At 43.9% G+C, this 134,691-nt stretch overlaps 1 protein-coding gene across 2 annotated transcripts; it reads left to right on the top strand.

Annotated features, from left to right (window-relative positions):
• Positions 1-38,734: 38,734 nt before the first annotated feature.
• WASF3 (WASP family member 3) lies at positions 38,735-112,480 on the top strand. 2 transcript variants are annotated; one of them, XM_077298304.1, is made up of 9 exons: positions 38,735-38,894; positions 91,032-91,174; positions 95,816-95,950; positions 97,940-98,093; positions 99,715-99,841; positions 100,455-100,630; positions 104,624-104,887; positions 106,655-107,010; positions 109,530-112,480. In XM_077298304.1, the coding sequence occupies exons 2-9, from the start codon at positions 91,042-91,044 to the stop codon at positions 109,685-109,687; spliced, it is 1,503 nt and encodes a 500-aa protein (XP_077154419.1). In that variant the 5' UTR covers positions 38,735-38,894; positions 91,032-91,041; the 3' UTR covers positions 109,688-112,480. The 2 variants fall into 2 exon arrangements, with proteins under 2 accessions (XP_077154419.1, XP_077154420.1); XM_077298305.1 differs by having other exon boundaries at positions 38,736-38,894; positions 99,715-99,832; positions 109,530-112,479.
• Positions 112,481-134,691: the final 22,211 nt, after the last annotated feature.

Raw genomic sequence — 134,691 nt, 5'->3', positions numbered from 1 at the left:
ACTTATCCAAGCGTGTCTGTTCATCACTACTGTTAAACTAAGTCCCACCGCTCGGTGCTTCACCTGCTTGTTTTCCATCGTCCCAGTTATTTCCGCACACTAATCCGTGACGATCCGATAACTGCACGCAGCTCTGAAGTAAACCTTGTGTCTGAAATAAATCAAGCTTACAAATATTCAGATCATTTAGCTTTAAATCAAAAGATAAGCGGCTAATTAATCCTAAGCTGCAGGATTTTAATTAACTTTGACCTACATTTATACAGAAAAACAAAACTTGTATTGTCTGACCTGCAATCACACACAGAAAAATGTCCCTGTAAATACTGCTTTAACCCCATCACCACCTTGAGATTGTCCAGTCTTCGTTTTTTGCTCCCCTTCTTCCCAGAGTCATAACTTTTTTTTTTTTTTTTCCATCAATATGGCCGTGTGATGGCTTGGTTTTTTGTGGAATGAGTTGTACTATTCAACAACATCATTGATTTCACCATATCATGTACTGGAAACAGGAAAAAAAATACCAAGTGCAGTAAAAAAAAATTTAAAAAACACGCAACTCTGCAAATTTTTTTTTTTTACCATGTTCACTAAATGCTAAAACTGACCTGCCATTACGATTCTCCAGGTCATTACGAGTCAAACATGTCTAGGTTCTTTTTTTAAGTGGTGATAAAAAAATCTAAAGCTTGTTAAAAAAAAAAAAAATTCCGAGACCTGTAGGGTCCCCATTTTTCGGGATCAGGAGCTGACTGAAGTTATTTTTTTTTTGCGTGCCAAGCTGACCTTTTTTATTGATACCATTTTGGTGTAGATACAATGTTTTTATAGCCTATTATTGCATTTTATTGCAATGTTGTGACCCAAAAAAAAAAGAAAAACCTAATTCTGGCGTTTTGACTTTTTTCTTTTTCTCGTTGCACAGTTTACCAATCGGATTAAATCTTTGTAGATTTTGGTCGCGTGTTTCTGAACGCAGCAATACCAAATGTGTATTTTATTTTTTTAATTGTTTTATTTTGAAGGGGGCAAAAGGGAGGTGATTTGAACTTTTTTATATTTTTCAATATTTTTTTTAAAAACTTTTTTTTTTTTTCTTCAATTTTCACTCGCTTCAATACTCTTCTTAGGAGACTCGAAGCTGCGATCTTCCGATCTCCTGTCATCATTTTTCTCCTATTATCATTACTGCCACATGTTGCGGGGCTGAAGCACTGTGTGCCTCCTAGCTGGGGTCTTGTTGCTGAGAAATAGACTTTAAGCTTTTTTTGTTAGTCCTTCCAGTCTGTGAGGCGTGCGGTGCCTGGAATAAAATTCTGCCTCCGGTGTTTATTTGCGTACCACCCCACCCCTCCCCCCATGCACATCACAGATCACCATTCCACCCGCGGCTGTTGGAGGCACAAAACCACTAATATTGAACAATGCAAATGCTAAAAGGGTGCTACATAATGTAGTGAGACTATAATGACCAGAGGAAGAAAGAAATGGACTACAAGATATTGTGCACACCGGAATTATCACAAAAATATGCTAAAGTATTTATTGGCGCAAAATGGACAGACATTTAAAAACCAACAACCCTGCCAAACCCAAAATGAATGTATGAATGAAATGGAGTACTGCACACAGGATACATGCACCCAAAGTTACAACTATGCCTGTAAGGAGGTCACCTATCGAATCAAGTATTGGATGCCTGACAAGTAAATAGTAAGCCATGCAATATAAGCACGTAATCGGGCCAATGATGGAAAAACAACAAGAGCTAAGTGTATATGGCCCAGCACATACTGGAAGGACGATGGCAACAAGCATTAGTGCTGATGTCCAAAGATAAGCGGTAAGCCTAGCCCATATGTGACCACAAGAAACGGCAGCAACCTAAATAGAAGCAAGGATCTGGAAAGATAGGATCTTATCTGACCAGAATACCCTTACCTCAAGAGAGTGCATGTAATGGAAAAGAACCATTACAAGTTCAAGTTCCCTATGGGGACTACAAAATACAAGTTTGAAGTCCTTTTTCCCCATTAAAAGTAAAGATATAAAAAAAAATACACATGTGGTATTTGTCCACAAAAGTCCGATCAATCAAAATATAACATTTTTTAACCTGTATAGTAAACACCGTATATAGAAAAAAATTAAAAACGCCAAATAGTAGTCTTTTGGTCACCGTAACACGGTTAAAAAAAAAATGCTGTAAGAAGCAATCAAAATGTCATATGTATCACAAAATGGTATCAATAAAAACGTCTGTCAGCCAAAAAGAAAAGCCCTCGGAGAGCTCCATTGACCGAAAAATGGCGTCACAGTCAAAAATGTATTTTAAATTTAATTTATTTTCTTTTTACCACTAAAATAATAAAAAAGCTGGACAAGTTTGATATTGCTGTAATTGTACTGACAGGGAGAATCAAGCATGTTCCTGAATCTGGAGCATCTGATGATTGGTGTGCGCCTCCATGTGCCACATAAGAAATCTCACTCCAGTCAAGGAGTTTCTGGTGTAGGGAACGTCACAGCTCCTCTTGAATTCGACAAGCGGTGGCATCACGCCCTCGTCCCGCCCAAGATCTGCCCATTGTTGAGCTGGGATAAACTTAAAATGCCAAATGACGGGAAATTTTGACACAACTCGGAGTTGCAACAAAATCTTGCTGATTTTCACCACTTTTTGGGTGTGAAAGCTTTGATGAATCTGGGCTGATGTAAAATGAATGGTGTTATTCAAAAGTACAACTCGTCCCGTAACAAAAAAAAAAAAAAGACATACTGTATGTCTGTGGAAAGAAACATAAAAAAAGTTATGGTTCTCGGAATAATGGAAGGATAAAAATAGAAAATGAAAAAATGGAATTTGGCCATTTCGGGAAAGGGTTATTGGTAAAAATTGTCACATGGATAAAATTTATATTCGGCACACAGGAGAAATGTTATGGTTTTTCTCATATGCAAAAAACAGAACACAGAACTGATGTCTGAATGAGATCTAAGTGTATGTAAGATTCTCTTTATAGAAGAAAGGGTTATCAGTTTTACTACTGTACAGTATATAAGTCTATGAGAAATGTGTCCTTGTGTTCAAGGTCGATAAAAATCACTGTGTCCAGTCCAATACTTGCTGATCCAGAGATGCTAAGTTTATTATAGGATTTTGTATCCTATAAAGTAATCTCATGAATAAGCTGCTGCCACGACAATGACATCGTGCGGTACAATCTGTAGTCTCAGCTCCACTGGCCAAAACCGGGTTGGGATGTGTATGAAACATAACGACAGACATCTGATCTATTCTTTATTCACTGGATATAGTGATGAGAGAGCGTTATTTGCCATGCCGGGGTGCTAACCGAGTGTCTTCGGCGTGCTCGAATAATATGTTCCTGTCCCCACACCTGCTTTAAGCCCAAAAATTGTTGTAAAAGCTTTGAAAAGTCACAAAATTTTGGCACAACTCTGATAATGTGACACAATTGGACACGATTTTTAGGCGTAAAAGTCTGAAGTGGTTCTCTAGAGAAATAATGTGGGTTTTTTTTAAGCTTTTTGACTTGACCGTGTCAAGATTGCTGCCGATTCCAGGAAGAGTCCACATCAGAGAAGTGACTTGTTTTCCGGTGGCAACATTTTTAAAAGCACTTTAAAAAAAACAAACCTCACTTTATGAATAGAAACGTAGAATTCCCATTGAAAACAACAGAAAGAAAATGTGAAGCGGTTTTGATGTGGCTTCAAAGTGCGGATAAAAAGAAACATCAGACGCACCGACAAAGACTTATCTTATGGAACAAAGCTTAACATATCAACCTGTGTTGCTCATCAGTTATTGATTTACAATGTGCTTTTAGAAATACGAGACTAGATATAAATCTTTTGCACCTACTATTTCAGTGTTTTAGCTCCTTCCGTGCAGTGCAGGCATCACAGGCAATGGCCGCGCCAGGAGAACCGAGCTATGAGGATGGTGTCATGTCATCAAGCTGAAAGCAAGTGAGAAATTCCAAAAGCGAACTCTATATGGAAAACTGCGTAATCCGGATCTTTGATGCCAAAGCTTCAGTGGAATAAAATGAGATTTTCACTGTCAGGCTGCAGTAGCATCGTCTGGTCTCGGATGTGGACAGTCCTGTGCCCGGAGGTGGATGTCCTGTGCCCGAAGGAGTCGGATGTGGACAGTCCTGTGCCCGGAGGTGGATGTCCTGTGCCCGAAAGAGGACTAGCATGTGCAACAATTGCAAACAGGTGGATATGGTGCCCGGCTGCTATCCGGAGGATATCCTGAACTGTGTACGACTGTGTGAGTAAAGAGTCTGTAAAGAGACTGATACAGCGATGCAGGACACCCACAATAACTAGTCAGAGGAGGGCTAGCGTGTGTAGTGTCTGCAACATATGAGGCTGTGTGTACGGAGACGTATAGAAACTGTGAGATGGCGTGCGGTCGCCCAGGGAAACTGGACAAGGGAAGTCTGGCCTGTTTAGGGACCACAAATCTAAAGCCATATGATATGTATTGCTTTGGACTGGTGTAAACTGGTCACTGATATTATCCACTGAAGTTATATGCATTTATGTGAATTAGACTTTAATGCTGTGAAGAAACACATTAAAAGAGACTTTTGTGTTTGAATTTGTGGGTCACTGCTTCTTCACTGCGTACGATGCTACTGCAGCTTTACACACAAAAAAATATGGTCTACTAATATATCCCTCCCCTTATCAGAAGCCATTGTCACAAGGGAACCAATGTTTTTCCCTTCACCTGTCAGTGGCGTAACTAGAGTCTTATGGGCCCCAGGACAAAATTTGGACTTGGGCCTACCTTTCCCAAACTAGCATGTTATTCAGATGTGTAGACCCCAGTAGGGTTCATGGACTGTATTGGACTCTGATAAAAAAAAATTAATACAAATATAATTTATAAATCTGACAGAAAAACACGGCAATGAGATAATTTTCCAAGTGATGAATCTAAATAATACAGTCATAATATTCCCAAATAACTAATAATAATCCCATATTACTGAACAAAACCCACTATACCAAGACCAATATACCAATAATAGCACATACAAAGGATAAATACCCCCACACCATCATCATCTTTTATTTTTATATAGCGCTATTGTATTTCGCAGCGCTTTACATACATTATCATAGCTTGAGCACATATCACCACAATATAGTGACCGAATAATACCACCATACTGCCATAGATGTACATCGCCCATTCCACTATTCCCCTAATTCTACAGTAATTGTACCTACTTTTGTGCCACAGCAACTGTATCCCCAAAAATAAAATACAACACAAGTGATGTTCTCCCATGTATCCCCCCATAGAGTAGTAATACGTATATCCCCTTTGTGCCCAAATACAGTAGAATTTCCCACACCATGGCCACCATACGGTAGTATTGTCCACCTATTATGGCCTCACAAAGGTGAAACATCCCTCTTTATAGCCCAAATGTAGTAATATTTGTCACCATGCAGTAATAATGTCTCCTTATATGGCCCCCATACAGTAATAAATTTCCCCTATGTTGCCCCTATATAGAAATAATCTCTGATTCTAGCCCCCATAAGTTAATATCCTCCAATTCTGGCCCCCATAAGTTAATAGCCTCCAATTCTGGCCCCCATAAGTTAATATCCTCCAATTCTGGCCCCCATAAGTTAATAATATCCTCCAATTCTGGCCCCCATAAGTTAATAATATCCTCCAATTCTGGCCCCCATAAGTTAATAATATCCTCCAATTCTGGCCACCATAAGTTAATAGCCTCCAATTCTGGCTCCCATAAGTTAATATCCTCCAATTCTGGCCCCCGTAAGTTAATAATATCCTCCAATTCTGGCCCCCATAAGTTAATAGCCGCCAATTCGGGCCCCCATAAGTTAATAGCCTCCAATTCTAGCCCCATAAGTTAATAATATCCTCCAATTCTGGCCCCCATAAGTTAATAGCCTCCAATTCTGGCCCCCATAAGTTAATATCCTCCAATTCTGGCCCCCATAAGTTAATAATATCCTCCAATTCTGGCCCCCATAAGTTAATAGCCTCCAATTCTGGCCCCCATAAGTTAATAGCCTCCAATTCTGGCCCCCATAAGTTAATAATATCCTCCAATTCTGGCCCCCATAAGTTAATATCCTCCAATTCTGGCCCCCATAAGTTAATAATATCCTCCAATTCTGGCCCCCATAAGTTAATATCCTCCAATTCTGGCCCCCATAAGTTAATATCCTCCAATTCTGGCCCCCATAAGTTAATAATATCCTCCAATTGTGGCCCCCATAAGTTAATAATACCCTTCAATTCTGGGCGCCATAAGTTAATGATACCCTCCAATTCTGTCCCCCATAAGTTAATAATACCCTTCAATTCTGGGCCCCATAAGTTAATAATATCCTCCAATTCTGGCCCCCATAAGTTAATAGCCTCCAATTCTGGCCCCCATAAGTTAATAATATCCTCCAATTCTGGCCCCCATAAGTTAATAATATCCTCCAATTCTGGCCCCATAAGTTAATAATATCCTCCAATTCTGGCCCCCATAAGTTAATAATATCCTCCAATTCTGGCCCCCATAAGTAAATAATATCCTCCAATTCTGGCCCCCATAAGTTAATAATATCCTCCAATTCTGGCCCCATAAGTTAATAATATCCTCCAATTCTGGCCCCCATAAGTTAATAATATCCTCCAATTCTGGCCCCATAAGTTAATAATATCCTCCAATTCTGGCCCCCATAAGTTAATAATATCCTCCAAATCTGGCCCCCATAAGTTAATAATATCCTCCAATTCTGGCCCCCATAAGTTAATAATATCCTCCAAATCTGGCCCCCATAAGTTAATAATATCCTCCTATTCTGGCCCCCATAAGTAAATAATATCCTCCAATTCTGGGCCCCATAGGTTAATAATATCCTCCAATTCTGGCCCCCATAAGTTAATAATATCCTCCTATTCTGGCCCCCATAAGTAAATAATACCCTTCAATTCTGGGCCCCATAAGTTAATAATATCCTCCAATTCTGGCCCCCATAAGTAAATAATATCCTCCAATTCTGGCCCCCATAGGTTAGCAACAAACATTATAAGAGCTGACAGTCTGGAGCAAAAACAGAATTGGACAAGTTACAGAAAACTGCATTCATAGTCGTGTATGGGACCTTACACAAAGAAAAAACCAGCTCCTAAAGGAGATGAAGAAGGACGAATATGTCCCTTTTCCAGGGACTCCTTAATATACTCTCGCATAGCAGCATGTTCAGGCACAGATAAATTAAACAAACGACCCTTTGGAAATTTACTGCCAGGAATCAGATCTATGGCGCAATCACAATCTCTGTGGGGAGGGAGAGAACCAATCTTAGGCTCTTCAAAAACATCACGATAATCAGACAAAAATGCTGGAATCTCAGAGGGAGTAGATGACGAAATGGAAACCAAAGGTACATCCCCATGAGCCCCCCGACATCCCCAGCTTATCACAGACATTGTTTTCCAGTCAAGGACTGGGTTATGAGATTGTAACCATGGTAATCCAAGCACTAAAACATCATGTAAATTGTACAACACAAGGAAGCGAATCACCTCCTGATGGTCTGGAGTCATACGCATAGTCACTTGCGTCCAGAATTGTGGTTTATTACTAGCCAAAGGGGTAGAATCAATACCCTTCAGAGGTATAGGGACTTCCAGTGGCTCTAAATCAAACCCACAACGCCTGGCAAAGGACCAATCCATAAGACTCAGGGCGGCGCCAGAGTCCACATAGGCATCCACAGTAATAACTGATAATGAACAAATCAAGGTTACAGACAAAATAAATTTAGACTGTAAAGTGCAAATAGACTTGTCACCCTTCTTTGTGCGTTTAGAGCATGCTGATATAACATGAGCAGAATCACCACAATAGAAACATAACCCATTTTTACGCCTGTAATTCTGCCGCTCGCTTCTGGACAGAGTTCTGTCACATTGCATATTCTCTGGCGACTTTTCAGAAGATACCGCCAAATGGTGCACAGGCTTGCGCTCCCGCAAACGCCGATCAATCTGAATAGCCATTGTCATGGACTCATTCAGACCTGTAGGCGCAGAGAACCCGACCATAACATCCTTAACGGCATCAGAGAGGCCCTCTCTGAAATTTGCCGCTAGGGCGCACTCATTCCACTGAGTAAGCACAGACCATTGACGAAATTTTTGGCAGTATATCTCAGCTTCATCTTGCCCTTGAGATAGGGCTATCAAAGCTTTTTCAGCTTGAATCTCCAAATTAGGTTCCTCATAAAGCAAGCCTAAAGCCAGAAAAAAGGCATCCACATTGAGCAACGCAGGATCCCCTGGTGTCAATGAAAATGCCCAGTTTTGAGGGTCGCCTCGCAGCAAAGAAATCACAATCTTAACCTGCTGGACAGGATCTCCAGAGGAGTGAGGTCTGAGAGAAAGGAATAATTTACAATTATATTTGAAATTCAGAAACCGAGATCTATCTCCGGAAAACACCTCTGGTGTAGGAATCTTAGGTTCAGACATCGGAGTATGTATAACAAATTCTTGTAAATTTTGAACCTTAGTAGCAAGATTATTTAAACCTGCAGCCAAGCTCTGAGGATCCATCTTTAAACAGGTGAGATCAGAGCCATTCAAGGATTAGAAGGAGAGAAAGGCAAAGGCTGTAATTAGAGCTGAAATACAACTGATCCAACTATGGAGCAAACATAGGAAAAAAAAAAAAAACTCTACAGACTTCTTTTTCTCTCCTTTCTTCTGCCAGTAACTTTAACACGGGCCGGTCATACTGTCATGATTCCCAATGGCAGGGAAACATCAAAACACAAAGATAACGGACGAGCTCTGGGTGATGGAATCTCGAGCTGACCGTGAGCTAAATCTACCACACAACTAATAGTAGCCAGGGAGCATACCTGATTAACCCTAGATGCCACGCGCCAGCTGGAGGACTAACTACCCCTGGTAGAGGAAGGAACAGACCTGGCTTACCTCTAGGGAAATACCCCAAAAGATGATAGCAGCCCCCCACATGTAATGACGGTGAGTTTAGAGGAAAAGACATACACAGTATGAAGGTAGATTTAGCAAAGAGAGGTCCACTTACTAGATAGCAGAAGGATACAAAAGAGGACTTCACGGTCAACTGAAAACCCTATCAAAAAAACCATCCTGAAATTACTTTAAGACTCCTGTGTCAACTCATGACACAGGAGTGGCAATTTCAGCCCAAAAGAGCTTCCAGCTACAGAGAATAACAAAACTGCAAACTGGACAAAAGATACAAAACAAAAGGACAAAGTCCACTTAGCTGATCAGCAGACTAGTAGCAGGAACATGCAACCGAAGGCTCTGGTTACAATGATGACCGGCAAGGAAATGACTGGAGAGCAAGGCTAAATAGGAAACTCCCAAACACTGATGGGAGCAGGTGAACTGAGACAGCAAAGACACACAAGTCACCAGTACCACCAGCAACCACCAGGGGAGCCCAAAAGCAGATTCACAACACACTTGGTCACTCGGGCATTTTCCCTTGATCTTCGGCATCCACTTCAGTGGGACATTGTCTGACACTAGCCTGAGTCTAAGCGGTAGTGCCTTAGAGTGTCCAATGCCTACTTGATGGCCAAACATTCCTTCTCCACTTTCGAGTAGTTCTTGCTGGAAGAGAGTTTTCGACTTAGATACATTATGGGGTGCCCTTCTCTGTTCACCTCCTGTGACAAGGCAGCACCCAGACCTCATCTAAAACGTCTGACTGGATCACAAACTCTTGGAAAAGTCCCGATGCCACCAACACTGGCTGTTCACACAAAACTAGCTTCAGTTCCTGGAAGGCGGTCAAAGCTTCTGGATACCACATAGTCATAGTCAACTTTGTCCCTTTTAGGACGTCCATCAGAGGGGTGGCCATCATGGCGAACTTAGGGATAAACCTGTGGTAGTTGCCGGCGATGCCCAAAAATGCTCTGACCTGCTTCTTTGAGAGAAGTTGTAGCCAACTCTGGATCATGTCATCTATATTTAGGGCTTGCTTTCGCACCTGCATACGACATAGCCTAAGTATCTCATCCATTCCAATGACACATTTCTTCAGGTTTACAGAAAAGCCCACCTGCCTTAGAGCATCAAGTACCGCCTTGACTTTGCTCAGATGGCTTCCTCAATCCTAGCTGAAAATCACAATGCCATCCAGATAGGCTGCTGCATACTTCTTGTAGAGAGCTAGGATCCGGCCCATGGCTCTCTGACCACAGTTCCTTGCAACCCAAACGGCATTTTTGTGTATGGGAAACATCCGTCTGGCATTGAGAAAGCTGCCTGTTCCTTAGCGTCTTGGGACATGGGTATTTGCCAATACCATTTCATGAGGTCAAGGGTGGTAATGTGTCAGGCTGGGCTTAGCCTTTAAATCAGTTCAACACAGTGCATTGGATACGTATCGAACTTAGAGACCTTATTCAGCTTCCTTTAGTCATTGCAAAACCACCATTCTCCATCTTGTTTTGACAGAAAGAGTATTGGACTGGACCAACTACTCTTAGACTCTTCAATGACTCCCAGACTCAGATATGCTTCACCTCTTTCAAGATCACCTCTCGGCAGGCTTTGGAAATCCAATACGGCTTCAAGTTCACCGAAACATGAGGTGAATATGACCTCTATGATCTGAGTACAACCCGGTAATTCTGAGAACAGGTCTCTGTTCCCATGTAGCAACTCTCGGCACTGCTGCTTTTGGGCATCTGACAGCGACTCTCCCAACTTGACCTCTTTCACGTCAGCTTCAGACTTAGCACGGAGCTTCCATAAGCTCCCTATCTCACTATGACTTAATAATGTTGATGTGGTACACCTGATAGGGCTTCCTTCTCACTGGTTGGACTTTATAGTTGACGTTGCCAACCTTTTCAACTACTTTATAGGAGCCCTTGGCCAGAAACTTGCTCTCCACCTTAGGTAACAGCAATCGTACTCAATCCCCAGGGTTGAAGTGTCTCACCCTCACTGATCTATTGTAAACTCTTGACTGTGCCTCTTGTGCTTTGAGATGTTCTTTTACAATGAGCATCACCTCGGCAATTTTCTCTTGCATCTGGGTCACATGTTTGATTACATTCCTGTAGGGTGTAGACTCTGCCTACCAGGTCTCCTTCAAAAATCCAGGAGTCCACGGGGGTGTCGGCCATGCAACAGTTCAAAAACCAGTAGAGGCCTGTGGGACTTCTCTGATGGAAAATAAAATGTATGGCAGTAGACAGTCCCAGTCTTGGCCGTTCTTCTCTATGACTTTCTGGAGGATCTGTTCCTGGTTTTTTTCTACCCCAGATGAACACCTAACTCATTAGTATTAGCATTAGGCCATGTCTGACATCTTGCGTCTGCATAGCTCTGGCACCAGTAACTGATCGATTACCTCAACTCTCTGCTTGGTGACCCCATATAGTAACTCCCCATTTAGGGCAAAATGGTATTGCTCAAGAGCCAGGTGCCGACACCTTCTCCCTCTGGCCACCCAACTGCCTCTTCCTGCCTGCTGTAGTGCTGTAGATCCCCTTCCTCTGCGCTGATGTCCTCGCTTGGCATGCCAACTTCCCTGTGACTTCATCTTCCACCACCTCATCTTCCACTCTGGTCCTCCTGACTTGTTGACTTAACATCACTTATTAACTGTGTCTCATTTTCATCTACCTCTTGAGACAATAATTGCCATTCCCCACTATCTTCTTCTGACCATGGCTGATCAAATATTTGGGCATCACTACACATGATCTCATTCAGAGCGAGAGTCCAGAATCAATAAATGGAAATGTAAAGAGCTCCTCGTAGTGTCCGAGTGTGTGATCACTTGTGTCCTGGGACTCGCCATGGTGGGAGGAAGGAGGATCAGGGTGAGGATTATGTAGTCCAGACACTTGGCTAGGTGAGACAGAACTGTGAAGAAGACAGGGTGGTGCTGGGAAACATACTGGAAGCATTATCTGCCATCCAACCGATCACCTGTTTGCAGTGTTCTGGCTTCAGGAGTGGTGTCACGCACTCCCATCAAAGTGGGACAGGAAACTAGGTCTCGTGGATGAGTATATTTGTTGTGCTCCCTCAGCAGGCATAGTTTCACCTGGCCTACTGTCTCGTCTTCTGAGTGCACCATCAGCAGCTCGTGCACTTCCATGTCCTTTACCGCATGCCTTGTGCATTTTAAATTAGGTATATAAAATATGCTTGGCAACTTTCCTGTATTAGTAGGGTAAAAGAAAATATGTAGCCCTGAAAAGTACTTTTCTTTTAATGATGAAGCAGCGGCATACAAGTGTTGCAATAGCAATATTAAACCCTGCTTATATGCCTCTAGTCCAAAAATATCCCTTCTACACCAGCTATCCCTACACTGAATGCAGGTACCAGCGATTTTACTAAGGACAGTATGTAGCCCTGAAAAGGACTTTATTTTAATGGTGCAGCAGCGGAATATACAAGTATACAAGTACTGCAATGCCAATATTAAACACTGCCTATATGACTTCTCTCAAATAAGCTCTCCCTCCTATAACAACTCTCCCTGAACTGCTCCCAGAGCAGAGTGTGCCGAGCATCGTATAATTGGGCCTTATATAAAATCTGATGATGCGATACTGCCTGCCAATCACAGTAATGCCAGTAGCCAGCATGGCGTGCAGTCCCACCATGTACATTGACTTGCTAACAGGTGTGAAACATGTGGGGCGGGGAATCAAGCATGGCGCTCGAGCACCCAAAATACTAGATTGGGTAATGAGTGTACCTGAGCACCCTGATCCTCGATCGAGCACCCTCGCTTATCACTAACAGGCAGCTATACTGATGTAGATGGTAGAAAATAAAATCGGTCTGGCGGGGGGCTATACAGGAGTAGAGAGTGCACAGAAAAATTCGGTGCATTCTACACCTAGATTAGTTTTATGCTTACCAAGAGATATGCAACTAGTCAGGAGCCGTAAAGAAGGAGAAAGTCCAGCTTACTCTTGAATAGGCGTAAAACACCTCACTAGTCATCACGCAGGAGAGGGAGAGAGGGGTCTGCAGCACTAAAGAGAAGCAAGTGCTGCTAGGAAATGGAGTTTTAGTATTATAAGAATAGGAGCACCCATTTAGTTATGTGAAGCTGTATGAACAGATGGGCAGATAGAGATGGAAAAAGACACAAAAACGCAAAAAAGAAAATTTATGTTGTGCTTAGTCTGTATATTAAGAAGAAGTATGCATTTACTATGCTTGTTAAAAATAATGTGATTGTGGCAATAACCCTTTAATAAAAGTTGATCCCTCTAAAAAGAAAAACCTTTGATAAAACCGATTCCAAATAAAAATTGAAAAGCTGAAAAAGACCAAAGTGGAAATACTGTACTTCAATAACAGAATAATTATGACCAGCAGGGGGCATGAAATCTCTTACTAGGCACAGCAAAAACCGTATAGATATAAATCATATATCGATATGCAGAACAAGTTTTATAAATAGGTATTTAAGCATTTCCTGATGCTTCTACTCTGCAAACAAAATATGGTAGTCAAGAATAGCCAGTCTTCCTACATAAGGCATTTGCACCTTAGGTTTAGTTTACTGACTGGACACCAGCAAAAGGGATTCTCTTTCAGAGAGAAGAATCCATTTTCTAGGCAATTGGTGAGTCGTCCAGGTCCAGGTGTAGTTCACTTGTTTGCTTGCCTCATCACAGGGTAGTAGCAGTGGCACGGCCAGTGCCTGAATGTTTTCCCCTGGTCCTGGTGCGGCCAGCCCTGAACCTGAATCTCTGGTCCCGGTCCAGCGATTCATGAACGTTGTCCACTTGTCCTGGAGCAGCCAGTCCTGTTCCTGAAGTCCCCTGATCCCAGTGCGGCCAGCGCCTGAACGTTGTCCCCTGGTCCCGGTGCGGCTAGTCCTGAATCCAAAGTCACTGGTCCCGAGGTGGCCAGTCCTGTTCCTGAAGTTCCCTTGTCCCAGTGCGTCCAATGCCTGAACATTGTCCACGGGTCGGTATCCCTTAGCCTCTATCCTAGACCGGTGTGTCTGAACATAGCTGTATTCTGTGTCAGCGAACCTGACCCCTGGGTCAGCAGCTGCAGTACCGACATCTGCCTAGGAGTGGTACCTGGCGGCTACCTGCAACCCAGTCTGAATCTCCACTTTCAGGAGCTCCAGTGAACGCCTGGTAGCCGCTTAACTAAGCCCCTTCCTAGGCAGGCCTGGTCCCGTGGTAGAGTGGGTCCACAAATCCACTTGCACCGCCATTGGGCGTAAAATATGCACTTTCTGTGACAGCCATGCTGACCACCTTCTGCTATGCTATTCAAGTACATTGAAGATGGACGATTCAAACAGAGGCCGGACAGACATCAGTCTGAGATGGCTAGTGAATCCTGCACTGAGCAGCGGGTAGGACACAATGACCCTGGAGGTGTCTTCCAACTCTACCATTCTATGATTCTATGATTACATCATTATATGTCATGCGTGTATGATACACACTAGGAACGAAGGTCTGATGATGTGGCTGCAGACACACTCCCTGCATTATGCCACCAGGTCACCATGTTCACTGTGTACTTTCTGCATCACCAATAGAATAAAATGTAGAATGATCACATAAATGTAGTCACCTCTTTCTGTAAATAGAGGAGAGGGTTTTTCAGATTAATTTTGTGGCCCTATGTAGGGGCCAATGGATCCATCTGAGACTCTCATATTGAGCTATGTAGACCAATACACCAAAGCAGCAGAGTCTGAAGTTGATTTTGGGAAGATGAGGCATTCAGCCTACATTGGCTCCTTCATCCTTTCGTATTGGTGATCTGAATCTTTGCAGAACTATATTATCTTTGATGCATCATTTTTAGTAATGGAGATAGGACCAAAACAACTTGAGGCCCAACAGCCATTTGTCCCATCTATCCTACAAGCATTGCTGAGCTCTCCTTACCAAAATGAGGAGAAAATGATTTTGGTGGTGGACCTAGGGAACAGGTGGGTGTTTTAGGAACACATATACAGTTGAAACTCGTGGCAGAGCATAGAGCCTTTGTGTCCTTGCCTAGCATCTTACTCTGGTAATTCACAAGCAGCATTAGACTAATTACACAGCAGAGATTTGGTGTATGTGCATAGTGCAGGGCAGTAGGCATTCGTCTCCTGCAGGACCTGTCAAGCACACTATTTCGCCCTACTTCGTTACAACCCAACAAGTTTCTCAGTTTGTCCAGCGATTCCATGTCCTATTTCTTCCTACTACTGTTTAGGTCCGTTACCTTTGGCATTTGCAAGCTCAGGGTTTCTCGTGACTCGCTGTCCAATTCAAGGACTGCTCTCCGGAAGGCCACTTTGTCTTGGAGGTCATATCAAGATCTCGCTATCCCTGTCCTCAAGTCTCCTTTTCTTATGTAGATCACTCCAACAGGATCACTGCTCTCTTCACTCTCCAAACCCTATGTAAGTCACTTTCCCTAACACTGAGCCCCTCCCACTATGGGCTAATCCCAGACATTAACTTTATCTTATTTTATCCTAACGTCAACTATCTATCCCTATTCTATACACTATGTCCTACACTATACATGATACATTATACACAGTATTTACAAAAGACGCATGACACTATACATATTACACAATATACCACAACGTGGGGCAGGTACACGACAGCACAGTTGACCATCCTTACACGTGGAAGACTTCACATGAGACAACTTTATCGTGCTGCCAGTGAAAAAGCTGAAGGAAGAAGCAGAACGCCATAACTAATTGTGGGAGCAGAGTTAGGTGAGTTTAATTTTTTTAATTAATACATGGGGCATGGAACTATATAGAGCCAGGCACAAAGGGGATATTATTCATATACAGAAGCACAGAAGAGGGCATTATTAATATTTTTAAGCTCAAAGGCATCAAATATAGAGGCAAAAAGCGTGCCATTAGCACCGGAGAGGGCACTATTAACATGTGGAGACACAGAAGGGGTCACTATTAATATATGGAGGCACAGCAGGGGCACTATTAATAAATGGAGGTACAAAAATGTCAGCAGCCATCATTATATTATTCCAGCAATAAGTTGATGGTGGCGGTGGTCCAAAAATGATCCTTGTCACTATAGAAATCTAGTTATTCCGCTAGTGGTGGGAACTAGCACCATGAAGGCACGAAGACTGTATAATTTTTTTTGCAAATATACTTTGCTTATACAACAAAATAAAAACCTTCTTAACAACCAGGTATTATGTACTGGAAGGATCTGCCAGGTCCAGATGGTGACATGAACAGACCCCTATGAAGATTACCGGCTCTATGATTACATCACCTCTACAATTGTGTAATATTCAGTGCACTCGCCAACAAAGCAAAGACTGAACAGACCAATTCAGAATGTACTACAGACCTGTAAACCTTACATGTAGGACCCATCACAGGGTAAAAACTTCTATTTACAACCTGTAAAGTTCTCCTTTGTGAAGCACACTCTGTAATGTTAAAAGCAGCATTAAAGGGACGGGAGTGGGGTGGGGGAGAATTTGTAAGGACCACTTTGCAAATTGGGTTTCGTTACCTACAAAGAGAAGGCTGTATATAATGCTAACGCCGAGCACAATACTTTGTACAGTACGTGTTCACTTAGGACCCGCTGCCAAAAAGAAGTATTGAAGTATTGAGTTGCCTTAATTCTCATTCTGCACTTGTGACTTGCAGGCACGGAGCTTTTAGAGCCATGTCGCTTAGCAACTCCAAAAGCGGCTTTCAGAGGGAATATAATATCAAATAAGTCACAAAAATCCTCTCTAGAGGTTACAACCAAGTACTACGGAAGGGTTAACCTGCAAAGACGAGAAGGCGTAAGTGTTACTCCTAATTACAGCTAATAACTGCTGGCACTTACAAAGCTGAGCAATTAATTGCAGGCATGGCCATCCATAATAAACCGGAGCTTTTCTGCACAACTGGCTGCTATTATAGTTTTCCAACACATCCTGAGACTTCATTATTCTTATATGTGAGCATTATGAAATTGGAGTTTGAGCCACTCCTACATGCGCTTAGTCTTGAACAACGTGGAGTTTATCCTTTCGTGACCTGGCACATTTTTAATTTTTGCACTTGTTTTTTCCATCCTCTTCTTCCAAGAGCCATAACTTTTAAACTTTTGACCCAAAATAACCCTATCATGGCATGTTATTTTGTGGATGAGTTGTAGTTTTTTTTTTTACCATATAATGTACTGTAAAATGGGGAAAAAATCCCATGTTGGGTGCAGTGGTGAAAAAGTGCAATTCCGCCATTGTTTGGGGGGGGGGGGTGTTCAATTTTACGGTGTTCATTGTCTGGTAAAAATAACCTGGCAACATGACTCCCAAAGTTAGCACATCTATGGTGATTCAAAACTTATAGGTTTTTTAATATATTTTAGTTGTTAAATAATTCAGAACTGTGTACAAAAAATAGTTTTGTTTCACCGTTTTTTGAGACACCGGTTGATCTTTGCGAGGGTTTTTATTTTTTGGGGGGGAGGGGGAGCGGTAGCTTGTATTGATACTATTTTGGAGTACATACAATGACTCAAACACTTTTTATTGCAGATTTTTAGGGACACAAGATGACTAAAAAAAGACAATTCAAGCATTTCAATTGTTTCTTCTTTATGGTATTTACTGTACCTGTTAATTGTGTAGTTTCATAAATGAGACTTTTATTGATGCGATGATATCAAATATATTATTTTTTTATTTCATTACTTTTACATTTGGGAAAAGTAGGCGATTTGAACTTTAAGATTTTTAAAACAGAAGAGGGCATTATTAATATTTGTAGGCTCAAAGGTGTAATTCTTCAAACATAGAGTCAAAAAAGGGTGCTGTTAGCATTTAAGGTGAAAACTATTATGCGGAGACACAGAAGGGGGCACTATTTATATATTGAGGCACAGAAGGGGCGCTATTAATAAATGGAGGCACAGAAGGGGCACTATTAATAAATGGAGGCACAGAAGGGGCACTATTAATAAATGGAGGCACAGAAGGGGCACTATTAATAAATGGAGGCACAGAAGGGGCGCTATTAATAAATGGAGGCACAGAAGGGGCACTATTAATAAATGGAGGCACAGAAGGGGCACTATTAATAAATGGAGGCACAGAAGGGGCACTATTAATAAATGGAGGCACAGAAGGGGCACTATTAATAAATGGAGGTACAGAAGGGGCACTATTAATAAATGGCGGCACAGAAGGGGCACTATTAACAAATGGAATAAAAAAATGTAATTATGCTGACAGCAAAAAGTTGTTGGTGGTAGAGGAGTGCTTGACTAAAATTCGCCCTTGTGCCTATAGGATTCTAGTTTTTCCTCTAGTGGTGGGAACGAGCACCATGAAGGTAGGAAGACTGATTTTTTTTTACAAATATACTTTGCTTATACAACAACACAACATTTTTTTTTAAACTTTCACTTTTTTTTTAGTTCCTTAAGAAGACTTGAACCTGCAAACATTTGCCCATTTGTACTATATACTGCAATACTCTAGGATTGCATTATGTAGTAAAATGAAGGTCGGCTACAGTACAAAGATGGTGGTGATGGGTCTTCAGTAAGCCACCAGCTGCGATTGTAACCCATAATCACCTCACGATCTTGATGTGGCTGATCCGAACTGCAGTAACACGGATCCCAACTAGGGAGGAGCGGAACCATCCATGTTCTGGTTCGTCGGGTTTGACCCAAACCCCTTAGATGGGGACCCAAACTTTGGTGCTCTAAAAGGGCTGTAAAATGCTCTGTCTCCTCTGTTTCTCTCTCCTTTCTCTCGTTAATGTTGAGAAATTATATATATTTTTTTAATCTGAAACAATGAAAATTCCTTAATTGTTAAAAGACTATGAGGGTATGTTCCCACGGTCAGTAAACACTGCGTCCAACCCGCAGCGGCCAGATGTTACAGCATAGTGGATGGGATTTCAAGAAATCGCATGTCTACTATGAGTTCAGAGATGCCCGCGGCCTCTCTGCGTAAACAGACATGCGGCGCATCTTTCCAGACGGCAGCATGTCAAATTATGTTGCGGTGGCGCTCAGTCTCCGCAGAGTAAATTACCCATAGACTATCACTACGTGCCCCTGGACGAAGCTTTCCTAGCGAAACACGCGTTGGGTGTGGTCGGGTCCCTGGCTGGTGGCATCTATTAGGTAAATAAGTTCCTCCTGGTATGTACTAATGGATGTTTGATATACTTTCCGATATGCTGACTGATGCTTTTTACATACTTCTTATAATATATAGTATACCACTTGGTACTACCTCACATTTGTGATTATTTATTAATTTATTGTCTGATTGATTGCACTGTTGCACTTTTTCAGTCACCATATCGGTAGTTATATTTTGGAACTGGTTGAGTGCTATTACTATCTGCTTTGATATCGTATTGGGAGGTAGTTGTTCTATGTTAGCCACTTATTTTCCAGCCATCCCTTCCAGTTGTGTCTGTTCTCTGTGGTGTCTCATTTTTTATGTATTCGGTTTTACCTGTTCTTTAATAAAATTGACATTATATTATTAGTGCAGTCTAGCATCCCTTTTTGGTGTGTATGATTAATATTGCTTAGACGTAATTAAATTCGCTATTTATAGGTGTTTATTATTATCACTACGTGCGGTAAAACTGCATTATCTTTATAGTCACATGCGTATTAAGTGTGAAAACGCAGCTTACTACGCATGTGAACTAATTTAAATAATGTCTTACCTTGTGACACAGCCGGAACATCGCATCCACTGCAGTTCTCGTGATGAGCTGAGCTGACCGCGAGAACTGCCATGCATGTGACCGCGGGGGTTATCTCCGGTCACTTGCAAAGTTCTCACGGTCAGCTTATCGTGAGAACTGCTGTGCAGGTGACTGCCAGAGACCAAGTTATCTCCGGTGGTCATCTACAAGCTCTGCAGGGTCTGGATGTCAGGATGGATGGTGGCATAATGCCACCATTCAGCCAAAGGCATCCAGATGTAGCAGAGCTCGTTGTAGGACATTATGGATTATCTTCTCGGCGGACAGGTATGGTATACTGTTGCTTTTTTATTTTACTTTTTTTTACAGGAGATCAAGGGAATTAGGCAATGCAGTAAGTATGGTTTAATTTAGAATATTAAAGGAGTCTGTGTGATTATTTAAATTAAAGGACTTTATTCTGGCTGTGTCTTTATTTACCATATAACTATAAGATAGGTGTCTTATAGACGCCTCTCCATTACTAAGCCATGGGCTTGATGTCACCGGACAATACAAAGATGACATCAACCCCACAAATATTACCCTGCTTGCCACCTCTACAGGGCAAGTGGTAAGAGCCGGGCTAAGTGCCACAATTGGCGCATCTTTGGATGTGCCAATTGTGAGGCAGCTGCGGGCTGCCATATTTAGGCTGGTAAGGGCCAAAATCCATGGACCTCGCAAGCCTGAGAATACCGGGCCACAGCTGTCTGCTTTTTCCTTGGCCGGTTAACAAATATAGGGGGACCCCACGCTATCTTTTTTTGGAGGGGATACCACTATTTTTGCTAACCATCCAAGGTAAGCAGACTGCTGCGGCCTGGTGTTATCAGGCTAGTAAGGTTCATTGATATTCGATCCTTACCAGCCTGAAATATCAGTCCCAGTAGTCTGCTTTACTCTGGCTGGTTAACAAATATAGGGGGATCCTACTTTGTTTTTGTTTTTTTATTATTATTTATTTATTAAAGAGGGGGCCTCTGTGCTTTCCTCCACTTCCTGTGTCATGTATGTCCAGTTGTGTCACAAGATTCACAATTATGTAAATTAGTTCACATGCATAGTAAGCTGCGTTCCCGCACTTAATACGGATGTGATTAGGAAGATAATGCGGTTTTACATCATGTAATGATAGTGAATGGGTAATTTACGCAGCGGAGACTGAGCGTCTCCACTACATAAATACGTCTGGCTTTTTATCTTCCTACTTCTACTGATTTTGGGAGACATCTCCCCCAACCCTGGTCCACCATCCCACAACCTCAATCGCTACCCTACCTCACATCAAAACCATTCTAACCTTATTAATATTACTTGCACTCCCTCATCTCCTTCTTTTAATTGTGCTTTTTGGAATCCACAGTCTGTATGTAACAAGCTTCCCTTCCTGCATAACTACTTTCTGAACAACTCTCTAAATCTATTGGCCCTCACTGAAACCTGGATCCAGGATTATGACACTGTCTCCCATGCTGCCATTTCCCATGTTGGCCTACAATTCTCCCATTCCCCAAGACCCACAAACAGACCTGGTGGTGGAGTCTGCATACTCCTCTCCCCACAATGCACCTTCCAGGTCATCCCCCCAGCTCCATCACTCTCATTCCCTTCTTTTGAGGTCCACACCATCAGGCTCTTCCGTCCCCTCTCCCTCAGAGTAGCAGTCATATACCGGCCCCCAGGCTCCCCCACCCACTTCCTGGACCATTTCTCTGCGTGGTTGTCACTACAATGACACTCTTAGAAGCACCCTGGACCAAGTAGCTCCCCTCACCATCAGAACCTCCAAATACAGAGTAAAATAGCCCTGGCTCACATCGCAAACCTGATTTCTCCAGCGATGCTCTAGGAGTGCTGAACGCTTATGGAGGAAAACTCGCACACCAGAAGACTTCATACACTTCAAATTTATGTTAAAAACCTATAACTCTGCCCTTCACCTCGCCAAACAGACCTACTTCACCACCCTGATCTCCTCACTATCCAACAACCCCAAGAAACTTTTTGACACCTTTCACTCCCTCCTCATGCCAAAAGCACAAGCCCCCATCACAGATATTTGTGCTGATGACCTGGCCTCCCATTTTATAGAGAAAATAGACAATATCCGTCAGGAAATCCGCTCCCAATCACCAAGTTCAGTGACTCCCATCCCTCCCTGTATCTCCCCTGGCTCACTCTCCACATTTGATCCCATCACAGAAGAAGAAGTCTCCAGGCTCCTCTCTTCTTCTCGTCCGACTACATGCTCTACCGACCCCATTCCCTCTCATCTCCTCCAGTCTCTCTCTCCAGTCATCACTACACACCTAACTACAATCTTTGATCTCTCACTCTCCTCAGGCATTTTCTTGTCCTCCTTCAAACACTCTATCATTACTTCGTTACTAAAGAAACCCGCCCTCGACTCATCCTGCACAAATAACTACAGACCGGTCTCCCACCTCCCCTTCATCTCTAAACTCTTGGAGCGCCTAGTCTACTCCCGCCTTACCCGTTACCTCTCCATTCACTCCCTCCTAGACCCTTCACAGTCCAGCTTCCGCCCCTACACTCGACAGAAACTGCACTCATCAAAGTGACCAACGACCTTCTGACAGCAAAATGTAACGGTGACCACTCTCTGCTTATGCTTCTCGATCTTTCTGCAGCTTTCGACACTGTTGACCACCCTCTCCTACTCTCTAGGCTCCAGTGACAAGGCATTAAGGACACTGCTCTCTCCTGGTTCTCCTCCTATCTTTCTGACTGCTCCTTCAGTGTTCTGTTCTCTGGTTCCACTTCGTCTCCTCTTCCTCTCACTGTTGGGGTACCTCAGGGCTCAGTCCTTGGCCCTCTTCTCTTCTCTCTCTACACGGCCCCAATTGGACAGACCATCAGCAGATTTGGCTTTCAGTACCATTTTTATGCCGAAGACACACAACTATGCACGTCATCCCCCGACCTTATTCCCACTGTGCTACAGAACACTAGTGACTGTCTGTCCGCAGTCTCCGACATCATGTCCGCTCTCTATCTGAAACTCAACCTCTCCAAAACCAAACTTCTTCTGCTCCCACCATCTACTAACCTCCCTAAACCTGACGTTTCCCTCTCCGTGAGTGGCACCATAATAACAACCCGGCAGCAGGCGCGCTGTCTGGGTGTTACCTTTGACTCCGATCTCTCCTTCACATCCCATATACAATCTCTTGCCCGCTTGTGCCGCTTACACCTAAAGAACATCGCTAGAATCCGCCCTTTTCTCACTATGGAAACAACAAAAAACCTCACTGTCGCCCTGATCGACTACCGCCTGGACTACTGCAATTCTCTATTAATTGGCCTCCCCCTCACTCGACTTTCCCCTCTCCAGTCTATCCTTAATGCAGCAGCCAGGGTCGTCTATCTAGCTAATCGTTACTCTCGGACGTGTCCGCTCTTCGCCAGTCGTTAAACTGGCTGCCCATTCATTATAAAATCCGATTCAAAGTACTTGTTCTCACCCACAAAGCTCTCCACAGTGCGGCACTCCCTTACATCTCCTCCCTCATTTCTGTCTATCAGCCTAGCCGACAACTGCGCTCTGCAAATGACTTTTGACTAACCTCTGCACTAATCCATACCTCCCACTCCCGACATCAAGACTTCTCCCGTGCTGCGCCAATTCTCTGGAATGCTCTACCCCAAGATATTAGGACCATTCACAATTTGCATAGTTTTAGGCGCTCCCTCAAAACACATTTGTTCAGAGTGGCCTATCATGTTCCCTAATCAGTAATTTTATGTTTGTGTGTAGCCCATTCACTACCTCCATCTATCCCCCACTCCCTGAAGATGGCTGGACCATCATTGTAAATACATAATTGTAAATAAGCTCCTGTACTTTGTATCTCTCCCACCTCATTGTAGATTGTAAGCTCTCACAAGCAGGGTTGTTTTATTGTGCTTTAATTATTGTATTGTTAAAGTTGTTACTTATGATTGTTGTGTTTGAAACTGTTAAGCTGTAAAGTGCTGCAGAATATGTTGGTGCTATATAAACAAAGATTATTATTATAAATCAACATGCTGCGGTCTGGAAAGACGCTCCGCATGTCCTTCTCCGCAGGTGATCTGCGGGCGTCGGTGCACATACCCCAGTATGTCTGCCAACAGGAAATCACTTTTTTTCCTTCCCAGAAGCCAACTTTCAGGGTATGTCTCCACGTTACGGATGGGCGGCGGTATCGGCGCAGCGGCGAAGCCGCTCGGCGCTAAGCCCCGCCCCCTTAATGGGACGCGATCATGCCGGATGTGTTAACTCTTCACATCCGGGATGATCGTGCTCTCCCATAGGGCCCTGTGATATGCCTTGCGGGGACGCTGCGTCCCCGCAAGGTGTACGGACATGCTGCGATCTGAAAAGACGCGCAGCATGTCCGTAGTCGCAGGGCCGCCGCGTGCGGGTTTCCACGCATAGTGGAGATGGGATTTCATCAAATCCCCTCCACTATGCTGGAACATCTGGACGCTGCTTGTTTGACGCTGCAGCGCTGCGCAGCGTCAAACTCGCAGCGTTTACTTAACGTGGAAACATACCCTCAATTAGCTTTATTTCAAGTGACAAAAAAACCCGCATGCAATAAAAAAAGCATCAAAAACGCATGTAAAAATACGCATCAATAACGCAGGTGACCTGCCAGTGACCTCAGATGCAGATTTGGTGCAGGTTTCAACCGACGTCAAATACTGAGCAAATACTGAGCCATTCCTGACCGTGGGAACATACCCTAAGGGTGTGTGTCTACGGTCCGTAATGACGGCACTTTGGACGGAGAGGAAAACTCGCGCCGCCCCCCTTTTGTACGCATGGTAATTCCGGATGTGTTCAGTGAACACATCCATAATCGCCGCACCCCATACATAGGGCCCTGTGATTTACCTTGATGTGTCGCCGCAAGGTAAACAGACATGCTGCGTTCTAAAAAGACTCGCCACATGTCCGTAAACGCAGGGCCGCCGGATGCGTGTTCGCACGCATAGTGGAGACGGGATTTTAAAAAATCCACTCCACTATGCCGTAACATCTGGATGCTGCGGATTGAAGCTGCGGTTGTACACAGTGTTCAATCCGCAGCTAATCCGGATGTAATACGGCCCGTAGAAACATACCCTAAGATATGAACATAAAACTTTGGTAAACAGTGATTCTTTTTAAAGGGAACCTCCCCGAACGATTTTCCTGCCGAGACCAGTGCTATTACTGCGTAGGTCCTAGTACAACAATGAAAATTATACTTTTCTTGTAGTATTCTGATGCGTCAGCCCCGAGAAATTAAGCTTTAAAATCACATACAAACTAGCCTGCAAGTGCTCTCTGAATATATGGACAAGCCTCTCATTGCACCTCCAGGCTAATTTCATTTGTCCTCAAAGCTTTATTTCTCGGTGCTGACACTTCTGATTACTACAAGACAGGTATCATAGACTCATTGCAGAGTTTTAACCAACACTCGGATCAAGATTGGACATGTCTCAAATTTGTCTGGCCCACTTGGTCTACAAAAAAATTACGGACATGTGAACAGCCCTATAGACTACGAAGTGCTATCCGTGAAAAACATGGATAACACTGACATGTGAATGAGCCCTCACTTAGCTATGAGAATGTCACGTGCAGATTACATACATTTTTTTACCTGTAGATTTTCCTCATCTCATTCAAGTTTATGGGGAAAATCAACAAACAAGGCCACGTTCACACATTCAGTATTTGGTCAGTATTGTACATCATTATTTGTAATCCAAAATCAGGAGTGGAACAGTCAGAAGAAAAGTATAGTAGAAGCACGTTACCACTAATTACTTTATTTCTCACCCATTCCTGGTTTTGGCTTACAAATACTAATGGAAAATACTGACTGAATACTATTTGCCACAATAAAAATTGACATGTTGCGGATTTCAAAAATGCATTGCAGGTTAGTCTATGCTGTGTAAGAATGAAGATTTTTATAAATCCCATCCACTTTGCAGGAATTGTAAGGCATTGCGCTATTTGAACAGTGAAAATATGCAGCATCAAAACCTCAACAAAAACTTATTGCGGAAACATAATCTTACAGTTTAGTTTAGTAGAGAGATCACAGTACCTGGACTGCACTTGAAATGAGGAATCTTTGATGGTATAAAATATAGGTTTTTATTAACCAACACGTTTCGGCACCAGACTGGTGTCTTTTTCAAGGTACAAATACAAATGTCAAAAATGAGACATGTGGTTTCCTGAAGAAGAAGTAGACTTGTACTTCAAAACGTGTCGAAATAAGCCAATCATTTTACTACACTGGGATATATGTTTTAAATCCAGTTGGCAGTGCGGAGATGATCCACAAACCCCTTCTAAACTAATCATGGAAAAAAGTAACAGACCGATCTCTGACAACATTCTGATAAGAAAACTTGATGAATGTTGGACCAGCTTTTATGTACGAGAGAAATCACTGATGCCTGAATGAGTCCTAATAATACAATTTAAAGCTCACAATCTACGTTCCCTATCAGTATGTCTTTCGAATGTGGGAGGAAGCAGGAGGAAAGCCACGCAAATGCGGAGAGAACATGCAAACTCCTGGCAGATGTTGTCCTTCATGGGATTCGATCCCAGGTCCTCAGTGCTACAAGGCCAAAGTGCTAACCATGAGATGAAGCATTACAGCAGAAGTGTGGCGATTGGGGAGCTATAAAAAGTTATTGTGAGGAAGTGGGATTTATGAGAGCACATGGGAGTGTATTTAATGAACTTAAAAACACAGATGCAAAAAGAAATAGGGAAACACGTGACTGATCAAAGGGAAGTCCAACAATGATCAATTGGGCAACTATGGAGAAAGAGGAATGAGAGATCTAAATATAACATTTCTTGATGCAACTGACATTCTGCAGAAAGACATCTGGACGATCAGAATGGACACATAATCTGATGATGTTGTGTTTTAGCTCTGACATAGTAGTGGTTGTGAAAAAAACTTCCTAAAATTGACAAATTGTAAGGTTACTGAGGTTAGGCTGGGATAGAAAAGTACAATATAGCAATACCGGAAGAGAAATGAGAGTGGGTGAGAATGATGGTAGTGCTCACCTAGATGTGTGTACACAACACGAATAAGCGCAATATAAATCTGTGGCTGCAAGATAGCAATTCACTTTCGCGAGAGATCATGGTACCTGGGCTGCGCTTTTCGAAATGAACGCCATATCGCTCTATCATCTATATCCTTATATACAGTTGTGCTCAAAAGTTTACATAACCCGGCAGAATTTTTGCTTTCTTGGCCTTTTTTTCAGAGAATGAAACAAAAACGTTTTCTCCACTCATGGTTAGTGGTTGGTTGAAGCCATTTATTGTCAGACTACTGTGCTTTCTCTTTTTAAATCGTAATGACAACCCAAAACATCCAAATGACCGTGATCAAAAGTTCACATACCCCATTTCTTAAAGGGACTCTATCACCTCAAATTGGCGGTATATTTAAATGACTTTTTACCTGTCCGATGGGCGGCGTTTCATCTTCATTTCTCCACCCCGTCCGTCCCTGTTGTCCGCAATATGTTTGTGAATTAGAGTTCTTGTGCTCCATAGTTGGCTCGTGCGCAATACAATCTTCGGTCGCGTACGCGCAGTATGCTTTGCCCAACTGCGGGCAAAGCCGAAAATCATTACTGTGCACTATGTCCCGCAACACAGCAAACTGTTAAATAGAATTGAGCAATAACATTTTGTGATCTCCAGGAAGTGTAATTTCCCATTTGCTGACAGGCACATGATAAACATACAATCGCTCACTGAGGGCCAGGCGTTGCCTCTACTGTATCACATTTGTCAACAGTCCTGATTTTGCCCGGAAATTCTTGTGAATAGGTGAACTATGAGGTGGATATTTTTCATGATTTCTCTGTGATAAACAGTTGAGCATCTATAATAAAACTCACTTACGGTACCTTGATTCCCATGGCAATACTTCCCTAGTTTCCCACCAGGTTTTGTACAGCTTTAAATCCAAAAAAAGTTGGGGCACTGTGCAAAATGTAAAGAAAACAAGAATGCAATGGTTTGGAAATAACTTATAACAATATTTTATGCACAACAGAACATAGATCACAGATCAGAAGGTGAACGTTGGACATTTTTCCACTTCAGTTGAAAAAAATTACCGTAACTAATTTAGAAACTTTAGAAACTGATGGAACACATCTCAAATAAGCTGGGACAGGACCATGTCTACCATCGTGGAGCATCCCTTCTTCTTACATTAGTCTGTAAACATCTGGGAAGTGAGGAGACAATTGCTGGAGTTTTGGGAGAGGAATGTTGTCCCATTCTTGTCTGATGTTGGTAGGATTCTCGCTGCCCCACAGTTCTGGGTCTACTTTCCCGGTTTTCACATATCACAATGCTCCAAATGTTTTCTATTGGTGAAAAATTTGGACTGCAGGAGGCCGGATCATCTGAACTCTTCTAGAAGCCATGCTGTTATGATGGATGCAGTATGTGGCTTAGCATTGTCTTTCTGAAGGTCTTCCCTGAAATAGATGTTTTCTGGATGGAGCATATTGTTCTAAAATCTCCATATAATGCTCAGCATTGATAGTGCCTTTCATTATAGGTAAGCTGCCCTTGCCATAGGTACTAATCCAGTCCCGTATCATCAGAGATACCGGAACTGGACATTGATAACAAGGTGGATAGTCCTTCTCCTGAGACTGCAGGACATGATATCTGTGGTTTCCAAAAAGAATTTCACATTTTCATTCATCTGACCACAGAACAGTTTACCATTTTGCATCAGTCCATTTTAAATGAGCTTCAGCCCAGATGGCAACGTTTCTGGATTGTGCTGATTGAGCTTTAACTTGCATTTGTGGGTTGTATAGAGAACTCAGCCTACAGACAAAGATTTCTGTAAATATTTCTGAGCCCATGCAGTAATTTTCAAGACTGAATCAAGCCTGTTTTTTATGCCACCTGAGGGCCCGTATATCATGAGCATCCAATATTGACCATTGGCCTTGTCCCTTGGGCACATGGACTTCTCCAGAATCTCTGAATCTTTTGATATTACATACTATAGATGATGGGATATTCAAAATGTTTACAATTTTATGTTTAGAAATATTTGTCTGAAATTGTTCCACAACTTTTACACGCAGCTATTGAACCTCTGACAATCTTTGCTTTTGAGAGACTCTGCCTCTCTAACATGGTCTTTTTATACACAACCATGTGACTTGATAATTGAACCTCCATTTATTTTTCTTTAGTCTACTTTTTCAGATTTTGTTTCAACTTTTGTTAGATGTGGTGTTGCCATTAATTTCTAAATGAATTAATTTTTTCAAACTAAATGGAAAAATATCTAACTTTCATCTTCTGATCTGTGTTTTATGTTCTGCTGAGAATAGGATATAATTCTAGAAGATTTCCAAATCATTGCGTTCTTACTTTCTCTACCTTTTACATCACATCCCACCTTTTTTTTAGAATTGAGGTTGTACATTCGGCCTCCGGCAATAATGTGTTGTCCCCAGGACTGTGGAGTTGGAGTCGGAGCTGGTGTCCATTTTGGTGGAGTCCGAGTTGGTATAAAAGGGAGCGACTCCGACTCCTAAAATATATAGTAATTGGATTCAGTAGTTCAGTGGAGTGTGTGCTGTAAATGTTTTCAAAATAATTTGGGAAAGTTCTGAAATGTCCTATAAATGTCTGTTCTGTTCCTTATCTAAGGATCTGGTCTTTTAGTTGAGATAAATCTGTGCTGCACTTCATAGACATGCTCAGTAGTGAGCAGTGCTGTGGTGTCGGAGTCAGGAGTCAGGGAAATTAAGGAGTCGGAGGTTTGGCTTACTGACGCCACAGCCCTGGTTGTCACATATGGCAACACATTGCAATGGAGCTTCAGAGGAGAAGAGTATGGTGTTCATTTCTTTATGTAAAAATGTAGGTAAAGTTTTTTTTTATGTTTTGGACTTGCATTTTTTATTTTAGTAGGGAAATCAAATTCTGTAACATAACTAAATAAAAGACATGTCTATGCGCTAAAAATATGTATTCAAGTATATAACAATTACGGTACCTTAAATACCTTAAACAATACCAGTTCACACCATACCGCAAAACACCAGAATTACGTTTTTTTGTCGCTGCAACATTGAAATAAAATGCAATAACCGGTGATCAAATGAACGTATCCACACCAAAATGGTATCAATAAAAACATCACCTGGGCCCGCAAAAAATAAGCTTTCACCCAGCCTCAGATCCCGAAAAATGGAGACGCTATGGGTCTCGGAAGATGGCGACTTTTTTTTTTACAAACCTTGGTTTTACAATATGGTAAAATCTATGGTGCCGTTCAAAAGTATAACTCATCCTCCAAGAAACAAGGGCCTCACATGGCCATATTGACGGAAAAATAACAAGGCTCTGGGAAGAAGGGGAGCAAAAAATGGAAACACAAAGGGGCTCAGGTTTTTAAGGTAATTGTTATATACTTGTAAACATATTTTTAGGGCAGGGACATATTATTTATTATTTATTTATTTTTAAATTCTGTAACATATCTATAACCAATTAGGAACAGAAATTGTATTGGAAATCTGCTGCAGAAAATTTACAAAAAATCCTGTGAATCCTATCGTTTGTTCAAAGCTAAAAAGCAAAAGTTAATACACTCAAAATCTACATAGGGCAAGAATGATGTGTATTATAATAATAATTATACATTTCACATAGATTGTTCCTGAATCTTCACATTGCCTCCATTTGACATTTTACCTTGACATATATCCTGTAAGTGCAAAACAGTCTTACCCCATTAACAAATCCCAACAAATACTCTGTATCGGATATTTTTTCTGCTGTTTTCCTGTAAACCTCATGTCTGACTACTCATAAACCTTTTCTTCTTTCCACACAGTAATTATTCCTATCTTAGCACTTCTTGGCTCCGCAGCTCAATAACCATCAACTAGCTAATGTATACAATTAGGCAACAGACACTGTCAGAGATACAATGATCAGTTGGAATTAACCCACAATGAAACACAAAAAAAGTCCCTAAGAAGTAAAACCCATAAAGAAGTAAGAACTATGTGTATTCTAAATAATAATAATAATAATAATTATTATTATTTAGGATGTAGTAAATATAACAAATATAACATGTGAAAACAAACATTTGCTTATGATAAAAGTGACCTACATAGAAAGAGAGATGCTCATGGCAAAGGATAGACTGGGCTTCCATTCTGTTGACTAATTTTGCCACTCACAACAGAAAGGTCTGATCATTGTTTTGTCCTCCAGGCGAGGCCAAGGATTATTGGGAATAAACCCAAGATTTATGGCGGTTGTGGATGAGACAACAGGCACATAGGGTGGTATAGTTGGGTGATTGAGAGGTGGGAAATAGAATACTGATCATTTTTTTATGTTGTAAAGGGTACAATCCCAGAGAGGCACATAAGACCCAACTGCCGCGACTCCGTCTGCAGAAGGATAGGCAATCCTCGGCAGAATATATTGGGGTGAAATGCGAATATCCACGGTTAGATTGCTGCGGTGCTGAGTAAAGATGATTCTTCACACAAGGGTGCAATATAGAGTAAAAGCAGTTTATTGTTCTACACGTTTCAAGGCTGTACTAGCCTCCTTTTCCAAGAAAAACTACCTATGTTTGAAATTGACACCTATGGACCAATGAAATGCCCAATTTAAAAAAATGTGTGCACAAAAAGTAAAAAAGTGGGGGAAAAAAAAGAAAACAGGAGAACAATTTGCAAAGATATGTAGAAATAGATATCCAACGGGGTAAAAAACTGACATATACTATATCAAGATTTATGGAAGAGCATCTTTTGCACATTTCTGTCTCTCAATAGCAAAATGTATGGAACCTGGCCATGTCTGTCTCTTTGTTACATTTGCCCTTGTTAATCCAAGTGGCTCTAGAGTCAATCTGAAATTACTTCCACTGCACCTTGGGAGCCCATTATTGAGTCAGGGCCTATCAAGGATCCTCTGGTGTGCCAGTGGGTGTACTGTTCCCCTGCACATCTGCATACAATTTATAGAATCTTCATCTATCCCAAACTGCATTCCAAAATCCGAAAACCTACAGGCACTTTGACTGGCTTACATGAAAAATAGGCACTATCCTATATATATATATATATATATATATATATATATATATATATATATATATATATATATATATTATATATATATATATATATATATACATATATATAGTATATATATATACCATGGAGAAGTTGTGCTATCCTGGTGCTACGGGGTGACTTTTGCCATGACACGAGTAGCATGGCCAAACATTGATGGTTGTCGCGGCTCACACACCTCAGCTCAATACATGTGAATGGGGTCATACTGTGACCCCAGGGTTACTGCAACCGCAACAAGCAAAAAATCCACTTTTCTTGCGACTTGTATTGGGTTGTGATGTAGCAGAGAAACTAGCAGACTTTGGCTGCATAAATTGTGTCGCGGCCAAAGTAATCGTGTAGCCTTATAGGATCTCTTCACCATTAACTGATGTGAAATAATACATTCTCTAAGGTCTCACTGACATCAGCATATTTTCGGTCCAAGTGCTTTCCATGAAAAAAACGGACAGCACTTGGATCAATTTATTTAATAGCACTGCTCAGATGGATGATTTTAAAATTTGGATGAAAATCAGAAAAATATCGTCCGGCTGCAGATGAGTGTTTGATAAATCGTCCCAGTTTCATTCAGAAAACCAATTTTCATCTGAATTTCTTCCGTGTGTCCAATCTTACAATTGCTGTTGGGAGAAAGCGCCTTCAAATATGGGACCTGGAGCAGCATGCAAAACAAGAGTGGTCCAAACTTCCAGTTTCATATACGAGGGTCATTACTTGTCCCCCAGGATGTGCATAGAAACTTACTGAACCCGCTGGAACGTATTGGAAATACAGCCACAGTTGTGGTTACAATGCAAAGTAGAAGAGAGTGTGGACGTGGTCAAGTATTTGACTAAGTCAACTTCTGGAAAAACAGGCAGGGGGTTTGATTTTTGGAGAGATCTGTAGGAATGTAGTGGGCTGGATCTCTTCCTCCAAGTAGCCCATGACCACGATTCCCATTTAATCCTGCAAGTAAGGGTTGGGTGTATCAGTATTTCGTTTTGCAAGCAACAGAGCAGGAGCCCTGTGCAGGTCTGTCGGCGTGAGACTGAACCCAGACCAGAGACTTGAGGAAAGCCATTACCACACCCTCGGGTAATACGGTGATGCAGTCATCCACTACAATGGATCGATACGACGTATCGGCTGCGAACCGTAGGATAAAGTTTTGGATTTGTTTGTAAGTTGAAAAATAAAGATGTTTAAGATGAACTTTCTTGGATCTCTGTGTCATTGCCGCTCAGAGTCCAAATGCCAATAATGAGTCAATGTGTTGTCCGATTTTTGATCTGCTTTATCCGCCTGTCTACACGAGCCCTTAGTCACAGTGGCCATCAGGCAGTCTTGCCAAACCATTGGATCTTGGCCTTAGGTAGGAGTCTCATTACAGTCATGGATTCGATGACATCACATTGCATACTTTATGTGCAAAAATGGAGACATCTATACCTGGAAACATTATTCCAAATGACATAAGTTGTGAACTTGTAATGATATTTGCCGCTGCCAAAGAGATCATGGCTTCTATGATGTTTGAAGTCTTTTAAAAAGGAAATGAAAGGAAATAGTCCACTAAATATGCCCTCCGCGTGCATTTATCAATTCTTAATCACTATGCCGTGTATGTACAAACTGCTGGCAATTTAGCCTAATTACCAGCAATACCAGTCTCTTCAATTAGCGCTCTAAATTTATCTCTGCTACTCAAACGGGGCCCATGCTAAATGTCAACAAGTGCGGAATGATTGAATCTCTTCCTCTCCAATCAAGTTTTCATTGTCTGAGATCCCCGAGATATTTTGGTGGTCTCGAGGCGATGTAGCAGCAGAAGGAATCAAGGCAAAGTTTCTTTTTTTCGCTGAATAGTTTTACAATTGTAATCAGTAGTAATTTGATAGTCTCTCTCCTTCCTGATAGTAGAATTATCCCGGATTCTCTGAATTTAGGTGTCTTCTAATGTCTCATTCTTAACCCAATCCTCTTAGGAAGGACTGAAATTAATTATGTTAGGAATAATTATAATAATATGAATTATATAATTAATATATCAATATAACACTTCACTGGATGTATTCATGTTTAGTAAGGATGATATTTTGGTAATCGTTTTTAATTACAGAATGTCAACATATTCTGCAAAGCATTTCAATTAGGGAATTTTAAAAAAATCTACAAAATAACAGAATATAGTTCTGTGCCCTGGCGCTCTACAGAAAATTTGTGTCCTGGATCAGGTGCTGATGAGTGCGGTGTGTGCTATACTCACTTGTAGGCCACAGACCTCACCTGTCTCCAGTTTCAGGAGCCACATTCTTCCTGGACTATCTCTGCTTTAGCCGATCCTGTTAGCCCCAGGGTTTCCTATCCCAGTCCCGCAGTATGTCTGAGGTCAGTTACTTCCCCCACCTGGACTACACATCAATCTTCCTCTGTACGGAAGGGGTTACAGTGTTCCCTATAGCACTGAGTTTGAGATTTAGGCTCCAGATGCTAACGGAGTTTGTTCGCCAAGGAGTCCTGGTAAAAGACTCATACAGTCAGAACAACGTGTACTCCTTCTTCCAACTCAGCCTTCACACACCTTACTTGAACTTGGTCCCTATCTAACTACATGAAGTGGTCCCCTTTTTCCTGACACTAAGACCCTCCCACCATGGGCTAGTCCCGAATATTAACACTCGCCTGACCCTAATGTAACTAACTTACTACAGTCACTACCTTATCCAACCTATATTTTGACCACTACTCGGACAACCCCTTCTAAATCCCTATGTTTCTCCCAGTAAAATAATAACATCTATACTGACCTCCAGTGTGGGCGCTGTTCCAGCGGTGTCAGCACTACCTCTCCCAGAGCTCACGTGACATAATAATGTGACGCGAGCCCTGCAGCCAAACAGTGCTGACTTCATTCTCCTCTCCTATGGACGTAATTGACACCTGGAGGAAGTGATTGCTGTGGTTGTGCTCACATTTGTGTGCAGGCGGAAAAAGTGAAGAAAGCGCTGATTGGCCACAGCTACTGCATGACATAACAATAGAGAGGCAGTGCTGTTACTGCTGGAACAGCGCTGACACTGGAGGGGAGTGTAATTATTTTACTGGGATTCAGAATGGGTTGTCCGATTAGTGGACAACCCCTTTAACCCTGCTGTTCTGTTAGGTCAAAAATGACCGTTTTTGAAATTCTATAATGTTATAAAAATTCAGCGTGTGATTCTGAGACTTGAGGCTCCCTGACTTTTCGTCATTAGGGGGGTACTCTCTGTGGGAATTTTTTTTTTTTTTAATTTTTGTTTACTTTATTTGGTACAATTTTTTTTACACTTGTACTGTTCGGTCAAAAATGACCGATAGGCCTTTATTCAGCTCTCCAGACAATTTTTGACAAAAATAAAGGTGCTTTCATCTCATTTTGAACTATATATTGCATCTACTACTATTTATCAATGTATCTGACTACTTTTGGTCAGAACAGATTTACACATACCAACATTTTCAAGTTGCGATACAGCCGACGGATTCGCTTCCAGTATAGCTATGCGCAATTTATTTCACTGGTTTTTATTTACCCTGCTGTTCATATAGATCTAGTTCCATTCAGTTGTCAACATTTCATATTGTAAATCATGATTTTCTGATTTTCCATGTGTTTGCTGGTTGTACAGTATTACACTGTGCAATGCTGTCCTAAGCAGAATTCACCTAAAGTGTTGTACTGTGAGCTTTTTCCTGCTGCAGGGTGGTGTCTGCTCTGATCTTATCTGTAGACAGATAACATAGCAGTGTAGAGTTTCATAAGTTTGTATATAGTTTAGAATAAAGAAAAGTTTTTATGTGCAATATGAAGCAAATATTGCAAAAAATGTTAATTTATTTGATTCAAAAAATAAAAGTTTTTGATTTAATTTTCATCTGATTATTGAAAACCATGTTCACATACAGTAAAACAATGCAACAGGTAATCAAATAACACTTGAATTAGGTACAAATCACAACTTTGTTAGGTCCGGTCAAAAATGACCGGGAACAGTATAAGTGTATAAAAAAACGTTTTTTGCCATTTTATAGAGAAAAAAGCTTTTTTTTTTTGCCTTTGAAAAAAGTATATCTACATAATGTTTGATATTATTACTTATAGTTAACATTTAGATCAATATTTTTTATTTATCTGCAAAAATAATCAATTTTTACAAAAATCGAAAAAATACCATGTTCCCTTTTGGATATAAATAAATATAAAACAAGCTTTGTATTTATTTTTTTTCTGGTATTTGAACAACCATCTTCACAAGCAATATAATAGTGCAAAAACTGTTTAAAAAAAAACACTTAGATTAGCTAAAAATGATTATTTTATAAGGACGGTCAAAAATGACCGGGAACAGTACAAGTGTATGTGAAATCTAAACAGAACAGCAGGGTTAAAGATACTGTTGAACAACAGTGCGGGGATTTTATTGTGTCTGTTTTTTTCATTATTGGCTTAATAAGGGAGTCTGAAGAAATGCATGTAACAAGTAATGTTGCGTTTTAAAGTGCAGAATTCCACAGGAAAAAAAAAAACATTAAAAAATAATGCGGGTGAAAAAGCAGCCAACCCCTCCCCCATGAATAATCAGAGCAGATTGCACCGGCAGAAAAAAACACAGTGGAAACAACGCAGCATTTTCACACATATGGAAACATGGCCTACACATAGACTTTATGAAGTGGCTGACAGTTCAGACCCTGATCACATTGACGACATGTTTCCTTTACCAGAAATCAGGATGGCAGTGCTGGATCTGTCACAAGTGGCACCACCAAGTGCTCCCAACATCGCGGTTTCTGAAAAAACTGATGGAATTAGTGCTGATCTGCACAGTGTCTGGATGGTGAAATGTGTCGCCAGATGCCACATCCCAGATATCTGCATAACACGGCGGCGTATGGCGGCCAAACAAAGTGGGACCCAGAGAATACAAAATCTGTAGGCTCCAATTGTGGCAGCAGCGTCCTCGTCATTACCAGGACGGGGGTCCCAGAGAAGGGCTCCTAATTTAGTTCTGGATGTCCCTTCTGTGCTGCTGACATTTGGCCCAGGCCAGGTCCTCTGCCATAAATTCTGTGCGACCCCGAAGCAGCTGTCCCTGCCTGCTGTCCTGCGCTACATTCTGACCAGCCACCCGCAAAAATAGAAACGACCAAAAGAGCAACAACCTGGCAATCCTTAGAAATGAAAATCATCCTTCCTTGATACAATGAGGGGCCGAGTCATTAAAGCCGTAGCCTCAGAAAAATGGTGGAAAAAGCTTTGAAAGGTTGCAAAATTTTTGAGCAAAGTAAAAAATTTAGGACTTTTGGCGTTTTGACACCATCAGTGTTTTTTGATCTGACTGTCATCAGAGTTTCTAGAATTAATCAAAAACTGATGGAAGTTTCTCCGTCTTCTCCAATCGTACAGGCCGGGAAAAACGGACAGGACATGAATGGCGTGCGAGTGCCGTCCAGGTTTTTCATGGACCCATAGAGTTGTGCTAGAGAGTTTGTTCTTACAGATCAATATTGGACGTGTCTGTGTCCTCTGGTGCGGAGCGCTCGGTCTGAGGAAAAATCATATGCGATCTACCCCATAGAGTAGCACAGATAAACACGGACAGCGCCGCTCGTACCAGAAAAACAGAACGAGCCCTTAGATTCAGTCTTAATGAATCAGCCTCTTAAAGGGGTTGTCCAGGCTTGGGGCTCAAGTCTGCAGTCACTCTGTGTAAATCCTCACAAAGTGCACAGTGCCCGCGGTTAGGAGTTTCCGGGGATGTGACCGTGAGTAATTTGGCCGCATTCCGACTAGACGTGTCCGGCCTTGCTCAATTCACTTGCATTGAGTGATCCCGCGCACGTCTAGTGGGCACGTGACCTCATGCATGCAAGCTGCTTACTTGTGGTCACGTGTCCGCCCACTGCTGGCATCAGAGCACTGTATGTGTTGTGAGGATTCACATATAGTAGGCCTGTCACCAGAATTCACAGTAGATAAAGATCTCTCAGGCCTGATGAGGCTGGTGTGCTTACTTTGAAAGTAAAGTCTATGCTTCAGATCCTTTAGGGAAATGTTTCGTGTTCTGACATTAGGACTGGATAATACAATACAGCCATGCTGACATTGATTTTCAAAGTAAATACAGCAGCCTCTTCAGGTGTAAGAGATGGGTTTATTACCTATGCAAACATGTGCCATGGAGCCAGTGCAGACAGAAGCAGACCTGGGGGCAGCGAGTGCCAGCACTGGGGCTCAGTAGTCGTGTTTCCATGCAGGACAGCAAAACGCAGTGGTGTGAATTACATGCTACGGGATCTTGAACATTTAAGAAAACAACTTTGTTTCTAAGCAAGTTTCATATGTTTCCATAAAACGAAAAAACCTATCAGTCAGTCTTTCCACTGCTAAGAATTCATTCACATCGACTAGGAAGCCTGCAATCCCGGGAGAACGGGACAGGAGACCGTCACCGGACGCACAACACTCGGGACCACGATCCGCTTAACTGCGGTGAGCGGTCCCAGTCCCACACAACATCGTGTCTTACGTCACTCTGGTCTCTGTCAGGCCATTGGCCAACAGAACCCTCATGCCGACTTCCCATTGGCTCTCCTAACGGTCTATCAAAATCAGCAGGCGGGGTTTGCATAGTGATTCACCGCCTCGTCTTCGGATTGGTGGAGTCTCGCAGATTACGTCACGGGTACGGTGTTAGCCCCTCCCACACAGCGTTGTGTGCGGCCAGTGCTGAGGACAGTGATGGAGATTACCGGGGGGAGGACGCTGACCGGCTGCACCGTTATCCTTCTGTGAGGCGGGAGAGCGCGGCGGGGACGGCAGCTGCGTGCACGGTGCGTGCTAAGTGTACTACATGGGAACATTGGGAAAGTGGTCGCGCAGGGCGCCCTCCATCCCTAGCAAGGTCGCCTGTACGGTACTAATCCCCCGGGGACTCGCAGGGGGAGGGGGGTTGTTATTGCTGCTGTGCTGAGGCCTGTGGCCAGTGACCTGTATGTGCAGTCATCTGCCGGTGCTATAGGCAGAGCCGACCACTGGGTTCTGGGGTCACTGATTTGTATCCATTGTTATTAGCATGGACGATGTGTACAAATGGCTCCTGATGGTTAGCAGTCAGATTTGTATCATGTTCCTGTGGGGGTTTGTGCAATGTGTGTTGGGGGGGGCAGTGCAATGTGTGTTGGGGGGGGGGGGGGCAGTGCAATGTGTGTTGGGGGGGGGGGGGCAGTGCAATGTGTGTTGGGGGGGGGGCAGTGCAATGTGTGTTGGGGGGGGGGGCAGTGCAATGTGTGTTGGGGGGGGGCAGTGCAATGTGTGTTGGGGGGGGGGCAGTGCAATGTGTGTTGGGGGGGGCAGTGCAATGTGTGTTGGGGGGGGGCAGTGCAATGTGTGTGGGGGGGGGCAGTGCAATGTGTGTTGGGGGGGGCAGTGCAATGTGTGTTGGGGGGGGCAGTGCAATGTGTGTTGGGGGGGGGGCAGTGCAATGTGTGTGGGGGGGGCAGTGCAATGTGTGTTGGGGGGGGCAGTGCAATGTGTGTTGGGGGGGGGCAGTGCAATGTGTGTTGGGGGGGGGCAGTGCAATGTGTGTGGGGGGGGCAGTGCAATGTGTGTGGGGGGGGCAGTGCATTGTGTGTTGGGGGGGGCAGTGCAATGTGTGTTGGGGGGGGCAGTGCAATGTGTGTTGGGGGGGCAGTGCAATGTGTGTTGGGGGGCAGTGCAATGTGTGTGGGGGGGGGCAGTGCAATGTGTGTTGGGGGGGCAGTGCAATGTGTGTGTGTTGGGGGGGCAGTGCAATGTGTGTGTGTTGGGGGGGCAGTGCAATGTGTGTGTGTGTGGGGGCAGTGCAATGTGTGTGTGTGGGGTGGTCTGTTCAGTGGGTGTGTGTGTGGGGGTGGTCTGCAGTGGGTGTGTGGGGGTGGTCTGTGCAGTGGGTGGGTGTGTGGGGGTGGTCTGTGCAGGGTGTGTGGGGGTGGTCTGTGCAGTGTGTGTGGGGGTGGTCTGTGCAGTGTGTGTGGGGGTGGTCTGTGCAGTGTGTGTGGGGGTGGTCTGTGCAGTGTGTGTGGGGGTGGTCTGTGCAGTGTGTGTGGGGGTGGTCTGTGCAGTGTGTGTGGGGGTGGTCTGTGCAGTGTGTGTGGGGGTGGTCTGTGCAGTGTGTGTGGGGGTGGTCTGTGCAGTGTGTGTGGGGGTGGTCTGTGCAGTGTGTGTGGGGGTGGTCTGTGCAGTGTGTGTGGGGGTGGTCTGTGCAGTGTGTGTGGGGGTGGTCTGTGCAGTGTGTGTGGGGGTGGTCTGTGCAGTGTGTGTGGGGGTGGTCTGTGCAGTGTGTGTGGGGGTGGTCTGTGCAGTGTGTGTGGGGGTGGTCTGTGCAGTGTGTGTGGGGGTGGTCTGTGCAGTGTGTGTGGGGGTGGTCTGTGCAGTGTGTGTGGGGGTGGTCTGTGCAGTGTGTGTGGGGGTGGTCTGTGCAGTGTGTGTGGGGGTGGTCTGTGCAGTGTGTGTGGGGGTGGTCTGTGCAGTGTGTGTGGGGGTGGTCTGTGCAGTGTGTGTGGGGGTGGTCTGTGCAGTGTGTGTGGGGGTGGTCTGTGCAGTGTGTGTGGGGGTGGTCTGTGCAGTGTGTGTGGGGGTGGTCTGTGCAGTGTGTGTGGGGGTGGTCTGTGCAGTGTGTGTGGGGGTGGTCTGTGCAGTGTGTGTGGGGGTGGTCTGTGCAGTGTGTGTGGCGGTGGTCTGTGCAGTGTGTGTGTGGGGGTGGTCTGTGCAGTGTGTGTGTGGGGGTGGTCTGTGCAGTGTGTGTGTGGGGGTGGTCTGTGCAGTGTGTGTGGGGGTGGTCTGTGCAGTGTGTGTGGGGGTGGTCTGTGCAGTGTGTGTGGGGGTGGTCTGTGCAGTGTGTGTGGGGGTGGTCTGTGCAGTGTGTGTGGGGGTGGTCTGTGCAGTGTGTGTGGGGGTGGTCTGTGCAGTGTGTGTGTGGGGGGGTCTGTGCAGTGTGTGTGTGTGGGGGGGTCTGTGCAGTGTGTGTGTGTGGGGGGGTCTGTGCAGTGTGTGTGTGTGGGGGGGTCTGTGCAGTGTGTGTGTGTGGGGGGGTCTGTGCAGTGTGTGTGTGGGGGGGGTCTGTGCAGTGTGTGTGTGGGGGGGTTTGGGCAGTGTGTGTGTGGGGGGGGGGTTTGTGCAGTGTGCGGGGGGGGGGGTTTGTGCAGTGTGCGGGGGGGGGGTTTGTGCAGTGTGCGGGGGGGGGGGTTTGTGCAGTGTGCGTGTGGGGGGTTTGTGCAGTGTGCGTGTGGGGGGGTTTGTGCAGTGTGTGCGTGTGGGGGGGTTTGTGCAGTGTGTGCGTGTGGGGGGGGGGTCTGTGCAGTGTGTGTGGGGGGGGGTCTGTGCAATGGGTGTAGGTGTGTGGGGTGGACTGTGCAATGGGTGTAGGTGTGTGTGTGGGGGGGTGGTCTGTGCAATCTGTGTGTGTGTGGGGGGTGTCCGCTGCACACATTAGATGGCTGTCAGAGGAATGATTGATTGGCCAATGTCTTTCTTGCCAGACTTCTCCATACACTGGAGCCACTGCCTGACTCATGCAACGGTTTATCACAGGTAGAACGAAAGGGTCAGTAGATTGGAATTGGATCCTCCTCTCTGTCAGTCACCTGTCCGTGGCTCCCATGCACCTTAGACTGTCAGTCGAGCCGATCGTTGTCAAAGGGTTCACTCCACTTTAAACCAGTGCAGCATCTTAAGATGGTTTCCAGAAATAACGGAGTGTGATTCCTTAAGATGTGTTTGCTGACTCAAAAATCTGACCAATTTCTGTACAATCTGAACTATGTAAATCTAAATTGGTTTGTAAAACCCTACTGTAAGCACTCGTTACTTTGATGGCCAAGTCTTTTTTTGCTGATTGTTTTTTTTTTTCCCAGAAACTTTCCAAATTCCTCCTCAACTATTCAAGAACTCGGTGTCACCCCTCGTACACGCATGAAATAAAATCTGAGTGAATACACCCTTAGGGGTATGTTCACACAGATTATTTTTTTTCTTCAGTGGCTTTTCTCCAACATACAGTATTATAAATACTCTGATATGGAGCTTTGAGAGGGTCTGCTTCAAAAACCTCAAGAAAAAGCCGTATAAGATGCCCTAATGCCACATGTATCTGATGGGTCATTGTAATATTTCCAGGTGTGTTTACAGGTTTAGGTATTTGACCAGTTTCTGTCCAATCAGACCAATATCAATCCAATGTGGTGTGTGTAGGGCCGGCCATGCACATTAGATGACCATTGGAGGAACTATGCTTTGGCCACAGCCATCTCAGTCGACTCTCCCATACGCAGGAGCTCTCGTTTGGATGATCGCTCCTGTGCTCTCTAGGAGAAGGACGCCAGTTGACACATCGGCCGGCGACTTATCTCCAGGAGAACAAGGAGATCGACAGTCCAAAATTGAGCGTTTAGTGCACATAGGTTGCTAAAATTCTCAGCCACGGGGAGCTTTGCTTGTTCGTTGGGTGACTGGCAGCCTGTTTACACTGCACGATTATCAGAAATGAGCATTTCTAGGCCTTATTGATAAACATGCAGTGTAAATGGTTAAATTAATCCAAGTTAAGATCTATCTGGAAGGTCTGTCAGATTGGTCCAAAATCTGCGTGTAAAGCACATTAGTTGTTATGTTGACTAATGTAGCATTTAAGGGGGTTTCCATCTTCAATCTGACCTCTGAGATAGAATTACTCCTGTCAAACAGTGAGTCGAAGCCCAGAATTAGGAAAGCCGGGCACCAGTCTCCTGACCCAAACTCAACTCTTTAGTTTGGGTCAGGAGACCAATGGCTGGCCCACATGTGGACCGTGAATGTCAGACAAGTCAATCCGACCTGAAGCTCAGGTTCTGCATCGCTTTCTGACCAGTCGGAGCGATTTTACAGATGATGAAATTGGGGTTGGATTGGAGATGACTTTCCGATTCCTGGTGGTCTGACTACTGTGCCCCCCCAGCTGATCTCCAGCGCTTCCATTAGAATGAATGGCGTGTGCAGGATGGATGGGTACAGGAGCTGCCTGCTATTTATGTGCACTAATCTGGTCCGTAATTTTGTGCCATTTTTTTGCACTTGCACCATACGTCTGTGCGACAAGTAGCCCTTGTGTGCACTTGCACGTAAAAAAGCCTGGGGTCTATGTGCTGTATGTTATAACCCCACTGACAAATGTTAAGCATGTGAGATCGGTTTTCTGGCAGAGACAGTTTTCAGTCAGATCAGCTACTAGCTTTCACATAGGAAAGAAACTGATCAGACATCGACCCATACAACTGATTTAAATAAAGAGGAAAAAAAAAAGTGTATTTCCATATTGTAGCCGTCTCTGAGAATGTCAGCTATGAAGCGTTGCAACTATTCAGTGGTATTGATTGTCTTCATACGTTCGGGGGGCGGTCGATCTCTGCCTCCATGGCCACTTTTCTGTTTCTGTGAAGGGCATTTGCTGGGAGCCTGAAAGGCTGGAGCTGAGTGTGAATAGGGAGCAGACAGCACATTGTTCTGCTCATTCATAGTCTGGTGAGGAATGAGCCTTGGTGGGATCTCACGCCTCCCTGCACAATTGCCCAGATCCGGCTGCAGCGCTCCTCTCTCCCTGCTGTGTCCTCCGGAATTCCCGGAGCTGCTCCTCCTGCCGGGCAGCGACCATGTGTGGAGCTCGCAGCTGTCCCATCAGTCTGTGACTGGTAACAAGCTGGGATTTGGAAGGATGAAGTCTGGCCCAGTCCACGTGATTATTCGTGATGGGGATAGGACTGTCCAGCAGTGCAAGTGTTAATACAGGACCAGGCTTGACTTGGCAGCGTTTGAGAATGGGATTCTGGGCTCTGCTGCCTCGTGTGCGGAGCGGGCTGCAATGTTTCCGTGTGGATGCGGTGGAGCAGGTGCACGGAGCCCTCCGTGGCGGATCACTGATACTCCAGCCTCACAGGCCAGGGGCATCGAGAATCGTACACCGCAGATAAATCTGCCAAAATGCAACCTGTCACTGCAGAAATTGGCACGCCGTAAATATTTCATTTCAAATCCATTAAGAGTTTCCAGAGAGTAAAGTCAGGCTGGTTATTATGGCCGGGCAGCTACTGCATCTGTGCAAGTGAGAGTCCCCGTGCTTTCTGCCCCAACCTCTCCAGTGCTGCCCCCCCAGTGCTGATTCTCCAGTGCTGACCCCCCTCCACGACTTCTCCAGTGCTGATTCCCCCCCCCCTTCCACGGCTTCTCCAGTGCTGACCCCCCCCCCCCCCCCCTCCAGGGCTTCTACAGTGCTCTCGAACCCTCCATGGCTGGTCCTGTTGGGCTGATTCTCCAGTGCTGATCTCCCCACCCCCCACTCTCCACAGCTTCTCCAGTGCTCTCGACCCCTCCACGGCTGGTCCTGTTGGGCTGCTTTGAAAAATATTGTAACAGAATTAAGAATTTAAGCTCCTTCTCCATGGAAAATGCCCCCCCCCCCCCCCAACAAAAAACAAACAAAACCCCACTCATTGTTTAAGTTTGATTTTGCGGACTTGTCTTGGCAAAGTCGACACTGTCGGTGAGTGTGTGGCATGTAGTTGAAGAAACTTGCCACTCACAAAGAAAAATATGAAGAAAAAGTTCCATTAATTGTGCATCCATCCAACAAAATATATATCTTGGTAAATGTTTTCGGTCCTGACATGGACCTTCATCAGAACTGGTAAATTAGCAGAAATTCTATTTCCCAGTGTAATAGTCCTGTCCTCTAGTGGTGCCTGGATGCCATGTGGGAGAGAGGAACCTGATGTAGGCTGGCGCAAAGGAAGTTGGTGATCTATGTGGCTGGGGATGGCGCCATTTGCTTCTGGCTGAACACCCTACTTGGGCGCCACATCCCTCTACTGTCAGAGTGCCGTGAATATTACGCATATGGTGAGTGTGCTGCATTCAGCTTGATGAACAGAAGAAAGACAAGACCTTGTCCCCACTTGGTGTAATCCTTTTTGTGTCTCAGATGAGGACAGATTACACTTAACAGTGGACAACTCGTTACACTGAAGAGCTGTGATGGCTGTGGCTCTATGGAGAGATCTTTCAGTTTAAAAACAAATATTTATAATTTCCCCTCAACTCCTGTGTTTCCATGGAGACAGACTACAAACAAACCCTGTGAAGTCTGATCCTTTAGTCATACTCTTCCAACTGTCTCCTTTTTGCTAACACGTTTGGTATTAAGAAGTAGGGAATGAAGGAAACCCCTTTTTAAAATTGGCTCATCACATCATATTAACTTATTTTTTTTGCATTTTATTCACCCCCTAACACTTGATTTTAGTGATTGTCTAGTTGGCCTCATAGACCTTGGACTACAGGGCTCTTTTGTGGCTTATCGGATGGCCAGGGGCAAGTTACTATTGAATCTGCACTGATTTATAGAGGTTCTGTATTAATAGAGGCTGCATCGATCTTGCACTTTAGGTCTTACAGGACTAATCTTGCTCTGCTCACATCTCCATTGTGAAGTGAGCAGAGCATGACTATCCCTTTAAGTAATATTGTTTTGGCCACCAGGAGTGGTAGTATTCTGGAGCTCAGTGATTGCATAGTAGTCACTGCCAGAATAACATAAGAAGAATTAACCCGCAGAGTTACCGGATCTGTAGTGCGCTATACATACTCTGAGGGACCACCACCTGTCCCAGCGCAGGCCAGTGGAGTGGTCGGTTTTGGGTCTATGGGTGTCAGTGTGAGTATATCTCATTTTATTTTTAGTTTTCTACGAAGAGGTATTCTTTACTTATAATATGCAGTCCATTCTCAAAAGCAGCAGTTTTCATTGGTTAATGTCCATGAAGCACAGAAAATCAGCCTGATTACAGTTTTTTCCCCAAATCATGGGCAATAAGTCATTTTGATCACTGGAGGTCCAATCGCTGACAACCGTGATCCTAAGACCTGGCCTCTTCAGATCCTCTCCTTAAATGGAGCGGAGGAGCGCCTGCCAAACCCCCTGCTCCATTTGTTGTCTATGGGACTGCTGGAGAAAGCAGCCCAGTGCTACACTATATTCGGTATTCACCTAGAAAGTGAATGGCGCAGAGCATGAGGGTGTCATTCAAGAAGAAGCTGTGGATTTCCAGAGCCCCATTCTTGGGGGGAGTCCCTGGCCAAAACTCAAGTAAATAATAACTTACAATTTGGGGAATAGGCCTTTTAAGAAGCATCGACCAACTGTGCACATCTATTGGCACTCGTTTATTGGGCCGTATGTTATGGGGGGCAGAAAGATTATTAATGCAGCGTCTGATAACGATAATGTTTTATGCTGTATAGAGATCCAATCAGCCTATGGCCAAACATTTTGCTTGTTCTCCAGCTGACTGACAACATGTTCAGATAGGAAAATGATCTGGAATCATCCAGGATGCACATTTGCTGATCAGATTGTGTAACTGCACCTTTTTTTTTTTTTTTTCTATCTGTAAGGGTGCTTTCACACTAGCGTCGTACGACGCACGTCGCAATGCAAAGTTGCCCGCAGGATGCGTTTTTTCTCCATAGGCTTGCATTAGCGACGCAATGCCACACGTCGCATCCGTTGTGCGATGGATGCGTCGTGTTTTGGCGAACCGTCGGCACAAAAAACGTTACATGTAACTTTTTTTGTGCGTCATGTCCGCCATTTCTGACCGCGCATGCGCGGCCGGAACTCCGCCCCCTCCTCCCCGCCCGGACCTTACAATGGGGCAGCGGATGCGTTGTAAAACTGCATCTGCTGCCCCCGTTGTGCTTATTTTTTTCACAGCATACGTCGGCATGACACATTGCGTCGTGCGTCGTACGACGCTAGTGTGAAAGTAGCCTAAGGCCACGTTCACACTGTCAGTATTTGGTCAGTATTTTACATCGGCATTTGTAAGCCAAAACAAGGAGTGGGTGATAAATGCAGAAGTGGTGCATATGTTTCTGTTATACTTTTCCTCTATTTGTTCCTCTCCTGGTTTTGGCTTACAAATACTGACCAAATACTCATCATGTGAACTTGTCCTAAATCTCAGTTAATTGTCTTTCAGAATACAGAATTCATCCATTCTTTTTTTTTTTTCTTCTCCCCAGAGCGGCTTTTTGTGGGAACTGTTCTCCCATTCTAGTGGATTAGAGGGGCCTCTAGTGAAAGCTCATCTGGCTGGAGAATACCTAATTGGACAGAGGTTATGTCCCTGGTGTGATGCCCTGTGAAGTGCGGATCGGCGATTAATTATTTCTGGCTTTCAGTGTTACATTTGTCCTGCCAGTCTGTCTGGGAAGATTGCAAATCGTGCTAATCAAATTGGCTTCAGCTCTCATTGGTTTTCCACGGCTTTCTATGGAGAGCACTGGAATGGCCATATATATTGCTTGTACAAAGGGAATCAGATTTTTTATTTTGCTGTTACAGGAGAAAAAAGTTATACAAAAAAGTTTTTTTAAAAGATTCTTTACAGTATACAACACTTTATAGTTTTAATGACCTGTCAGCAGCCATTCAGTAGGAAAGCTAATGTGTGATCAGGAAGGGACCTATTATTTATTTCAGGCAGCTCTCCGCTGCCTCCTATTCTCCGGACAATTACACGATTGACTGACTATTAACAGAAGAGGTCGCAGGCTGTTCCCACTAATAGGCCAGTTATTGGGGAAACTAACAGGGAGCATATGGTATATACACCTCCGATTCCAACACATGGAATGTATATATACCCCCCGGTATGGTCACTGCTAACTCAATGATTACCCAAAAACTACTCGCTGCCACCAGTTGCTTATACAGACTGACTGGACGCCTGATTTCTGGTAATGTATGGTTTCGCGGTGCAGTTTACAGAACAAAAGGAACAGAACTGTTTAATTATTATTATTATTTAATCCATAATGAGATTTTACAAAGGGGACAAAACAATACAGCATATACAACTACATAAAATAAGCAGGATTAAATAAGGAACTTGCTACACTGATCAGAGATGATTCAACTTAGCGAAGGACAGCACTTCGATTGGAAACATCCTGTGAACGGGATCATAATTCGCCTTGACCCTTTATCAGCACTTACCGTATTTTTTGGCATATAAGACGCACTTTTTCCCCAAAAAAATTGTGAGGAAAATGGGGGGTGCGTCTTATATTCGGAACGCAGGCTTACCGGCATTGTGGCGGCGACAGAGGTGCGGGCATGATGTGGCACGGTGAGCTGTATGGCGTGAGCAGGTCCCATCCATATTTGAGGTGAATCCGCGGCCCGGTATTGGAGAGCAGCAGCGCTGGTGAGTTACGGTATTTTCCGGTGGCGGCGGCCATCTTGCTGAGGCCGCGCGTGCGCAGATTCACTACTCTGCGTCCCAGGGCTTCAGGAAAATGGCCGCGGGAGGCCGCGCGTGCGCAGATGGAGATCGCGGCGGCCATTTTCCTGAAGCCCTGGGACGCAGAGTAGTGAATCTGCGCACGCGCGGCCTCAGCAAGATGGCCGCCGCCACCGGAAAATACCGTAACTCACCTGCGCTGCTGCTCTCCATCAATACCGGGCCGCGGATTCACCTCAAATATGGATGGGACCTGCTCACGCCATACAGCTCACCGTGCCACATCATGCCCGCACCTCTGTCGCCGCCACAATGCCGGTAAGCCCGCCGCCACCAGGAAAACCACCCAGCTCTGCTGCTCTCCTTCACTACTGCTGTGGCGTCACCTCAAATGTGGAAGGGACCCTGGCCGCTGCCACCTGAGGAAGTGACCGCACGTCTGCCACAGCAACCTCCCCATGGACACCAGGCCATGGCGTCGCCCACCTAAGCAGGATGGGACCCTGCTCAGGTGCACGCCGTTCCGCCCACCGCACCTCAGCATCACCTCACCTCTGCCACCACCATGCCTCCTGTGACCCTGCTCTGCCACTGCCTGCCCTCAGGTAAGAGATCTTAAATTCTGACAATAAGACGGACCCCCATCTTATAAAAAATCTTTTTTTCTGCACTTTTCACCCCAAATTTGGGGTGCGTCTTATAGTACGGTGCGTCTTATAGGCCGAAAAATACGGTAAGTTACACCCCCCGCCCTCTGACCTATTTTTTACTCCTGATGATCGTAGAAGTTCAAGATCGTTGCCATATTTTTTTTTATCGGAATATTACCTTTCCATAGATAGACAACATGACATGCTGGTGTTAGCTATCTGGCCACTATTGGTTATGGGCTTATAGTCAGGTGTCAAGTTATGAAAAGATATGCATATTCTTCCCCTCTCAGTCTCAGAGTTGAAAATGTATGTCAATATCTGATCTATACAAACCCCAATATTCATAACTTTACATATCTTTACACCCGACAAATGAGGGCTTTACTTCGTCAGTTGTTTCCGGGCCTGTTTCGTTGGGCTGATTTATCGGCAGTGAATGTTCTTGTGAATGCTTGTTTCCCTGATTATTGGTCATAAGATTAGGATTTGGGTAAAACGTGATTGGTTAGGCCTCGTTCACATGTCCGTCTTTAAACATGTATGTGAAAAAAAAATCTGTACAGGTGTGTTATCATTGTACGGTCTGTTTTTATGATCAGGGTGCCACCATGGTTTTTTGTGGATGGATAAATAAATGTTGATCATGTTGATCAAATATAAGTTGATCATGGACTGTACACTGATGCCGTCCGTGTGCTGCACGTGATTTTTTTTATTTAATATAATACCCCTGACCCATAGACTTGTACTGGCTTTTGTCATCTGATAACAGAGAAAATCTGGCATGTGTTTTGCACTGACACATGATGCATGGGAAAAAAAAAAACGGACCAGGGAAAAGCCCTATATACTATAATGAGAATGTGTTGTATCTGTAAGCAGGTGACTGCATGCAACATGCAGACAGGGACAAGGCGGAAGTAACCAATGAGAGATTTTTTCCCTTCTCCACGACAGCACCCCACATTAGAGAGAGGGATCCGCCCACTGTATGGATAGATTTCAGGAAGTGTTGGAGCGAGAATTGAAAATTTTGGATAATGATATAAGATCTGGTAATATTAAGTTCAATAACAACTTCACGCGCAAACAATGGGATGCGTTACAACAATTACAAAACAGCAAGGACATAATAATAAAAATGTCCGATAAGGGAGGAATGGTTGTGGTACTTGATGCAGCAGATTATCATTTTAAAATCATGGAACTTTTGTCTGATTCATCTACATATATTGAACTCAAAGTTAACCCATCGAATGAATTCAAAAATAAGGCGGACAAAATAATAGAAGAAGGTTATAAACTTGGAGTTTTCACAAAAAAACAATTCGAATATTTGGTTGTACAGGATCCGGTTTGTCCCATCCTGCATGGACTGCCAAAAGTGCACAAGAATGAAACTATCCCCCCGTTGAGACCAATAGTTTCCGGGATAGGTTCAGCCAATGAACATCTCTGTGAATGGGTTGACTCTCTTTTGCAGCCTCTTGTGGGTAGAATTCCAGGTTATATCAAAGATTCGAAAGAGGTTTTGGGAGTATTTTCAAACAAGAAGTGGTCAGCAGAATTTACGTGGCTTTGCTGTGACGTAGTTTCACTATATACATGCATTCCACATAGTGTAGCAGTAGTGGAGCATAGGGACCTCTCGTCAAACTCAATTTGACAGGTGGACACGCCCCTATCAAAGTGTATCAAAGTGTGTAACCCCCTCCTCCCCTCCCTGTCAGCCAGCTGTCCTCCCTGTCAGCCAGCTGTCCTCATTGTCTGGCTGTCCCCTTTTGATATAGTTTAATTTGTTAATACAGCGAATATTATCCCAGTAATTGTTTTATATTAGATGTTTATATGATATATTAAGATTAGTCTTGTTTGATAATCCACTGATGGGGAGAGTGAGGCTGTGTTTCTACAGTATTATTCTGCTGTGAGCTTGAAGTCTGGGTACTATAACTGCTAACAGCTGCTAAGATTTTCTGTGATGCAGATACAAACATTCCACTTGCTAGCAGCTGTTAAAATGTATCTGTACTGATCACTAACTAGATGTCAGGTTGTGTGTGTTAAGAGGTGTTTACCAAATATGTGAAACTTCTTACAAAATAATGTTGTTACAAGTCATTTATCCACTATAAGATGTGCTTCTGACATTTTCATAAACCTATAGTCCCAATAATATTTATTTGGCCAGCAGATAATTAATTAAAACCGCATAAAGTGTGTTAAATAGACATCATAGTGAGTATAAAATGTATTAAATTGATTATTGATGCGATTCCAACAAATTGATAATAAATTGTTATCAAAGTGACAGCAAAGCATATTAAATAGATAACACACCAAAATCATAGTGTATCAAAGTGTATTATTTTATTTATAGTCCCAATAATATTCTCTTTTATTGACATTTTCATAAACCTATAGTAGAGCACCCGATCTGAGCATATGTGGCTGACAGTATAATGAATGTTGATTAGCGTTTATTTATAGTTAAATAATATTTTTCAATTTGATACAGCTACAGTATTTATATAGGTAGGACCCTCTTTTATTGACAGTTTGATACTATAAACAGTACTGATCTTTGTAAAATAAAGAACGAGAGAACTTTTTCAGATAAAAGTAATAACGTTTATACAAACTTCTTACAAAATAAATATCAATGCTGCATCGTACAAAATAAATAGCACGATGATTACACATCATTACACTTCTTATAATGCGCACATTATGTATGTAGGCCATGTTACAACACCCGCAAGTATGAAGCGTGGTGTTTTTATACGTTTATAAAAAGCAAAGACGCGGTAATGTAAAACTGTAAAAGATTTTTGTTGATTAGCGTTTATTTAGGCTATGTGCACACGATGCAGATATAGTGCAGTTCTGCAGCGTTTTTTCTGCAGCAGAAACGCTGCAGAACTGCACTGTGATTTACAGAACAATGTAAATCAATGTAAAAAAAAAGCTGTGCACATGGTGCAGAAAAATCCGTGCAGAAACGCTGCAGATTTCAAAGAAGTGCATGTCACTTCTTTTGTGCAGAACTGCAGCGTTTCTGCACCCATTGACTCCCATTCTGTGGGTCAAATCCGCATAAAAACTGCAGATGTAATATACCATCTGCAGATTTTATGCGGATTTGGGTGTCAAAACCGCAGCAGACGGAAGTGACGTCAGGAAAGGAGGAAGTGTGTGGGCGGAGTGTAGTGAAAATGGAGTCGTACAGTCGGATGGGGATCGATGTGAGGCGTATGGTAGAAATGGTATGTATAGTGTCTCTGTGTGTGTGTCTATGTGTCTGTCTGTCAGTCAGTAGTGACTCATTGTAGTCATTCGTCGGATGGGACTACTGCTCCCATCGAAATGTGATGATGGGAGAGTTGTCCCATCGTCAGGCGACTGACTACAATGGGTTAAAAACACAAACACACACATAACATGTAGTACATACTCACCACATACGTCCCCGAAGGCCACCTTCCTCGATCATTCTTCTCCCCCCCAAAAAAAAAAAACTTTTCCGTCGTAATCCATTAATAGGTTGTCCCACGACGTCCTCCGGTGATACACTGCAGGAGTTAATCGCTCCTGCAGTGTATCGGAGCTGCCCGTTCTTTTCCTGGAGCTAAATGAACTCCGGGAGCTCACTTTACGGCAATTGAACTGCTGTAAAATTTTTCAGCAGTGTCGTAAAGCGAGAGTCCCGGAGTTCATTGAACGCCGGTAAACTCGCGCGCATGCGCAGGCACACTGCAGGAGCTTTAGCTTCTGTCAGTGTGTTTTGGCAGCCATGGAGAGCAGTCACATCTCCTGGTGTGGCTGTTCTCCATGGCAGATCGTCGTGGGGCACTCGATATTAATGGACTACGTCGGAAAAGACTACAGATCATCAAGGGATTTGTAAGTATGGTAAAATTTAGAATATTAAAATACTTTTTCCTGTGTCTTTTTTTTTGTGTTCAGTAATTTGGGGTTAATAATGGATAGGCGTCTTACAGACGCCTCTCCATTATTAACTGGGGTTAATGTCACCTTACAATGTCAAGGTGACGTTAACCCCTTCATTACCCCATATCCCACCGCTACACGGGAGTGGGAAGAGAGAGGCTAAGCGCCAGATTTGGCGCATCTTAGAGATGCGCCATTTCTGGGGTGGCTGCGGGCTGGTAGTTGTAGCCGGGGGGGGGGGGGGCCCAATATCCATGGCCCCTCTCTAGGCTATGAATATCAGCCCGCAGCTGTCTGCGTAGCCTTTCTGGCTATAAAATATAGGGGGACCCTATGTCATTTTTTTTCTGGGGTCCTCCTATTTTAATAGCCAGTAAGGCCACGCAGACAGCTGTGGGCTGATATTCATAGCCTGGGAAGATTAACCCCTTCCCTGGCTACAAATTAGCAGCCTGCAGTCGCTGGCTTTCCCTTTCTGGACATGAAAATTGGGCGGGAGCCTACGCCAATTTTTTTTTAGGGGTTAATGGATAGGCGTCTTATAGACGCCTCTCCATTATTAACTGGGGTTAACCTTACAATGTCACGGTGACGTTAACCCCTTATTACCCCATATCCCACCGCTACACGGGAGTGGGAAGAGAGAGGCTAAGCGCCAGATTTGGCGCATCTTAGAGATGCGCCATTTCTGGGGCGGCTGCGGGCTGGTAGTTGTAGCTGGGGGGGGGGGCAATATCCATGGCCCCTCTCTAGGCTATGAATATCAACCCTAATCCTAAACGTGACTGAAATACGTGGCACTTAAATACGTGGCACCGAAATATCGTGGCACTTAAATACGTGGCACTTAAATACGTGGCACTTAAATACGTGGCACTTAAATACGTGGCACTTAAATACGTGGCACTTAAATACGTGGCACTTAAATACGTGGCACCGAAATATCGTGGCACTTAAATACGTGGCACCGAAATATCGTGGCACTTAAATACGTGGCACTTAAATACGTGGCACTTAAATACGTGGCACTTAAATACGTGGCACCGAAATATCGTGGCACTTAAATACGTGGCACCGAAATATCGTGGCACTTAAATACGTGGCACTTAAATACGTGGCACTTAAATACGTGGCACCGAAATATCGTGGCACTTAAATACGTGGCACCGAAATATCGTGGCACTTAAATACGTGGCACTTAAATACGTGGCACTTAAATACGTGGCACCGAAATATCGTGGCACTTAAATACGTGGCACTTAAATACGTGGCACTTAAATACGTGGCACTTAAATACGTGGCACTTAAATACGTGGCACTTAAATACGTGGCACTTAAATACGTGGCACTTAAATACGTGGCACTTAAATACGTGGCACTTATATACGTGGCACCGAAATATCGTGGCACTTAAATACGTGGCACTTAAATACGTGGCACTTAAATACGTGGCACTTAAATACGTGGCACTTAAATACGTGGCACTTAAATACGTGGCACTTAAATACGTGGCACTTAAATACGTGGCACTTAAATACGTGGCACTTAAATACGTGGCACCTAAATATCGTGGCACTTAAATACGTGGCACTTAAATACGTGGCACTTAAATACGTGGCACTTAAATACGTGGCACTTAAATACGTGGCACTTAAATACGTGGCACTTAAATACGTGGCACTTAAATACGTGGCACTTAAATACGTGGCACCGAAATATCGTGGCACTTAAATATCGTGGCACTATGACTCAGAAAATATTCATTAAACGTGACTGAAATACGTGGCACTATGTCAGAAAATGTTCATTAAACGGTTAGGGGTGAGGTTAGGGGTAGGGTTAGGGTTTGGATCCCTTTATCACCTTGATGGTGGTGGGTGGCTTTTCAGTTTGTTTTCTGTTTTTTTTTCTATAAAAACGCATGCGTTTTTAACGCAAACAAACGCATGTGCTTAAAAACGCATGCGTTTACATAGACAGCAATGCATTTTTTTGCCGCAAATAAACACATGCGTTTTTTTGCTGCAAAAAAACGCTGCTAGAAATTACTACAGGTTGCATTTCTGCAAATGAACGCACGCGTCCTAAAACGCATGCGTTGCCGAAAACGCATCAAAACGCATGCGAAAAAACGCTAAAAAAGACGCAAGCGTCACAAAACGCAACGCAACACATGTTCATGCGCCCCCATGTTAAATATAGGGACGCATAACGCATGCGTCACCACTGCAGCGCCCGACGCTGCGCCGCACAACGCTAATGTGAACCTAGCCTTACCTGCAATCTTTGCTGGTTCAGATACTCCAGTAAAACCCCAATCATCTGGAGGCGTTGTGGCCTGCGTATCCGCACAGAAGTAGCATGCTGTTCGGTATGCGGTGGGCTACTTTCTTCCCTGTGTTCTTCATTACCAGCACTCATGGTAAGGCCTGTCAGAAAGTGGTTATGGCTTTCCAAAATGGAGATTGAGAAGAGGTTGGACTAGGAAATGACATCACGTAATTTATTTTTTTTTTAATCTCTTTATTTAGCTTTAAAAAGCTGACAAAAAAGCTGACAAATCAGCATAAAAAAACGCACTAAAAACGCACTAAAAACTGCACCAAAACTGCACTGAAAAAAACGCACTAAAAACGCATAAAAACGCAGGTGCGTTTTCTGCCAGAAGATGCAGATTTTGTGCAGAAAATTCTGCACCAAATCTGCATCGTGTGCACATAGCCTTATAGTTAAATAATATTTTTCTCTTTTATTGACAGTTTGATACTATAAACAGAACTGATCTTTGTAAAATAAAGAACAAGAGAACTTTTTCAGATAAAAGTAATTTTGATACAGCTACAGTATTTATATAGGTAGGACCCTCTTTTATTGACAGTTTGATACTATAAACAGTACTGATCTTTGTAAAATAAAGAACGAGAGAACTTTTTCAGATAAAAGTAATAACGTTTATACAAACTTCTTACAAAATAAATATCAATGCTGCATCGTACAAAATAAATAGCACAATGATTACACATCATTACACTTCTTATAATGCGCACATTATGTATGTAGGCCATGTTACAACACCCGCAAGTATGAAGCGTGGTGTTTTTATACGTTTATAAAAAGCAAAGACGCGGTCATGTAAAAATGTAAAAGATTTTTATTGTAAAATAAACACATCTCAGAGACATTTCAATGATTCTTGCAGAGTATTGTTACAGTATTTTATTTTCCCGGTGTTACTTTTGTTCATGTATTACCGGATTCTTCTGCAGTTGTGATTCTCACCTTTCTATATAAACAGTGCAATAATTCACACCCACGGCCAGTTTTCCGTTAAAAATATGAATATTATTGAATATAATGTTTTACATATGTTACAGTATTTTATTTTCCATGCAAAAATCCATCTTTGTGTTGTGTGTGTTCTGTATGTTGCGTGTGATGTGTGTGACGGCCTCCAACAGCACAAAGATGGATTTTTGCATGGAAAATAAAATACTGTAACATATGTAAAACATTATATTCAACAATATTCATATTTTTAAAGGAAAACTCTCCATGGGTGAGAATTGTGTACATTCAGAAGCTGCAAAGAGAATTGGCCATGAGTGCGGCGGTAATGCTCAGTGAGCTGCGGGTACGCTCACATCTTGTGCCGTGCTACCTTATATGTTTTTGTTTGCGACAGTTCAGAGAAACCAAAACCATACTACAAGACCACATGTATTTATGTTGCACAGCATGGTGTAGACTGGATAGAAATGTAACAAAGCTTTAAAAGTATACATAAGTTAGATTTCTTTGAATAAAAATAATTTGTCTTATATTATTCACTGAAAGGAAGCAAAATTTACGGTATACATAGAACAACAAAGAGCTGAAACAAACTATAACTAAAAGTCAAATTATAAAGAAATTAAGATTTATTATCTGCAGAAAGTGGAGAAACAAACTTTGAATGTTTTGTAATTGTAATAGTCAGGAGTCTGCACTTTAGCTGTATGTTATAAAATATGCCAAGCGTTATTATATTCACTAATCCAACAAGTTCTAGAACCAAATTTCTACACATGGTGTTTATTGTAGAGATCCATAAACCTGCTGCATAAGACTTTTTCACATCATCATCAAGGATAATTTTCATCATTTTTGTTTTATAACTGGAGCTGCCAATTCTGTAGCATTATTCTTTCCATAACTGTTATGTGGAAAAGCTTGATAGAATCCCCTTAGACCCCATTAAAATCAACGGTGTGTGTCCGGATTTGAAAGTAGCTATTTGGCTCTATTTTAAGCTACAGATATTACATTAGTCTGAACAGAGCCTAAGATGTAACTTCATATGAAACTACTGTGATACATTATAAATTACAAAATAGTTTTGAAGCTTTGTGTAGAAATATACCATACAAAGAATATAAAACTACTAGACACTCTAAAAGGATAGTTAAACACAACCCCTGGCCACGCTGAAAATTATGCTGGCACTGGACAATTCATTTGCCCCATATTTATATAGAAAAGGTGAGAATCACAACTGAAGAAGCCGCCGATAATACACGAACAAAAGTAGCATCAGAAAAAAAATAAATAAATAAATAAAAATAAAAAATAAAACTGTAACATAAGTAAAACATTATATTCAATAATATTCATATTTTTAACGGAAAACTGGCCGTGGGTGTGCATTATTGCACTGTTTATATAGAAAGGTGAGAATCACAACTGCAGAAGAATCCGGTAATACATGAACAAAAGTAACACCGGGAAAATAAAATACTGTAACAATACTCTGCAAGAATCATTGAAATGTCTCTGAGATGTGTTTATTTTACAATAAAAATCTTTTACATTTTTACATTACCGCGTCTTTGCTTTTTATAAACGTATAAAAACACCACGCTTCATACTTGCGGGTGTTGTAACATGGCCTACATACATAATGTGCGCATTATAAGAAGTGTAATGATGTGTAATCATCGTGCTATTTATTTTGTACGATGCAGCATTGATATTTATTTTGTAAGAAGTTTGTATAAACGTTATTACTTTTATCTGAAAAAGTTCTCTCGTTCTTTATTTTACAAAGATCAGTTCTGTTTATAGTATCAAACTGTCAATAAAAGAGGGTCCTACCTATATAAATACTGTAGCTGTATCAAAATTACTTTTATCTGAAAAAGTTCTCTCGTTCTTTATTTTACAAAGATCAGTTCTGTTTATAGTATCAAACTGTCAATAAAAGAGAAAAATATTATTTAACTATAAATAAACGCTAATCAACAAAAATCTTTACTCGGACTCCCATGACAGCACGACGAGAGAGGGGATCCGCCCATTAGGAACAGGAAACCTACAGATACAAAAGGGCGGCACCTCTCCCCTGCATCAGTTGGTTTCCTGTTCCTAAAGGGACGGGTGCCTACAGATTAAGAAAAGGAGCCCAGGCCGGCCGGACCGAATCTGGTAGCGGGGGGGTCTCCTACCTCGGCCGGTGCGGAGAACCCTGGAGACGCCACGGTGGTCCTGGCTGGACTGCACGCGGTGGCGTTCGCAGCAGGGAGCGGAGTCCGGAGGATTTCCTGCCTCCATCAGCGTCGGCGCCGGTAAGTATATCCATTGGTGGTGCAGCGGTGCGGTGAATGTGGGGTGCCGGCGTCAGGGCTGTCTGGGTGAACTCCCGGAGCGCTGCGGTCCGTTCCCGGCGTCCTGCACCGCTCTCAGCGTGTGCTGGAGCGTTTCCGGGTGCAGTGACGTGAGGGGGCGGAGTTAGCAGCCGCTTCCGGGTCGCCGGGTGTCTGCGCATGCGCAGTCGATCCAAGATGGCGGCGCCCATAGCATCCTGATGCCGGTTTTCTCCCACATGGTTCCTGCCTCCCTGCGGTATCCTGAGCCAATGGGGCAGCGTCTGACCTATCTGCTGACCGGATCCAAGGGGGATTTAAGCAGGTGACAACTACAGAGCCCTGCTTTTGGTCGCAAATCATCATGGAGAGTGGTGGTGAGCAGCAGCAGCAGCTGGATGAGGTGCGTCAGAAGCCCAAAGACAGAAGCGACCAGTCCAGTCGAAGAAGCTCGTCCGCAAAAGGATCCAGAGCTTCGGCTAGGAAAGAACCCCCTCGTATTCCGGTATTTACTTTGGCGCACGGGTAAGTGATCTACGTGAAAGTTCACTCTGTGACGCAGGCCCCCTATACTTTATCATTCTAGGGGAAGAAAAGCACGGACAAGTCAAGGCATAAGGAATGTGCCCTCTGTGGGGTCCCCTTACCTGATTCTTGCCCCAAAAAATTATGTGCCCCCTGTATACAACAGACGGTGAGGTCTACAGGAGTGGTTGGGTGGAAGTGACATTAGGTCAGATAGTATTTATCACCTATATTGTCCTCCCCTAGGTGGCGGAAGAATCTGTGAGTGCGGCTAACCTGAAAGAAATGATCCGTTTGGAAGTAAGGGAATCCTTACGGTCCCTGTCCCAAGCGGGAGGTTCCAAACATAGGACCCCTCTGGACTCTAATTCTTCGGAGGAAGAAAGAGAAGAGGGTGCCTATCACTCAAGTCCTTCCTCCTCTTCATCAGATGAGGAGTCTGGACGATTCTGTCTACCCCTGGATAGAATTGACAAAGTCGTCAAGTCTGTTAGAGGCACAATGGGGATAGAAGAGCCCAAACCGCAGCCCTCAAAGCAGGATATGATGTTCAGCGGATTGGATCGTAAGAAACATAGATCTTTCCCGGTGAACGAAAAAATCCAAGACCTGATTCTCCGAGAATGGAAGAAACCTGAGAAAAAGGGTTCCTTACCGCCAGCGTTGAAACGCAGGTACCCTTTCGACGATCCGGTTGTGGAAACATGGGATAAAGCCCCTAAGCTGGATGCGGCGGTGGCAAAAGCGTCGAAGAAGGCCTCATTGCCATTTGAGGAAATGGGGACCCTCAAAGACCCCCTTGACAGAAAGGCAGATGCTTTTCTTAAAGGAACCTGGGAGACGGCGGCAGGATCTCTAAGACCAGCTGTTGCCGCGACATGTACAGCCAGGTCTTTAATGGTCTGGCTGCATCAGTTAGAGTCCCAGCTCAAGGACGGCGCTTCCAGAGATTCCATTCTGAAGGCTTTACCAACAATGCAGAATGCTGCGGCCTTTCTGTCAGACGCATCTGTGGACTCAGTCAGGATGGCGGCTAGAGCGGCAGGACTCTCCAACGCGGCTCGTAGAGCTTTATGGTTGAAGTGCTGGTCTGGCGACATTCAATCCAGAACTAAACTCTGCGCCATTCCGTGTAAAGGAGAATATCTCTTTGGACCAACTCTGGATGAGTTGCTGGAGAAAGCGGGGGATGATAAGAAGAGATTTCCCAATCCATCTTCAGCATCCTACCGCAGACCCTTCATTAAAAGGAGATTTGGTCGCGGGAAAAAACGCGGATCCTCACCCTCTAGAGAGAGTTTTAGATGGGAGGACAGACGCGGAAGAGGTACGGGCTATATGTTTCGCCGTTCCTCGAAAGAACAGAAAAAACCGGACCAATGACTAGCGGTCCCCGTGGGGGGTAGACTGTCAGCTTTCTCATCAGCTTGGTTTGACATTACAAACAGTAAATGGGTCCGAGGCATCATAGCGAAAGGTCTAAGACTTGACTTTGATCACTGGCCTCGAGATAAATTTAATTTAACCCCTTTACGTTCCTCCCCCCTTGAGCAAGCAGCCTTGGAAGCAGAGGTCACAAACTTATGCTTCAAGAATGTTTTGGTTGAAATTCCAGTATCAGAAAGAGGGAGAGGATTTTACTCTCCTCTCTTTCTGATCAAGAAGCCAGACGGATCATTTAGAACGATCATAAATCTTAAAGGCCTTAATAATTTTCTGACCAATGAATCGTTCAAGATGGAATCAATTGGTTCAGCAATAAAAATGTTGTTTAAACACTGCTTCATGGTAGTTGTAGATCTAAAGGACGCGTACTATCATGTCCCAATACATGAAGACTTCCAGAGATTCCTGAGGGTAGCTGTGTCAATGGGGGGACAAATTCGTCATTTCCAGTTTAGAGCTCTTCCCTTTGGCTTATCAGCGGCTCCTAGGGTGTTTACCAAGATAGTGGCCGAAGTCATGGCACACTTACGAGAGTCTGACATCTTAATTGTCCCCTATTTGGATGATTTCCTTATAGTTGGGAATTCAGCAGACCATTGCCTCTCTCAGCTACAGACAACCACAACCAAACTTGAGCATCTGGGGTGGATTGTGAATTATGAAAAATCCCGATTACAGCCCCAGAAAATACAGAGATTCTTAGGACTGTTGTTAAATTCAGAGACCCAACAGTGTTGTCTTCCGCCCGACAAGTTATTACACATCCAACAACAGGTGTCTAGAGCAACTGATAATCCATCCATGACACTTAGACATGCTATGTCACTGTTAGGATCTCTAACCTCGTGCATTCCTGCTGTCCGGTGGGCCCAATTTCACACCAGACCCTTACAATCCGAGGTACTGGTTAATGACAGAATCTTGCAAGGCTCCTTGCAGAGTCAGATTACTTTGGGTCCAGAAGCACTGACATCTCTTAGATGGTGGCTAATCAATGACAATTTATCGGCAGGAGTTCCCTGGGTGACACAGGTGACACGTATTGTAACGACAGACGCTAGCCCTTCAGGTTGGGGAGCACACATGGACGACATGATAGTTCAGGGTCTATGGGACCCCTTAACATCAGCCTCCTCCAACCAAAAAGAATTAATGGCGGTTGAACTGTCAGTTAAAAAATTACTCTCATATCTGCAGGGTCACCACGTCAAGATCCTCTCGGACAACCAGGTGGCGGTCGCGTACATAAATCACCAGGGTGGAACTCATTCCGAATCATTGATGAGGGTGACAGATCGTCTATTCCAGACTGCGGAAGACCATTTTCTATCTTTAACCGCACTGCACATAAGAGGAAAAGAAAATGTAAAAGCGGACCTTCTAAGCCGCAACACCCTGAGACAAGGGGAGTGGTCTCTAAAGTCTTGTGTTCGACCAGATTGTCCACAAATGGGGACATCCAGAGGTGGATTTATTTGCCACCAGGGACAATCGAAAGACAGTAAAATTCTGTTCCCTAAATCCCAGGGAGAATCCTCTAGCGGTAGACGCCTTTCTGATCAGTTGGAACTTTCGGCTGGCTTATGCGTTCCCCCCGCTGGCCTTGATACCTCTAGTAATCAGGAAGATAAGAGAGGATCGGGCAAGAGTTATTTTGATTGCCCCATTTTGGCCCAGAAGGGCCTGGTTCACCTGGCTCAGGATCATGTCAGTGGAGGACCCCTGGGTGCTTCCGGACATCCCAGATTTGCTCCACCAGGATCCGATCAGCCATCCTCAAGTAAAGAATCTCCATTTAACGGCATGGAGTTTGAGAGGGCGTTACTGAGGGACAAAGGGTTCTCCCCAAATTTGATTGAAACCCTTATGAAAAGTAGAAAGCAGATTACAACAACAATCTATGCTAGAACCTGGCGGAAATTCCTAGCCTCTTCTGACTTTAATTTAGAAGAGGGAATTCCTATAAAACAGATCTTAGAATTCCTGCAAAGGGGCTTAGAGCTAGATCTATCCACTAGTACCCTAAAGGTACAAGTCTCGGCCCTAGGGGCCTTGTTTTCCTGTAACATCGCCAATAATTATTGGATCTCAAGGTTCATAAAAGCTTCTAGCAGGGCTAGACCCATACATAAGGATAGATCTATGCCGTGGGATCTTAATCTAGTCCTGTCAGCATTGACTAGAGAGCCGTTTGAACCATTACAATCAGCTTCAATCAAGGCCCTATCCCTTAAAACAGCATTTCTGGTAGCGATAACATCTGCCCGTAGGGTAGGGGACATACAAGCTCTCTCCAGAATTTCCCCTTACACAGAGTTTCTGCCAGATAGGGTAGTCCTCAGACCGGACCCAGCCTATTTACCAAAAGTGTCATCACGGTTTCACAGGTCACAGGAGATAGTTTTACCATCTTTCCTTCCCAATCCCTCCAACCCTAAAGAAGAGCTACTCCATACACTAGACGTTAGGAGATGCCTGTTAGAATACATCTCTGTTACTGATACATGGAAGAAAGATAATGCGTTATTTTTATCTTTCCAAAACCCTAGAAAGGGACTCAGGGTATCAAAGTACACACTAGCGAAGTGGATTAGGGAGGCTATCTCTTTGGCTTATACTGCAGGTGGGGGTCCGACTCCGCAGAATCTGAGGGCGCATTCCACCAGAGCCATGGCTACATCCTGGGCGGAAAAATCTGGAGTATCGATCGACCAGATATGTAAGGCGGCCACATGGTCATCCCCGTCCACCTTCTTTAAACACTATAGGTTGGATTTAGGGGCCTCCTCTGATCTCACTTTCGGGTTAAGGGTGCTGCAAGCTATAGTCCCTCCCTAAGGTAGTGTTACATCTCTGTAAATCTCTCGTCGTGCTGTCATGGGAGTCCGAGTAAAGCATTAAGCTACTTACGGTAGCGGCATTTCTCGGAGGCCCATGACAGCACCCTTAGTTCCCTCCCTATTCACGTGGGGGTTGCACCTCCTATAATGTATATATCTCACGTATAATACCCAGTTCCAATATATGGGTTATAATATTGTATATAAACTGTATATAATGTATATTTTTGTGTGCCACTAACCGCGGTAGTCCTCTCAAGGCTCTGAAATACAACTGATGCAGGGGAGAGGTGCCGCCCTTTTGTATCTGTAGGTTTCCTGTTCCTAATGGGCGGATCCCCTCTCTCGTCGTGCTGTCATGGGCCTCCGAGAAATGCCGCTACCGTAAGTAGCTTAATGCTTTTACAGTTTTACATTACCGCGTCTTTGCTTTTTATAAACGTATAAAAACACCACGCTTCATACTTGCGGGTGTTGTAACATGGCCCACATACATAATGTGCGCATTATAAGAAGTGTAATGATGTGTAATCATCGTGCTATTTATTTTGTACGATGCAGCATTGATATTTATTTTGTAAGAAGTTTGTATAAACGTTATTACTTTTATCTGAAAAAGTTCTCTCGTTCTTTATTTTACAAAGATCAGTACTGTTTATAGTATCAAACTGTCAATAAAAGAGGGTCCTACCTATATAAATACTGTAGCTGTATCAAAATTACTTTTATCTGAAAAAGTTCTCTCGTTCTTTATTTTACAAAGATCAGTTCTGTTTATAGTATCAAACTGTCAATAAAAGAGAAAAATATTATTTAACTATAAATAAACGCTAATCAACAAAAATCTTTTACAGTTTTACATTACCGCGTCTTTGCTTTTTATAAACGTATAAAAACACCACGCTTCATACCTGCGGGTGTTGTAACATGGCCTACATACATAATGTGCGCATTATAAGAAGTGTAATGATGTGTAATCATCGTGCTATTTATTTTGTACGATGCAGCATTGATATTTATTTTGTAAGAAGTTTGTATAAACGTTATTACTTTTATCTGAAAAAGTTCTCTCGTTCTTTATTTTACAAAGATCAGTACTGTTTATAGTATCAAACTGTCAATAAAAGAGGGTCCTACCTATATAAATACTGTAGCTGTATCATATTGTCAATAAAAGAGAAAAATATTATTTAACTATAAATAAACGCTAATCAACATTCATTATACTGTCAGCCACATATGCTCAGATCGGGTGCTCTACTATAGGTTTATGAAAATGTCAATAAAAGAGAATAAATATTATTGGGACTATAAATAAAATAATACACTTTGATACACTATGATTTTGGTGTGTTATCTATTTAATATGCTTTGCTGTCACTTTGATAACAATTTATTATCAATTTGTTGGAATCGCATCAGTAATCAATTTAATACATTTTATACTCACTATGATGTCTATTTAACACACTTTATGCGGTTTTAATTAATTATCTGCTGGCCAAATAAATATTATTGGGACTATAGGTTTATGAAAATGTCAGAAGCACATCTTATAGTGGATAAATGACTTGTAACAACATATTATTTTGTAAGAAGTTTCACATATTTGGTAAACACCTCTTAACACACACAACCTGACATCTAGTTAGTGATCAGTACAGATACATTTTAACAGCTGCTAGCAAGTGGAATGTTTGTATCTGCATCACAGAAAATCTTAGCAGCTGTTAGCAGTTATAGTACCCAGACTTCAAGCTCACAGCAGAATAATACTGTAGAAACACAGCCTCACTCTCCCTATCAGTGGATTATCAAACAAGACTAATCTTAATATATCATATAAACAGGCTCTTCAATTTCATCTTGACAATTTTAGTAATTATTCTACAGATTTAAAACAGTACATTCTACAGATTACTTTTTTCCTTATGACACACAATTTTTTTTCGTTTGATTCTCATTATTATTTACAGAGGTCCGGTGTGGCTATGGGTGCGAAATTTTCACCCTCTTTGGCTAATCTTGTCATGGCTTTCTGAGAACACAATTATATATTTTCTGTTTCTAACCCTTTTCTTTCTCAGGTTGGCTGGTATGGCAGATACATCGACGACCTACTCATTATTTGGACCGCCGATGTATCTGCCATACCTGACTTTATTGATTATTTGAATTTGAATGATTACAATCTTCGGTTTACGTACAGATATGATCAAAAACAAATTTTTTGGTTCTGAGTTTAAACGGCATTGCCGATCAGGTGATTGAAACAAGGACTTATCACAAATCTCTTAGTGGTAATACCATCTTGCATGCCAACAGTGGCCATCCAATACACACAATTCAATCTATTCCTGTTGGGGAATTTACCAGAATCAAACGTAATTGCAGTAATGATAGTATTTTGAAGAATGAAATCGATATGGTCTCTGACAAATTGAAACGCCGCAATTATCCGTTTTGGATGCTCAACAGGGCACATGGAATTGTGGATCTCAAGAAACTTGGTAATTTAATTACATCCAAAACAGCAATAACTTCTGCACCTACTTTGGCTGACATGAACAAAAAACCCTATATTTGTTTTCAATTTAGTCCCCAGTTTAATAAAATCAAAAGCATTGTCAATAAATTTTTGCCCATTCTCTATGAGGATGCTAGTTTGGCTAAAATTTTAAGTACAGGAGTTAATGTAGTACCCAGAAGAGCTTTAACTATTGGCAATAGGATTTCACCAAGTATGTTTCATCCTGATAAAAATAAAAATAAAAGCAGAACTTGGTTGGACTGCACTGGTTTTTACAAGTGTGGTAGTAATAGATGTAGAACCTGTGCTCATGCATTGGTTACCAGGACATTTAGCGACTCCTGATGATTCAAAAACTATAATATAAAGCAGTACATTAATTGTAATACTACCTTTGTGGTCTATAAGATAGATTGCACTGTGTGTCACTTGTCTTATGTTGGCTGCACTTCTCGCAAGTTGAAAATACGAATTAATGAACATTTATATGACAGAAAATTCAGGTGATTCTCTTCGTGCAGTTTCGGCAGCCTCCAGGCATTTTATTACTCAACACGCTGGTAGCACTAAATGTTTCCGTGTTTGTGGCATTGAACGTGTGAACAAACCTCTACGAGGGGGCAATTCCAGGCGGTGTCTCCTCACGCGTGAAGCCTTTTGGATTTATTATCTGAACACCCGGTTTCCTGCCAGTCTCAATAAGCGTAATGAACTAATGTATCATTATTAACGTCTGTCATGAGCATTTTCTGGTATCAATGTTTTTATTAGTATGTTCATATTTAATGTTTATAATTCATCAGTTTGTGCATATATATTTTTTACATTTTTACATTTCTTCCTTTTGTATGCAGTTTATGATTGCATTTTGCCAACAGGACCTTCGTCTATCATGTGATCCGGTGGCTAATGCTCATTGGTTGGTGGCTATATAATGTTATATGTTTATTCATATGTAGCTCTGACAAAGATCTGCAAAGATCGAAACGCGTTGCTCGTTTCCCGGTGTGTTATGGAGAGTTATTCAGCCTATGCTTTTACTATGGAATAATAAAGGATCAAGCTTTATCTCAAGCTACTGGAGCTGGAACCAAGTTTTTTTCTTCTTTTCTACTTACCACCACGTGGATCAGCGTGGAGTTCCGTGCACCTGCTATGGCTGCCTGGTGAGCTGGCTTTTGTTTGTTTTCATATCCGCCCATAGGAACAGGAAACCTACAGAATAAAAGGAGGCGGACCCCTCTCCTCCTCAGTTTAGGTTTCCTGTTCCTATAGGAATCCCTGCTTACCTACAGATGGAGGATTCCCTGGGCCATGCATCCGCATGTGTCGGTTCTGGGGGAACGGCAGGGGCTGCGGTTCCAGAAGCAGCGGCTGGGGAGCCCCTACTTGCAGCCTCTCCCCCCTCGTCTGATCAGTTATCCATGGTCCGGGTCCGGTCACCGCTGGTCCGCCCGGCTCCATGAGGGCGCGTGCGCTGCAGCAGCCGGCTTTGATGTCTCTGGTCGCCACATGGTGAGCGAGAGCGGCGCGTCTAACCCGGAAGTTGCCGGAGCACTTCCGGGTTGGGTCCGGGGCGGCAGGAGATTTGGCGCCAGATTCAAAAGCGGCGCTGACGTCGGACCGGTGTGTGTGAGTATGGCTTCACTGGCTGACGAAGCGCACCTGCCTGCAGCAGAGCAGCGTTCTCCCAGTAAAGAGAAGCGCTAGGAGCAGCACTGAGTGGTGGTCGCCCTCCAGAGAAGCGATCTACCACCAAACAGAATACCAAGGATCACTTGGAAAAAATCCGCCTCCAGAACCGTTACCTGTCAGCTTCACTGGGTGAGTTTTTAAAATCCTCTTCCGATATGCTGATATATGTTCCTCCTGTATCCCTTCCTCTAGACTAAGAAACGGACACACAAGTCCAAGCACAAAGAATGCGCCTTATGTACGCAGCCCCTTCCGGATTCTTATGCTAAAAGGTTGTGCTCAGAATGTATCATGCTAACCTTACGGCAAGAAAATATAATGACTCCATCTGATGTTAGAGCCATAGTTCGGGAAGAGATGCAGGGTTTGGCGCATACAAGTAGCACCAGTACCCGCCAACCAAGCAGGTCCCTGTCTCCAGCAAGCTCAGAATCAGAGGATGTTCATAGATCCTCGGACGAATCTAGATCCCAGCCGAGTTCATCCGAGAATGAAGGGGGGCTTTGTCTACCTAACAGCACAAACACCACAAGAAAATGCAGTCAAAAGAACCCATAAAAATATTAAAGTTTATTAGATAACCATTAAAACAGTGAAACTCAAGGTAAATGTCACAGGGGGAAATGAAATGTGTCCACCAAGGAACACCAACAAACAATGCGGACTCACATGGCCACACACCCCCCCACCTCCCATAAATAGCGGTGCTGGTCTAACGGTACATCATACAATGATGGAAATAAGTATCAAAAATAATCGCGGCATATAGCCATATGAAACATACCTATAAGGTGCGGGAGCGGGGGGCCACGCGTCCTATCCCCGATGCGCGTTTCGGAGTGTATAAAAACACTCCTTCCTCAGGGGGCATGCAGGGATGCACTAACCAAACTATTTATACCCCGTCTAACCGCGCTAACACATACCAGAGATGCCAAATCTGGAACCTCCCCCATCCGCTGACGTCCGGAACACGTGGGGCCCCACATGACCGAAACATCATCAGAAGGGGAGGGCCGGTGCGACGTCACCGGCAGTGATGCGCAAGCGCATAACTATAGAGGAGCGGCGGCGGCCATAGAAATAATGGGCATGCGAATACTTATATACAAAAAAGACATACATTAAGGTATTTTAGATAAAGGCACATATATAGTGCAGTACTAATGTAACCACTCACTAGCAGTGGCGTACAAGCGCATAAGACAGATGAACGGCAGTCATTATATTGATGGGCACATAAAAGAGCAGACACAGAAGATATTAATACAGATCTACATTAAATTATTTCACACAGAGGCTCATGTACAGTGCAATACAGATGCAACCGCATACGGTGTACACCATTTATACAAAGATATCTCTATTAACCATGGTATAAATCACATCATAACAATGTATATCTACAGAATGGTATACATATAACACCGGATCACACCGCATTTATACCTCTGGTGCTAGAAGATCAATCATTAAATTATCCACAACATATACATGTATCAACATATGATAACCCACCAACCAATAAATACCCATAACAAGATTAAAACTACAATTGCCGCAGCTCGATCCAACGGGGCAAGACAGTAGGAACATCCGAGCAGATCCAATATTGCATGTGTTTCATTAGGTATCGCAGAATCCACCGAGATTAAACTACAATAAACGACAAACATAAAATTAAAAACAAATAAAAACACAAAATGTCAATGTTGCACATGGACACATCAGGCAGCGGATCACAGAAACGGAGCAAATGATAAATTTTCGTTTAACCCATATGGGTGGATAGTATGCAAAGTCCAAATCCACCTTGCTTCAGACTGAGCAAGGCGCTTGGACAAATTGCCTCCTCTAATATTGATATTCAGCTGGTCAATCCCCTTGACTCTCAATCCTGCAGCATCACATCGATGGACATCTCTAAAATGACGCGGTATTGTCTTAAGGCTGGCCACGTCCGTGCAGGTAGCCGCCGCTTCTATACCCAGAACGTGCTCGCGGACTCTAACCTTAAGTTGTCTCGTTGTGAGTCCAATATATATAAGTCCACATGGACATGTGGCGTGGTATATAACATACCTGGTGGTACAAGATATGCGATGTTTAATTTGAAATTGTTGTGTACCATCGGAATTGCAAAATGAGGAGCACCGTTCAATATTGGGGCATGCGACGCATCTACCGCACGGTACGCAGCCAGCCCGTGACGAGATAGTATCCAAAAATGTAGGTGTGGATTGACCAATATAATGACTCTGGGTCAACCTATCTCGTAGGTTCCTTGCCCGACGAAAGGTGATAGAGGGGCTACTCGGAAGAAATTTCGTAATAATGGGATCGGCCTGCAAAATGGGCCATGCTCTTTCCAGAGCAGACCGTACCACAGCATGCTGAGGGTTATATGTTGTAATAAATCTAGCGTCCATGTCCATGTCACTACCTAACAGCAGTATAGACAACTTAGTAAAGTCTGTCAGAAGCACAATGGGGTGCCCAGACGAAAAAGGGAAAAAATCGGCTCAATACATCATGTTTGCGGGGTTAGGACAGAAAAAACGTAGATCCTTCCCTGTCATACCCACTATTAATGACCTAATTAAAAAAGAATGGGATAAGCAGAATACAAGGGGTTTCCTACCATCATCCTCTAAGAGACGCTATCCCTTCAGCGATGAGGAACTAAATTCCTGGTCAAAGGTTGATGCCGCAGTCGCTTCCATGTCTATACAATCGGTCTTAACGGTTGAGGATTCGGGGGTCCTGACAGACCCGTTAGACCGTAAAGCAGAAGCCTTACTAAAAAGATCGTGGGAGGCTAACACGGGGGCATTCAGGCCAGCTATCTCTAGTACCTGCACTGCAAGGTCCCTACTAGTGTGGACGGAAAAGCTGGAGGAACAAATTAGAGGTAGAACTTCGAGAGTCAATCTTGCCGAAAATCCCTCTAATTAAAGCGATAGCATTCCTGGCAGATGCCTCTGGATTCGCTACGCCTAGCAGCCAGATCAGCCGGCCTAGTGAACACAGCCCGGCGAGCACTCTGGTTAAAAAACTGGAAAGGACGCACAGGCAAAAGCAAAACTTTGTGCGATCCCCTGCCAGGGTGAGTTCCTTTTTGGGAAAACGTTGGATGAACTCCTAAATAAAGCGGGAGAAAGAAAGAAAGGCTTCCCTAATCAATCTCTTCCATCTTACAGGAGAGCCTTCCGAAGACGCCCCTTTACCAGAAACAAACCGTTTGAGCAAAGGGAGCGATGGGAGACGAAAGATCCAAAACAAAAAGGTGCCTTGTTTAGCGGATCCTATAATCCAAAGCGTAACAAATACCGCTGACCATGAAGTGGGTGGCAGATTAAAATTTTTCTTTCCCAAATGGGAACAAACATCTAGCCAATGGATTCTGGACATTATACAATACGGTCTAAAATTGGAGTTTGAATCCCTTGGGATTCTTTTGTAGTAACATCACCAAAAGGACGGGAACAACAAAGGGCTCTGGAATCAGAGATCCTATCTCTTCTATCTAAAAAAGTCCTAATAGAGGTTCCCCAGGATCAAGAAGGGAAAAGGGTTCTATTCCCCTTTATTCTTGATCAATAAACCAGATGGTTCATACAGAACCATCATAAATCTCAAGAAATTAAATTCCTTTTTGCGTAATCATACTTTTTAAAATGGAATCCATTAGTTCTAACATCAAACTTTTGTTCCCTAGATGTGTCATGGCCGGGATAGACCTAAAAGATGCCTACTATCATCTTCCCATACAAAAGTGATATTAGAAGTGATGGCTCATCTACGCCAACGGGACACTTTGATAATACCCTACCTAGATGATTTCTAGTAGTAGGAAATTCTATACTTCAATGTAAGATTCGATTATCTAATACGATCTCGTCCCTACAGGAGTTAGGTTGGATCGTCAACTTCGAAAAGTCCAGGCTGAATCCAGAAACCATTCAAACATTTGTAGGAATCCAGCTAGACTCCGTAAGTCAGAAATGCTTCCTTCCACAGTCAAAAAGAGTGACTATACAGTCAAGTGTCAGAGGCAATGGAAAACCCACACATGACACTAAGGAAAGCTATGTCCTTACTGGGATCATTATCCTCGTGTATCCCAGCTGTACCGTGGGCACAATTTCATACCCGTCAATTACAGTATGAAGTATTGTCGGCTCAGGGAAAAGGACATCTGGAAAGTAAAATAACTCTTTCCAGAGATGTCATAGAATCCCTATCCTGGTGGCTAGATATGGACCACCTTTCAAAGGGTGTACCATGGATAATAGACCTTTCTAAGATAATTACTACCGACGCCAGCCCTATGGGGTGGGGTGCACATATGGAGGCTAGTCTGGCCCAAGATACTTGGGATCAGGCAGAATTAACATGTTCTTCCAATTGGAAAGAATTAAGAGCGGTAGAATATGCCTTAAATCATTTTCTTCCACAGATTCAAGGAGCACATGTAAGGGTTTTCTCGGACAATTCCACCATAGTGGCATATGTGAACCGTCAAGGTGGTACACGGTCAGGAAGTCTGATGACCATAGCAGCAGACATCTTCCAGCTAGCAGAGACTCATCTCGCATCCCTAACAGCCCTACACATCAGAGGTGTAGAAAACATCAAAGCAGACTCTCAGTCGAAACATGTTACGCCAAGGGGAATGGACCTTAAACAGAACCATATTCAGAATGATAACAAGAACATGGGGTATACCACAGATAGATCTGTTTGCCACAAGAGACAACAGACAAGTAAAAAGGTTCGCTTCCCTGAACTTCATGGATCATCCAGACATGTTGGACTCTTCACCATCCTTGGAAGTTCAAACTGGCATATGCCTTTCCTCCGATGTCTCTGATTCCACTAGTGATCAGAAAAATCAGGAGGGAACGATCAAGAGTAATCCTCATTGCACCCTTTTGCCCAAGAAGACCATGGTTTTCTTGTCTCCAGACCATGTGTCTATGCGACCCGTGGATTCTTCCATCAAACAAGGAGCTGCTGTTCCAAGGCCCCCTTTTTCCACCCGCAAGTTAAAGGTCTTCACTTGACGGCGTGGAATTTGAGAGGCAACTATTAAGTTCAAGGGGGTTTTCAGTAGAACTAGTAAACACCCTTTTACTAAGTAGAAAAAAATCTACCACCCTAATATATAGTAGGGTATGGAATAAATTCTTCAATTTTTATACAGTACCGTTCACTAGGCAAGTTCCGGTGACGCCTATTCTAGAATTCTTACAAAAGGGCCGAGAATTAGGGTTATCGGTAAAAACCTTAAGAGTTCAGGTCCCAGCATTGGGAGCCCTATATGGATGCAATATAGCAGCTAATAGGTGGATCTCCAGATTTATAAAGTCTTGTGAACGTAGTAACCCGGTCCATATTCCCAGTCTACCTCCGTGGGATTTAAACTAGTACTGGAGGCCTTAACCGGCTCCCCATTTGAGCCACTAGATTCCATACCTTTTAAATGTCCTAACATATAAAGTAGCCCTATTGGTAGCTCTAACCTCAGCCAGAAGGGTTAGCGACATCCAGGCCCTATCAGTAGACCCACCTTTCTTATTAATATTCCAAGATCGGGTAGTCCTAAAACCAGACCCCTCATACCTCCCTAAGGTGGCATCCACCTACCACAGATCACAGGAAATTTTTCTCCCTTCCTTTTTTGATTCCCCTGTAACTCCAGAACAACATAAGTTCCACACCTTAGATGTCAGAAGAGCCATCCTGACCTATATAGAAAGATCATGGGGTCACAAAAGCTACTGTATCTCAGTGGATCAGAGAAACTATCTGCTTGGCCTATACATCAAAAAGCGAGATTCCTCCAGTGGGTATAAAAGCACATTCAACACGAGCCATGGCTTCTTCCTGGGCGGAACAAGCAGATGTACTAATCCATTTAATATGTAAGGCCGCAACCTGGTCAACACCTTCTACTTTTTACAACCATTATAGACTTGATCTATCTACATCTTATGACCTGACCTTTGGTAGAGCTGTCCTTAGTACAGTAATCCCACCCAGATAATGACTCTGAAAATCTCTCGTGGGGTGCTGTTGTGGCGAAGGGTAAAAAGCCGGATTACTTACCGGTAATGCTCTTTTAATGAGTCCACGACAGCACCCATTTACTACCCTCCCTAATTATGCACAAATTCCTTCTTTTAAGCTCACAAATAATGGTTGTATAGAGTTTAAGACATTTGTAATTGTTGATTATGAGTTAATACTAAAACTTTGCGGTTCCCTTTATACTGTGAAAACTAAACTGAGGAGGAGAGGGGACCGCCTCCTTTTATTCTGTAGGTTTCCTGTTCCTATGGGCGGATCCCTCTTTCTCTCATGTGGGGTGCTGTCGTGGACTCATTAAAAGAGCATTACCGGTAAGTAATCCGGCTTATTTGCTGGTATGGCAGGTTATTGTGGTAGCTATAGCAATGGTTAAACAATGTAAAACGGGGTAATCACAGATGGAATATACAATACAGGGTGTACAATGAATCCTCAGGTTCACTCTATTACAGTGGTCTCTAGTTAAATGTTCTTATAACTTTCTAACTAGGCTTGTACTCCCAGTGGTATAAAGGCCCCGTCACACATAGCGATTTACCAACGATCACGACCAGCGATACGACCTGGCTGTGATCGTTGGTAAGTCGCTGTGTGGTCGCTGGGGAGCTGTCACACAGACAGCTCTCTCCAGCGACCAACGATCAGGGGAACGACTTCGGCATCGTTGAAACTGTCTTCAACGATGCCGAAGTCCCCCTGCAGCACCCGGGTAACCAGGGTAAACATCGGGTTACTAAGCGCAGGGCCGCGCTTAGTAACCCGATGTTTACCCTGGTTACCAAAAAAAACAAACAGTACATACTCACCATCTGATGTCCGTCAGGTCCCTTGCTGTCTGCTTCCTGCTCTGACTGAGTGCCGCCGTACAGTGAGAGCACAGCACAGCAGTGACGTCACCGCTGCGCTCTGCTCTCACTGTACGGCCGGATCTCAGTCAGAGCAGGAAGCAGACGGCAAGGGACCTGACGGACATCAGATGGTGAGTATGTACTGTTTTTTTTTTTTTTTTTTTTTTACATTTACGCTGGTAACCAGGGTAAACATCGAGTTACTAAGCGCGGCCCTGCGCTTAGTAACCCGAAGTTTACCCTGGTTACCAGTGAAGACATCGCTGGATCGGTGTCACACACACCGATTCAGCGATGTCAGCGGGACCTCAATGACCAAAAAACGGCCCAGGCCATTCTGACACGACCAGCGATCTCACAGCAGGGGCCTGATCGCTGGTACGTGTCACACATAGCGAGATCGCTACTGAGGTCGCTGTTGCGTCACAAAACTTGTGACTCAGCAGCGATCTCGCTAGCGATCTCGCTATGTGTGACGGGGCCTTTAGTCACAATACTATCTCTTCCTCTAACAAAGACACTAGCGGGGGTCTCCGGTTCACTAGGCTCCAAATCCTCCTGACAAAGTCTAACAAGGCTCACTGGGCCTCCTTCATTTCAACTGGACCGCACCCTGTCTGTTGTCCTAGCCTGTGCCAACCCCTGTACTATACGTCAGTGCTGGAAGCAACGGCCCGGCTCACTCGCGCCTCCCATTCACCACGGCAGGCATCCACTCCTGGGTGGAGTCTCCTCACGGGTCTTCGGTAGTTAACAGATGAGCCCGATGGGATGAGGGCTGGGCCTCTGCTCTTGACGGGCGTCTAGGTTTTGGGTCTTGACCGGGCACAGGTCTGGCATTTGGACCTTCTGGTCTGGGTTCTGGTACATGCTTGACGCCGCTCGAGTTTAGCTTCCAAGCATACCACTGTCTTGCTCCTGCTTCTTGCTGCGGCCTGTTACTTCTGCGTCAGTGTCTTCTCCAGCACATGTCCACACCGCCTGTTTTCCTGGCTCCAAAACCTGCTGCTTTTTGGCATGATGACTTTTTACGAGGGAGATCTGTGTCGATGTCTCCTAGGTTGGTGTTCCATCCAAACTTGTTCCTCCTGAAACTCCTCCTCTTCTGTTTGCTTTCGCATGGTCCCGTTTGGATTGTAGATGGCAGTCTTTCTGCATCAATGCTGCACAGCGCTGGGGATTCTCATGTTTTATTTCACATCCTGTTACATTTCTGTGGGGGAAAAACAAAAACAGAATACACCCCAGAAGATGTACATGCAACACGGACGTCTGAATGAGACCCAAGTAGCATTGTCATTCGGAAACATTACAGATGGCACAGTTATTTTTCCACCAGTGCCAAGAAATTCCTTGCACTTTTTCTTCAGGTTTCTTGTACTTTCCAACTTTGTTTGGTCTTGGCTCGTGGCTTCCTTCATTGATGCACACAAGAACTGCCAATTACGTCTTGTTCATTCTGAATCTCTTGGATCTTTTTCCGTAGAGCAGCCAACGTACTGAACTTTTGATCAGCATTGTGTGTTGGCAGCGGTGCCCGTGGAGTTGTAGATTCCCGCTGCCTACGCTTCATCTGACAGCATTCCACCAGTAATAGCCAACTTCTTACACTTTGGCTTTTTTTAAGATACCTATCCTGTCATCCGAAAATGTAATCTGTAATTTTAGTGTCTGCATAGAAGGTCTTTTTCAGTAATCACAGGCTTGGGCACAGATTTCCTATTGGCCGTTCTCCAGCTGTGTTAATGTGGTTGCTATAAATGAATGTAATTGATCCCTCTGTCTCCAGCACTGTGCATGGTGGATGAGCTAATGAAGGGTGACATGTCCTCCCAAATATCTCCTATTGCCCAATTGCCCAATGTGGCAGTGTATGCAGTGTAATGAATCGTCTGTGCAATTAGGATGAGCCCAAAGGTAGGTAGGTATGTGTGTGTGTGTGTGTGTGTATGTATGTGTGTATGTGTGTGTGTGTATGTATGTGTGTATGTGTGTGTATGTGTGTGTATGTATGTGTGTATGTGTGGATGTGTGTATGTATGTGTGTATGTATGTGTGTATGTGTGTGTATGTGTGTATGTGTGTATGTGTGTGTGTGTGTGTGTATGTATGTGTGTATGTATGTGTGTATGTATGTGTGTATGTATGTGTGTGTGTGTGTGTGTGTGTGTATGTATATATATATATTAATATTATATAATAGCCTACAAGTAGTATACAACCCCCTGCAGATTTAGCAGGTTTAATAAGATGCAAATAAGTTAGAGCCTTCAAACTTCAAACAAGAGCGGGATTTATTAACAGATGCATAAATCTTACAAACCAAAAAGTTTTGTTGCTCAGTTAAATTTTTATAAATTTTAAACATATAAAAGTGTGGGTCAATTATTATTCAACCCCTAGGTTTAATATTTTGTGGAATAACCTTTGTTTGCAATTACAGCTAATAATCGTCTTTTATAAGACCTGATCAGGCCGGCACAGGTCTCTGGAGTTATCTTGGCCCACTCCTCCATGCAGATCTTCTCCAAGTTATCTAGGTTCTTTGGGTGTCTCATGTGGACTTTAATCTTGAGCTCCTTCCACAAGTTTTCAATTGGGTTAAGGTCAGGAGACTGACTAGGCCACTGCAACACCTTGATTTTTTGCCTCTTGAACCAGGCCTTGGTTTTCTTGGCTGTGTGCTTTGGGTCGTTGTCTTGTTGGAAGATGAAATGACGACCCATCTTAAGATCCTTGATGGAGGAGCGGAGGTTCTTGGCCAAAATCTCCAGGTAGGCCGTGCTATCCATCTTCCCATGGATGCGGACCAGATGGCCAGGCCCCTTGGCTGAGAAACAGCCCCACAGCATGATGCTGCCACCACCATGCTTGACTGTAGGGATGGTATTCTTGGGGTCGTATGCAGTGCCATCCAGTCTCCAAACGTCACGTGTGTGGTTGGCACCAAAGATCTCGATCTTAGTCTCATCAGACCAGAGAACCTGGAACCAGTCAGTCTCAGAGTCCTCCAAGTGATCATGAGCAAACTGTAGACGAGCCTTGACATGACGCTTTGAAAGTAAAGGTACCTTACGGGCTCGTCTGGAACGGAGACCATTGCGGTGGAGTACGTTACTTATGGTATTGACTGAACCCAATGTCCCCACAGCCATGAGATCTTCCCGGAGCTCCTTCCTTGTTGTCCTTGGGTTAGCCTTGACTCTTCGGACAAGCCTGGCCTCTGCACGGGAGGAAACTTTCAAAGGCTGTCCAGGCCGTGGAAGGCTAACAGTAGTTCCATAAGCCTTCCACTTCCGGATGATGCTCCCAACAGTGGAGACAGGTAGGCCCAACTCCTTGGAAAGGGTTTTGTACCCCTTGCCAGCCTTGTGACCCTCCACGATCTTGTCTCTGATGGCCTTGGAATGCTCCTTTGTCTTTCCCATGTTGACCATGTATGAGTGCTGTTCACAAGTTTGGGGAGGGTCTTAAATAGTCAGAAAAGGCTGGAAAAAGAGATAATTAATCCAAACATGTGAAGCTCATTGTTCTTTGTGCCTGAACTACTTCTTAATACTTTAGGGGAACCAAACAGAATTCTGGTGGGTTGAGGGGTTGAATAATAAATGACCCTCTGAAATAACTTTTCACAATTTAAAAAAAAAAATAAACAAAGAAATAACATTCTTTTTTGCTGCAGTGCATTTCACACTTCCAGGCTGATCTACAGTCCAAATGTCACAATGCCAAGTTAATTCCAAATGTGTAAACCTGCTAAATCTGCAGGGGGTTGAATACTACTTGTAGGCACTGTATATAGTACAGACCAAAAGTTTGGACACCTTCTAATTTAAAGATTTTTCTGTATTTTCATGACTATGAAAATTGTAATTTCACACTGAAGGCATCAAAATTATGAACTAACACATGTGGAATTATATACTTAACAAAAAAGTGTGAAACGACTTAAAATATGTCTTATATTCTAGGTTTTTCATAGTAGCCACCTTTTGCTTTGATGACTGCTTTGCACACTCTTGGCATTCTCTTGATGAGCTTCAAGAGGTAGTCACCGGAAATCATTTTCACTTCACAGGTGTGCCCTGTCAGGTTTAATAAGTGGGATTTCTTGCATTATAAATGGGGTTGGGACCATCAGTTGTGTTGAGCAGAAGTCTGGTGGATACACAGCTGATAGTCCTACTGAATAGACTGTTAGCTGCTTTTTTTCTTGCCATAATACAAATTCTAAGTAAAGAAAAACGAGTGGCCATCATTACTTTAAGAAATGAAGGTCACTCAGTCCGAAAAATTGAAAAAACTTTGAAAGTGTCCCCAAGTTCAGGTGCAAAAACCATCAACCGCAACAAAGAAACTGGCTCACATGAGGACCGCCCCAGGAAAGGAAGACCAAGAGTCACCTCTGCTTCTGAGGATAAGTTTACCCGAGTCACCAGCCTCAGAAATCGCAGGTTAACAGCAGCTCAGATTAGAGACCAGGTCAATGCCACACAGAGTTCTATCAGCAGACACATCTCTACAACAACTGTTAAGAGGAGACTTTGTGCAGCAGGCCTTCATGGTAAAATAGCTGCTAGGAAACCACTGCTAAGGACAGGCAACAAGCAGAAGAGACTTGTTTGGGCCAAAGAACACAAAGAATGGACATTAGACCAGTGCAAATCTGTGCTTTGGTCTGATGATTCCAAATTTGAGATCTTTGGTTCCAACCACCGTGTCTTTGTGCGACGCAGAAAAGGTGAACGGATTGACTCTACATGCCTGGTTCCCACCGTGAAGCATGGACGAGGAGGTGTGATGGTGTGGGGGTGCTTTGCTGGTGACACTGTTGGGGATTTATTCAAAATTGAAGGTATACTGAACCACCATGGCTACCACAGCATCTTGCAGCGGCATGCTATTCCGTCCGGTTTGCGTTCAGTTGGAGCATCATTTATTTTTCTACATGACAATGACCCCAAACACACCTCCAGGCTGTGTAAGGCTATTTGACCAAGAAGGAGAGTGATGGGGTGCTACGCCAGATGACCTGGCCTCAGTCACCAGACCTGAACCCAATCGAGATGGTTTGGGGTGAGCTGGACCGCAGAGTGAAGGCAAAAGGGCCAACAAGTGCTAAGCATCTCTGGGAACTCCTTCAAGATTGTTGGAAGACCATTCTCGGTGACTACCTCTTGAAGCTCATCAAGAGAATGCAAAAATGTGCAAAGCAGTCATCAAAGCAAAAGGTGGCTACTTTGAAGAACCTAGACTAGAAGACATATTTTCAGTTGTTTCACACTTTTTTGTTAAGTATATAATTCCACATGTGTTAATTCATAGTTTTGATGCCTTCAGTGTGAATGTACAATTTACATAGTCATGAAAATACAGAAATTTCTTTAAATGAGAAGGTGTGTCCAAACTTTTGGTGTGTGTGTGTATGTATACATACATACATACATACATACATACATACATACATACATACATACATACATACATACATACATACATACATACATACACACACATATGTGTATATATATATATATATATATATATATATATTTATATATTTGTTTTTTATTTTTCTCTTTTTTGGTGTAAATATACCTGTTCTCCTGAATCTTGCCATTTTGCTTTTGTTTCTGTGCCCTTCCATTCCTGAGATACGGTGCTCTCTTCACTGTATGTACATATAGTTGTCCTCTTGAGGACCATGCCCACTTGGCTTACGTTACTTTGACTTTTTTTTTTTTTTTCTTAAAGAAAAAAATTCTTGAAAATCCAGTGCTATACGGAGCCACTGCGTGGCATAGATTTTATTTTTTCCATTGTAATATGAAATGGTAAGCTGTAAGGACATGTTCCCACAGTCAGTAAACGCTGCATGTTGAACGCTGTGTACATCTGCAGCTGCCAGATGTTACAGCATATTGGATGGGATTTTAAGAAATTCCATGCCCACTATGCGTCCAGAGACGCCCACGGAGACAGACATGTGGCTCATCTTTCCAGACCGCAGCATGTCTATTTATTTAGCAGAGATGCTTGTCTTCGCAAGATAAATATCGCCCGCCAATGTATAGGACGCGGTGATTCTGCACGGTTCAATTAACATGCGGATTCACCGGAGTACAAAAATCGGCAGCGGACATGTGCTGCGTCCAAACTGCTGCCAATTCCTGACCGTGGGAACGTACCCTAAATGGTTGTGTGAATGCGTAATGGCTGCGAGGAGAAAAAAACAAACAAAAAAAACGGTTGTGCATAGACTGTACATGGATACCAAGTGAGAAAAAAAATCATCCCACTTCTTCGTGTGACTTGCCCAAAGGCAAACCTCCTATCCTTTAAAACTTTAAAAATTCATTCCACCCCCCCCCCCCCCCCTTTACCAATTTCTGAATTTTCTCACTACTTGGTATCACCATAATCGTACAGACCCCTGGAAAATCATTTAACTATCCAAAAATGATCCCCTCCAAAATTGTCAGTTGTTGTTGTGTTTTTTTTTTTTTAAATCCGAGTGTAAGGGGCTCCCCATTTCACCTCCCAGTTTTTCAGCTTTTTGCTGAAATCGTTAAAAAAATAGATATAGATATCTAAATACGTAAAATCCGCTCTTATAGCAATGAGCAAAGTCTGTCGCTGCTCATGCAGAGTTCAGCAGTCAAGATGGGCTTGTTACCGGCTGACTCACTCTGCATGGGCAGGAACCAAGAAGACAAAGCTCACTTTATCCAAACTAATGTCGCCCACTGCTCTGCATAAGCAGCTCCAAGAGGTTGATCGCTCACTGCGCCACTTCAAGAAGCGTCACTTTCAGACAGTGATCATTTCACATGGGGGCAGTGCAAGAGTTGGGGGCAGAGCAAGAGTTGGAGCAAAATTTTGCGCTTCCCATAGACGTTGGCATCCAAGGCAAACCATTCCCCCACAGAAAATGATGGGATCAGTTCTGGCATTGGTTCCCCTCTGGCGTTTCACCACAGAGGAAGGAAAAATAGAAAAACAATGGATTTTGGATTAATCCCTTACAATTAAATGTGCAACATAATCATTTTTACTCAAGTTTCCGTCAGACTCTGGCCAATTTAAGTCTTGTGCCAGCACAGCTCGGTGCATCAGCTATGAGCACATAGGAAGCGCAGGTCTGGCAGGTGCATAGATGATGTTCTGATAACTGCCGGTTACCATGGTGATAACGGCATGAAAACTGCAAATTATGGGCTTGATTCCATGGTGCACACCTGTTCTATCAGAACACAGAGCGATAATGCTTTACAATCACTGTAGATTGAAAATCTGAAAAAAAAACCCTGCTCATAAAGTTAGAAGACCGTGCTTTTTTTTTTTTTTTTTTTAATTTTAGTTGCAAAGGAACACAAAAAAAGAAAAATCATAACTGTCACTAGGTTTTTGTTACCTAATCTGGGAGCAGCATAATGAAGAGACAGAGACCCTGATTCCAGCAGTTTGTCTTTATTGGTCTGTTTGCTGTAGTTTTTATAAAATCATTGTTTTGTCAGCAGGTCACCACTAGATGACTAGTAATCCTACTGCCTGGAAGGCCTCCATATTCATGAGCTCTGTGTAGTCCCCACCCCAACAAAGATTGGCAGCTTTCTGCCTATGCACAGTGTACACAAAGCATCCAATCAGGGTTGTTTTGGCAGTTATACAGCTCTCAGCACTCAGAGAACGGATTTAGTCATAGGGGTGTGCTTCATTTCGTTCAATCATAGTTGTCGCTGCTCACGCATAAGAAATGATGTTCCCGGGTTGTGCCGACGACACTCAAATCCGCTTTGAAGAATCCCGCTCTTGCGTAGTATATATCGGAGCTGCGCATGCGCCATGACGAGTAGCTCCCCACGCATGGGCACTGTAGCTGTGTGTAGTACCCAGCTTCACGGAGTGTGCGGCCAAAGCCACTCATCACAGCACATGTGCGCGATTTTTCAAAGTAAGACTATATACAGTGTGTGTGTATGTGTGTGTGTATATATATATGTATATATATGTATATATGTGTATATATATGTATATGTGTATATGTGTATATATGTATATGTGTATATATATGTATATGTGTATATATATGTATATGTGTATATATATGTATATATATATGTATGTGTATATATATGTATATGTGTATATATATGTATATGTGTATATATATGTATATGTGTATATATATATATATATATATATATATATATGTATATGTATATATGTGTGTGTGTATATATATATATATATATATATACATATACACTCACCGGCCACTTTATTAGGTACACCATGCTAGTAACGGGTTGGACCCCTTTTGCCTTCAGAACTGCCTCAATTCTTCGTGGCATAGATTCAACAAGGTGCTGGAAGCATTCCTCAGATATTTTGGTCCATATTGACATGATGGCATCACACAGTTGCCGCAGATTTGTCGGCTGCACATCCCAAAGATGCTCCATACAAGGCAGGATGGATCCATGCTTTCATGTTGTTTACGCCAAATTCTGACCCTACCATCCGAATGTCGCAGCAGAAATCGAGACTCATCAGACCAAGCAACGTTTTTCCAATCTTCTACTGTCCAATTTCGATGAGCTTGTACAAATTGTAGCCTCAGTTTCCTGTTCTTAGCTGAAAGGAGTGGTACCCGGTGTGGTCTTCTGCTGCTGTAGCCCATCTGCCTCAAAGTTCGACGCACTGTGCGTTCAGAGATGCTCTTAGGCCTACCTTGGTTGTAACGGGTGGCGATTTGAGTCACTGTTGCCTTTCTATCAGCTCGAACCAGTCTGCCCATTCTCCTCTGACCTCTGGCATCAACAAGGCATTTCCGCCCACAGAACTGCCGCTCACTGGATTTTTTTTCTTTTTCGGACCATTCTCTGTAAACCCTAGAGATGGTTGTGCGTGAAAATCCCAGTAGATCAGCAGTTTCTGAAATACTCAGACCAGCCCTTCTGGCACCAACAACCATGCCACGTTCAAAGGCACTCAAATCACCTTTCTTCCCCATACTGATGCTCGGTTTGAACTGCAGGAGATTGTCTTGACCATGTCTACATGCCTAAATGCACTGAGTTGCCGCCATGTGATTGGCTGATTAGAAATTAAGTGTTAACAAGAAGTTGGACAGGTGTACCTAATAAAGTGGCCAGTGAGTGTAGGAGAGCACAAACTGGAAGGTTTGGGGTTTTCAAATTAAACCCCCCAGCAAAAAAAAAAATTAATTAAAAGCATCTCAAATAATCTGGAATAAAAACATTCTGGGAACATGACGGGCTCTACAATTAAATACTGAAGTTTACTTCATATGTCTCCAGCGCAATAAAGAATGGACACTCCACTGATGTCTGAGTCGCCTACATCCTTCACAACACAAGTCACCTCCTTCCTGGTGTTATCATTGAACTACATCACCCAGCATGCCCACAGGCCGGCTACTACTCCATCAATACCTATATATTATTCAGCAGACCGTGCTTCCAAGCTTCACATGCATTATTGATAGGCTCTGTACATTCATCTGGACTGGTCTTGTAAGAAGTAAAGTGCTCGCCTTATACCTTTCTGACGTCTAATAACTGGACTCGTTCAATAGCAATGTGATTTATAAATGTGCAAAATCTTAAACGTAATATCCACAGTATTGCAGCCATAGGGGCCTTCAGCGGTCGATGGGCACCTAAAACGGTGCAACGCCAGGATCATAGGCCTTAAATGTTGCTGTCAGAGACTCAGTGCAGTCAGAGGGTCCTCAGATGCTTCCTCTAGCCGTGCTACATCTCCATCCATTCTCCTCCTTGATGCTGAGGTGATTGCAGATCAGACGTGGGGCCCGTATCCATCTGACCCATACACGTCACTAGGACGCTGCCTCATTTTAGAATTCCTCAATTAAAAATGTCTAGAAACCAACTCGAACCCATTTAGGTGACACAAATCTCAAATACCTAGTGAATCCCTCAAGGAAAAGGCTTTGTAGAAATCAGCTTCTAAAGGTCATTGTCTGGTAAGCTCCGCTAAGTACAGTAGCTATTAACTGTGCTTTGTTTTTTCTTTTTACGATTTTCCGATGACTTGATTGGAATTAGTCGAGCTTTTTTTTTTTTATCCCAATAAAGCCATTTGTGTATAACTACCGTACTTGGTATCAAAGGCAGCTGGCATAGACGTGTACCTAGTGAGTGTGTCCCTCCCGTCTTCTGGAGACCCCCTTGTGAACCGTCTGGAAAGTTCACTACAAGTGTCTTCAAGAACAGGATTAACACGTCAGCGTCTTTTCATCGTACTTTAATCTTACTGGAGTTTGGAGGAGGAGAGTACGCACGTTACCGTGCAGACCTGAGATGGGCTCCTTCCAAACCGTAAACTTCTCCGCTAACCAGGGAGGGTATAAATACGGACACGGGAACAGTACATCCTCCATGATTATAATGTATTTTATAGGAAGAATCTTTGTGGAATTAACTGTTTACTTCTCAAATACATTTTTCCTTGTTAAGGGAGTTTTCCACTTTTAGCAAAGCAAACCCCCAAAATTCCTGAAATGTGAAAAAAAACAAAGATATTACTCGTGCTGCCCACTGCTTTTCCTGAGATGTCACATTGACAGCTCACATCACCGCTGCAGCTAATCACTGAGCTCCGAGAAAAGAAATGAGCCGGAACACAAGTTGGTAAAAGTGCAAAGTGTAGATTCATGTTCACACTAAGGTTTTTAAAACAGACAAAACCAGAGCTAAAAACAAAATAAGCAAATACCCTGTAGTAAGTAAATAAATAGAAATACATGTAAATAACATCAAATACGTGGTTAACACTATTTTCATCAAAGGGTGTAAAAGCCATCCCGCCCCGACAAGGGGACCCAGTCGGAACGTCCTATCTAGTATTAAATCCTCGTCTTGTTGCAACAAACCTCAATATCGATGGTGGCAGGACCAAGACGCATCTAAATTTGGCTGAGCCACTGCGCTCAGTGATTAGCTGCAGTGGTGATGTGAGCTGTTGTTTTGACGTCACTGCTGAAGTCAGAACACTGAGACTGGGGCAGCGGCTAGGCGGGATGGAGAATGCGATCGGTCTTTTACTATTTTACATTACATTAATTGTTTTGGGTCAACTTCTCTAAAAGTGGAAAACCCTTTTTAAGGTTTAGCATCCTTCTATATTATTTCAAAACACACTTTTTCAGTGATTACTTTGTATCTCCGTTCATACTGCACCCACACACACAAATGATAAACCATTTGAAAGGTAAACTTGCCCCCTTCAGCAGGAAAATGGCCAAACAAGCCACACATCCACGCTGTGATCACAAAATACAGTTTAAACCTTAATTTTCATAAACCTGCAGTAAGGAAAAATGACCTGCAGGTGGCACCACACTACCCCAAAGCACACTACCACAAAGCTGCTTACAGACATCACAGACAAATCCTAACATTTGCCTTGGGAGGCTTTCCAGCTTGCGAAACTTCTTGCCCAGCCGATTTCAGGCACATTGGAGGATTGCACACTTCACTGCAGGTGAGTCACATATGCAAACACATTTGTAAACATGCACTGCCTATTCAATTGCACACTTGCTCCTTTTATACTCCACCGACACACACAAATGATACACCATTTCAAAGGTCAAATTACCCACAGGTGGCATTTGCCTTGGTGTCTTTCCAGCTTGCCGAAGTGCTTGCCCAGCCTATTTCTGGCAAATTCGAGGATTGCACACTTCACTGCATGTGAGTCACATATGCAAACACATTTGTAAACATGCTTTGCTTTTTCAGTGATTACTTCGCCCCACACACACAAATGGTGAGTCACATATGCAAACACGTTTGTAAACATGCACTGCTTTTTCGGTGATTACTTTGCCCCCCCACACACAAATGATAAACCATTTGAAAGGTAAACTTGCCCCCTTCAGCAAGAAAAGACACAAACAAACACATTCACGATTTGATCAATAAATACAGTTTAAATATTCATTTTCAGAAACCCGCAGAAAAAAACAACCTGCAGGTGGCACCACAACCTCAAGACATTTTTTTTCGCCTCTACTTATCAAACCAATTTATTGTATTACCAATCTACATTTATAAATACCATATATACTTGAGTATAAGCCGAGATTTTCAGCCCATTTTTTGGGGCTGAAAGTCCACCTCTCGGCTTATACTCGAGTCATACCCGGGGGTCGGCAGGGGAGGGGGGGCGGGGGCTGTCTAATTATACTCACCTACTGCTGGCGCGGTCCCTGCGCGTCCCTGCTTCTTCCAGCGCTGCATATTCTTCCTGTACTGAGCGGTCACATGGTCCCGCTCATTACAGTAATGAATATGCGACTCCACCTCCCATAGAGGTGGAGCCGCATATTCATTTCGGTAATGAGCGGTAACTGTGACCGCTCAATACAGGAAGAAGATGCAGCGCTGGAAGAAGCAGGGACGCGCAGGGACTGCGCCAGCAGTAGGTGAGTATACAGCGCTGCGCGATATTTACCGCTCCTCGTTCCGGGGCGGCTCCGTCATCAGCGTCCTCTGGCTGTGACGCTCAGGTCAGAGGGCGCGGTGACGTAGTCAGTGCGCGCCCTCTGCTGAACGTCACTGCTGAAGACTGAGCCGCACGAGGAGCAGGTAAATATTGAAAGTGCCGGGGGTCCTGAGCGAAGAGAGGTAAGAGTATGTGAATTTTTTTTTTTTTTTTTTTTATCGCAGCAAAAGCATATGGGGCAGTGACTGTACGGATCATCTGTATGGGGCCATAACGATTGTGCAGCACTATAAGGGGCAGTGTCTGTACGGAGCATCTTATGGGGCCATAACGTTTGTGCAGCACTATATGGGGCAAGTGACTGTACGGAGCATCTTATGGGGCCATAACGCTTGTGCAGCATTATATGGGGCAGTGACTGTACGGAGCATCTTATGGGGCCATAACGTTTGTGCAGCACTGTATGGTGCAAGTGTCTGTATAGAGCATCTTATGGGGCCATAAAATTTGTGCAGCACTATATAAGGCAAATATCTCTATGGAGCATCTTATGGGGCCCTTATTACCCTTTATGCAGGATTATATGGGGCATATTTTCATATGGAGCATCTAATGGGGCCCATCAAACTTTATGGAGCATTATATGGGGCTCCTGATTCAATATGGATTCAAAAACACTTAACCTACTGATGTCTCAATTAATTTTAGTTTTATTGGTATCTATTTTACTTTTGAAATTTACCGGTAGCTGCTGCATTTTTCACCCTAGGCTTATACTCGAGTCATTAAGTTTTCCCAGTTTTTTGTTGCAAAATTAGGGGGGTCGGCTTATACTCGGGTCGGCTTATACTCGAGTATATACGGTACCTCTCTGTGTTCATCTCATTAAATACATTAACATTTGACCAGCTTGATTTTCCTGAAATTGCCTGCGCCCCCGACAACCAATGTGTGAAAATTTCTCACGGGCCAACTAGTATTACTAAAATCAAGGTTGGTGGGGTACAGTGTATGCCATAAGTTCAGAAATGCTCAGACCACCACTGATCCAAAGCCATGACCTCTGGATAGGTTTCTCCTGCACTGTGGTCATCTTGGCCATGAACAGTGTGGAAATAACAGCACGGCCTCATTCAAGTAAATAGGACTATGCTAGAAGGTCCTCATCATAAAAGATGCTCCAGGGCAATTGCGATCATCAGACTTTTGGGGTTGATGTCAGCTGTGAATTGTCCAAAAACACAAATGCCCCCTGCGTGACCCGGTGACTCTGATGAGCAATGACGTCACTGCTCTTCAGAATCCAGGGAAAGTGTCGGAGTGTTATAAATAAGAAGTCATGGCAGTGTCTTGGGGGGTATTGATGCCAGCTGTATGTTAGGACAATTTACAGGTGACATCAACCCCAAGCCCTATTTATCCCAATTGCCACTGCACCAGGGCAATTGAAAAGAACAAAGGTGAAGCACCAGAATTGAAGCATCTCATGTGATGCGCCACTTCTGGGGCGGAGGCAGGCTGTATTTTTAGGCTGGGAAGGGCCCAATAACCAGCGACTTTCCCAGCCTGATAATATCCGCTCTCGGCTGTCTGCTTTACCTTGGCTGGTTACCAAAATCATGGGGCCCCAAAATGTTTTTTTTTTTTTTTCCATTCATTAGGTTATCCGTGTGTGGTACATATGGTCATCTGTGCTGCCGGCAAAAAAAACGGCCGTCTACGTGTGGGTCACACAGACACATTCTGCATGACAATACGGATATATGCAGCACTATTTATTAGTGTGTGTGTCTCCGGTACTTGTCAAAATGGACCCCACACGTAACGCAAACACGACGTGTGAAGGGGCCTTAGGAGAAATTGCTCTTGGGTGAGGTTTAGATCCCATTCTTTATTCATGGCAACGTTGTGAGTGAGAAGAAAAGCACCCACACATGAATGGTGTCAGGATGCTTTACTGTTGGCATGACACAGGACTGATTGTAGAGCAGAAAAGGTGAGCGCCACAGTCTAAGGAAGCTTCATTTTCTATTTCTGCTCATAAAAGGTTAATAAAAGTAAAAGCGGTTGTCCATTTTCCAGAAAATGGCCCCCAAACTGTGTAAAATATCTAAAATAACAAATTCCGCAAGTACCGGTAGTTGCCCTCTGTGGGTCCAGCGCCGGCTGCAGCAGTGACGTTGCGTCAGTAGTGCGTGTCACTGCTCTGGCCAGTCGCTGATCAGTGGCTCAACAGTACGTGACGTCCACTTTGGCACAGCTGCTGAGATCTTTGACAGGCTAGAGCGTAAGCTCGCCGCTACGACCAAAACATCTGGACCGTAGGCGTGGTGGCGTGCTGACGCTGGACTCGAGGGTCGGTGAGTTCTTGCTGAGCTTATTGTTTTAGGAAAGTTTGGGGCCCACTTTCCTGAAAGTGAACAACCCCTTTTAGCTTATTAAAATGAATGGGGAGAAATTATATATATATATATATATATATAAAAAAAAAAAAGAAGCAAGTCTACTGTTTAACGTTTTAAATTTTTACGCTACTCTTCTGATGCACAAGTAAACTGAACTATGGGTCAGTACAATTTATGCTGATGCTAAATTTATATCGTTTTTATTACTTTTGTTTGATTTATTTTCTATTTTATTTTTTTTACTCGCTTACATAGCGCTATTAATTCCACAGCACTTTACAGACATTATCATCACTGTCCCCATTGGGGCTCACAATCTAAGGTCCCTTGATTGTTAACCTTGTCAGCTATACCACCATTTTAAAGGGCTTCTGTCAGTAGGATCACCACTCCTGCATGATGGTTTATTGAATCCATAAGGTAACTTTATTATTTTGCTTTTGCATTTAAAGCTTGGGGATATATTTGTCGTTCAGGGGCATTTAGTACCCCAGTACTTCTCTAACTGTAATGGGCCTCCTAGTTGTTGCGGAGGCAAATTATACTTGGCGACTGACTCCTCATCTGTTTGTCTTAGGTTCAGCCTCAAAAATCGAAAATGAATCTTTAATTTTGTCTCCTGAACCAGTCAGATGATTTATGCTGTCTGTGGTTCGGGTTGCATGAATTATCCCACTGGTTTTCTTTAAAGGGAATCGGTCAGCAGGCTTTTGCAATGTAATCTGAGAGCAGTATGATGTAGAGGCACGGAGTCTCATTCCAGCCATGTATCGCTTGCTGAGCTGTGTTGCTCTTTCAATACAATCAGTGTCTTATCAGCAGGAGATTATCACTGCAGGACTAGGTGTCTCGTGCTTTCTAGTCAACTGCTCTGTATAACCCCACCCCCCCACCACTGATTGTACATGGAAAGCTGCTAATCAGTGGTGTGGGCCGGGTTATACTGAGCTCAACATGCTGAGCACTGCTAGATCTGCGAGCAGAGAAAACGGTGATTGCATGTTGTCATTGTGATACAGAGTCAGCAAGTGACACATCACTGGAATCAGGGTCTCAGCCCCTACTTTATGCAGCTCTCAGATTACATACCAAGAGCCTGCTGATAGATTCCCTTTAAAGCAGGATGTGATGACTGTTGACTCTTATAAGTTTTCAGAGTCCCCAGCTCTTAGTCGGGCGAGTTACTGGTATCTTGTACAGGAAAGATATATATCTTGGTACCGTACCATTTTGTTACCATCTTTTCAGTTAGCCATTAAAAGGAATCAACCACTGAGGGCTCTCAATTCTACATATTTTGGTATCCTGTAGGTTCTCTCCAGTATGCAGATAGATATAGGTACATGGATGAAGCGTGCTTCTCCCTCACTCCAGTCACGGACTGAAGTAATGATTTCTGTATAGATCCGTAAACTACTGCTCAGGTTCCAACAAAATCTATTCTATCCGTAGAAACACTACAAAATAACGCTTTCAATTTAACGTGACAATTGCCTTTGTGTTTTATCATTTTCACATTATTTACTCACAATACTTTTTTTTTTGCCCCCTATAGTTGCTAAGCCATGCCGCTGGTCAAGAGAAACATTGAACCCAGGCACCTCTGCCGGGGAACCGTGCCGGATGGGATCACCAGTGAGCTGGAATGTGTGACCAATAATACCCTTGCCGCCATCATCCGACAACTAAGCAGCCTAAGTACGGACAGTACATTCCAATATGTCATAATTATCACAGGTGATCTAAATAAAGCGGATCTGTCACTGGATTTCACAGTACGTGTATGAATTAACTAGATCTTAGTCCTCATGTGCTTACTTTGAAGATAAATTATTATAAAGCATTTTTTTTTTACATATATGATAGTTTACACAATGAGTGAATTTGGCTCAGAAATCAAAATGTATTTAGGATCTTGCCACCTGGCCTGATTGACAGCTCCTCAGTGTCCCTCCTCCCTGCTGAGATCTCACACTGCTCACTACAAGCTGCAGTTGTCAGGCGGGTTTGTTGGAGACTATTTAACTCATTAGTTGGGCTTCTAAATATTTTCACGATTTCTAGAGTAATTTAGACATGGATTTACACAGCAAAGACCCCAGTCTCCTCAGGTCTTGTAGATCTGTTTAATAATGTATGCAGTTTGTATTGTGAAATCTAGTGACAGATTTGCATTAAATGCTAAACCGAGATAATGAGGTACTTGTTTGTCACAGGGCGTTAAGCAACAAGTACGAAACCAGCTCAGAAGTTGATGTGTTAGTAGCCAGCGTCTGCCAGCGGCCCGAGGTTGCTGTGATCATTGCAGTGTAACCATTGAAATGACCCGCGTTAGCTGACTTCCATCGGCCCCACCAATAACGTGATCACTGGCAACCGGTGGGCTACCATGGCAGCCAGAGAGGCTTGATGAACACCCCCATAACTCCTGATATTGGTCCTCCTGTGAAGCTCTGCCATAGGCTGGGCTTCGTAGGAGACCACAATATTGCTATATAATGTAATACTGTGTTATTGCAGTATCTATATATATATATAATTGTCTAAGGGTTGTTCCGTCTGTCTGTCTTTCTGTCTGTCTGTCCTGGAAATCCCGCGTCTCTGATTGGTCGAGGCTGCCAGGCCTCGACCAATCAGCGACGGGCACAGCATGACAACGATGATGTCATAAAGGTTGCCTCAACCAATCAGCGACGGGCACAGTCTGCCGCGAATTCGCCTCGACCAATCAGCGACGGGCACAGTATCGACGTAGATGTCATAATGGTTGCCATGGCGACGATGTCATAAAGGTTGCCTTGACCAATCAGCGACGGGCACAGTCTGCCGCGAATTCTGGAATCATCATTGTCCATATACTACGGGGACATGCATATTCTAGAATACCCGATGCGTTAGAATCGGGCCACAATCTAGTATAGAATAAGCAATCAACTGATCGCTGCCTTAAGTTTCCTATGTGGAAAGGTTAAAAATAAAATAAATTTGAAAATAGAAACAAATTGTATAAATTGCCCCCTTTCACACTTTTTTTTTACAAAAAGGAAATGTAAAAAAATATATATTTTGCTATCTTCATGTCCGAAAGTCTGATACATGAAAATATAAGTTTTATATAAGCGGTACGTTAAGTGATGAAATATACATCTGACTGCCAGAATTGCCTTTGTTCCCCCTGCACTTGCCATGAAAATTCTGTAAAAATCAATTGAAACATCATATGTAACCCAAAATGGTATAATAAAAAAAAAAAAAAAGCTGAGGGAGCAAATGAGAAGCTGTCAAACCACACAGCTCCATCAACAAAGTAAGTTACAGGTCTGAGAAAGTGAAGACACAATCCCAATTTTTTTTTATTTTCTATATTATAATTTTGTTTTTCATCCTACTAAAATAATAAAAAGAAAAATGATAAAGTTTGGTATCACTATGCTCTAATCGGGAAAACTTTTTATGGTTTTGTGACAAACCAGCGCTTAAAAGAAAAAAAAAAAATGCAACTTGTGCACAGACCCTTAAGATTCCCATACCAATATGTTGAGCCAGAAATGCTCCTAAGTGCATTGATTGCACTGGCGGACCTGATAACATATATCGGGATTACTGACCTGAATTTAGAGCAGCAGAGATCCTTGTCTCCCCCATGCGGGTTGTCCCTACACCCCCTGACATGGCCGGCACTCATGGAATCCTATGACTAGGGGTATACTAACTTCTAGTTGTCAGTGTATCCATGCATTTCCAGGAGAAATAAGAGGAACCGCACAGTACACAGTTCTGATGAAAGATGCTCCCGAATTCGTTTAGGGGGAATAGAATGGTTTACAAAGGCTCTGTTCACACTCGTCAGAGCCTTCTGTTGGGTGTCGGGGACAGCGTGTGCCACATAGATATTCATTGACATTCGTCACTCTTTGGCTGCACAGTCCAAAAATGTATTCCACGTGTTACCTCTACACCCTCTAGATAGAAAGGTGCAGTCTACTGCTCTTTCCTCCAAAGTAAAAAAAAATATACAATGCAGCAGACAAACCTGATGGAGACCGAGAGAAAAGAATAGACTTGTCACCTCTGCTAGGTGAATGGGGGCCTGTGCATGGTTTGGAAGAGCCCCATTCTCTGTACCTTTAGTAGTCTAGCCCCCCAGTGTCCCCTATGCTATGGATAGAAAATAACTTTTGATTTTAAGAACACCCCTTTTAGACAGTTGTTCACTAATTGTGGTCTTGAAATTAAAAGGAAAAAAAAAAAGTCTGCTCCCTGCTAGACCCTTTTTTCTACCATTTCTTGGTACTACTCCTTGCATTCCCAAGTGGTCTCCTCACTATTTCCAGCAGGATATGTCAAGTGACCGCTGCAGCTAGTTGGTAAGAGCGGCTGTGGTCTGATGGCTTTTTTTTTTTTCTCCAGGTGTAATGTTTGGGGGAAGGATAAACCTCGCCTATGAGTAGTCAGATCAGGATTGTTTGGGAGAGGGGTAGACCTCGTCAATGAGCAGTCAGATCGGGTGTAATGTTTGGGAGGGGTAGGCCTCGTCAATGAGCAGTCAGATCGGGTGTAATGTTTGGGAGGGGTAGGCCTCGTCAATGAGCAGTCAGATCGGGTGTAATGTTTGGGAGGGGTAGGCCTCGTCAATGAGCAGTCAGATCGGGTGTAATGTTTGGGAGGGGTAGGCCTCGTCAATGAGCAGTCAGATCAGGTGTAATGTTTGGGAGGGGTAGGCCTCGTCAATGAGCAGTCAGATCGGGTGTAATGTTTGGGAGGGGTAGGCCTCGTCAATGAGCAGTCAGATCAGGAGTGTTTGGGGAGGGATAGACCTAGTCTATGAGCAGTCACATCAGGAGTGTTTGGAGAGGGGTAGACCTCATCTATGAGCAGTCAGATAGGGTGTAATGTTTGGGGAGGGGTAGACCTAGTCTATGAGCAGTCACATCGGGAGTGTTTGGGGAGGGGTAGACCTGGTCTATGAGCAGTCAGATCGGGAGTGTTTGGGGAGGGGTAGACCTCATCTATGAGCAGTCACATCGGGAGTGTTTGGGGGGGGTAGACCTCATCTATGAGCAGTCAGATAGGGTGTAATGTTTGGGGAGGGGTAGACACAGTCTATGAGCAGTCAGATCAGGAGTGTTTGGGGAGGGGTAGACCTAGTCTATGAGCAGTCAGATCGGGAGTGTTTGTGGAGGGGTAGACCTGGTCTATGAGCAGTCAGATCGGGAGTGTTTGGGGAGGGGTAGACCTAGTCTATGAGCAGTCAGATCGGGAGTGTTTGGGGAGGGGTAGACCTAGTCTATGAGCAGTCACATTGGGAGTGTTTGGGGAGGGGTAGACCTCATCTATGAGCAGTCACATCGGGAGTATTTGTGGAGGGGTAGACCTCATCTATGACCAGTCAGATTGGGAGTGTTTGGGGAGGGGTAGACCTCATCTATGAGCAGTCACATCGGGAGTGTTTGGGGGGGGGGGGGTAGACCTAGTCTATGAGCAGTCACATCGGGAGTGTTTGGGGAGGGGTAGACCTAGTCTATGAGCAGTCACATCGGGAGTGTTTGGGGGGGTGTAGACCTGGTCTATGAGCAGTCAGATCGGGAGTGTTTGGGGAGGGGTAGACCTCATCTATGAGCAGTCACATCGGGAGTGTTTGGGGGGGGTAGACCTCATCTATGAGCAGTCAGATAGGGTGTAATGTTTGGGGAGGGGTAGACACAGTCTATGAGCAGTCAGATCAGGAGTGTTTGGGGAGGGGTAGACCTAGTCTATGAGCAGTCACATCGGGAGTGTTTGTGGAGGGGTAGACCTGGTCTATGAGCAGTCAGATCGGGAGTGTTTGGGGAGGGGTAGACCTAGTCTATGAGCAGTCAGATCGGGAGTGTTTGGGGAGGGGTAGACCTAGTCTATGAGCAGTCACATTGGGAGTGTTTGGGGAGGGGTAGACCTCATCTATGAGCAGTCACATCGGGAGTATTTGTGGAGGGGTAGACCTCATCTATGACCAGTCAGATTGGGAGTGTTTGGGGAGGGGTAGACCTCATCTATGAGCAGTCACATCGGGAGTGTTTGGGGGGGGGGGGGGGGGGTAGACCTAGTCTATGAGCAGTCACATCGGGAGTGTTTGGGGAGGGGTAGACCTCATCTATGAGCAGTCACATCGGGAGTGTTTGGGGGGGGGGGGGGGGGTAGACCTAGTCTATGAGCAGTCACATCGGGAGTGTTTGGGGAGGGGTAGACATAGTCTTTGACCAGTCAGATTGGGAGTGTTTGGGGAGGGGTAGACCTAGTCTATGAGCAGTCACATTGGCTTTCTGTACTAGCGTGTGTTGACATATTTCTCTCTTTTGGCAGGCAAACATGCAGAAGACATATTTGGCGAGTTGTTTAATGAGGCGAATACTTTCTACATCAGAGCAAATTCTCTTCAAGACAGAATTGATCGGCTCGCTGTCAAAGTCACCCAGCTGGATTCAACAGTGGAAGAGGGTGGGTGACGGCACAGAAGCCGCTCTATTGGAAGCGCATTACACACAAATGCTATTAATTACCCGGCAGCAGCTGCCTCCTAGCGGGGGATCGCCATCGTCTTCCTAGGAAGCCCAGCCTGCCGCAGCTCTATCAAATGTTAATTGGCCGACAACATATTGTAACTTGCCGTATCAACAGAATTTGTATGAAAGCTTGATCAGACCAATTTGGAGCAGCCAAGCTTCCTCCCACATGCACTGTGCTCATATCAGTTTGTCTCCTACATCGTTGGGGTTCATGTAAATGCAAAATGTTGCACATAGCCGACACTGTTCCCTTCCAGCCTGGGGCCTGCACATGTTATTTCCAATGTAATGATTTGCATTGTGTCTCTTTAAACCCTTGCTGTGTTCTGCTTTAAAGGGCACGTGCACCTTCGAGCAGTCATAATCGTAGAATTTACATATAGTATGAATCCAGCTGTAAAGGCTGCATTACTTCACATAATCTTGTACTGACCCCGAGGCACAGCTTACAAATAGTTCACAACTTTACTGGTCAGCATTGTAAACAGTCAGCAATAGGTCACCCCTACTCGCCGGGCTCCCATAATGTAGTGGGACGACGTGCTCTGATGGGCTCTCTCGGGATCAGTACAGTAGTCGGTGCCGCCATCTTGAGTACATTTTCCCGCCAGATAGATTATGCGTCTTACCGTTTTATCAGCTATATAGCTGTGGTCACACATGCGCTTTACGGCGCCTTTAATATAAAGAATTTTGGGACCCCCATTCTAAGGATTTCTGGGAGTCCCAAAGGTTGGACGCCTTGTGATTATACGTTTCTCTTACACTGTGGTAGCTGAAAGATGTATTTGATATGAAGTCCTCCAAGCTTTATAGTAGCAGTAGTTCTCTCCAGCTTCTTCACTTTAATTAGGAAGTGTGGAGCTCATTGAAAGTCCAGGTTTTATACCTCTGGATATTAATGGCTAGAACCAGGGCTGAGCCTGTGAGAAGATAGAACAATATGTATGGTCTGTGCTTTTTCTGCCTGTGTGTTGTTGCACCCTGCGGGTGATCGTAAAAGGTATCGGTTGTGAAATCTGTGTCCCATAGAAGCAATTCATGAGCGCGGATCATAGATTAGCAGTGGGGTGGACTCGCATCTGTGGACAGAAAGGTGAGGAAGCTTTCTGGAGAGTCTTCACGCTGTGAAAAGGAATTAGTAGGTGAAAGAAGCCCCCTGTCAAGTCTGGCTCATTCACTAATTACAGAGGCCAGACGGATATTGCGGCTGGAAGATAGAGAAGGAAATAATCGCGTGTAGAATGAGTGTAGGGCGGCGATACAAGACCATGTGGAATCACTGGCGTCACACTCCGAGGGTTTGAAAGGCTGCGTCACTATGGATTTAGGAGCATTCCCTATTCCCCAGAATGGCACTGAATGAAATTTGTGACAATGGAGAGACCTGTAATTATTTATTATATTTATAGCGCCATCATATTCTGTAGTGCTTGGACATCGTCATCACTGTCCCATTGGCTCCTAAAGATCTCTTGGCTACCCACTTGCCAGGACCGGTATACTTCTCAATGACTGACAGTTCAGACCGGCAGCGTGGCTGTCCCGAATGCTCAATTCTCCCATGCTGTTAGCAGGAGTGACTTTGCCTCGCACCATCGGAACAGCTCAGGGGCACTGAAACAATGCGGCTAACTTCAGAGCAGCACTTACAAGCACTGTAGAGCCACCTATGCTGGACTGCTGCGTGGTGGACATTCACTTTAAAGAGAGCATAGACATTTATTATTAGCCGATGCCACTGATTTCAGCATTGGTGGTCTGTGGGGCTATAGACACTTGCCCAGTGTCCAGATGTCTTGTTTTTCCTAGGGTAATTGTCTGTTTCATCTTTCTGGCCCGTAGGAACATATCCTGGGAGCGGCTATGCTATTTCTTCGTTAATTAATCTTTACTCTTGTTTTTTTTTTTATTATTCTAGTTTCTCTACAAGATATCAACATGCGAAAAGCTTTCAAGAGTTCAACCATCCAAGATCAGCAAGTGGTCTCCAAAAACAGCATTCCCCATCCAATCACTGACATCTACAACACCTGCGACAAGCCACCTCCCCTCAATATACTGTCCCCATACAGGCAAGTGACACATTATCACCTGGCGCTTAGTGATGTCTGAATGATAAACCCCTTCATGACCATAGACATTAGCCATACGTCCAGGTTGGGAAGTACTTCCCGACCTTGAATGTATGGATGCATCCAGGCAATTTGCGCTCCCAAAAGCTGTGCACGATTGCTGGCGGGTGTTCACACCCAGCACTCGCTGTCAGGAGCGAAGCCCGCACTGCTCCCAGCGGTTTAACCTACTAAATGCTGCCATCGACATCGTAGCATTTAGAAGGCAGGGAGAGGGAGGGAACTCCATCTCCCCTCCAATCTTCATCACAAGGAGCTGATCATTGTCTTGGTGACTCCTTCATGATGACATCCGGGTCACCAGGGCTAGAAAGCTTGGTTAGAACATGCGCAGTACATGGTCTAACAAGCTTGTGTGAGTGCAGAGCTGACAGTTATAAAGCACTGAAATGCTTTATAAAGCGAACAGACTCCGTTAAGTGAATGTTCCATAGAGAATAAAAATTGTAAAAATATTTTTATTCATTTTTTTTTTTTTTTTCAGGGTTCTCACCACACATCTACAAACATTCCTTGAGGGGTCTAGTTTCCAAATTGGGGTCACTTGTGGGGGATTTCCACTGTTTTTAGATATATCAAGGGTTCTCCAAACACGACATGGCGTCCGATAATGTTTCCAGAAAATTTTGCGTTCAAAAAGCCAAATGGTGCTCCTTCCCTTCAGAAACATGCCGTGCTCCCAAACAGTAGTTTTACCCCACGTAGGGGGTATCAGTGTGCTCAGGAGAAACTGCCCAACCAAGCTTGGGGTCCATTTCATCCTGTTACCCTTACGAAAAAGAAAAATTGCATCTGTGAAAAAAAGTTAAATGTTTTCTTTTCCCCTCCATATTGCCTCAGTTCCTGTGAAGCATCGGAAGGGCTAATAAACTTCTTAAATGTGGTTTTGAGCACTTTGAGGGGTGCAGCTTTTAGAATGTCACTTTTGGGTATTTGTCTCCTATGGTTTACTCAAAATCACTTCAAATGTGATGTGGTCCCTTAAAAAAACACACACACACACATACACACACATACACACACACACACACACACACACACACACACACACACACACACACACACACACACACACACACACACACTCTGTGCTGATGTAAAGTAGACATGTGGGAAACACTATTTTGTGTGATATAACTCACTGGTTTAAGTGCATACAAATTTTAAAGTTTGTAAATTGGAAAGCTTTCAACATTTTTGCCAAATTTTCATTTTTTTTTTTCCACGAACGCAAGTGATATTAAACAAATTTTACCACAATCATGGAGTATAATATGTCATGAAAAAACGATCTCCGAATCAGTGGAATACGTTGACGTGTTCCAGAGTTATTACCTCATGAACTGACATTGTAAAATTTGCCTGGTCATGAAGGTGAAAACGGGCTTAGGGGGTGTGAAGGGGTTAAGAGTGTTTTGGTTTTTTGTTTTTCTTCTTCTACTCCTGAATGATCGTCAAAATGGGAAAATCATTATAACAGAAACCTCTAGTATTTCTGTATGTCACCTTATCCCCTGGGAGTCTTGTAATTAACGTCCTTTTTTTACTTTTGTGCTGTCAGGGATGACAGAAAGGACGGCTTGAAGTTTTACACGGATCCTTCTTATTTCTTTGACCTTTGGAAGGAGAAGATGTTGCAAGACACAGAAGATAAAAGGAAAGAGAAAAGGCGACAGAAGGTAGTGAAGGTCGGAACACAGATGGATGGTTTTCTCTAGGCCAATCTATTGTGCTGTGCGTTTCCTAGGAAGCTAAAGGGGCACAATATGGAGTCAAGCATTAAGTGCACACATTACAGTAATGAGGCAGAAGAAAGCTCCTTCTGTGCGACTGTGCCCCAGACTGGCTGTCCTACATCGGTCTACAGACAACAAACTGGCTCTAAGGGCATAAATGGCCGAGGGGCCCCTTATCACAACCTGGAATGGGGCAACATTATACCATGATTATCTGCACCTTGGCATTTAGAAAATGAAAAGCTTATTATTTTGTTTCCCTAATGTACAAGGAATATTTATTGGAATGTCCCAGACAGGCCAGATTGCAGGTATAATTTATGACTGCAGTGAGGCCGTAGTGCAGGCGGGTGCGTCCGCCCACCCAAAGTGTGAGGCTCCAGCACAGGTGTGGTACGCGCACCCACCCAGCATAAGGCTCCAGCACAGGTGTGGTGCCTACAGCAAGGGTAACCTCGAGGCAGTGTATTCATTCTATACTTTTACCATTTACTTGTGCTGTACTGACGGATAATTAACATTAGTTCAATTTTATTTGACCCTCCATTTAATTTTCCTGTCTCAGGAACAGAAACGTGTGGACGGCACGACTCGCGAAGTGAAAAAGGTCAGGAAAGCCAGGAACAGACGTCAGGAGTGGAATATTATGGCCTATGACAAAGAGCTCCGGCCTGACAACAGGCTGTCTCCAAACGTATACCAAGCAGCTTCTTCCGAGGGATCCATGTCCCCGGACACTAGGTCTGTCTGTAACTGTCTCTGTCATATCTCCGCAGTATCTTAGCATTGCACTGTGCTGTTTTACATGTCCTCTATCTAATAACTGGTCCCATCACTCCTCAGTCCCTTTGTGTGCTTGATTTATATATCTTCTTTTTTTGTTTGTTTGTTTTGTTTAATGGCTCCGGAGTCAATAAAATATATATATATTTTTATTATGCTGATTATTTAGATACAGAATATTTATATTCATTTCGTTAGGATTTCTTGAATTTGGGATTAGTTTGCACATATGCTTGCTCACAATCAATATTACTATTTAATGTTTCATCCCACATCTGCACCCTGTAGTATTGATATCATGTCAAACAGCGCATGTCACCGCTCTAGCCACTTACTGAATTTAGTGACTGGCTAGAGCAGTGATGTCACCACTCTCTCCCGTTATCGAGCTCAGTGACTGGCTGGCTAGAGCAGTGATGTCACCACTCCCGTTATCGAGCTCAGTGACTGGCTGGCTAGAGCAGTGATGTCACCACTCCCGTTCGAGCTCAGTGACTGGCTGGCTAGAGCAGTGATGTCACCGCTCTATCCAGTCATCGAGTTCAGTGACTGGCTGGCTAGAGTAGTGATGTCACCGCTCTATCCAGTCGAGTTCAGTGGTGCTTGCATGGAGCTCAGCGTAGCGTGCTGTCAATGCTTAGTGGCTCAGAAGCCACATGCCGTTCCTGGTCTTATCACAACTGTCGGGAGGGGAGCAGTGGTAGGAATACTTGATGGACCACTCTACTGAAATGAGACCACCCCCTTAATACTTAATTTTCTGCCGTACAATTTGGAATTTGGACACATGGATTATCAGTATTTTGCTCTAATTGGCTTTTACAGAATCTGCAGCACATGATGACTTTTGCCCCATTCTAGTATTTGGTGCACTTCTCTGCAATGTTTATAGGGTCCTGGCTATCTGCTTGCTGATGTGTGCCCTGATGAGGACAGGCTTTCATTCATGGGGGCTAGACCGAATTATTTTAAAATAAGGTGTTGTAATATAGCCGTCAACACGTGAGCATAGTCTGTATCTAAAGTGCAAGCCTCTCCAGACATCTGGTGACATGGTGGTTCATGCTCCTCCAGAGAAACGCAATGTGAACTTTTACTGGAAACAAAATAGGAGAAGGGTTAGTTGCATTTATTTCATTGCATTGGACGTGCTTCTGCCTGTAGTATGATGGTGCTAGTGGAGTTTGCATGGTTTGCACAAATGAGGAGATATACATATAAAAAAATTTTTAATAGAAAATTGTCATCTGATTTAGATGCAGACACAATTGTTCTGATTCCCCTGTCGCATTTCCAATTGTTGAGTACATTATTGATATTTTGTAAATTATTTTTAAGAATATTTTTTTTTTACTTTAAAACTGGCGTGTAAATTTTAATATTTTTGGCACAATTAACGTTCTTTTTATTTATACCGGTGTTTAGCAATCCGCCTCATCTTTATTGTAAGGTTGCAATTTTGTACATTAATGCTTTGATGGACTTTTTTTTTTAAAACTGCCCAACAGTGAGAATAATTTTAGGTACTTTTACAATAAAAAGCTAACGTGGCTCTATTCCACCATCATTGTTCCCTATATTGTTTAAAGGTAATCTGTGAGTAAAACTTTGACTTAGGGTACTGTCACACAGTGCCATTTTGATCGCTACGACGGCACGATCCGTGACGTCGCAGCGATCGTATGATTATCGCTCCAGCGTCGTAGACTGCGGTCACACGTTGCAATCACGGCGCTGGAGCGATGCCGAAGTCCCCGGGTAACCAGGGTAAACATCGGGTTACTAAGCGCAGGGCCGCGCTTAGTAACCCGATGTTTACCCTGGTTACCAGCGTAAACGTAAAAAAAACAAACAGTACATACTCACATTCCGGTGTCTGTCCCCCGGCGTCTCAGCTTCTCTGCACTGTGTAAGCACAGCGGCCGGAAAGCACAGCGGTGACGTCAGACGTCACCGCTGTGCTCGCTTTCTGGCTGGCCGGCGCTCACAGTGCAGAGAAGCTGAGACGCCGGAGGACAGACACCGGAATGTGAGTATGTACTGTTTGTTTTTTTTACGTTTCCGCTGGTAACCAGGGTAAACATCGGGTTACTAAGCGCGGCCCTGCGCTTAGTTACCCGATGTTTACCCTGGTTACAAGCGAACACATCGCTGGATCGCTGTCACACACAACGATCCAGCGATGTCAGCGGGTGATCAAGCGACGAAAGAAAGTTCCATACGATCTGCTACGACGTACGATTCTCAGCAGGATCCCTGATCGCTGCTGCGTGTCAGACACTGCGATATCGTATGGATATCGCTGGAACGTCACGAATCGTACCGTCGTAGCGATCAAAGTTTGACTGTGTGACGGTACCCTAAGAAGCCAGAGAGCGGTAAAACCACTCCGGTGCCCACTTAATTGCCCTCCTACACAAAGTCCCCTCTGCTCTCCACTGTCCATCAATAAGCGGGGGCAGGGTTGGTGAGGAGGAGCCGTAGATTGCAAGTGCCCCATGCTTCCAGCTGTGCACTTACAAACCTAATTGTCATATGAATGAATAATGTATGTGCGGATGACTTGGCACCGTAGGCTAATGAAATTCTTTAGTTTTTTAGTGATGGTCTTGGTGACAGATGACATGGACATGACCTCTGCTAAAGTTCCCCATACACTATAGATTTCAGACTGCTAAAAAGAGGCCAACTTATACATTTCCTACTATCAGTAGAGACTTCGTTATCCTTTTTCTCTGTCAGGTGTGTTATTGGCAATATTTGGAAAGCTAATTTTACTAGATGAGAATTGTGTTCCCCATGAATAAAAACCCAGTCACAGAGCAGGGATCAAACACGAACTATAAACTTGCATTTACACCGTTGTGTTCGAACGGTAACGACCCAACATAAACGATAATTACGGTATGTAATGTGGCTAGGTTGAACAATATATCCAAAAACGCTCGCTCGTCAAGCATGAAATCATTTAGGTGAACAAAAAAATTCTCGTTGAAGAATTGTGAAATATAAGTGGAGATTGTTCGCTCGTTCAGTGACAAAAACTAGTAGCAGCAATTCCAATAATGGCTATGGCCGTCAGTGATTGGTTGCTTGTGTTCTGCGACAATGGCTCCGCAGTAGTATGGAGCATTGGCATGAGGAGGTATCCGTCATCATTCAATGCTATTAATGCACACGCTGCTGTTGATATAAAGGCGATCCTCATCCCGTGTAAACAAGGCTGTGGAGTCAGTAAGCCAAACCTCTGACTCCTCAATTTCCATGACACCAACTCCCGACTCCACCAAAATGGGCTCCGACTCCACAGCCCTGACAGGAGTCTCTAAGCCAAACCTCCGACTCCTCAGTTTCCATTACTCCGACTCCACAGCTTTGCGTGTAAACACTCGTCTGACATCGTTTGCTCGTCGCATCATTCATCGTTTTAAACGATGATCTGCTGTAAGTCCCTTAGATCTGTCTGATGTCTCCAGTGTATGGCAGCTTAAATTACAGATGTAACTGTTTTCTCTAGGTTTAGTACCAACAAAAGCGGACTATGTTTAATAACAACTAGTGTCATTTTCTCCCCCCCATCTCCTCCTGTCATGCCACAGTAACGGCAGACCCCTAAGGAAACATCAGGGACTTTGCCTATGGGAATGCCTCCGAAAACATGACGTACGCTGAAACGTAGTGGATTTAATCATGAACGTCTGTAGCCCTATCTATACAATCATCAGTTGTGTCCTTAGTGATGGCATGTCATGGAGTTTACTAATGAATTAATTTCACTAATAGGCTGAAAGCGTGGTGTTCTCTCTCATATTAAGCTAAATTACTGTGTTTCAATTTTTGTATTTTTACCATTGTAGCGTGAAATTGTCATGTCCCTAGCGGTGAACCTTGATCTGGTGGCGTCTAACTTTTTTCTTTTTTTTTTTTTTTTTTTTCATTTTCTGTCGTAAGGTCTCATGTATCTGATTTGACAGAATACTCCTTTCCTGCCACCCCAAACCACTCCATTCACCAACATGCCATGACCCCAACTTACGTCGGATCAGGAGAGTCGCTGCATCATGTAGGCATGAATCAAGTTCATGAACATGATTACAGATCCTCCACTGGCACACTAAGACATGGGACATTGAGTAGACCACAACAGCCGCCGCCACCACCACCACCGACTATGGATGGGCCTCATCCACCTCCCCTAACTTCTAATGAATGCAGGTAATCCTCCTTTATGAAACCATTGTGATTTATAACTGCAGTTCAGCAATTATTTTGCCTGGATAGTAGTGTATTAGTGTAGTACTCAGAATATATATTAAGGGGGCACCACAGTCAAATAAGTAATGGGATCCTAACCCTGACCTATGAAAAACATACCATGCTGAACCAAGAGAAAAAGAGTAGGCCATAATACTTTTAGTGTAGTACCTTATTCTATTGGACACATCGGCAGGCTGGACCAGCGCTCTACAAACCTTCTCCTGCAGGCACCCCTAGCGCCTGTTCTGATTAGTAGGCCCACCACCACGATGTTGTTGCAGTGCGATACACCCATATAATGTCGCTCCAGGCCTACTAATCAGAACATGCGCTAAGATGCCAACAGGTAGAAGGTGGTTCGCTCAACTCTGGTCTGGTCACCTTCAACTACCGATGTGGCCCCTGGACAATGGTCCTGCTCATCTTTTTGCTCAACTCTTTCAAATATTAATGCAAAGGCTATTATTAAATTATAATGTAGAGGCTCTTGTGTAGTGGACTAGCTCTTGGGCTAGTGGACCGCCGTTCTAGTTTGTGCTTTTTTTTAGGTTGTCCGCTATGTTGATTCCAGGTTCCATGATGCTTTGCAGAGAGGGACACAGTCTCCTCACACTTGATCTACTCTGTTAGCATATGGTCACACAGTGGGTGGCACATGGCTAGAGGGCAAACCGAGGTGCGGCAATACAGCCACTTCCTGACTGTCGCAGTGGCTGTCAATTACATCATAGGGAAGTGTCAAATACTTTATCGGAAAGTGTAAATTTGGTTACTTGTTAAATGAGTTGTCTAACATTAGAAAAAGTGGCTGATTTCCTTCAGAAACGGATCCACACCGAATCATGGGTTGTCTGGTATTGCAGCTCGGCCCCATTGATGTGAATGGTGCTGTGCTGCTGTACCATTCACAACTCATGGTCATGGGGCTATTTCTGAAAGAAGACCTCTTTCTAATTCTGGATGCTCCTTTTATGACCATGCAGCTGTACAATAACCATTCAGCCATTACCAAAAAGCATTTCATTTACTTACACATCTTCTATACCGTTTTGACAGCTATTGCGATTGTTGGAAAGTGGCTGCATCTCACACGAACTTCATGTGACCCTACAGTGTATTCTATCTGGGTAGATTAGTGATCTAAAACTGCTGTCCTTTTGTCTTTCACTGCAAAATCTCAGTACATCCTTCGTGATGCATCTTCAGGTTCTCTTCCCTGCCTCCTGCTGGTGATGGGTTTCCCCTGTCAGTCCTCTTTAGCTGAAGGCATGGAGAGCAGTATGAAGCTGAATGCCATGCAATTCTGAACACAACACACCCATATAATATAGACAGTGAGTCCGAAGAGCTTTATCACTTTGCCCCTAACCCCCTGTACAGTGCATCAATGCTCTATATAAGCTCCATGATAGAATACACAGAGGATGGAACCTTTCTGGGGATACAGCTGTGTAAAAGCTTCCAGGACAGATGTGATGTACTTTATTGTACTATATTAATCATTTTCATCAATATTTGTAGTGTTGCATGCAGAATTGCAGCTTAATGACAACACTTATAAGTATGGCGGCAGATTTGTTTATTTTTTATGGCCTACTCGCATTAATTATTTACTTCACAATAGAAGGGTTACTGTTGGTATTAAAACAAAAATACAAAATCTAAGCCTAAACCATAGCAGAGAAATGGGAAATGCTGGACTCATGATTTGAAATCTTTTCTTAGACGGGTTCTCCCGGCCCAGATGATGGAATATTTTCCTGCTGGATCACCACCACCAGCTCCACCAGTCATTCCTTCAGCTCAGACTGCTTTTGTTAGTCCACTTCAGTACCCAGTCCCTGGATCTCCTGGATTATCTGGGTCTCCATATGCACCTTCTCCGCCTCCTGGTGGCATCGGCATTTCAGCTGCTACTGGGCCTCCTCCCGCACCTCCAGGGCCACCGTCATCGGCTCTCTCTCTCTCTTCATCGCCGATGCACTTCGCCAAAGTGTTAGAAGCAAAACGTCTCGATGGTGCCCATCTCCTTGGCCTCACAAGTGATGCCCGCAGTGATCTCCTCTCTGCTATTAGGATGGGTGAGTTAACATCCTGCCAATGAAAGAACATGTTTTTTCAGTCTTGCTGAACTTTTCCTGGGGCCGCCAAGTTGTGTTGTGGTTTTTTGCAGGCAGAATATAGGTTAAAAAGCAGGAGACGTTACAAATCGCGCCCATTGGTACCCTTGTCACGTGATCGGTGAGGGTGCTGATGGCTTGTCATGACTGCTGGCTGTCTGCAGAAGACACCCGTGCCCTTCATTGTGAATCTCCTGTGAACGCCAACCCGTGGCTGGCATTCATAGGAGATCATGATTGTTGCTATACATAGCAGTATTGAAGCCCTGCTATGTATAGCGCAAAATATCAGACGATCACATCCTCAAGTCTCCGAACGGGACTATTAAATACAGTAAAAAGTGGGGGGGGGGAAAACAAAAAACAAAACACAAGTTCAAATCACCCCCTTTTTGCTCTATTTGAAAACAAAGCAAAAAAATACACCTATTTGGTATCGCTGTTTTTAGAAATGTCCAATTTATCAAAATATAAAGTAAATTAATACAATCGGTAAATGGCGTCGATTAAAAAAATATCAACACCAAAATGATGATCTCTTTTTTTGGCCGCTGGAACATTATAGTAAAATACAATAAGTGATCAAAACATTGTATATACCCCAAAATGGCGCCATTTTCCGAGACACATGGCATTTTCACACGCAAAAACTTTTTTTTTTTTGCAATACAAATTATGAATTTTTATTCACCACTTACGGTAAATAAAAAATAAACTATACATATTTGTTACCTGCATACTCTTACTGATCTGGGGAATTGTATTACATTGTCAGTTTTACCATATAGTGAACATGTTGGCTAAAAAAAAAAAAATCAATTATGGAATAAATAAATAGGGCAGACAGACACTGGCGATACGTATTCTTTAAGGCTCCGCTCACATGTTTAGGAACTAGGTTCTGCCCGTGTGTGTGTGTGTGTGTGCATGTATATGTGTGTATATATTTATTTTTCTCGATACTTACACAGAATGCCCAAATCGCTTCCTTTTTTTTTTTTTTTTTTTTTATGGAGAGACACCAGAAAATGTCCCTTTTCGTAAGAAATAGAATTGAGTGGAACAGGGGTAAAAACACCTGAATACATTAAGTAGGAGGTCTGTCCACAGTATTGGCCCTGATAGGAGAGGGGTTAAATCATGAATGAGAATGTGAGGTTGTGCTAGAGGAATTTTAATATGGATGTACATCATGGGCACCATCAAACTTAATGCTGGGTTTCTATTTATGCGAGACATTGGGACTTCTTTTCATGTGCTCTAACGGAATCGGTAGTTATCAGACTTTTTCCGCTGTTCCTACTGCAAAACTGGTGGGTCTGATAAAAAAAAAAACCGCATCATCAGGGGCTTTCGGATTCAACTCCTTGAGTCTGGTGCTGATGGCCCAGATGAATAGGAGCAATCCTATAGAATAATATAGGGTCAGATCTCTCATCAGTTTCCTTCAGCCATATTTGTTGAATGTGGGAAGGAAATAAAACCCAGAAGGGGAGGATAAACTAGGCCTAAATAGATGTTTTGAGGAAAAATTCTGAATTTTCTTTAAGAAGAATCTTTATTCTTCATTGGATTATTGCCGAGACCCTTGTTACATGACTCGAAAGAAGTAAATCTGTGTGGAAACAAATAGGGGTGCAAGAAGCACATGGGTTGTCCAGTCTTCTGATAAGTCTGCAGTCACTCTGTGACCACAGACTTCAGAATCCTGACGGCATGCGCACGGCATGTTATCAGGATACACTGGTATACTGTATTTTGCAAGGGAGGGCGATAACGTGACCGCATGTGTGCGATTTGCATACTTCTGGCCACATTCTGACTAGACGTCACTCAGTTTACTTGTTTTGAGAGATAAGTCTAGTTGGCATGTGATCGCATGTATGCCAATTGCACCCGCCTGTGCTGGAGAATCCTGACCGTGCACGCTGTGAGGATTCATTATTCTGCAATCACATAGAATGACTGCAGACTTGCGCCCCAAGCCTGAACAACCCCATTTTAATATTTGGATGTAACAGCATTTTGATGAGAAAATTTCCGGTACCTCTGCTGCAGAATTTTCATTCCTATTTTTCGATAAGAGAACGTGCCCAGATAAGGTGTTATCCAAGCATGCTTGAGTGTCTTCGGCGTGCTCGAAAAATATGTTTGAGTCTCCACGGCTGTTCGACAGCCACAACTCATGCAGGGATTGGCTAGCAGCCGCGGGGACTTGAACATATTATTCGAGCACGCCGAAGACACTGTTACCACCCGAGCATGGCGGATAACACCTTATCCCAGCACGTTCACTCATCACTACTTTTTTTTCCCCTATGCCTGCATAACTACTGAGCATAGCTGGCAGTCACCGCACAGAGAAGCTGTACTTTCCCCAGAGCAGCATTCATTGTTAGTCCGACTTTCAAGATGGCGCTGCTTTTTGGTAGTAAAAGTACTTCCAGATCTCACTGTTGGGGTTTATTTCTTTTATGCAGGAATCCAGCTGAAAAAAGTACAAGAACAGCGTGAGCAGGAAGCCAAGCGAGAACCGGTTGGAAATGATGTGGCGACCATCCTGTCCAGACGCATCGCTGTGGAGTACAGCGACTCCGAGGAGGATTCCGAGCTTGATGAGAATGACTGGTCTGACTGATCTCGTCATACCGATGTAACTCGCCTGCTCCCCGCATCTGGGTGTCTGTTGGAGATCGCCATCCGGTTGTCCTGCTGGAATCCAGTTGATCAGATAGTATTCCTCCAGCTGATGTTTGCATGGAAAAAGCGAGGGTCCATGACAAGCATGAATAACGTCTAGTCTGTATGTGACCTAGGTAACAAGGACTCGGTATGCCTTAGCGACCTGCAGAAAGGTGTAAACGTACTGGACATTATAGGAATTTGTAGTCAATTATTTTTTATTTGTAAGTGTAATCTCCCACAGGGGAAACTCAGGGACACATTCTGATAGTACAAGAGTAATGCAGGGCACGCGGGTGTCTGCTCTGTATATTCGGCTCCAGTATTTTACAGGTAAGTTCGAAATGTGCCGATTACAACAGTGGAAATAGGATCCATTCTGCAAAAATATTACATTGGCTGTTAATATACCGCAGGCTACCCTCATGGACAATGTGACGAGCACGAAGGCACAATGATGGCTGCAGAGCTGACGATCGGTAAGCCATCCCGATTGTGATTGTCAGTCAAGTCCAAAGTTTCATGCAACTTTGCAAAGATCACACATGGTTGGATTCCTTTTATTTTTCCATCATATACAGAAGGCTCAAGGTTGTCTGTGGGGTGTCGAAATTTGATCTTTAAAGCCGATGGCACACAAGCAACGTTTATCACATGTGGACTGGATAGGTGATAGATGTATGCTATCTGGGGGTCCCACAGGGCTTTAAATGGAGCAGTGGTCACCACTCAGTGAATTGTCTGCGGGACTCATGGAGATAGTCATGCTCTCTCCATGCTCTGTCGATTCCATATGCTTTCAATGGCATGGCACATGGACACATGCTCAATCCTCATTCTTATCTGTGGGGGTCTTAGAAGTGGGATCCCCTGTAATCAAACCCCTATGACCTCCTATCCTTTCAAGGAATAATAAGTCTTGATTCCATGGACATCCCTTGAATCAGATCTGCTTGTAGGAAAACATCCGGAATTCTCCTTACCACAGAGTGAAGACAAAAACTTGTGGGGATAATCTGTGTGGTGCCAGTGAATGATATCTCTGGAGACAGGTTTGAAGAAAGGTTTTGTTGAAACAATGCGTTTCGCAGCTGGTCAATCTCCTTCAGGTACATCGTGTACCTGAAGGAGTTGGATCAGCTGCGAAACGCATGGTTTCAATAAAACCTGTCTGTAGACACCTTTTATACGGACTGGCTACGTTTGGAATATCCTGTAAGTTTTTGTCGTCGCCCCATAGTCTCTCATCAGTTACGGCACTCGAGAGTCCAGGAAGCAGCAACCGGGTATAGTGGATGTACCTAAACCTTTCACAGTGTTGTGCCTGCTCTGCACAAACTAACCAGGTGAGCAGTGCTCATTACTCATTGAGCACCCAGATCTATTGCGCCACACATGACTTCTTGCATATAGGACGCTTATCATTCTGCTTTGGGAGCGGCAGGTGCCCCTGTCATATGTGATCTAGCAGATATCAGCAGATGTTACATCAATGGCTCTGCGCACCGCACGAGTCATTCCAGCTCCTATGTTTTTTTTGTTTTTGTTTTTTAACTCTACTCTAAAACACTGCAGTGCTTCAGAGGAAACATACATTTAGAAGCCGGATGAGGACCATGCTGCTGTGCTGCCAAGTTCACGGTCCCTGCATTTGCCTACAGGAGGTTTTTATGTAGACTGAAGTCAGATTTTTCTTTTTTTATTAAAGGTTTTTTTTTTTTTTTCTGTTATCAAGTGTGGAAAAAAAAAAAGTAGCCTAACACCAATGACGATTCAGTTTAGATATTAACCCTTTTAACATAGTAACATAGTTATTAAGGTTGAAGGAAGACTTTAAGTCCATCTAGTTCAACCCATAGCCTAACCTAACATGCCCTAACATGTTGATCCAGAGGAAGGCAAAAAAAAACATGTGGCAAAGAGTAAGCTCCACATTGGGGAAAAAAAATCCTTCCCGACTCCACATACGGAAATCAGACTAGTTCCCTGGATCAACGCCCTATCAAGGAATCTAGTATATATAACCAATATGAATTGCCTACATATTGGGGCTGATTAGGTAATCCTGTCTAATATAGAGATGGTGTAAACTTTACACTAGACAGCTTGGGCCATTTTTGTCAGTGGCTTATGCTAGATGATACGTTTTGTGCATCTTTAGGACTTATCACTTACTTTCCACCAGCTCTCAATTGGGCCTAGTTTATTTTCAATAATTTGGGTCCACATTTTGGTGCACATTGTTGCATTTTAGGCCTTGCCCAGCCCAGCGAAGTCCAAAACCTTTCCCATTAAGCGGTTTTGACTGGTAATGTGACAGACGAAACCATTCAACAAGAGTGGCTCCGTTTCCACAAGATAAAAGTCCTTTATTCTCAAATCATTAAAGGGGGTTGACCAGGACTATTTAATTTTTTTTTTTTACTATGTGCCTAATAAATGACAGGGAGCAATAACTTATCTGACCATTGTGCCCGGTGCAGATCTCTGCAGGCTCAGAGGGCTCACAGACCGCTCCTGTCGGCGATTCAGTGGCTTCCCCTGACATGTCTTAGGCCAGTCTCACACGTCCAGATAATTTCGGTACCGGAAAAATCGGTACCGGAGTTATCTGTGTGCTCACGTGGCACATCAGTGTGGCACACGTGCGGCAGCCGTGTGCCGACTGAGGACCACACGGACCGTGCAGGAGACAGCGCTAGAGTTAAGCGCTGTCCCCTGCTTCGGGTGCTGAAGCCGGCATTCATTCCTTCTCCCAAAATAAAGTTCCTGGTCACATCCCGCCTCCCACCCCCTGTGCGTCCGCCCGCTTGCATTAAAATACTCACCCGGCTCCCGCAATGCAAGGGGGCGGGCGCACAGGGGGTGGGAGGCGGGATGTGACCAGGAACTTTATTTTTAAACACAAAAATAATAAAAAAAAACACCTTGATTTTTCATTCCTTCTCTTCAGCGAATGCTGCTGGGAGAAGGAATGAATGCCGGCTTCAGCACCCAAAGCAAGAGACAGCGCTTAACTCTAGCGCTGTCTCCTGCACGGTCCGTGTGGTCCACGGGCGGCACACGGACAGCATCCGTGTGCGGTACGTGTTTACACGGACCCATTGACTTTAATGGGTCCGTGTGATCTGTGCGCTCCCACAAACACTGACATGTCTCCGTGTTTTGCAAACGGACACATGGTCCGCGAAAACACGCTGACATGTGCAGAGACACATTTATTTTAATGTGTCTACGTGTGTCAGTGTCTCCGGTACGTGAGGAAACTGTCACCACACGTACTGGAGCCACTGACGTGTGAAACCGGCCTTACAGGGCAGTGTTTTCTCTTCAACTCTGCTCTGTTGACGATGCATGACTGCCAATGTCATTCGGATTGACTGCCAGCTCCCCACGGACTTACTGTGGAGAGCAACCTGAAAATCAGCATGATGTCGACAGAGCAACCCGGAAGAAGAGCTGCTCTGTTGACGTGGAGCAGCTGAATCACCGGAAGGAGTGGCCAATGCCAGTCTGAGATTGCGTCAGGCAGACCAGGCGGGTACTTGCCTCTGTTAGCAACGATCATACTAAAAAATTAAATTGGTCTCGGACAACCTCTTTTTAATCATAATATTTTAAATCCTTCAAAAGTCGTCATACATGTATTGTTTTCAGTACGCTACAGTTCTTATTTTTATTCTTTAAAAGCTGTGAAATGGTAAAATTGTGTTGGATAATTATGTTAAGAGAATGAATGTCATCAGAAAATTACCTATTGTTTAGATTAGGGTACATGTATTCTTTAAAAAATTTTGGCATGTGTTTTTTTTTTCTTTTCAAATCACAATATGTATTAAAAATAAAATTGAAATAGTCTTGATTAATTTGGCGCATTTTTCAACGCCTGTGCACTACTGCACGAAATGTACTCCAATCAGAGACTGCAGAATATCTCTGTTGTCAATTACTCCACTCTTGTGGTATAAATTATGATTTTCCCAGTCAAGCTTGTTCACACCCCTCCGGCAAGAGACTGGCTTGAACTGCGAGTTGCGCAAAAATCTGTCTCATTTCAAACAGTTTTTTTATTTTTTCTCAAATTTTGGTCAAAACTGATAAATCAGGGCCATGCTTCTGTTACTTTATAGAAGACTTTTCAGCAGCCTCATTATCACAGACAGGACTACAATGACCGGTAAACCTTTATAAAAACGCTGATATCACAGGATCCAACAACTACAATAGGCGATGCCACAGCTGACCCTGTTCCCCTTCATTCAGTGACCTTTGCACACGATCATTAGATGCTTCAATACAAAAGATGGGGTCTGAGCCACTAATGTAAATGTGGATTTTCACAAAAAGTACGAGCTAGAGTAGCCCAAGTAGCCAGTGTGAAAATTGAAGAAAAAAAAAAAAAAACTTAACATACAAACCAGATTTATATCATAGGTAATTTTCTGACACATTCCCTTTAAAGTGCAGAATACTTTGGTTATACTTGGTCAAGTTTTTTTTTTTTTTTTAAACACTATTTTTCCATCTAGAATAATTATGAGTTTATATCCGTTTAGTCATTTCAGTCCATGTAATTGTTACTGAAAGTAAATTTCCTCACACGGATTGCCTGTATGTTGTCCGTCGTGTACAGATGAGAGAAGTTGTCCCCTTCACTGCCTCACTGTGCTCTACTTGTGCTTGATGTTGCAGCTCAGTCCCATGCACTTGAATGGGAAGAATCTGTAATATCAGATACAGCAGACAATAAAGGTTTGGAGCGGTGCCTGGTAATGAAGAGGACATGGCACTCGCTAGAGTGCGCAGCGGCAGGAGCTGATTGGCAGGAGTGTCAAGAGTCAACCCACCCACAAATTATATATTGATGGTCTTTCCTATTGCTGGGTCACAAAGTTTAAAGAACTGCATAATGCTAAGAGATAAATATCAGGGCATTTCCTGTAATTAAGTGACTAGTATTGCAGAGCAGCCACAAGTCCCGTATCGCTGCTGGCAGCAGAATTTAGAGAGCAATGGGTTTTCTCAGTTGCATTGGAACAATTAACCAGAGCAAATTTTCTAAAGTGGAACTACTAAGGTTGGGGCCCAGTAGTAAAGAGCAATAGGCAGGATCTTGGATATGTATCCTGTAGTCTAGATCATGGGATTTAACTATTAACCCTGTAATGGCTAGACTTCCCTAAAACATTTACGGATGGCGTTTTCTTGCCAAAAATTCTGTGATGTTATTCAATTGAGATGCGGTTGAACCAAACTTATTTTCAGTGGCTGAAATTTCTGCAGCAAAATGTGCAGCATTGAAAAGGAGTTGTCCCACAAAGTACATTTTCTAAACCATCTTCTGCGAAAGGGACTACTGGGACCCCTGCCCATTCGGAGAACTCTGTTCCTAAATTCCTCCAGAACAGTATCTGGCATACTTGCCCTTGGCTCCATTCACTTCAATGGGGCTGGTAGAGAGCTGTCGTGTCATTCCCATTGAAGTGATTGATGATGCGGGCATGAATGTGCACGTCTGCTCCACTTATATAGGGGAATTTGGGACACCGGTACTTTGTATGGGTTCCGGTTCCCCCAATCGTATATTTATACATCACCATTCATCATCATTGTATATAGCGTGACAATTCCTTCTGCCAATTAGAATCCTCTCCCAACAACTCGGTTGCGGTATTATGTGGATGACTGCATAATATTTGGGCACCATGTGGCAGTGTTATGCAAAGTATTTGGAAAAGGCAAATGTTTTCACTATATGGTATTTGTAATAAAATCTGGCCCTGACTTGTGTCTTTAATCCCACCAGTCCCCGTGTTCACTACATTCCAAAACTACAGGCAAAAATAATTGGCGCCGATATTTTTCCAAAATGCTCCCACTGAGAAAACAGAAACTCTGATGTTGGCGGAATTTGGAATTCCAGGCAAGAAAATATTCGAAGTGGCTCCAATGATAAAGCCCCCATACACATGAGGCTAAAGCTGCTGCTAACAACAGGCTCATCTGACCGTCCCATGTGTATGGGGGTCTTCTTGATAGATGTCGGGGAGATAAGGGGTCGGAATTCCGATCCTGGAGAAAAGTAGCCATGTTTTCTAATCATGGATCTCTAGTGAACCAGTAGGCTTCATTCTGGTGAATATGGCGGCCTCCACTCGGCTGTCATGGCTTTTTATTGAAACGTCAAAGAACGTATGCACAATTACTCATCTGATGGCACAATGTGCTCACGTCACCACTGATTCCTGCCACGGTTTTACAATGTATAAAAGGGCTAATTTTTACTGTATTTAGTAAATGTACTAAGCGATTAGTAACAAACTGTAAATCACTGTTATGATAGATATACACTGAAAATAAATGTGATTCTTAGTCAAAGACTACCAGTGCCTGTATTCTACATTTATACCCGAAAGCTGTACTTGCACGTGTTGACTGTGGCCATTAAACAACCACCAATCCGCTACATCCAAGGTCATTACAGGGGTTGAATGACTGGTTTAGATTGCTCACCAGCACTTCCATGAGCCCTAGACAATGAAACTAGCACACAGGCATAACAGAGAGGGCAGACAATGGCATGGACGAATGCGTGCTTGGAAGGGAAGTTCTAGTACCTACAGTACTAGTAGGATGTTGATGAATATGAGCCACTCGCTTAAAAATACTGGTCGCAAGCTACAGAGCCGGAGAATTGGGACAGTTCCTGGGCATTAGTAATTGCATCAAAGGCAGTTTAACCCTGTTGGGGGGGGGGGGGGTTAGGTTTTTGGAGGGTATACAGGGGAAGTCATGGCGTTATATAACAGTTTATGGAATGCAGCACAGGTGCTGAATAACTTGATAGTGTTTTAGTTGACACAGGACAAAACTGGTGACTAGTTCCCTTTAAACAATTCTATCATGTTTTTTTTATTTGATTTTACAATATTCATCCTGCTCACAGGTCACTTTTTATGATGATACCAAACATTCATACAACCTTTTTATTTTTTTCTTCTGCTTTGTGACGCCCTCATTGAGACCTATATCAGTCTTATGTTTCCATCCATCCAGAACGGTTGATCACTGATGCTATACACTGCAGTATTACAGTGTAATGGACAAATTATGGTCTCCTATGTAGCCCAGCCTGTTCCACAGGTGCTCCCTACCTAAATATAATGTAGTGATCTTTAACTTGTCAGATGGCACAATACTTTATTAAGTCATGTAGCACATTATCTGAGGCGTTCTGGATTGCTACATGTGTACAGAAACAGAACTTATTGATACAGAAATACATCACCAGAACAACCATCAGTACAGAAATACATCACCAGAAACACAGTCAGTTGATGAATATGGCACCGGAGCCACTGTCAGTATACAAATGCATCATTAGAACCAATATCAATACAGAAGTTCCAATCTAAGCTTGTTACACAGATCAATTTTGATGTTCGATTACCCCTAGCTATGTACACTTGTTTGGCATGGACCTGTAACTTCTAGTGTCTTTAACAATGGAAAGGAGATACTCGGATTTGTTACCAGCCGGCATCAGACTGACCCATACAGGAACCACAGTACTGATAAGTTAGTAACCCAAATAAACATTTACACCCAGATACATTTCTTCTCTTGGAGTTGGTCACTTTTGTTTCCATCTGGTCCAGATGCCATTGGTGATGTTTCATATCTACAGCTCTTCTCTGCAGCCTTCCCTCTTCTCTGGCTGCCTGTACCATATCCTGTGATGGTGTACTTACTAATGAGTGGTATAATGCTCCTGAATAAAAAGATCTGCCCTACGGAGTGCCCCTGAATAACAATTTCCCCTCACTGTGCTCCCTGTATGAATTATGACCCACCACACTGTCCTTTTTAGGTACATTGCCAAATGAAATGTAACCGCCTCACTCGGCCCTGAAGCTCTAGCGCTCATATCTTCAGATGTATTCACACCTGAATGAAAACCGGGAGCCAGCTTTCTATTGCTTCTCCGTACTGGCTGTCAGTTTAACAACCGAAGCAGCGAAATCGCATTCATAGGCAGTGGCGTAATGCCATTGCCTGCAAGAGACCTCTGCCGCCTCAACCCTGTCCCTGACTCCGCCAACACACATCGGGGAAAAATCTGGCATAACTACTTTCTGATGCTGATCGTTTTCTACCCCGGGAAATAAGCCGCTGTCAGAGCAGTCTGGCAGCAGCTCTCTCTTGTAAGGAACACACGAGCAGTTGGCTGAACATCCCTATGTATGGGGGCAGTCGGGGAAGATAGCCGTCATCTGAACGATCGTTTATGGGGGGCTTTAGATATTTGTTTTCAGGTCTCCATCCATAGCACTTAGGTTACAACTATTTTATGTTAATGTGATTCTCCTTTGTTTTTTTATTTTTGAGTGTTCTGTAACATTAAAGCTTTAGATGAGCTGATAATTGATGCAAGCTTTGGTTAAGGCCCCGTCTCACATAGCGAGATCGCTGCTGAGTCACAAGTTTTGTGACGCAACAGCGACCTCAGTAGCGATCTCGCTATGTATGACACGTACCAGCGACCAGGCCCCTGCTGTGAGATCGCTGGTCGTGTCGGAATGGCCTGGACCGTTTTTTGATCGTTGAGGTCCCGCTGACATCGCTGAATCGGTGTGTGTGACACCGATCCAGCGATGTCTTCACTGGTAACCAGGGTAAACATCGGGTTACTAAGCGCAGGGCCGCGCTTAGTAACCCGATGTTTACCCTGGTTACCAGCGTAAATGTAAAAAAAACAAACACTACATACTCACCATCTGATGTCCGTCAGGTCCCTTGCCGTCCGCTTCCTGCTCTGACTGAGTGCCGCCGTACAGTGAGAGCAGAGTGCAGCGGTGACGTCACCGCTGTGATCTGCTCTCACTTTCCGGCCGGCAGACAGTCAGAGCAGGAAGCAGACGGCAAGGGACCTGACGGACACCGAAAGGCGAGTATGTACTGTTTGTTTTTTTTGGTAACCAGGGTAAACATCGGGTTACTAAGCGCGGCCCTGCGCTTAGTAACCCGATGTTTACCCTGGTTACCCGGGTGCTGCAGGGGGACTTCGGCATCGTTGAAGACAGTTTCAACGATGCCGAAGTCGTTCCCCTGATCGTTGGTCGCTGGAGAGAGCGGTCTGTGTGACAGCTCCCCAGCGACCACACAACGACTTACCAACGATCACGGCCAGGTCGTATCGCTGGTCGTGATCGTTGGTAAATCGCTATGTGAGACGGGGCCTTTAGAATGATCAGTCACTGATTATCGGCTAGTGTAAAAACATCTTCAAACGAACTGACAAAGAACTAATCTGTTGGATGCCTGCATTCAAATAATTGATTTATCAGCAGCACTTTGTCATGTGTAACCAAGAGATGTGCTGTTAATACGGTAACTATATTTTACTAGATGGTGGCCCGATTCTAACGCATCGGGTATTCTACAATATGTATAGTAGTATATAGCACAGCCCACGCAGTATATAACACAGCCCATGCAGTATATAACACAGCCCACGTAGTATATTGCCCAGTCACGTATATAGCAAAGCCCACGTAGTATATAGCACATAGACGTAGTATATAACAGTTCACGTAGTATCTAACACAGCCCACATAGTATATAGCAATGTGGGCACCATATCCCTGTTAAAAAAAAGAATTAAAATAAAAAATAGTTATATACTTACCTTCCGGCGGCCCCCGGATCCAGCCCAGGGTTTTAGCGATGCTCCTCGCGACGCTCCAGTCCCAAGAATGCATTGCGGCAATAACACATGATGATTTAGCAGTCTCGTGAGGCCGCTACGTCATCTCCGGTCATTGCCGCAATGGATTCTTGGGACCGGAGCGTCGCCAGGAGCGGGAAAGGCGCCGGAAGGTGAGAATATAATGATTTTTTATTTTTTTTAATTATTTTTAACATTAGATCTTTTTACTATTGATGCATAGGCAGCATCAATAGTAAAAAGTTGGTCACACAGGGTTAATAGCAGCGTTAACGAACTGCGTTACGCCGTGTTATGCCGCGGTGTAACAGTCCGTTTAACGGACTGCTAAACCGCTATGGGGGCACTGACTGGAGGGGAGTGGGGAAGGGCGAATCCGCGGCCGGACTGTGCCCGTCGCGGCCGGCGGGCCGCGACCAATCAGCTACGCGGGATTTCCGTGACAGACAAACAGACGGAAGTGACCCTTAGACGATTATATAGATAGATGCGCACAGAACTATTAAAGGGAACCTGTCAGCAGGATTGTGCACAGTAACCTACAGACAGTGTCAGGTTGGTGCCGTTATACTGATTAAAATAAACACCGTACACATGCGATTATGGCCAGCGCCTGCCTGCAGAAGGTTTTTTTTTTTCTATGTATATATAATGTTCAGTGTGTAAACTAGGGGTCCAGTCACTGAGGGATCAGTCAGCAGTCTGCATTATGAATACCTAATCAGAGAACCATATAAAGACCCCCGCAGGCCGCCCCGGAGCACAAGCATATCATTAACTCAACACTGAAAATAAAGATTACACAACAACCACAAGACGGATTTCATCAACCAAGATATCATTTTAATCTTCAAAAGGAACCTGAAGACCCACCTCTTCCGACAAGCCTACAACCTGCAGTAACCACCGATCGACCAAACCGCTGCATGACCAGCTCTATCCTCACCTACTGTATTCTCACCCATCCCTTGTAGATTGTGAGCCTTCGCGGGCAGGGTCCTCTCTCCTCCTGTACCAGTTATGACTTGTATTGTTCAAGATTATTGTACTTGTTTTTATTATGTATACCCCTCCTCACATGTAAAGCGCCATGGAATAAATGGCGCTATAACAATAAATAATAATAATAATCAGTATAACGGTGCCGACCTGACACTAGGTTACTGAGCACAATCCTGCTGACAGGTTCCCTTTAATGATGGTTCTATGCATACAGATTTCTGGTTGGCCTGTCTGAACAGGCTATTAAACAACCAGTCGGCTTGTATATGGATGATCATTAGTGGTTAGTCGGCTGATACAAATGCACCGTAATTTTGGCAACCTCTCTTGGTTATGGCATAAATATCTAATCCACTGATAGTAGTAGTACATCACTGTATAATGTGTAGTATGTATTAACAGTACTGCACATTTTCTTCCATTCACTTGTATTGGAAATATCTTGCAGTGCTAATCACAGTCACAGCATATTGTATAATCTGCTGGTTCTGGTGCAGTCCCTGTAATCCACTGATTGGTGGAGGTGGTCCATTGATCTGAAGTTAAATACCTATTCTAATAAGTAAACAATCAGTAAGAATAGGCCGCTTACACTGCTGCCCACCCTGTCTTTCTGATCTTACTTCAGCATCCCTGCTATCTGTAATATAAGGTCAGAAATACAGGGTAGACAGCAGTGTGAGCAGCCTCTTCTTACCTTAGCATCCCTGATATCTCCAGTATTATATCAGATAAACAGGGCAGGTAGCAGTGTGAGCAGCATCTTCTCACCTCAGCACCCCTGGCATCTCTAGTATTAGATCAGACAGGGTGAGCAGCCTCTTCATATCTCAGCACCTCTGGTATCTCCACCTTGTCTTTCTGATTTAATATTGGAGACATCAGGAATGCTGAGGTAAGAAGAGGCGGCTCACATTCCTGTCCACCCTGTCTGATCTAATACAGGAGATACCAAGGGTTGTTGTGAGGTGAGAAGAAACTGCTTACGCTACTGTCCCACATGTCTTTCTGATCTTACCTCGGCATCCCGGGTATCTACAATACAGCTCTGGCAAAAAATAAGAGACCACTGCACAGTTTTATAAAAATCAGCGTCTCTACTTGTCTGACAGCCATTCCATTCCAGTGTCAGTTGAATTCCAACCAGAATACACCTCATTCTACTTAATGTGCTTCTGATTAGGTGATCACCTGAACCAAATCTAATTTAGCGAAGGAAAGAAAAGAAAACACTGCTGTGGCGTTCACAATCCTCTTGCAATAGGACAAGCTGGATGGCAAAACAAGTGCTAGTAATATCTCAAAACTAATAGGTATGAAAAAATAACTATTAACCATGCCAAAGGAGTTGAAAAGTCTTGAGTGAGGAAATGAAGGGCTCAATTCTGGCTTTATTAGCAGAGGGACACACTGAGCATCATGTTGCCTCCATCATTAAAATTTCTAAGACGGCAGTCCATTACAACAAGGTCAAGCAGCAGAAATGGGGACAACAAAGCTACAGACCGACAGAGGGCGAAAACAACTCTCCACTGACCAGGATGACCGTCATCTTATTCAAATGTCACTCAGCAACCGCAGGATGACATCAAGTGACCTACAAAAGAAATGGCAAATGGCAGCTGGGGTGAAGTGCACGGCAAGAACTGTTCGTAACAAGGTCCTAGAGGCAGGACTCGAAGTCATGTAAAGCTAGAAAAAAACTCATCAATGAGAAGCAAAGGAGAGCCAGGCTGAAGTTTGCCAAAGACCATAAGGATTGGACCATAGAGGACTGCAGTAAGGTAATCTTCTCTGATGAGTAATTTTCAGCTGTGCCCAACACCTGGTCATCTAATGGTTAGACGGAGACCTGGAGAGGCGTACAAGCCACAGTATCTTCCACCCACTGTGAAATTTAGTGGAGGATTGGTGATGATCTGGGGATGCTTCAGCAAGGCTGGAATTGGGCAAGTTAATCCTTGTGAAGGACGTATGAATCAAGCCGCATACAAGGTTATACTGGAAAAACAGTTGATTCTTTCAGTTCAGGCAATGTTCCCCAACTCTGAGGATTGGTTTTTCCAGCAGGACAATGCACCATGCCAAACAGCTAGGTCAATCAAGGTGCCATGCCACACAGCTGGACTCCAATTAAGGAGTAGAACCATCTCAAGCAGGATCACAAGGAAATGGACAGCATGTGACTTAAATATGAGTGTCTGAGCAAAGGATCTGAATACTTATGACCATGTGAAATTTCTGCATTTCTGTTTTTTTCAGTCAAGATGGGGTGCAGAGTGTGCATTAATGTCAAAAAAATAACTTTTTTGAATTTACCAAATGGCTGCAATGAAACAAAGAGTGAAAAATTTAAACGGGTCTGAATACTTTCTGTACCCATTGTATGTATTTTTTCTACCTTTGGAGAACCCCTTCAAGAGCAAAGGCAATACTGTGTTATAGACCCCTGAAAATGTGGCACCACCACCAAAGTTCTAACTGCTCATGTCCATTTTTGTCTTGTTAACCAGAAACAAATTGCAATCTATGACCATAGAAATAATGGCACAAGTATGTGTAAAAAATGATGGAAAGATAGAAACAGGAGTGGCACAAGTAGGAGATTTAAGACACTGGGAGCAAAATTCCAGACGCTTGGAGTATAGTGACCGGGAATGAGATTCAGAGCTCAGGATAATGGGAATATGGCTGAAGGTTGACTTGAGGAAGGTTAGGATTTTGGACTTTTAGGCTATGTGCACACGCTGCGGATTTTGCTGCGGATCCGCAGCGGATTTGACGCTGCGGATCCGCAGCAGTTTTCCATGCGGTGCACAGTACAATGTTAACCAATGGAAAACAAAAACCGCAGTGCACATGCTGCGGAAAATTCCGCGCAGATTCGCTGCGGAAAAAAAGAAGTAGCATGTATGTCACTTTCTGTGGATTCCGCAGCGGCTTTCAACCTGCACCAATAGGAAAGTGCAGTTGAAAACCCGCAGAGGAATCCGCAGAAGAAACTGCGTGAAAATCCGCAGTGAAAACCGCAACGTGTGCACATACCCTTAATGTGGATCAGAAACACATGAGAACTGCGACTTTGACCAAGTCCAACTCATGTGTGTAGACATCAACTGCAGCAGAGAAATCCAAAGACACTGGCTTTAAAAATCCATCAATTTAAGTAATTTTCATGGGTGTCATTTTTTGTTTTGGCCCACGGCGCCAATGCACCTTTTATATAAAGCAAATATGTAACAATATTTAGGTAGTCATTCACATTTTTAACACACAAGTATAGTAGCACGGTGAACCTAATTTTGTGATCTTGATTTTAAGAGTTGGAAAGGGGGTCATAGAGGGTACACCAAATTTTCAATAAATAGAAATTGAAAACCAGACCTTTTGCTTAGTCGTAGATATAAAGGGCCTGGTTTTCAGGGTATACACTGATATGTACATCGCATAATTCATTGTAATTTTATTTTATTTAATTAATTTTTTTATTACAGAGTGCAGATTTGGTACTTACCAAGTTTTATTGCCCATTGTGGCCAGAGTCCATTGCTTTCCTTTCTAGTTATCCTATTTCTGTTATTAATTAGACTGCTTACCTTAAAGTGGTATTATACATATAAATTCCAGATTAAACTATCATTTTGGTGGGATCAGTTGGCATCTTTTGGTCTCTCACTCGAATGCCTTTACCCCATCCCTGTCCTGCATATAATGCCAATGACCTACTTTGGGCAACTGAATAATTTATCTGCTTCCTGGCGACTAGCCGTCTGCCATTCTCCTTTGGGTTTTGATGGAGTTGACACTTAAATCTGCGCCTTGTGACTTAATCCAGGACAGACAATGGAAGAATTTTACAAAATACCATTTGTGGCAGATATTTTGCCATACAAGACCTACAAGAAGCAAAATGAGCAAAAAAACCCTGCTGTAACTAAATAAGTAAACAGCAAAAGTGCACTTAAATAACAGAGTTCTTAGTAATACTGTTTTTGATTAAAAAAAAATAGCATAAAAGCCATCCAACCGTCAACAAGGTGACCCTGATCAGGACGGCCTTCCGCTGCCTAATACTAAAAACCTTACCATGTGTCAGAGTTGACCTCAGTGTGTGAATAAGGGCAGATAAAAGGACATTTTGCCATGTAAGGTAAGCAAAAAAGGTGTTCTCCAGTTATGAATATTCCTTATTTTCTGCTGAATTTTCTTTGTGTTTTTTAGTGTCCCATTGAAGAGATCTGCATCATACTGGATATGACAGTGCTGTCCTGCTTTTCTTATCTCCTGTAATCTGTGGTTTTCATAATAATTTGTAGACTAGCTTTGCACTGGAATGTGAATAAAAGGGTTTCCTGGGCACAAAAAAAGTAAAAATACAAAACAATCTGTTTGTCCCACTAACTTCCCAAAGCCCCTTGTTACCCTTTATCTTCCCTTTTTTAGCACCCCATCTGTAGGGAGGTGGACCGGGCTAAGGGTCCCTTTTGCGTGTCTGGGCTGGAACTGCCAGGGCTGTCACCATTATTCCTGGGGGAAGAGATTTCTGACTGGAGCAGGCCAGGACACCTGACAGGGGGGAGCGGGTCCGACTTAAATAGAGCTGAGTCGGGACCTTTGGCGGGGAACCAGCGTTTGAGCACAGAGACGGCTGAATCCCTCTCGACTGACCCACGCCAGCTATCCGGGCCATTTTACCCGGTTAGCAATCCTACCCAGACAAACTTTGCACAGCTCAGAGAGACCTCGCACCGCACTGTGACCGAGACAGCACACGACACCATTCCGCTGACCCTCGTGGAGACCCACTCAGTAATATTCCTGTGGTGCACACTGAGTGCTGAATTGTGTGCTTCACCTGCGGCCACTGAACTGTGTGCTTTACGTGTGGCCTTGACCGCCGAACTGTGTCCTTCACCTGCGGCCTTGACCCCCGAACTGTGTGCTTCATCCACTGTGCCGCGTGTTTGCCCCCGTACAGCATCTCGTACCTGGACCAGAAGACCACGCAGCGAAGGACCCAGAGCACTTGTCACCGTGCAGAGACCGTGCATCTCTTTACTACAAGACCGGATTGGACACATCTCTCGGCTCCAACGAGGGATCTTACAGTCACGTTCTTCCAGGACCCAGAGACTGATAAGTTGAACTGCTGTTTCCTTTACTTTACTATTCTTCCCTGCATCCGTGAATCCATAATGTACCCACCCTGCTTTTCCCTATTGTTTATTATAAAGAAACCTGTTAACCCTTGTTCTGCCTCCTGTGTGTCACTGCATTCTACGCACTTGCTAGTTTCCTACATATCTGACATGCTTGTGGTCGGTTATTGTTTACTGTGTGTATGGGGAGAGACCTGTCACTCTAGGGCAGTGGGCGGGGAGAAGGCGCTGGGGACCCACCCGTCCCACTATTCTCCAGCACAGCTTGATCTCTGGTGGCTTTTAAAGGGAACCTGTCACCCCCACAGGCGTTTTTAACTAAAAGAGCCACCTTGTGCAGCAGTAATGCTGCATTCTGACAAGGTGGCTCTTTTAGTTCTGGGTGTTGTAACTGCAGAAATAATCCGTTTTGTAATTTGTCCTAAATACCTTTCTTCAGTCCTGGAGGCCGGAGTTTCCCCCCTGCTGCAGACGCCACACAGCCGTCACTCAAATCTTCTTGGCGCCGGGCGCCGCCTCCTTGCCGCTGTTTTGAAATGAGCCAGTGCCTGCGCTCTTTTCTCCTGCCTTGGGCAGGCGCAGTGAGCGCTGCCCGCCCTCTGTCCTCATATGCAGTCTAGCTGACTGCGCCTGTGCGGCCACCCTGCCTGTGAATCCCAGCCCCGCAATGTGAATAAATCAGAAGACACTGTGGGGCTGGGATTCACAGGCAGGGCGGCCGCACAGGCGCAGTCAGCTAGACTGCATATGAGAACAGAGGACGGGCAGCGCTCACTGCGCTTGCCCAAGGCAGGAGAAAAGAGCGCAGGCGCCGGCTTATTTCAAAACAGCGGTGAGGAGGCGGCGCCTGGTACGAAGAGGATTTGAGTGACGGCTGTGTGGCATCTGCAGCAGGGGGGAAAGGCCTGCCTCCTTGTCTCACAAATAAACATTTACATCCAGGTACCTTATGGGTTGCCTCTGCGGCGCCCCAGGGTCCTGGTCGTCGCAGTAGTGTTGCTTTCCTCCCGGGGAGAGCGATGCTATGTTCAGAGGCAAGGAAGGACACCTGCATCCAGGTATCACAAACATGCAACACATTTCGCACTCCAGGCCACCAGGGGAAGCTCTGCTCCTATTTATTAGGGCACTTCTCACACTTAGGTAAAACTGGTTGCCTGGGGAGGAAGTTAGAGAGTTGCTGGCTGAGCTTCGCTCAGGTAGTTGGTCCCTGGCAGGGGTGGGATCCTGTCAGAGATCGAGACAGAAGGACACGTAGCTGTTGTGAATTAGACTTTTTTGGCTCCCTCTAGTGGTTACTAGTGATATGACTCTGGGATTTCCTTCCCTCTGTTTGCACCCAGCTGGGTCGTTACTTCAGGGGTGTTGCTATATAAACCTCCTGGAACCTTAGTCCAGTGCCTGGCATCGGTGTTATCAGACACATTCTGTTTGCTCCTGTTTGCTGGTCCTGGTTCGTGCTAAATTAAGCTAAGTCTTGCTTCTTTGTTTTTTGGGGTTATTTGTTTGCTATCATTTTTGTCCAGCTTGTACTAAATGTGATTCCTGACCTTGCTGGAAGCTCTAGGGGGCTGGTGTTCTCCCCCCGGGCCGTTAGACGGTTCGGGGGTTCTTGAATTTCCAGTGTGGATATTTTTGATAGGATTTTTTGCTGACCATATAAGTTATCTTTCTATATTCTGCTATTAGCTAGTGGGCCTCTCTTTGCTAAATTCCTAGCTCATTCTTATGTTTGTCTTTTCCTCTTACCTCACTGTTATTATTTGTGGGGGGCTTCTATCCAACTTTTTGGGGTATTTCCTCTGGAGGCAAGAAAGGTCTTCCTTTTCCCTTCTAGGGGTAGTTAGCTCTCCGGCTGGCGCGAGACGTCTAGGATCAACGTAGGAACGTTCCCCGGCTGCTGGTATTTGTGGTGCTAGGATTAGTTATATGGTCAGCCCAGTTACCACTGCCCTATGAGCTGGTTTTCTGTATTTACTGACTTAGCATTATTCCTGAGACCCTCTGCCATTGGGGTCATAACAGTATGCCAGGCCGATATTGAATGTTTAAAGCATTGCAGAAGTGGGATAATAAGAAAGGAAATTCTGAGTTGTTTTTTTTCCTTCCTTCTCTTCCTCCCCTTTACCTTTGAGTGGCGTGTGCTTGCTGCAGACATGAATGTGCAGACCTTGATTACAAGTGTTGACCAGCTGGCAGCTCGTGTGCAGGGTATACAAGATTTTGTTACCAGTAGTCCTATGTCTGAACCTAAAATACCTATTCCGGAATTATTTTCTGGAGATCGATTTAGGTTTAGGAATTTCAAGAATAATTGTAAATTGTTTCTTTCTCTGAGACCCCGTTCATCTGGAGATTCTGCTCAGCAAGTTAAAATTGTTATTTCTTTTTTGCGGGGCGACCCTCAGGATTGGGCTTTCTCGCTAGCGCCAGGAGATCCGGCATTGGCGAATATTGATGCGTTTTTTTCTGGCGCTCGGATTGCTTTACGAGGAACCCAATCTTGAAATTCAGGCAGAAAAAGCCTTGCTGGCTATTTCTCAGGGTCAGGATGAAGCTGAAGTGTATTGCCAAAAATTTCGGAAATGGTCCGTGCTTACTCAGTGGAATGAGTGTGCTCTGGCCGCAAATTTCAGAAATGGCCTTTCTGAAGCCATTAAGAATGTGATGGTGGGTTTCCCCATTCCTACAAGTCTGAATGATTCTATGGCGCTTGCTATTCAAATTGACCGGCGTTTGCGGGAGCGCAAAACCGCTAATCCTCTGGTGGTGTTGTCTGAACAAACACCTGATTTAATGCAATGTGATAGTATTCAGACTAGAAATGAACGGAAAAATCATAGACGTCAGAATGGGTTGTGTTTTTACTGTGGTGATTCTACACATGTTATATCAGCATGCTCTAAACGCCTAACAAGGGTTGTTAGTCCTGTCGCCATTGGTAATTTGCAACCTAAATTTATTTTGTCTGTGACTTTAATTTGCTCTTTGTCTTCTTACCCTGTTATGGCGTTTGTGGATTCAGGTGCCGCCCTGAGTCTTATGGATCTGTCATTTGCCAAGCGCTGTGGTTTTGTTCTTGAACCGTTAGTAAATCCTATTCCTCTTAGAGGTATTGATGCTACGCCATTGGCGGAAAATAAACCGCAGTTTTGGACGCAGGTGACCATGTGCATGACTCCTGAACATCGGGAGGTGATTCGTTTTCTTGTTCTGCATAAAATGCATGATTTGGTCGTTTTGGGTCTGCCATGGTTACAGACCCACAATCCAGTCCTGGATTGGAAGGCAATGTCTGTGTCAAGTTGGGGCTGTCAGGGAATTCATGCTGATTCCCCGCCGGTGTCTATTGCTTCCTCTACTCCTTCGGAAGTTCCTGAGTATTTGTCTGATTATCAGGATGTATTCAGTGAGTCCAGATCCAGTGCTCTGCCTCCTCATAGGGACTGTGACTGCGCCATAGATTTGATTCCAGGTAGTAAATTTCCTAAGGGAAGATTATTTAATCTGTCAGTACCTGAGCATGCCGCAATGCGTTCATATATCAAGGAGTCTCTGGAGAAGGGGCATATCCGTCCATCCTCTTCCCCTCTTGGTGCGGGATTCTTTTTTGTGGCTAAGAAGGACGGATCTTTGAGACCTTGTATTGACTATCGGCTACTGAATAAAATCACTGTAAAATTTCAGTATCCTTTGCTTCTCTTGTCGGACTTGTTTGCCCGGATTAAGGGTGCCAAGTGGTTCACCAAGATAGATCTTCGTGGTGCATACAACCTTGTGCGCATTAAGCAAGGTGATGAATGGAAGACTGCATTTAATACACCCGAAGGTCATTTTGAGTACTTGGTGATGCCTTTTGGGCTTTCTAATGCTCCCTCAGTATTTCAGTCCTTTATGCATGATATTTTCCGGAAGTATCTGGATAAATTTATGATTGTTTATCTGGACGATATTCTGGTTTTCTCTGAAGATTGGGACTCACATGTGGAGCAGGTCAGGATGGTGTTTCAGGTTTTGCGTGAGAATGCCTTGTTTGTTAAAGGCTCAAAGTGTCTCTTTGGAGTACAGAAAGTTCCCTTTTTGGGGTTTATTTTTTCCCCTTCTGCTGTGGAGATGGACCCAGTCAAGGTCCGAGCTATTCATGAGTGGACTCAACCCACGTCAGTTAAGAGTCTTCAGAAGTTCTTGGGTTTTGCTAACTTCTACCGTCGTTTTATCGCTAATTTTTCTAGCGTTGTTAAACCTTTGACGGATATGACCAAGAAAGGTTCTGATGTTGCTAACTGGGCTCCTGCAGCCGTGGAGGCGTTCCAGGAGTTGAAGCGCCGGTTTACTTCGGCGCCTGTTTTGTGCCAGCCTGATGTCTCACTTCCCTTTCAGGTCGAGGTGGATGCTTCTGAGATTGGGGCAGGGGCCGTTTTGTCACAGAGAGGCTCTGGTTGCTCGGTAATGAGACCATGTGCTTTCTTCTCTAGGAAGTTTTCGCCTGCTGAGCGGAATTATGATGTGGGCAATCGGGAATTACTGGCCATGAAGTGGGCATTTGAGGAGTGGCGTCATTGGCTCGAGGGTGCTAAGCATCGTGTGGTGGTCTTGACTGATCACAAAAATTTGATGTATCTCGAGTCTGCTAAATGCTCGAATCCTAGACAGGCCCGCTGGTCATTGTTTTTCTCCCGTTTTGACTTTGTGGTCTCGTATTTACCAGGTTCAAAGAATGTGAAAGCTGATGCTCTTTCAAGGAGCTTTGTGCCTGACTCTCCTGGAGTCACAGAACCTGTTGGTATTCTTAAAGAAGGAGTTATTTTGTCAGCCATTTCTCCTGATTTGCGACGTGTGTTGCAGAGATTTCAAGCTGGTAGACCTGACTCTTGTCCACCTGACAGACTGTTTGTTCCTGATAAGTGGACCAGCAGAGTCATTTCCGAGGTTCATTCCTCGGTGTTGGCAGGTCATCCGGGAATTTTTGGCACCAGAGATCTGGTGGCTAGGTCATTTTGGTGGCCTTCCTTGTCACGGGATGTACGGTTATTTGTGCAGTCCTGTGGGACTTGTGCTCGAGCTAAGCCTTGCTGTTCCCGTGCCAGCGGGTTGCTCTTGCCCTTGCCTGTCCCGAAGAGGCCTTGGACACATATTTCCATGGATTTCATTTCTGATCTCCCGGTGTCTCGGGGTATGTCTGTCATCTGGGTGGTATGTGATCGCTTTTCAAATATGGTCCATTTGGTGCCTTTGCCTAAGCTGCCTTCCTCTTCCGATCTGGTTCCTGTGTTCCTTCAGAATGTGGTTCGTTTACACGGCATTCCTGAGAATATTGTGTCTGACAGAGGATCCCAGTTGGTTTCCAGGTTCTGGCGATCCTTTTGTGCTAGGATGGGCATTGATTTATCGTTCTCGTCTGCCTTTCATCCTCAGACTAATGGACAAACTGAGCGAACTAATCAGACTCTGGAAGCTTACTTGAGGTGTTTTGTTTCGGCAGATCAGGATGATTGGGTGACCTTCTTGCCGTTGGCTGAGTTTGCCCTAAATAATCGTTCTAGTTCCGCTACTTTGGTTTCGCCATTTTTCTGCAACTCTGGTTTCCATCCTCGTTTTTCCTCGGGACATGTGGAGCCTTCTGACTGTCCTGGAGTAGATTCTGTGGTGGATAGGTTGCAGCAGATCTGGAATCATGTGGTGGACAACTTGAAGTTGTCACAGGAGAAGGCTCAGCGTTTTGCCAACCGCCGCCGCGGTGTGGGTCCCCGACTTCGTGTTGGGGATTTGGTGTGGCTGTCTTCTCGATTTGTTCCTATGAAGGTCTCCTCTCCTAAATTTAAGCCTCGCTTCATCGGTCCTTACAAGATATTGGAAATCCTTAATCCTGTGTCCTTTCGCTTGGATCTTCCGGTTTCGTTTGCCATTCACAACGTGTTCCATAGGTCTTTGTTACGACGCTACGTTGTGCCTGTGGTTCCTTCTGCTGAGCCTCCTGCTCCGGTGTTGGTTGAGGGCGAGTTGGAGTACGTGGTGGAGAAGATCTTGGATTCTCGTCTCTCCAGGCGGAGGCTTCAGTATTTGGTCAAGTGGAAGGGTTATGGTCAGGAGGATAATTCCTGGGTGGTTGCCTCTGATGTGCATGCGGCCGATTTGGTTCGTGCCTTTCACGCTGCTCATCCTGATCGCCCTGGTGGTCTTGGTGAGGGTTCGGTGACCCCTCCTTAAGGGGGGGGTACTGTTGTGAATTAGACTTTTTTGGCTCCCTCTAGTGGTTACTAGTGATATGACTCTGGGATTTCCTTCCCTCTGTTTGCACCCAGCTGGGTCGTTACTTCAGGGGTGTTGCTATATAAACCTCCTGGAACCTTAGTCCAGTGCCTGGCATCGGTGTTATCAGACACATTCTGTTTGCTCCTGTTTGCTGGTCCTGGTTCGTGCTAAATTAAGCTAAGTCTTGCTTCTTTGTTTTTTTGGGTTATTTGTTTGCTATCATTTTTGTCCAGCTTGTACTAAATGTGATTCCTGACCTTGCTGGAAGCTCTAGGGGGCTGGTGTTCTCCCCCCGGGCCGTTAGACGGTTCGGGGGTTCTTGAATTTCCAGTGTGGATATTTTTGATAGGATTTTTTGCTGACCATATAAGTTATCTTTCTATATTCTGCTATTAGCTAGTGGGCCTCTCTTTGCTAAATTCCTAGCTCATTCTTATGTTTGTCTTTTCCTCTTACCTCACCGTTATTATTTGTGGGGGGCTTCTATCCAACTTTTTGGGGTATTTCCTCTGGAGGCAAGAAAGGTCTTCCTTTTCCCTTCTAGGGGTAGTTAGCTCTCCGGCTGGCGCGAGACGTCTAGGATCAACGTAGGAACGTTCCCCGGCTGCTGGTATTTGTGGTGCTAGGATTAGTTATATGGTCAGCCCAGTTACCACTGCCCTATGAGCTGGTTTTCTGTATTTACTGACTTAGCATTATTCCTGAGACCCTCTGCCATTGGGGTCATAACATGTAGCTGTGCATGCCCTGAGAGCTGCAGCTTCTAGAAAGAGACACTGAACGAGAACTGTATTGCAGAGAGGGTGAAGAAGTCGTAGCAAAGGAGTTGATACCAGGAGGAATTCTGCCCTACACAGGCTGCCTCCTTCTGAGGCACAGGATCCCGGTAGCCGGAACACAGAGGGAGCAACGATCCTTTATGCCTTGCTCCAGAGACCGGCAGGACAGCTAATTTCACGTTAACTGTCCGCCCCTACACCCAGGAGGCAAGGTGGTACTCCTTAGAGGCTGGGGCATGATAGAGTCCGTGTAAAACGCCTCAAGCCACAGGTCATATGGGTTTGTCCTATCCATCTGGGGGACAGAGAGAGAGAGACGTAACATCTACAACATCTGTGAGGACCTTATGAGAAGCTTAGCAGTAAGGTACTACAACACCACGGCGCTAGAGGAAGGCTACTGATTTCTACCTGGATAAGGGGACTCTGGACTTGCCTCTAAACCGGCCGGACTCTATCTGCCCTGTCATCTGTACCCTGGACTGTGGACACTGAAGCCTTCAGTAAAGGTAAAGAGACTGCAACCTTGTGTCCTTGTTCTTCACTGCACCTCTCACCATCCACCATCTACACACTGGGAAGCCCTGGGGACATACTTCACCTGTGGGAAGGTATACCATCTAGCTGCCATAACATCACCCCAGCGGACCCCTTAAAGCAGCATCGGTCACCCTGACCGAATACCACAGGTGGCGTCACGAACATTTCCCCTTTGAAGACCTTTCCCTGACCGGGTCAGCCACTGTGACATCCCCCTGTGGAAGGACCCGGTACCGAGTACCCCACGGCCCCATGGGGGCGCTCCAATATGATGGTCACGACAGCCGCCTATACAGTGTGATATCCCCACAGCTCAGGTATAATGTACCCCACAGCCATCATCTTCAGCATAATATGTACATGTACCCCACAGCCAGCTTCCTCCAGTATAATATGTACCCCACAATCAGCATAACCCAGTATATGTACCCCTCAGTCAGCATCTCCAGTATAATATGTACCCCACAGTCAGCATCTCCATTATAATATATACCTCACAGCCAGCCTCCCCAGAATAATATGTACCCCACAGCCAGCATCCCCCAGTAAAATATGTACTACACAGCAATCAGCCCCCAGCATATTACCACAGCCAGCATCCCCCAGTATAATATGTACCACACAGCCATCAGTCCCCAGTATAATATTCCCACAGAAAGTAGCCCCCCAGTATAATATGTGAGGACATATAAAGGACTGGGTGTGGTTAGGGTCCTGTCTTCGCATAAAATAAATATTGCTGTATCTGCCCCTCTTTTCTTATCCTTCAAACTTGTGAGCAATGTATGTGGTACTCATTTCTAATGAACTATGAATTTTCTTGATTTTAGAAGTGGCAGTTATATTCCAAAGAACTTGAATGAAAACTACAAGATCGTTCTTTTCCTGTAAAACTAGGTTAAGGCTTTCCTGTAGAAATATCTGTCCATCCTCCGGAGAACAGCAAAGCTGAGATTAAGCCTTCATACCTATGCTCTGCATTTAAACACATCAGCAGATCCCGCAAGAATTGGCCTGGTTTTAAAACTAGTTGCAGCAAATGCAAAAGAAATAATTAAAAAAAAAAAGCTTCCTGAGCCTGTGATCCTACTGGAGGGGTCAGCTTGTGTGTATAAAGAATTAGGATGCTGATACATTGAGTTTCAGCACCCGTTCAGTGGCCCCCCTGAAAAACGAGGGTGGGACATACGCATGGATGGGGAACAACATTACAGGAAGGAGCCCAGGATTGGGGACATTATTACTATAAGGGGCCCAGGATGGAGCACATTATACCAGGAAGGGGCCCAGGATATTATTACTGGAAGGGTCCCAGGATGGGGGACTTTATTACAGGAAGGGGGGACATTACTGTAAGGGGCTCAGGCTCATTAGACCAGGAAAGAGCTCAGGATAGGGGATATAATTACAGGATGGGGAACAATATTACAGGAAGGAGCCCAGGAGGGCACAATAAAGGTCTCTTTCATATTTGTGGCAATATATTTAATATTTTTTCAGG

This window comes from Ranitomeya variabilis, chromosome 3 (genome assembly GCF_051348905.1).
Source record: "Ranitomeya variabilis isolate aRanVar5 chromosome 3, aRanVar5.hap1, whole genome shotgun sequence".
Lineage (NCBI taxonomy): Eukaryota > Metazoa > Chordata > Amphibia > Anura > Dendrobatidae > Ranitomeya > Ranitomeya variabilis.
The sequence above is the reverse complement of the archived record's forward strand: the minus strand, read 5'-3'. Positions and strand labels throughout refer to the sequence as shown.

Bases quoted from the DNA above. Each gene is read 5' to 3' on its own strand.
- WASF3 (XM_077298304.1), top strand. From the start codon at position 91,042: ATGCCGCTGGTCAAGAGAAACATTGAACCCAGGCACCTCTGCCGGGGA. The intron at 95,951-97,939 runs GTGGGTGACGGC...TTATTATTCTAG, and splicing joins GGATTCAACAGTGGAAGAGG to TTTCTCTACAAGATATCAAC. The intron at 98,094-99,714 runs GCAAGTGACACA...TTGTGCTGTCAG, and splicing joins AATATACTGTCCCCATACAG to GGATGACAGAAAGGACGGCT.